This window comes from Sphaeramia orbicularis, chromosome 4 (genome assembly GCF_902148855.1).
Source record: "Sphaeramia orbicularis chromosome 4, fSphaOr1.1, whole genome shotgun sequence".
Classification (NCBI taxonomy): Eukaryota; Metazoa; Chordata; class Actinopteri; order Kurtiformes; family Apogonidae; genus Sphaeramia; species Sphaeramia orbicularis.
This window is the reverse complement of record NC_043960.1, coordinates 35,285,688-35,407,583: the sequence shown is the minus strand read 5'-3', so window position 1 is coordinate 35,407,583 and position 121,896 is coordinate 35,285,688. Positions and strand designations below refer to the sequence as shown.

The 121,896-nt window shown below is 39.7% G+C and overlaps 2 protein-coding genes and 1 long non-coding RNA gene across 3 annotated transcripts; all 3 read left to right on the top strand.

Annotated features, from left to right (window-relative positions):
• The first annotated feature begins 1,080 nt into the window (after positions 1-1,080).
• ndnf (neuron-derived neurotrophic factor) lies at positions 1,081-11,609 on the top strand. The gene is made up of 4 exons (XM_030131533.1): positions 1,081-1,555; positions 6,915-7,109; positions 7,491-7,615; positions 8,786-11,609. The coding sequence occupies exons 2-4, from the start codon at positions 6,916-6,918 to the stop codon at positions 10,180-10,182; spliced, it is 1,716 nt and encodes a 571-aa protein (XP_029987393.1). The 5' UTR covers positions 1,081-1,555; position 6,915; the 3' UTR covers positions 10,183-11,609.
• Positions 11,610-21,214: 9,605 nt separating this feature from the next.
• prdm5 (PR domain containing 5) lies at positions 21,215-63,001 on the top strand. Its single transcript, XM_030131532.1, is given in 18 exon segments — positions 21,215-21,437; positions 22,081-22,164; positions 25,193-25,315; positions 26,578-26,746; positions 29,599-29,776; positions 30,012-30,104; positions 30,242-30,363; positions 31,089-31,168; positions 35,022-35,106; positions 35,194-35,249; positions 35,252-35,353; positions 35,795-35,846; positions 35,849-35,887; positions 38,739-38,899; positions 43,287-43,380; positions 51,444-51,529; positions 59,913-60,017; positions 61,714-63,001. Coding segments are annotated over 18 exon segments (1,893 nt in total). The 5' UTR covers positions 21,215-21,338; the 3' UTR covers positions 61,879-63,001.
• A 55,294-nt stretch (positions 63,002-118,295) lies between these two features.
• On the top strand, positions 118,296-120,336 carry LOC115417701 (uncharacterized). Its single transcript, XR_003935189.1, has 2 exons — positions 118,296-118,327; positions 120,239-120,336. It is a non-coding gene; the product is annotated as an uncharacterized LOC115417701 (long non-coding RNA).
• The last annotated feature ends 1,560 nt before the right edge of the window (positions 120,337-121,896 follow it).

Here is a 121,896-nt window from a genome sequence, read left to right as displayed (position 1 = left end):
CGCTGTTGTACCGACACTCTGTCTGGGTTCAGCTCCATGCAGCCTGCTCAGTACCAGACCTGCTCTGAGGACTGGGAAGAACCAGTTTCAGGCTTAAACAATTAGAAAAAGCAACGTTAAAGTGGGTTTTTTTTTTTTTTTTTTTTTTTTTTTTTTTTATAACATGTCTATATAAATGCATTGTAAACTGTTGTGTCTTCGTGTAGATTTCCCCTGATGATGGTTTTATAAATGGGTTTGCGGTTGTCACATCTCTCCAAATCCTGTGAACTGCCTCTAAGCGGTACTGTATATCATATGTAAAGCTTGACATGTTACATTGATGGGGGCGTTCACGCGTGAAAATGTGCAGCAACGTGACATAAAAGAGCGTCCTGCCGGAGAGGAAACGGCAGCATCCTCTAAATCTGGATTGCCTTGGACCCCCATCAAGCCATAAATTTGGGGGCAATTCAGTTCCGAGACAGTATTCAGTCAGTGTCTCTTATCTTGGATAAATATTTGCTTTCTCAGTGTCTCAGGCCAGGAACAGACAACGACACTAATGTCTGAGTGGGAATTTCCACAGTTGATGCGCAGATCTACTGCTCCAAGGCCACATTTGACTCAACCAAAAGTTTCAGCACGTTTCTTATCATCATTGAAGTTGCTCTGCATAAGAGGCTTGTTATGATCAAGCTGCATACCCAGGTAGCAGGGCCCGTGATAAAACTTGCCCATGCGTAATTTTTGCCCCAGGCGTTGCGTGACTTCCACAGGGCGCCACTGCCCTAAGTAATAATTTCAAGGGCGCATCACAGTAAACAGCTAGAAATAAAACGTAGGAAGGGGAACCCCGCCGTCTAGAAACCTGAGTTAGATTTATGCCCCTGTGACATCTGGTTCAACAGCATTACGCACGGTTTACTCCTAATTTGATATGAATGAGCGTTTACATTCATTACTTACTTCACTCCTTATTGACAATAGGAGGAATTAAGGTGCTGTATGTACTGGATCCCCCCCCATAAGCAGTGGTTAGAGTTTGACCGCCAGTCAAACCTGGGAGTAACGCTTTTTTTTTTTTTTCATGTGCTGAAAGAGTGGGCTGGTTCAGTGTCTTGGAGTCTTCCTACAGAGAGCGCAGGGAAGAAGAAGAAGAAGTTCGCACCAGTTTGCCTCCAATCCAGTGGAGGTTTCAATAGCAGCAGCGCGGCAGGGGAGGGACGCACTGCCAGCACTCAGGATACCCACTCATACACACACTCGCACACACTCCTGCCCACTAGAGACCAGTTAAATCCGCAAGAAAACTGCAAACACGCACCAGAGCAGTCGCTTAATCCGATTGATAGGCAACAACAATAGAAGTGAAAACTGTGGAAACTACTGGATACTGTAGAGGAAAACTTGTATTTTGATTTTTTTTCTTTTTTTTCCTTTTCTTTTTTTTTTGGCTTTTAATCGCATTGCCTTTAGTTGTGAGGCACTTTTTTTCCCCTTGGTGATATCAAAGTGGCTCTGACATCCAGGAGCGGCATCCTTCTGAATATTTCCTCGTTTCATATTGTGGAAGGTAAGACTGTCCCGTGAAGAATATCTTATATTTTTTGCATGATACATCGGTGCGTCTGCAGATCAGAGTGGCTTCTTTGAAATTTTTTTTTTTTTTTTTTTTTAGATCTCAGGCTTGACACAAAGAGGGAAAATTGCGTTTCCTTTTTTTGTGTAACTTCTCCTAGGCGTTTTAATGCGCATAAAAGCGCCATATAAATTCAGAGTCGGACTCCCGGACTTGAGTGTCTTTGATACTTCTGCCAGAAAAAGAGAAAGAGAGAGAGAGAGAGAAGGGGGGAGACAGAAAGAGAGGGGAAGAGGTTTTGCGGTTTACAACTCCGGGAAGTTAAAAGTTTCAAACACATTTCAATCAAGCCCAAACTCGCCAGCCCTTTTAATTTTTGGTTATTTTTTTGGTTTGGGCTTCTTATCTCAGCAGACCTCACTGTTCTGATGATGGGTGCTGATGAGTTTATTCCCTGTTTAGCTGATGAACTTTAGAAAATCCTCTTGCTTTGTGCGTCTAAGGGTTCCCATGCTCCCAGGGGTGACACAGCACCCAATAAAGGCACCATTTATCAATACGCACACTTTTTTAATGGCCATTACGCGCAAGTGCCTGCATATATGGGAGCGTTTTTTTTCCTCCATTTGCGCATTTAAGCGAATTTTGCTTTTCGTGTATTGCAAAAAATGTTTCACAGAGTCTGTCATGTTGCTTTTACGCACCTGTAAGAACTAAGTCCAACTCCTCGACCATGTTTTTAATTAAAATAGGGAAGAAACGTGTATTAGACTCACCACGAGCGCATTGGATTAAAATATTATTCGAGTCAAATTAATCACAGTTTAGCTGTTGTTGGGAGTTGTTTTCCTCATGCGGTCCGTGGAAGCGCGGTGTTTTTCCTCTGAGTCTGTGTTTAATGAGAGACATACTCGGAGTTGGGATTTGAATAACTGTATTTAGTAGCAGGGGTAAAGCCACACTGCCTCCCTTCTACTTTCTCAAGAGAATGAATCATGAACAAAAAAGTCTTAAAATGGGAAGGTCTGCGTTGCATACCGTAACTAAACCGTGATTTGCATATGAAAACTCCTGGCTGAAAGAATTCCGCCAGTGGTGCTATAGCCATTTGCGTCCAGAGAAGTGACAGGCTGCGGTGTATATACAGTCTTGTCCGCGTTGCCTTTGTCCACGCTGGATGTCACACATCCAGAGTCACTGGTGGAAGATTAAGGACACAAGTTTCTATTTCCTTTTTAAATTATTCATCATATCCACTCCCTCTTCCCCGGGCACATTCATTTTGCAAAGCCCCTCATTATGCGCCCTCAGATGGACACAGGCACAGGCAGAGCTGCTCACACTAGTTGCTGAACAGGCTTTTCTGTGCTCCCCTGTCTGCCAAAGCACAACATAACGGCTCGTGATTGACTCATTTCCCACGACGACGCAGGCCTATGCCCTGGATGATGGGCAGTGGGTGGATGACTTTCCCATGGGACATTTTCTCTTGTAATCTATAATCACCCTTGCAGCCACAAAGCCAGCACATCAGTCAGAGCCACCCCCCTTCAATTCAGTTTCAATGGCTGGTTTTTAGGCCCTCCAACCTGACCCTCCTCATAGAGACTGATTCCAGGATGCAGGGCTAAATGCGAGCTCCAGAGATGTACTAGAAAGAATCAGAAAGGAAAGAAGGGGAGGGTGAGAAGGAAAGGAAACTGGGCTCTCCTTCCCCCATCATGCTATTGTGCCAGCTTTCGTGGTCTGATGATGTGGATAGTTCAGAAACTCAAACTGTGAGTGATGTTGTGGATGGCGAGGAGACAGGTCCTGAGTGATGATTTAGACTCATGCACAGAGCAGAGCGGAGGAATTTACTCGGGTTTGGACCCACATACACATGTGGACGTACACACACCAGATAAAAATCTCTAGTCTTGGATCCGAGCCCTTACCACAGTCTCTACCAATTCATTAATGAGCTGTTTAGCTGTCCAAGAGCACCAAACCTGCTTTGGTTTGGCCTGCTTATAGAACAGGTCCAGGTCCTGCGTGTTTCCATCCTTGGCTCAAAGCCCTATATACTCCACTCTCTCCAATCCCCACATTGGCCCTGAAGTGACAGCAGTGATGGAGTTCGCTACTGAAGACCCACCATAAATCTGCCTTCAGACTTCCTTAGAGAAAACACACACAGAGGCTTCACGTCCTGCAAGTTCCCTGCCAGGCGTCTTGTTGGGTGGAATCCGAAATGTCTCTTTATTTGTGTTGAAATTAAACTGTCTTTTATTCCCTCCCGTTCTGTTAATGAGCTCCATGTGGCAGCAGGCAGGAGGCTTATCCGTCTTGACAAGGAGCTGGAGGGAAAGGAGAGAGACCGGTTAAACAAAGTGAGCGGAGAAAGGAGAGGTCAGGGGCAGTTTGGGCGCTTGTGCACGTGCACACATGCACACACATGACAGGGGGCTGAAGCCTGTGCTGGACATGCGTGTGCTCTGTTTTGCGTTCAGAAACACCTCCATACATGGAAATAGTGTGTTTAAATTCAGTGTTCCTCAGTTCACACAAGCTGCTAGAAATGCACTCACATGTACACAGCTGATCAGGTGGAAGAAAAAAAAAAGTGATTGAATTGTTGGATATTTTTTTCCTTTTAATCATCAGTGGATTGTGAGCGATTTTAATTTTGCAGTTGACTGATGTCACTGAAAAGATTGTATCCATCTGGATGATGTAAGGACATAGTGTGAACATTTTGTTTTGGCTTTGCACATGGTTTCCCATTTTGCTTGTAATGACCTCAAATTAGAGCAGGGTCAAAGCTGTTATAGTAGAAATTCAAATGATGAGATGCCTTTCCACAGATCCCACAGAAATGGAAGGGGGAGGAGTTCATTCTCTTGTTCTTTCTCTTTAAGATTGATAATGTAGATTTATCAAAGCCAGCCAAGGGGAAAAAAAGATCATCACAATTTCCCCAGTTGATTAAAAACACTGTAAAACTGCTGCATTTGTCCTTTAATCCCATTACACAGTTCTCTTCATTCCACAGCCTGCAAATAAGAATACGGGACATTTTCCACCCAAAATCCTTCCTGCTAAAAGTGAAACAAAAACTTTGAAAAACAGATAAAAAGCAGCAGCAAAACAAAGTTGACATGATTGTGGGTGACCTTGCCTTAAAATTATCCTTCCTCAAATTGCGATCATACATTCTTCCTCTTTCTAATTAAACATTAGACTTTATTTGTTCCAGATGCAACTTTTTTGATGTGTTATTTTGGTAAGGGAACTCTGTGGTATGAAGCCTGCATGTAAAAAAAGCAGATCCAACGCAGCTTGTGTGTGACTATGTTGACTCTGCACTGGTCCATGCAACCGCAGTGACCCAAGACAACTGCTCTAATATGCAGATGTCATCTCTGCAAAATATAGTGAATACAACCCATGTGGAAGGAGTATAAAGCCAGTTAAGTTTGGTCGTGAGGTTTAAATCAGTAGTGTCACATGTGAGAGTGCATTGAAGGCACAGATCTAATGTGTTAATGACAGTGGTGATAAAACTCTTACTGTATGAGTGATAGCAGACATTATGTGTAATGACATCAGTGTGCAGTGTACAAGAGCAGCCGTGGGCGGGGTCACGGCTGTGTCTTGTGTGGTGTTTTGGGGATGTTGGAATGAAAGACAGCTCAGAACAGCTCTGTACATACCACCTCAGTGCTGTCTTGAGTATTAATAGACATGTCTTTGTTCCAAGTGACACGCTTCTGAAGTGGAATGAGACAAGCTGAGGCGATAAGGATCTCCCCTCTCTGTGTGAGTCAAACCTCAAAGTACCACTTAGGCGGCTTTCCTTTTGCTCTCTGAAGTCTGGCGGTACGACGGGACGGGAGGCAGAGCTCAGACGAATGCAGAGACAGAGACACTGACAGAAACTGTCAAGGGCTTTTTTCCCCAACTGTGTTTTTAAAGGACCATAATGTAAAAATGAAGTTGTGTTTGTTGTGAGGGGGTTGGCTGAGACCTCTGGTTTTACTTATCTCCCTTTAGTCTTTTTAGGGAGGTCATGATAGGGAGGGATAATGTAAAGAGGGACAGGCATGTGTACAAGTGTGAAGGAGAAAAGAGATTAGTTTCGTTTGTTGGTGGAAAAAAAACTGTGAAAGGAAAAGACAAGAGAGACTGTGCAGAGAAAGGGAGAAGCAGAGGGGTCATTAAAAGGACACCATCTCACTTGCAGTAAATGGCAGTAAAGTATCTGGCTAATCTGCCATCATTACGCTGATTAAATCACCAGGGATTTGGCGTTCCCATCAGCTGCAATCAATGGGGCAAAATCAATAGACAGGGGATACGTGAGAGGCTCTCAGCCACGGTCAGCTGCACCTCAGTCCCAAGACACAGCTCCATCTGACAACTGCAGCTCTAAACACTCTTATACTAGTGTCGATGAAACTTTAACGGCATGGATTTGGGGATTTTTATATGAAGTGTTTTATGAATTTGTGTGGTTCCCTGGAGCTCCTCAATGTCTTTTCCTTTCACACGTGTGTGTTTTAATCTAATCCCTCCTCCTCCTCCTCCTTTGCTGTGGCCTGGAGTACTCATTCACTCTCCCCTTATTCACTCCGTGATTATCTGACAGATGGTTTCTGAGCTGCCACATAGTTTTAATGTTAAATGTTAATTAAGAATACAAGAAAACAGTTTAGCCGAAATGTGAAAGCTGTCCAAATCAAATGCATTGAACAGTCTTTGTGTATTCCTGCCAGTCCAAAGATGAAAGAAAAGGTGAAACAAAGTTGAATTTTAGATGCATTTTGACTGATATGAGCCTTTAATCTGAAACTTGAAGCTTCATTATAAGATTTGTGTCTGCTTCTATGAAGTCTGGGTTACACTGAGAGCCAGTTATTGTTATGTTACCTAACTCCATTTCTGAGCTAATAACAGTCTCATTTGCCTTCGTCCATGATAACATCTTCTACAGAGATTTCTATGAGGAGGGATCGGGCTGTTTTTTCCTCAAAAACCCTTACGCTCACTCCCAAGTTCTTCAGTGTTTCTCTTCCACTCCCTTACAGTGGCAATAGGGTGCAATGCTAGGTATGATTAACTTAGTGCTGGAGTCAGCTAATGTCAACAAACAGGCTCCCAGCACAACACAGACTCCATCATGAATGTAACGTAAACACACGAGGGCGCGTTAATCTTACACAGTGATCCTTTAAAGCTGGACAGGACAGATAGGTGATACTAAGTAAAATGTACTGTGCATTTAAGATTAAACTTAATTATGTTAACAAGCTACTTCTGTTGTCATGATATTTGTGCATGTCACTGAATGAGCCCTTTTTTTATTCTTTAGAATGAGGCAGTGCAAAGGCTGGAGTGCGGCGCTGCTGGTGCTGTTGGTGCTCGGAGCTGTGGCCCAGAAACTGCCTACAAGAGACGAAGGGCTCTTCCAGATGCAGATCAGAGACAAGTCGCTGTTCCACGACTCCTCCGTCATACCAGATGGAGCAGAGATCAGTGGCTACCTGTTCAGAGACACGCCCAAAAGGTGAGAGATCACAGATGGTGAATGGATTAAAAGCAGTCCTGCAATGGATTTACATGTGGATAAAGTGATTTTTCTTGTAACTCCATTCTCTATTGTTGTCGGATCCAACCCAGTTGCAAAATCATTTACTGTAAAAAAGATAGGAAGCATCAGATGTAACACGATCCTTTATGTTGATGCAAATAACTAAATAATTGATGAGAAAGTTGCGCTCTGCCTGTCAGCTCAGAACATTAAAATCAAGGTCAGCAGAGCAATAACATCACTGCATGTGGGGCCTAACAGTCTGCTCATTCATTTACCCCGCAGATTATTTAGGGCGACATCAAGCTGTGATGAAATAATGTGAATATTAGTGTTGATAACCTATGATTTTCACAGGTACTACTTTGTGGTAGAAGAAGACAACACACCCCTGTCTGTGACTGTGACACCTTGCGATGCTCCTCTGGAGTGGAAACTCACCCTGCAGGAGCTGCCTGAAGAGGCCAGTGGAGAGGGATCAGGTATAACTGACATCAGGCAGCAGTGGAAGAGGTTAATGACATGTTATGTGGATATATCACCATCCCCCCCACACACACAATTAACCTACACAGTGATGTTAGGTTTTGTGTTTTGGTGGGTTTTAATTAAGTCACAGTCGTAGTGTCTAGTCTGACCACTTATGATGTCTGACTCGGCCATGCTCACGTCTATAATTTCAGAGAAGGGCTTTACTCTAGTCACCCTGTTGAATCAAAGCCATTGCATCCCTTTACTTAAGCAGTTTTTAGTCCTCCCAAGGTAAATCCTGCCGCTCTGTGTCTGCCTGTCTTCCTTCCTCTTTTCTTTTCTTCCCTTTTCTAAACTTCTCTTTTCCCCCTCACATCAAAAAACTTTCTCCATCTGGAGGGTGTCCTTTTAGCACAGGAGATCTTGCCAGATGACTAAAGCAGTGGTTTAGAGCAGAAATGTGTGATGTGAGCATATATTTGAATGTCAATACATAAGCACCTGGGTATGTGTCTGTGCTCATGTCAGATCAAATATTACAAAATGATTTATTGGGTCGTTCACTGCTTTGCATCAGGAGAAAATAATTCATCTCAAAGCTGTGGCGTAATGATAAATTTGGTCACAACATGTGCAGTGCAAATGATATAGGTCTGACTTCACACGACATGGTGCATCAATAGTTAAGCTAGCTAACTTCTTCCTGCCTTTGCAACCCTTTTTGCTTAATGTCTCTGCTGGGAGTAGATCTTTGAGCATTAATTTTTAGTACACCACCGAGCACACTCTCTGGTTGACAAACATAATATTATGGTTTCTTGCTCAAGCTGAAGTAAGAGCGCGGACTGTGTCTCTCACGTATGAGCTACAAGGCGCCTCTTTGTAGCATAGCCTCCTTGGAAAGGCCGAGTGAATACAAGCCTGTGATCTTTCGGGATGTTTAGAGTAAAAACATGGCTGCCATGTGAGGGGCTAATCGTCCCTGAGGCTCACAAAGCTTCATCGTGACCTTATAGCATCAACACATTAAGCAGTTTTAGTATGTTTGCAAGTGATTTTATTTATCACAGTCAAAAATCAAATAGAATGAAATGAGCGTAAGGGTCGTGATTATCAGCGTCCATTTGGGTGCAATTTCAAGCAAAAGGCTCATGTTGTGCTTGTTTGTTTTCATTTTGTAGGGGAGCCTGAACCTCTGGACCAGCAGAAACAGCAGGTGACTGTAGATGAAGGGACGGAGCTCTTCACCTACAAGGGGAACGATGTGGAGTCCTATGTGGCCACCAGTACGCCCTCTGGCCTCTACCAGCTGGAATTACTGTCCACCGAGAAGGACAGCAACTTCAAGGTGTACGCAACCACTACTCCCGAATCTGACCAGCCCTACCCAGAGTTGCCCTATGACCCACGGGTGGATGTGACCGCGCTGGGCCGGACCACCGTAACTTTGGCCTGGAAGCCGACTCCAACAGGCATTCTGATGGGCCAGCCTGTCCAGTACTGTGTTGTCATCAACAAAGAGCACAATTTCAAGAGCATGTGTGCTGCTGAAGCTAAGATCAGTGTTGACGATGCTTTCATGTTGGCTCCAAAGCCCGGCAGAGACTTCAGCCCATTTGACTTTGCACACTTTGGCTTTGTTCCTTCTGACAATGGTTTAGGCAAAGACCGAGGGCTAACAAGTAACAAGATCTCACGGGCGTATACAGCCAAGCCCAAGGTATCAGACATTCAGAAGGTGTGTATTGGCAATAAAAACATTTTCACAGTGTCCGATCTGAAACCAGACACACAGTACTACTTTGATGTCTTCGCTGTGAATTCTGCGACCAACACCAGCACAGCGTACGTGGGAACATTTGCTCGCACAAAAGAGGAAGCTCGTCAGAAGACAGTGGAGCTGAAGGATGGCAAAGTGTCGGATGTTTTCATCAAGAGAAAGGGCAGCAAGTTTCTCCGCTTTGCTCCTGTGTCTTCCCACCAGAGGGTCACGCTTTTTGTCCATGCGTGCTTGGACGCCGTGCAGGTACAGGTGAGGCGTGATGGGAAATTGCTACTTTCCCAGAATGTGGAAGGGGTGCGACAGTTCCAGCTGCGGGGAAAGCCAAAAGCAAAATACCTGATCCGTTTGCGAGGAAGCAGGAAAGGGGCCTCCACTTTGAAGGTCCTAGCCACCACAAAACCCAGCAACAAGCAGCCGTTCCCTTCACTTCCAGAGGATACTCGCATCAAGGCCTTCGACAAGCTGCGCACCTGCTCCTCCGTCACCGTGGCCTGGCTGGGCACGCAGGATCGCAACAAATACTGCATTTATCGAAAGGAAGTGGCTGACAATTATGGTGAGGAACAACGACGCAGGGAACAAAACCAGTGTGCTGGACCAGAGACCCGCAGGAAGTCAGAAAAGGTCCTGTGCAAGTATTTCCACAGCCCGAACCTGCAGAAAGCTGTGACAACAGAGACCATCACAGGTCTGGAGCCAGGCAAGACCTACCTGCTGGATGTTTATGTGGTGGGACACAGTGGTCACTCAGTGAAATATCAGAGCAAACTGGTGAAAACAAGGAAATACTGCTAAATGACTCTGCAAAGAATAAATCTATTATAAATATATATATTAAATAAGTTTATTTAACTCTAAGTGATATTCTACTAAGGAGTGTATACAGACTGACTACTCACACAGCTGATGGGCCTGTGGCAGTGACTGAACTGTTTGTAGAGAGAGATATCAACCTGTATATTTATGTTTACATTTCATTGTGGCACGTCTGGGTGGCCCATAGCGTGAGGTGCTTTGTTACCAGACTTGTCTTCTTGACATCATGTTGCCACTGGGGAGGCAGAACTTCAAAGAAGATCATCTTTCATCGTGTATGTTTCTTTGTTGCTGCATGACATTTGCTTTTGTCCGTCATATTTGTCTGTTCCTTCAGTTTCAAATCACGTTGACCGGAGGGGATACAGTAGCTACCTGCATTGTATAGATCTCTCAATGCATATTTTCTTCATGTTTTAGGAGAATTTAAATTATTTTATACTTTTTATCTTTTTTTTGATTGTCTGTTTTTATTGATGACAATAGTAACTGTTACAAGAAAATTCCAGGAAGTTTTTTGAGGAAGTTGTCGTAGTTCAGACATTCCCCTATGTATCTCAGCCAGTGTTTGCTCTAGAGCCCACCTGTAAATGTGTTCTGTGCTGGAGATCTGTGTTATTATCACTGTATCGCTGTGTGTGTCACATGTACAGAGTTGTCCTGCCAATATTCATGTACATAAACACTAAATATAGAACAAGTAATCCCTGTGTCACCCTGGGTGTCATGTTCTTTTGCCAAGCAGTTAACATCACAATCATGCTGCGAGTTGAAAGAGCGCGCTGCGTATTGTGTTTATGGATCCAGACACCTAAATTAGAGCTGCATAAGCAGAACTCGATACTCGGAGTGGTTTAAAATGACAACTTGATCCCAGTTGAGACTATGAGTATAATTTACTTGCTGGAATGATTTTTTTATGTTCATATATATACATATAATTTTACATTTCTTTTCTTAAGTTCTTTGATGTTCTCTCATCTGGTACCAAAGCTCCAAATTAAAAACCTGGCTTTATTCTTATTTCCATTGATTTTTGCAGAGGAACAGTTAGAGATATCCCAGTGCATCTTAGCATACATAATGTATGTGTTTCAAACATTTATATATCTTATGTTGTACTGTTTATATTTTCTGCTCTGAAACTTGACCTACCTTTCAGAGACAAAATGTATGTTTTAACTCTTCATAGTCTTGAGTATACAGACCATCTGTTTCACATGGTCCCCTTAAAATCCTTTTCTTTTTTGTATATAAGTGACTCTATAATGTGTTTTATGCTCTGTTGCCTAATGGATGAAATACAAATGTGGTTACAAGGGATGTTACTAATCAGGGAATTTGCATTTTGTACATGTTAGATGTATGAGCTCAGATACCATATAACGACAGGCTGGAGATTCTGATAAAAGTCAGATGTTAGATTAGATTTAACATTTCTGGGGGCCACAATACTGAAATAATGTGACTAATATCAGTTATTTTTAAAAACACACACCGATGCATAAAATGATTTGTTGGCTCAGCTTTACTCTTGAATCTTGATGGAGCAAAGTTACATCAATGTAAACTGTCGAGATAAAGGTTCATTGTGTAAGACTGACTCATGCTTGTGCTTACATGATGTTTATGTTTTGTGTTAGCTAAAGAGTTTCAATTCTGTACATTCACAACAGCCAAAAATATCTGTCTGTCCACCTCCAAGTTCTTCGGTGTCTCTGTTCTGCTCCTCTACAGTAGCAACAATGTGCAACGCTAGCTACTGTTACCTCAAAAAGTGAGTTAGCTAGCATTAACAGAGGATCAGCTCACACACACAAATTACACTGTAAATGAGGAGAAAAGATATATTGAAGAAGTTGGGAAGCAGGTTTCATGATGGCTAATTTTGATATATGAAATCAAGACGGCCATTAGCTAACATCAACAAAAGCCTGACTTTCAGACAACAAAAATTTCATATAAACACAAGAATCTTACATATTACACCTTTCATGGGACAATTGGTTTAGTTTTATGTAACTTCAACCACTCATAGCAGCAAGCTGAGTTGACAAAGCCAAATGTCAGTCTTTTACAGTGAACCTTTCTCCATTTCAGAACCTACCACAGCCCAAAAGAAAAATTCAGAACAGGCCACCATCACATGAACAAATTTTCTGCTCTTCCGACTCTTATTTTCTAAGAGCATACACTTCAAGTATCCTCTTAAAAATTCAAGTCAACCTCAGAATTTGAGAAACTTTGGGAATTTGGGTGAATTGAACCACTATTTAACCATTAGACAGAGCAAACCACAAGTAAGCAAAGAGAAAAGCCAGACACACATCACTACACGAATCCACGCATTCCAATTAAGCATAGTCTCAGGTGAATGGAAACGTTCCCTCTGTTGTGGCCAAGAAAAGCAGCTGTTGCTCGTGAATTGCCATGTTTCCATCATGACCCTGATTCTGGGTAGCTACGCTCCGATCCATCGCCACAGTTCACTGTCGATCAGGCACTGCTGGTCAGAGGAAATACAGGGAGTCTCCACCTGGGTTCCATTAACCTACCGTTGCCCTGGAATAATGTGGAAGAGAACTCTGGAAGCGTCATGGATATCCCTGTAAACTGCCACCAATAAAGATCTGCTCAAATGTTATCCTGCATGTGTGAATACGATCTGTGAAGTCCTATTTAGAGAAACCATAGCCTTCTGGTCAACTCGAGAGGTCTAGGATGGAAAGAAAGAGCACAGACACGTCCATTTTGCCAGATCTCCTCACAAAAACACCCGCAAACATACATATACAGAGAAGCCTCTATCCGAGAGCTAACCATCTCCAGGGCTGTCTATGTTTATTTTTTGCGTGGTAATGAGTGCAGAGCTTTGATGTAAGGGCTTTGTATATATGTGTGCACATGGAGCAGAGTAAGGAGTGGAGACAGACATGTATTGCTCGGGTAAGTGGTGGCGTAATCACAGCAGCACACGGAAGACCTGGCTCAGATTCCTGGTTTGGTTAGTTTGACTTGCCACTTGATTAGACTTGAGTTTGATGTGGTGTAAGTTGTCATTTGAGACCTGAGTAGATAAAGCCAAAACATGCTGTTGATAACACCTAAACAAAACCGAGACTATGGCTGGTCTGTAGAAACAGTTTTCCCCACTTTCCAACTTGTTACATCATGAAAAGGTACAGTTTAAGTCAATACCACAGCTACGAAAAAAAACATTCAGGTAGGTTTTCTGTTCTCTAGAGTGGACGTCTTCCATGCTCATCCACGTCTACTTTATTCACAGCCTAAACATCCATTGGGACATGCAACTATCAAAAGTCAACAGCACCTATATTGATTTCCTATCCACAATTCTCCAAACTTTTACTAGTTACACACTTTTTAAAAGGAAAAACTCTTGTCACAATTCACAACAATTAAATGAGAATGACAAAAAGAAGCAAATGTGTGTATTTGCATTTTTACCTCCATTTCTGAATCAGTTTTTCTTAGCAAAGCAATATAAATGAGACAAAAATAAATGCATTCAGAGAGAGTAAACAGGCTCTTTGGTGAAACAATCTGAATCTATGGAAACCTTTCATATTAGAATATAGATTCAATTTTATGTGCAATTTTCGAAAGAATACGCACATTCTTGCACAAACATGCTTCCTCCTGAATTCTCCTCAAAATGCTTGACACACTTTCACTTGAAGACTCAGATCAAGGTCTGTTGTGACCCACTTGTGGATCGCGAAACACAAGATTTTAGAAGATTAAAGGCTGTAAAATACTAATGACATCTCCAACACATAAATGGTTTGAGAAGAACAAACCCAAATCAAGATGTCACACTACAACTTAAAGATAAGATTGCACATCCATATCTGTGTCTATGTAGTGCTAAATATGATGTGCTGCAGATGTTTTGGTCAAGGCAGCAGCCATCAGTAAAACAATGAGTCTGAGAGGCTAATAAAGCTCAGGCGGTTGTATTTTTGGTGTCATTGAGCAAAAATTCCATAATGAGCTTGCAGCATAATATGTAATTCAAGTGGTTTAGAGGGAAACAAATGTTCTGCACCTCCTCTTGATGGAAGACCTTAGCAATTACAGGTCTTCTTAGACAAGGGGATATAAAACCAGGTGCTTGACAGCTATAATGATCAACATCTCTACTGGGCAGATCCTGTGCTTTATCACAGAGGTAACACGGCAGCTGCCCTACTTGTAATAAATTGGTTTCTTTTCCATTGTGGCCTCACGTAGCGTTGTATCATTTATCTTTATTTGGTGATATGTTTAGGACAGAGAGGAAAGAGCTACAGAGGGAGGAGGTGGATCTTCTAGTTCTGGTGATTTTCCCCCTGATTCCTGTCTACTGCAGCTTTCAGAATTTAGATTTTAACTATCCATAATATACCAGTGACATCTCCAAAACACAAATCACATAGTTGCTAGCTTTGGTTACACTCATTGTGTAAGCTGAACTATTTCTAATCAAGACATCAAACTAGAGGATAATAACAATATTGCATATCCATTTCCTTGTCAGACCTGTGTACACTGTGGTTTAGCTGCAGTTGTTTCTGTCACAGCAGAAGCCAGAGCCAGAACCAATGAAATGTGAAACTACAAAAATCATTGCGTCAAAATGCCATTGTCATTTATGTATGTGGAGGCCAGAAAAAAAATGATCTTGAAACTGGACTAACAGTGGATGAAAGAAATGTCACACATGTGCTTCATATACATACAGCTCTTGTAATTTGTAACAGAAGTAAGTGCTCCACACCGCCAACACACTCCCTCTAAGAAGAGCTTTAGGAGTTGGCATTTGTGAGCGGGTTTTGTGTATGTAAGCGTGAATCCACTTGCTCCTAACTCTAAATTAGAGCTGAGTGACACTTTTGGACTACGACCATGAAGAGGGAGCAGAGGCTCAAACAGAATCCAAACAGAGACAGAACGCGAACAGACAGACATGCTGTGAGGGCAGAATAAGTTGTGAAACACTGCAGTGTGAAAGAGGCTGCTCAGCACCGAATGAAGACCTCCCGACATATGGAGCTGGAGCTACAGTGGAAAGCTGCAAATTAAATGATTCAGCTTTATTTCTGCTGGTGCCACTGTCTTAAAGCACAAATGAAATAATGACATTCTTTGCTTTGAAACATCTTTTTTTTCCTCACACAGAAAGGAATCCCAGCTGGGATGTTCAGGAGCAAAGACCATCATGGAAATGAATCCACTGCAGTGGCTTCAGGGATAGATCACTGTTGAGGCTGACGTCCAAACCAACTCAACATATTTCTGATTTAGCAAATGGATAGGCAGAAATCAGAGGCTTCTTTCCAAACCCATCCCGACCAAGAGCCCATTCCCAGGAAGGGTGGAGAGGGAGCAGCGGCCCTTGGGCATTACCCGTCTCAGCTGATCTCCATTAGGATAAGTGAAGCAGGGAAAAAAACAACGAATGGCTTCTGAATATGACTTTTATTCAGCTCACTGTGTATTTAACTGCACGCTCACAGATACAAATAATACTACAGTTGAGGATGCTGGGATGAAGGGCTGTTAAGGCATTCTTATGAATGTAATTTGTGTGTGTGTGTGTGTGTGTGTGTGTGTGTGTGTGTGTGTGGTATGGTTTGCGTGTCCATGTATCAGATGTGTGCACATATAAAGCTTGTGTATTTTTGTATTTGTGTACACACTTTGCTTTTGCCTCGGCTGCATAGGGGTGGTCCCCCTGCTCTCTTGTGCTCATGAAATCACTTCTAAGTGGCTGTAATTTCTCACGCTTCATCAGTACTGTAATTTCAAAAGGCTCTCTCTGAAGACCCTCCTTTAGCGGGGACCTGGGGCTGTCAAATGAAAACATCATTTATCCAGTGACCTCGGAGCTTCAGGAAATGGTTTGCTGGCTATTCAGCGACAGCCTTGAAATAGGGAGCTGTGGTGAGGGACTGCGGGGGTTTGTGAAACATGAAACAAAAGGTGGTCTGGCCCCTCAATCTACAGTATCAGGTTTGGGAGATTTCAGAAAAATGCACATCCATTTGGAAAATCGTGTATGGAACCATTTGTATGTTTGCCAAACTGAGGTTTTCCTCCAGTGAAAATATTTACTTAGAAAAAAATGAACTCTGAAAGTATTTATTTCAATGCAATCCTTTCCATCACCATGTCCTGAATGTGGTTTTTGCAGTTTTTGGCCCTTGGAGACTCAACTGGCAGTCCAGCCACTGAATGGCTCAGTTCCATAACTTGGTACTTTCAGGTTCATAGTCTTTGTCCCGTGGGGCCAATAATCCTAATGTCTTTGTGGGGTGAAAAAATAAGATCGCCACAAAACTTACCTCAATGGCAGAAGATTTATAAGCTCTGAGTGGATATTTTTCCCTTGGTGATGGTTTATCTGTTTAAGCTGATTTGTGTGATGTTTCTTTCAGTCATTCTGTTTACAACTGACAAAAATGATAGAAGATGTAGTGAGAGAAATCCTTCATTATAGTCAGTGAGATTACGGTATGTGACAAGACAAAGTATATTTCCAAATACAGTTTTGGAACCCTGTATTAAAGATGCTGTGTATTATGATAAAAACATTTATTAAATCCTGTCTTAATGGTGAATTTCTGAATTTCATTTGTATGATTAGTACCACTTACTACCATTAATACCAAAATCACTAATACCACAATGTGTAAATACTCCGGTAGAAGTACAAAGTCTGGATTAAAATCTAAAATTTTTGTTGAAATAAGAGTATATTATCAGAAAATTAATTAAAATAAAAGTAATTATGCAGTACAATGATTGCTTTTATTATTTTACTATTATATTAGATGTTTTTTTATTCATATCATTGCTGCATTCATGTGCATGGAATATTTTACTGTAGTAGGTATTTAAAGATGCACTATATTAGAGTGCACCTTTAAACATCTATGGCAGTAACATGTATCATACACATTAATACAAGAGTAATAAAAATGCAAGGTGATAAGATATAGTAGTAAAACACTGACAGAAACATCACATATGTACATGCAAACCTGATGCTTTAAGACTAAACTCACTTTACTATATACTTATACTGATGTGTAGTTTAATTTAAACCAGTGCATCATATTGTATAAGATAACCATATGTTTGTTATATTACTGTCCTGTGAGAACTATGTAGCTCTAAAAAGTCAGCTTGTTACAAGTTCAGAGAAACAAGCCTTTTTTCAGCTTTGTGACTATGGATTTTCAAACTTTTAGAGATGCTTTTCAGCCCATAAATTAACTTAACTCATCATTTCATAAAAATGTTGAACATCAAGTTGGAGATAAATGGTGATGGAAGATGAAGTGGAAGACTGAAGCTGTCACTGCTGAATGTACAAATTTTGCTTCTGAAATGTAGTAAGGTAGAAGTATAAAGCTAAGTACCTGGAAATTTATGGTGAACTTTGTTACATTCAACTACTGGAAAGATATATGTTCACAAAAAGCTCACTTTACTGGACTGTGTTCAGATCAGATTGTCACAAATATCACACAATAAAATGTTCGTAAGACATGTGAATTTCTGTATGAATGAAGAATAGAGGAGAATCAGAATGATCTAATAACGACTAGATGTGTATAATGATTCTGTTGGAAATCTTGTGTGTTTCTGTGTGTGTTTTGTGCAGGTGTTGGAAATCAGAGCTGATCTGGATAACTCGGGATTTTTAGTGAAAGCTGAGTGAAAGTTAATGGGTTTGAGGGTCCTCAGGGGGCACGGAGGGAAAAAGGGGTCGTGACATTTAGTCGTCCTGCCCTGACATGCTAAGGTACTGACAGAAAGGTCAAGGAAGACCCACATGGACCACATAGGACATGGGTGGGGCGGACACACACAAAGACCGCCTCAGAGCAGTGATCAGACTTGTCACCCACTAAGTCTCCCTTTAGGACTCACTGATGACACCGTGTGAAATACAAAGGGTGCTGAATGACATGTTTACACCGGTTTCAAAGCTTAAGCCCTTTCAAATGTGAGTGTGGGATGAATGTAACTGAGAAAGTTATTAGATCATTTTGATGTCCCACTTAAATCTTGACAGCTTTGCATACAAGGCGACTGGAGAGCAGTCAGGAAAGTCTGGCAGAGACACTCGAGTACACCAGCTCATTGACTCTGAGGTAAACATGTACATCATGATTCAGTCTTCGCCATAATTGTCAACCGACGCTGGTCATCTGGACCAATCATGAAACAGTTCTGCAAAGAGCCACAACACAACAGGAAGCCATGGGCATAAACACCAGCTATAAACACAGTAAACAAAACCAACATAACACTGACACAATGCTGATTAAAGGGGGAAGACGTTTGCTGAAGAGGTGTTCGAAAACACAATATACACAAACAGCCAGTGATTAGAGATGATCTAATCTCTCTGTACAGGGTGAAAGTCAACAAATCAAGGTGAGCGAAGATAAAATGAATATAATGTACTGTGTATAATGTGAGGTCTGCCATTTCCACCCAAGCACATCCATGAGATGTGTTTTTCAGTGCACACACAAACACATCCATCGCTCAGCATTTAGAGTAAATAATTTGTCAGCTGGGACAAAACATCAAGCTGTGTTTTGTGTGTTTTTATTTAGAAAATGCTAAAACTGTATAGTTAATGATGGATGCAGTTTGTCAAATTGCAATCATTAAATCAGTCAATTGCAGACATGAAAAGAATATGTAAACATAACCTCTGTTTATGGTGATATTTTGGATTTAGTGACTAAGTAGAGATGCACTGTGTGAAATGTGTTTTTTTTTTTTTTTTGTTATGTTTTTGTGTTCTTTATGTTTGCATATTTGATTTAACATTCTAAATCTGTAATTTCTTGCATTTTCGTTGATAACCAAGTAAGTAGAGTCAAATCAAGATCACAAATTGCTGTTGGAATATTATCCACAATAATCCTGACATGGCTTTTTTACTCCATGGTGCAGCTATAGTTAATGACAGTAATTCCCCTGTGCCTGCTTCACCTCACACATATTACATATAAAATAATGATGTTTTGTTGATCTGCAAAATCTCAAAAATAATTTTGGATTGGCATTAACTGAGCTTGATGGTGATATAAATAAAAAAACAGAAAAATGTCACTGATGGTGTTCAGCTGAAATACTGATGCCTGACTAATCAGCAATATTTAAGTATTCTATATCTAATCAGTGGAATCAATCATAATAGGTTAATTTCCTGTTTTCTTGTCTCATTTTAAATAGGTCTTGATTTTCCGTCAGAGCCTGGAGGAGTCGGTTCAGACGGTTGCTGTGCAGACTGCTGGAGGCCAGGGGATCCATTTATCCCAGCAGATTTGATTGTTGGTAAATTGTGGTTTCTATCCTGGCTGTTTCTAGCAGAAAGGGTCAGTCAGACCTCTGGTCTACTGCTTGTTGATAGTGTGTGGTTTCTGAATCACAGAGCTGATCAATCAAAGCCAAAACACACATTCATGAGAATATTCTGAGGTTTTGAGGTTAATGTTGAATGAGGAAATCATTGCGATCCTGCAGATGTGAAATACATGTGGTACCAGTGTATTGTAGGTAATGTAACAAGAATTAGCTCCATTATGACATGCAGTTATTCGGTTTTCACAATAACAAGCACCTTGACCTTATGATTATCTAAATAATGCAACACCTGCAATTTTAAAGGGACTCTGAACTACTGCATTAGCATTTCTTCTTTTTTGTACACCAATGTTGACAGCTTTACTAAGTATTATTCAGATTACAGGTTTATTATAGTTGCTGTCAGGGGGGTTTACAGATGGGTGGTCACTAGTCTGACAGATTTCTATATTTTATCCAATTGTGTTTCAATGCAAGCATGTAAAATTAATAGATTTGAATGATGCATATAAGGAGGGGATTGTTTTCTAATTTAATTCCTTTCTTTTCTTTTCCTCCATTAAGAAAATCATCTGCAGGAAACTAACAAGATATCATCATTAAGGGGCTGCCTTAATGATGAAAGAAGAAGAAGAAGAAGAAGAAGAAGAAGAAGAAGAAGAAGAAGAAGAAGAAGAAGAAGAAGAAGAAGAAGAAGAATCTTTATTCATCAGTAATTGAACATGCAGGCACACACCACCAACTGTTGACTAGGAGCAGTAGGCTGCTGTGTCAGGGGCCTGGATGGGGGGTTAAGTGCTTTTCTTTTCTTTTCTTTTCTTTTCTTTTCTTTTCTTTTCTTTTCCTTTCTTTTCTTTTCTTTTCTTTTCTTTTCTTTTCTTTTCTTTTCTTTTCTGTATGAAAGAAAATATTTTAACTTAAGCCAGAAACTAATAACAGGAAATCACTATTAGAAAGTTTAATTTATTTGTGTATAAATGTATCACTGTGGTAACAACCAAGTCTTCTCAATATAATAGCAGAGTACTATAGATTGATGGATATATCTCATATATTTGACAGAAATTATTCCATTCAATTCATTTCAATTCAATTCAGAAAACTTTATTTGTCCCCAGGAGACAATTTAAAGGCACATACCTATAAGCAGCATGATTACACAACACTTTAATACAAGCAAAGAAATTATTATAGATAAAATAATGTTAAAATAAAATAATATAATGTATAATAAATAAGAACAACTATGTATAATAAATAACAAAGCTGTACCATAAATAACCTACAATAAAATGAACTGTCCATAGAGGATGTAAACATGTGATCTATCTATCTATCTATCTATCTATCTATCTATCTATCTATCTATCTATCTATCTATCTATCTATCTATCTATCTATCTATCTATCTATCTATCTATCTATCTATCTATGTGTCTGTCTCTGTGTGTCTGTCTGTGTATCTGTCTGTGTGTCTGTCTGTGTGTCTGCTGGTCCTCTGCAGCCTCAGTCTAACAGGCTGCAGACTGTGTATGACAGTAAAGGTAGCTTCTGGTTACAAACTTCGGACCAATCAGAGCGCCGCTTTGCTTTCCTGCTGCAGGAGCCACAGAAGTTCAACCTGGTCCACTCCACGAAGAAACAACCCGCTCCTAAATCTAAAACTAACAATGTTCTTCCACTTCCGCTGACACATGCGATAACCAACTGATTGTCACTGAAGGAAATCCTCTTTAGTAATGACAATGTTGGGTATGTATGTGCCAGACAGATTCTCCCTGAAATCGTCAAAGGTCCAGGATGGAATCGGTCTGTACACGGCGAGGCGAGTCAAAAAGGTTTGTTGTTTCTGACTGGACAATTCTGCAACATTTACGCGCGGGGAGTATTTAATGTTACTTTCACAGGAGTCTGGTACTTTACTGTGCTTCTTTTGTTCGCCTTTTTCCTTGTAGTCGCTGTCAGTTGTGAGTCTGAGCTCAGGCTCCTCTGACGTGAAGTGCCACGTAGCTACACTGTGTCCGCGCGGAGCTCTCGTGCAGCTGTGTAACAATGTATTCATGTCGGCTAAAAGGGGCTCGTGGGCTTCCTCGTGGACCAGCGTAGTGTACATGAGTACATTCAGCCTAAAGATGCCAGGGTTTTCACGTCAGATCCAAAACAGCAGACTTCAGCCTCCATATCCACTGGGGAACATACACAGGAGGATGTCATGTGTAGTTGTGTTTGTGGTCAAACATGGATGAACATAACAACTAAGAGCATATTTTGGCCACGCCCCCTGGTTTTAGCACTTCTGGAAACTCACAAGGAAAATACTGATGGATATATTCACATGTCACATTAAACAGCTTCACAATAGCACGTCCAACATCTGTCCACAGTGCAAACGAAATCCACAGCTTGGACAGATCGCTGTGTGTTTCTTTATAATTCATTTTGGCATCATGTCTGACAAGTGATCCCTTTCTCTTTTTAAAGGGGGAAAAGTTTGGGCCTTTTGCTGGTGAGAAAAAGCTGCCTAGTGAGCTGGATGAAAGCTCCGACACCAGGCTGATGTGGGAGGTGAACGCACACACAACCATCTACCTGCACTGAACCCAGTCTAAAACCAGGCTGAATCAATATTTTCATTATTTTCCTCAGGATTATGGAAGGCTTTGGCTCAGTGATGGGGTTCTGTTCATATTACAGTGTTACCCATAAAGTTGGAATAAAGTATTTTTACCTCGTCTCCTGAAATGATTGTGACAATATAATTTATTCTTATTAGATAAAGTGTAACTGGGACTCAGTATGTAATCATTTCACCAGGTCAAAGGTGATTACTGATGTGTATAAAGAGGAATACAAAGAGGAATGTGTCTGAAAACAAAATTATACCAACTTTATGGGCAGCTTGGTGTTATTATAACCATATGTAGAGGTTTTCACTACTACTTTATAGCCATTGTTATTGGTATTGTCTTTCCTTTCTATCTTGTAATATTTGTTATCTGTTTACATTTGATGTTGTGTTGCTACTGGAACCTTAATTTCCTGAGGGCTCTGCCTAAGGGATCATTACAGTTCTATCTAATCTAATCTAATCTGATCTAATCTAATCTATTCTAATCTAATCTAATCTAATCTAATCTAGACACGGTATTCCAGATTTGCAAATAATAGATAACCTAAATAGTGTCACATCAGGCTAATATTTTACAATATCACTTCAGATTGGTAGAGAAATCTCAACAGAGATCACAGATTTTCCTTTTGCTTTTCTTCAACTTTAGCAATTTAAACACAAAGGATAGCCACTTTTACACAGAGATCCCGGTGATCTCACCTTTTTGCCACCATTGACTGATTTCCACAGCCAAGCCAAAGGAGTAACAGAGGTGAGACAGGCTGGACTTTTACACAGTGGACCTGCGTTCCGTAATCAAAAGGGCGGTGACACAGCGCAGTGTATAGTGTGACGCATGACTTGCATGTTGGAAATAACCCGAGCATAGTGATGTTGGCTCTCAAAACAACAACAAATTGTTAGCATAAATAGAGTCCTCCGCCCAAATGACAACAGTTCAACATCTTTCTGGTCGCATTGATATGCTTGTTTATTGTACATGGCCCGCGCTCACTTTTAAATCCCCCTTGGATGGGGGTCGCACACGCAATACATCATCAAAACGTCACACCCTGGTTGCGGAACGAGAGGTGCTCCTTTTACGTAGTGTTCGGGAAGGATGACTCCATCTTTATCAGGGCTCTGTTACTACCTCCCGAGGTGTTACAGAGGTGGGACCAAATAATTCCACCATTTCGTTTACACAGACGCCGTTCTGGAATAAAGGTGAAATATTCCCGGAACAGAAGTGCTGTGTAAAAGGAGTTTATGTAACATTTTCCTCAAAACACAATATATACTTTTCCAATAATAATCCTTCTCCATCATCACTCCGGATCGTCCATCAGTGTGAAGTGGTATATTTCCCTGCAGAGACCCAGCACTCTGGATGTATTTAATGTTTTCCCCTTGTTTTGTTGTGTTTTAGGCCTTCACTGGGCCTGCATGTATGCCAGTGTCTTTGCATCTTTGGCCTGTAACAGCATCATGTAACCTATGCAGATCTAACGGTATAAAAACAAAGGGACTCTGGTGTTTTGGTTCAGCTGTATATAGCCTCCAAAACATTCCTATAGAGTTTCAGAAAATATGAGTGTGTTAATTTGTGATTTTCCAATACAATCACTGTAATAGAATCAGGAAATAACATTTCATTTTTCTAGTTCACGCCTTCAGACTCATGCTCATTTGACCACTGCAGCTCTCTCTCTCATTTGTGGAGTGTAGAGCAGTCGTGTTTATAAACAGAATAAACAAATTCTCCATACCTTGTCTTTAAAAACATACCACCACTAGACCTGTTGAATTATGATGTAATCACCATGTTGTAGTTATGTGAAATATTCATTAGTATGTATCATAATCATAGCAGTTGTCTTTGTTCACCAACATTTAAAAATAACATTTTGTCATTAGTTCCACATTGTTTAGCGTTGTTTGACAGAGACTCTCTCATGACATTGTCTCTTTCTGCCTTATTATTCTTCGGTTATGAGTTGAGTAGAATATAGATATATAAATACACAAATATAATGAATTTTATGTGATTTTATTTCCTTCTTAATACATTGGCGCTTGTATTATTAAACTTATACCACAGCTTTAGCATAGATAGATAGATAGATAGATAGATAGATAGATGTACTTTATTTATTCCAAAATGAGAAATTACAGTGTAGCAGCAGCATGACACACATTCAATAACAGTATAATACCACAGCAAACATGACTAAAGACAAATGTAACATAAGAGCAAACACTAGACACTGTGCACTATAAATTGGAAGTATAAAAAGTTCTGGGTAGAATCTGGATTATAACTGTAATATGCTGAAATAGAACTAAACTGTAAGGTGCAAAACAAGTTGAAATATTCCAACCAGGAATGTGCAAACAACATTCAAGTGCAAATGGATTTATGACCACAGACCTCAGACAGAGATGAGTTTATTGTACAGGGTTATGGTATGTGCAATAATAAAGTTACGACAACAGACAGTATACACGGCAGTTATTTGTGTGACAGTTATTTGTCAGGACAACATTGTGACACCTCTAAGTTTCAAGTGCACAAAGAATTATTTTAATACTAGTTTTAAGAATTGTACCCTACTTGTAGCTTGGGTTGGTGTAATGGGAAAAAAAATCTGTTACCAAAGCATGGCCTTGAAAGTAAGAGAAAACAAAAGTGTGCAGGTTTGTCCAGATGATAAAGAGTTAAATGTATTTGTTGTAGATCAATTGGCCAAACTGGCTGATATAAACTGTGTTTCATCCCATGGTGTGGGAACACTATTGATGGTACCCACAGAAATGAAGCCTATGATGTGGTTATCTGTAGCTGCCATATTGTGGGAGACAGGCCTGTCTGCATGATGAGGTGTTAATATGTAAGAACAACACACTTTGATGTAACAAGACAAAGGAGAAGAATCACTTCTACTCTTCTGAAAGCTGATACAGTTATTTTTTCCTCCTCAGGTCCGAGGCAGTAAAGGAGATGTTCTGTATATTCTGGATGCTAGTAACCCACGTTATGCCAACTGGCTGCGGTTTGTCCATCAGGCGCCGTCGCAAGAGCAGAAGAACTTGGCAGCCATTCAGGTATATTTTCTTTTCACTGGACAATGAATCCCGACAGACTAGCAGACTTACCTAAAGGAAAGACACTGATGCACTTCAGTGGTAATTCAGGACGGGCTTTTAAAAATCTGACCTAAAATATGCATGATTTTCAAACCAGTGGGTGTTTAAGAAAGTACTGGAGTAGGAGTGTTTCCTGGACTCACGTTGAGATTTTCTGAAGTTGTTTTTGGATGGGATGCATATAGACAAAGTTTTTGATTTTATTAATTAAAATGTCTTTATTTTCTCTGACATATTTAGTCATTTCAGCCCCTGATGAAGATTTAATGCCAACATTTTTCTGTTTGTTTACTGACTTCAATATGACCATGATGAGACAATGAAGGCATTGTTTTAGAACATAGTGTGTTGGAGTTTTCTTGGATTAATTAGGTGCATAGTATTTATTTAGAAGTGATACATTTTTAAAAAATCTTTTAAAATACTTCTGGACAAGTGTTAATTTCCAGTCACTAGACATTTTTCTTGTCATTTTGTTACTTCCTAAAGATCCAAAAGGGATATTTTAAAGTTATTCTATTGATAAATACTGTGTAAACAACAGTTAGCAGGCCTGTGAAGAGTGAAACATTTTTTTCAAAGCATACCAAACTACACTCAAGACAACCCCACCATAATGTGTCTGGGAAATGTCACCTTCTGCTTTTCTGTGTAAACGATAAAAAGGATTGTTCTTTCATAGTAGAAGAAAAATAGAGGTGGAATGAAAGGAAGATGAACATTTCAGGTCTTAGGGCCAAGTTCCTGCCATTAATACACAAATGTCCGAAGTGATTGGTCGTTTAAAGGTCATCCATGTGTGTTAAAGCTCTGCGTTCCATCAGCGGTGACATTTATTGTGCGGCTTTCCTCTTCTTAATCATTATTTATGTATATTTAGAATCCCACAGTTAAAGCAAAATGGCTGTTTGATTTTATTAGCATGACCTGCAAGGACAGGAAAGTTAATGATAACATTTTAAAGGGTTTGAGTGTTTGACCTGTGGCCTCACTCGGGCCTTAACAGACTGTTATTTAGGCATAATGAGTTCAACCTTTTGCCAACTTAAATAGTTACTCAGTGTATATTACCATAAATGGTTATAACTGTATTTAGCACTCAACTACAATGCTTTTCCCTTATGTTCCTCTAAAAGCCTCAGGGTGCGATACTTCCATTCTTTCACATATTATAATAGTGCGATATGATGTAAGATAATTATGTTGTTGTTGCCTTTTAGGATGGAGAGAACATCTTCTATCTGGCTGTGGATGACATAGACACAGACACAGAACTCCTGATAGGCTACCTGGACAGTGATATGGAGCAAGAGGAGGAGGAAGAAGAAGAGGAAGTCATCAAAGATGACGATGAGAACAGTAAAGATTCCAAGCATCTTGTTGAAATGGGTAAAACTAGATTATCACACCTTATCTAATTACACCATGTGTTTTCCTAAAATATTATGTACAGTATATCGTATTATAAACAACCTAAAATCTATCTTTATTTTGTCACAGAACAGAAAAATGTGTTTATTATCCATGTGGCCAAAGCTAAATGATTGAGAATATATAGTGTGTAAAATTAAGCTTAAAAATCATGAGAAACTAAGTGGTGTCTGCTGAAGGTGGAAAAAGAGACAGGCGTTTTGACACGGAAGCTAAACAATGTAGCCTGTGACTGGGGGCAGCTGCTGTTCCGTCTGTGTTACCATGGTAATGCTACACAACGCTTGCAGCAATATACACATGCTATACATCCACGTAACCAGAGGAACGTCAGCTATAGCCTCAACAAAACCAGTTGTCAGACAACAGAACACAACTCAAACAACAAGCACTTAAATGGGCAAATATCTAAAGCAGGTTAACAGTCCGAGACTAGCGTATGTCATAAATAATTTCATTTAAAAAAAGACCATTGAAACAAACTTTGACAGAACACAAACAAAACAGACCAACTTCCTGAAACACTGCTGGGGGTATATACGTGGGGGTGTGTTCTGTAACTGGTGTAAACCGAAAATGAAACTTCACACACTTTGAACGTCCGACTCCTGGCTTCTATGCCGCACCCTACTTTCCAGTAACTCGGTCGTCCAAGTTCTCGGTCAAATTTTCTCCTGAGGGAGCACTCATTATCTCCTGCTGCAGCCCAAACATTAGTGTGTGTGCTGTGGCTGCTCTTACACCTGTATGTTGTGTGTGTCAACCTAACTTGATGTGGCTCTAGCATGATTGGTTCGGTGTGGCGCTACCTAATTATGATTGGCTGTTCTTATGTCTGTCAAAACATGGACGTATGAATTCTATCGAAATTGTTTCGAGCATGTCTCATATTTCCATTGAGGAAAAGTTATTTTACGATATATATCATTATCGTTTTATCGCCCAGACCTATATCTGCACCAAATTTATACTGTGGATGCATCTTGGCATGGAGCGGAAGCCTTTTGAAAATAGGTGACCTTGACCTACTTTTTCAAGGTCAAATGGCCTTGTGCCTTGTGCAGTTATAATATCTGAGTACTTTCAAATATAATATGTTGTAATAATTTTGCACAGTCTAATCTAAATTATCGGGCAGTAGCTTTCAACAGAATCGTATGCTATATTTGGCTGAGGGGTATTAAAAATGCGCAACACATTATGTTACATGAATGAAACCCCTGCAATCGGCTAAACCAGTGGTTCCCAACCTTTTTTGGCTCATGACCCCATTCTAACATCACAAATTTTTGGCAACCCCAAACATTCTAAAACCAATTTGTTTTTGATCATTTAATAGTTTGCTATACTATGTTGCAAATAAATGTTAATTTTAGATGACATTTAGTCTATATTATGTATATTATTATGGACGGAAGCAGAAAAGCCAGGTGTAGATTACTGCACAAAATGAGAATTTTATTTTCCTTGGTCAGGATATGTACAGTCAGTCCAGCTTGTATTTACAAGGCTGCAAATTAATACTGAACAAACAATAACTCAAACTATGAATTATGCATAATTAGAATTAAGCTGCATCTTAAACCAGCCACAATGAACATTTGACAGATAAACAGTACCACAGTGCTTAAGTTTCAGCTTCAGAGTTGATCTTTTGTGTATTATGATTGTCACTCTCAACTCACCATATATTTTTTATTTGTACGTTTTTATTTTTATCAATTACTAGAAATTTCAGGCGACCCCACGTGGGGTCCCAACCCCAAGGTTGAAAAACACTGGGCTAATCCATTGTTTTGTGTTAAGTTGAAATGAGTCTTACTAGAAACAAACAGCCCAGGGCTTAAAGCACCTGAACAATATCTATTTAAGTGTACATGAAATTCTGAATATTTTCAGTGCATTAGAATTATGACGAAATACAAGCCATTATAAACTTCAAACTGAACTAGCCGCATTGTCAGTTACCCCTAAGGTAATTCATTTATTCCATTTACTTGTGTTCTCATTTTCCATTTCATGCAACTTATCAGTCTTTTTTACAGACAAGCTTGACTTAGCTGGAACTGAAAAAGGGGACCATTCTAAAAGGTGACATAGAACTGGATTTTCAGTCCTATCTCTTCCCTATCCTATAAAAATACTTGTCCTGTCCCAGTGTCATGACAGTTGAAAATAAAAACATAATGTCCCATCTCAGTCTCACAAGAATAACCCCCATCCCATTGCGTTGTGTTAATTTATAAGAAGCTTAGTTGTATTTATATAGTGCCGTGTTTTCTGTCTCCTCTAGCAAAAGGGGTAACTTTCAACTGAATTTCAGATTGGTAATTATTCATGTTAGGGCAGTGAATTCATATATAAAATCAACCTATAGTTGTAATTTCTGCTTGTGCCTGCTCCTGTTGACCTTTTTCCCGTCCTGTTCCGATCACATGATAGATAATAAAACTGGCTCCAATCCCACAGGAATCCTTTAGGTCACAGGATTCCTGAAAAATCATCAGTCTGTAAACCACTGCTGCTAATGTGTTCTAGTTTTATATAATGCCATAGATGTAGAGGAGGGGTCAAACTAATTATGGTTCCAATGCATCATCGAGTCATGTTTTTCAACCCAAAATCAGATCAATGGTTTGTCTCCACAGTTCAGACCTACATAGTCTTTTCACATGTTTTAGCAGCTATTTTCTATCATGTATAATGTGTTTAGATACAAGTCCCTGAATTTAATTTACACAGGCTTTAAGGCAATCAAAGAAATGATATTTGGCATCATAGATCTCTGGGTTTGTAACACGTTTATGCAGAGCTTGTAATAAAGAAGGAGGACCACCCGTGCTTGCTGTGTGAGAGCAGTTTTCCCAGTGAGGAGATCCTGGCCGCCCACCTTCAGAGTCTACACCAGAGGCCCAGCACAGAGGAGAAGGAGTTCAAATGCAGGAACTGCGGCAAGAAGTTCCCCATCAAACAGGCTCTGCAGCGCCAGTGGGTTTACTATTTCATCACTTTCAGTAGCTGTTTGTAATGGTCATCATTTTTCGAATAACGTGCCATCTGTCTGTCATCAAGAAGTCAGGAAAAGACTGGATTACTATTCATTCTGACTGAATTTAGTTGGTCTCCAAATAACAAACCTATCACTCACTAACCTGCTATCGCTCTGATGTGTTTCATTTCCTGTTTAATGTCTAATTTGTTTTTGCTTTGAACCCCTCCTCAGTGTTTTGCATTGTTCTGAGTCACTGGATCCGTCAACTGACTCTAAAGTTCACCAGTGTTCCCTGTGCCACAACACATTCAGCTCAGAATCCAGGTAATCTAGTCTCCGCTGGTATTTTATTTAGCACTCTGTCCACCAAGAAACACAAATGTCAATTTCAGTGAACATTTTCTTTTTTTATTGTGTGACTTGTAAAGGTTTTCCGTCCTTTGTTTTTCCTGTGTGTCCAGTTTTGAACAACATAAGGAAGCCTGTAAAGGAGATGCCAGGTTCATCTGTAAAGCAGAGAGCTGTGGCAAAAGATTCAAAAGTAAAGATGCTCTGAAGAAACATAAAGGAAATGTTCACACAGGTAGACATACTTCTCCCTTTGTGCGTCTGTGCTTCTCATGTGATGCTCTTATTACACACATTCTCCCATATGTAGTTTCTTTTTCCTTTAAACATCACATGGAGTTAATTGTCCATTAGCAGCCTCCACACTCATGGAACTGCACTAACAGTACTTGACCTTGATCATCTAAAATCTCTGCAACGTTGAGACACATTTCTAATCACTTCTGCTCCATAATTGCTGACCTGTGTGTTCTGGGGCAGCTCACTCTTTCAGATAATTGGACTTCCACAGCTATTTATGATGGGATGTAGGGCAGCGGGGATCTGGATCAAGTTTTAACCAAAGATTAAGACATTCATCTCAGAGATGAATAGATCTGGGTCTTTATGTTTTACCACTGTGGTCAGGACGGGGTGTGTGTGTGGGCGAGGAGGAAGCGGATCAGACTTGACAGATGTGGGTCATGTGATTCAGATGGGGATAAGAGGAGGGTGCCAGAGGTCCCAGAATGGTGGGATGGTGGGATCAGTGTGCAAACGATGAAAGAAGTTTTCATTGATCAGTGAAACCTTTGGTATTTCTCTGCGGCTTTTAGATGAATTGTTGCTATGTGACTCAACAGAATGTCATTATTTTATTCTGAGTATTTAATTTGTTCTCTTTAAGTGATTAAACAGAGTGCCATGAACCCTCATTGTTTAGATTTGGGCATTTTATATTCACTTCTTTTTTTTTCACAGGGAGCGCAAGACGGAAACTCACATGCACCATATGCAACCGAAAATGTTCCTCTTCGCTTAATCTGCAAGAACATCGAAAGGTGAGGCTCTGCAGTAAACGTCATCACAAGTTACTTTGCATTGGATCCCACAGGATTAAGTCAGCTTAGGTAGTTTTGCATTATCCGTTTTTACTGTGATGTCTCTTTTCTGGTGCACTCGACTGTTAATACAGCTCAATTTTCTCAGTTTACTCTCTATGTGATAGAGTCTTGTGTATGAAGGGCACTTCTGTTATGACTACTTTACCTTTACAATTCACAGCGAATCTACTATATACAAATATATTCATTCATTCATTCATTAAATTTCTGAACCATTAAATTCTCGACAGGGTCACAGGGGTAAAGTAGGGTATACTTTGACATGTTATGCAGATATTTTCTCAGCATAATTACAGAAATTGACCAAACGTCGTTAAAGTGATGGCGGTGGGGCAGTAAGATGAATGCAGTTAAAAATATCCTATTAATGTTTTTAATCACAATCCATAATTTTCATTTCAGTCTTTCTTCTTAATTTTAAACAGCCAGATTAAAATCAACTGATGGCTTTTTGTGTTTGTACGACTAAAATCTAATATTGCATTAAACATCCTGTTGTTTCATATTAAAAATGTTATTATTATTATGTGGGTTTACTAGATAATAAATTGAAGAATTAGTAAGAGTTAAAATTACAGTACAAGTTTGGAAAATGACATCCCAGTGGGCATTTGTAACATTCTGACATGTATGTCCCATCCACATTAATGAGGATAATTTGAACAATGGATATTTTTCTGTAGATATAGGCCTCTCAGCCACACATAAACTGAATTTTACATTACAAAAACTCCAGTTTGTGTGTATCCATGTTGACAGGGAAAACAGAGGGATTAGAGAATGATGGCCTCACACCTCTAATACATGTATGTCTTTACTTGCTCTGTGTAATGAACATGCACCTGAAACATCAGATATAGGTTACACAGGTGCATAAGTCAGTGCTCTACCTGCAGTAGATCGTGGTCAGGACAGAGACCTTTGGGAGAAGAACACATGTTCTAGTGCTGTGGCGACTATGTCAAAAACCCAAACTAGCACTTTTAACTTAACGTACAGGTAAGTTTGTAGATTAACTGGTTGATGCTTGAATTCTTAACAGACTTAAACCTGTGCAGCTGCTGTATCCAGTATTACCCACAGTGTCGATAGTTTAGAATCAGCCTGAAACAATGGTTTGTCTAAGGGTTTGTACTGGTATGTAGATGTTTTTGCAATGCAGTGTGGACACAGATACTGTATTTTGTCATGTGAACAGAAGAAAATGAGAAAATTGAGAAAAATATCCAAATCAACATGGACATAGTAATAATCACACTTGGCATAAAGGTGAGGAATCACAGGATTGGAGACATATTTGCGTCTTCATATGCCACATTGGAGATGTACAATCTGCATAAGAATTTATAACCCACATCCTACACTACTTTAACCCTTGTAGCCAATTGTTACATATTTGCCTCAGTATTCCACTATTTGTGTAATGAGATGCTGCTCAACACATTTTGTGAATGTACACGTTACTTGGTTATCTATGATCCCTGACATTCATGGATCAATTTTAATGACCTACTTGTTAATCGTTTTATTAATTTCGTGATATTTTTGTATCATTGTTATTTTGTTTGGATTGACTGGGATCAATCACTGCGGCATCAATAAAATAAACCTAATACTGGAAAATCTGTTTAATTCCGATTATGACAGTTATGCCTAATTTCGCGAATTTGCGTCATAGCTCTTTTATGTGTTAACGTTCAAATTATCAGTCTCCATTTAATTAAGCATCTGCTTGACAGCAACAACACAAATAGTTATTTTTTTATATAATTGTAAATAAATTTAGGCAGTAAGGAGTTCAAGCTAAATGAAAAATGATGGCTTCAGTTACTACTTTTTTCTTACTTTGGTCATACGTTGTCGTCATCTGAAATTTCTTGCACAGGATCAACTTTTGGGTTTTATAAGCAGATCCTCATCCACCAGTTGTATTGTTTACATGTACATCATGTTAGAGAGGAAAGAGACATATGAAGTCATTTGTCCAGTCAGCATAGTTGTACATTAGGCTGTGCAGCTGTCTTGGATTATTAATGTTGCACAGACCCACATTATTAAATACTCTTTGAAGCTGTCATGTGAAGTTTGGAAACTGGAATAGGACAGCATAAAATGACACAATCTCTTTGATTTAATGAAATGACAGACTGTGGTCTGTAAGACCAATCATATGAGGTTGTCAGACCACCCACCCACACTTCACTGTACTCCTGCTTTGACCATCATGCCCAGTTTTAATGTGTTATTTAGTTCATGCAAAAATCTACTTCAGGTTCAGGGCTACATTTTCAGTGACTTTAAGCAATGCATTATTAAGATGAGTTGTCCCACATGATTTATCTTATCAGTTCTTATTAATTAACATGACCCGGCTGTCAAAATTTAATTTTCTCTTGTCAATATCTATCATCGAGATTAATCAACAGGCATTAATCCATCCCTGTTGTATCATTCATCATGGAGCAATTTGCTAACTGTTCAACACCTGAAGTCACCTGAAAGTTGTGAAATAGATCAGCAGTGCATCATTTAACCTACTTCACCTGCGTCAGTGTTCACTAGCTTAAAGCTCCGGGGTGTTTTAAAATAATCATATTCCTCTGTGGCCTCCTTATTTCTCATTGTGCTATTTCTGTAGAAAAAGAATGTTTTGGCAGTGATGTTCTGATTATGAACTACTGTCTGATCCTTATCGTGAACAGATGTTAAAACGTACAGTACTGTACCAGAGGCTTAGAACACCTTTAGCGTTGTTGTTTTTGCAGCACTGAAATGATCATACATATTTATTTCTCATTCTCTTTTCTTCAGATACAGCAAGAAGATACAGGAAATATGTGCACTGCCTTAAAAGACACAAAAAACTGAACTAGATGGTTTCTAAAGATTTAAGTCACTATTTAGTGTGACCCCTAGAAACATCTGACATGTGTTGAATGAAACCTGTTATAAAATATCAGAAAATGAATGGAATAAATCTCATATTGTCTGAACAGAAGGGTTTAAGCCATGTTAAGAGCAAAGAAAGGTCACACTAATACTAACCCTTTGTTTTATAGAAGCCACTTTTTCCCTGAAACGTTTATTTTTACTGTTGTACATACTTCACATATCCAGATTGTACCTTAAAACAGAGACTGAGAAATGCATATGTGTGGTCATTAGAACTTTACTAAACCAACAAACCTCATGCTGGCCTCAGACTTTTATACAGTATTGTCTAAAAATATCTAAAGGAGAGAGTTTGATTCTTTGGATTTATATTCTAGGAAACATGCAATGAAGATGTTAAAAAACAAGAAGTCATGTTACTAATAAATATGACACATTTTGGGGGGAAAATGCTTAGCTTTATTTAAACACTGTGGAAAATGATGTATTACTCTTACAGAGGAGCAATCAAACTTTCCACAATGACAAGTTAGCTCCAAAGAAGCTTAAAGCTTAAAAGTGCCATTATCATCGTTTAGCTGAACAAGCTTTTGCAGTAGAAGCTTTGACAAGACGGGCAGCTTTGCATTAGCATATGCTATTGTAGCTGTTCGCCAGGGAACCATTGAATGTGCAATTATTAGAGCGATGCTCCGAAGCAGAAAAAGCACTGGAACTTTTCATCACTTTAATTGCTTTTCTGTCTGTAGACATCAGTCTAATGAAAATGTACAAGCTCCTCTCTCTGTTAACTATCGCGATCCTTTCACTTTTTACCAGCACTCTATACTGAGTTCTTAAAATATCAGCACAACAAAAGACTTAAATGCTCAACGTTTGCTCTTTTGTTGCCTTATAGGTACATGAAATATTTGACTGTCATGCATGTGACAAGAAGTTCATTTCTACCAATCAACTGAAACGCCACATGATCACACACTCAGGTAAGATTAATATTCATCAAACTTCACTTAGTTATTCCACATGTCTGTTCAGCTGTAAGGCATTTCTGTTTATCTTTCACTGATCAGAGAAGCGACCTTATACCTGTGAGATCTGCAATCGATCATTCAAGCGTTTGGACCAAGGTCCACGGCTCATAAGATCATCCACAGCGAGGACAAACCATACAAATGTAAACTGTGTGGGAAGGAGTTTGCTCACCGTAACGTCTACAAGAATCACAAGAAGGTGAGCAGATGTCATACTGATGTAATTGTGTTTATTTACTTTATATCTTTCGCAGTGTTTTTTGATGAGGAGATTCATTTAAAAAGTCCAGATCACTTCAAAGCTGTGTTTTTTAGTGTGGATAATCAATCATGGCCTTGTTGGTGGCTGTTGTCTGTAGGGTCTCTGGTCTGCTCCACCCCTGAGGTTCTCCATGTTTACTTTTGGGATTGAGGTGTCATTCAGACAGATAGGTGGGGGGACAGACTGGAGGGGGCAGGAAAACAGAAGCACTTTGAACCTTAAACCCCTCAAGCTGCCTGTCTTCATCAAGTAAACAAACCAAATCAGCTATGGAGCCTTAAGCTTGATCCCCTTACATCCATTTAAAAAGTCCCATCAGCATCCGCACCAAGGCAGGAGGCAGCTCCACTTACCCTTGATAAACACATCTCTCTGCAGACCCACTCGGAGGAAAGACCCTTCCAGTGTGAGGAGTGCAAAGCCTTGTTCCGGACCCCTTCTCTCTACAACGTCACTTACTCATCCACAATAGTAAGTATGAAAGTGTCCACATGGTGAATACGTGCAATACCAAGTCGGTTAGGATTATGATGTTTTAGGTAATGATAACTGTCATAATTAGAATGATTAAACCTGGGCCTTTTCTCCTCATTCTGTGAAGAACATTTTATTACCATTGAACACTGAAGCACATAAATAAAAACTGACATCTTATTTTTTTTGCCTTTTTTAGGCTTTGGATATTATAAAAAACACTACACAGATTTGACATGAAAGAAACAGAACAAATGCTTTTGTTTTTAGTTGCAGTTTGTGATTGAGTCTGTATTTTGCTGGGATGTCATATTTTGACATTAGTAATTTAAAACCTTCTAAAACTCTACAAATTTTTTAAAATAATGGCAGCTAATGTCAATAAACTGTCAGCAACCAACACAAAGAAGATTCCAAAACAGATTAGATTAGAATATATTAGATTAGATTAGATTAGACTAGACTAGACTAGACTTTATAAATTCCAATAACTGGGAAATTCACTGGTCAAGGCAGCAACAGAATAAAGTGCAAGAAAAAATGTGCAGCATAAAGATAATTCATTCATTCATTCATCATCTGAGCCTGCTATATCCTCACTAGGGTCGCGGGGGTCGCTGGAGCCTATCCCAGCTACTTATGGGCGAAGGTGGGGTACACCCTGGACGTGTCACATAAAGATAATAATAGTAATAAATAATAGTAATAATAACAGTAGTTGTAAGTAATAAAACTCTATAGGCTATATATATTTGCATAAGAGTAGAGTACTTCATGCAAGTAGTGTATTATTTCCATTCTGAATCTTTAAATGTACAAGCAAATTACTGAAAGTGACAGAAGTTTAGCATTTAGAGCTGAAAATAGCATAATATGAGTACCAGATATATCACAAATTGTCGAAAAAGATGTGGAAAAAGTGATGTAAATGTGACATTTCAGTTAGATGTAGACACTGTTGTAGTCATACTTTAGATAAAATAACGGGAGATAAATATATAATGTAGATTATGTAATTTTTGTGACAAGACCTAATACCAGGTTGTTTTAAAGGGTTCAAAATGTCAAAAAAAATTATCACTTTTCTTTCTTTTTGCTCATAATTATGTGTTGAATTCAAGTTATTCAGGGTTTAGATGTGAGTGGTCTGAAAGCCTCATCTTTCACACCAAGAGTGACAATTTTATAACTTTTCTAAACCGATAATCACGCCCACATTATGCAGCAAAGTGCCAAGTCTGGGTAGGCGACAAATAATGCAGCATCTTCCCTCAATCTTTCTTTTTAACAGAAATACAAAAGCGTCAGTGTAACTGCATTTCTGATGAGCTGTATAGACTTTTTTCCTTCAGATGTACTTTAAACAAACTACTTTGTGACAACGACATACCATCATTAATAAGAAAAGGACGACAAGGGATGGGATGTTTGGTAGGCGAGAGACTGTTATTTTTATTGGCCTGTAGTCGTCAATATTTCCATTAACAGCAGACATCCCACCCCCATTAACAGTCCCTTTGAGCAGATATGGGAATGCGTACAGGCTGCCTAGACTTCCCTGGGTGCGGTGATCTGGCAGAGGCGTTGAACAGTTGAGCTGCAGTCCAGCCATGGAAGGATGCACTGCTGGTCCTCGAATGAAGACAGATAACAAAGAGGTTGTAAAGCTCAAGGCATTTCCTGCCGCCGTCTCAGGAGGCAAGCTATATAATACCAGGATTTGTGTTATGTATCAAGTTTTAGACAGTATGTGGGGCGGGAGGATCGGGTGTTTGATTTCACTGAAGGTGAGAGAATAGACTATTGAATAAATGTGTCTCTGGTGAATAGAGAACCCAGCAATTTCAGGTGAAATTAAGTTGATTTTCAAATTCAAGGGAAAATGTAGGGTACAATATTGTAGAGTCAGATGTCTGTGGTGGAGTTTTCCCGTTTGTAACCCCTAAAGAATCATCCCCTGGGTCTGTGTGTTTTAGAAATTAGGGTGTATATGTGTCTGTGTAGGCACACGTTCCAAGTAGAAAGGAGATCATCCTGTGCGAGGGCATCATTGACATTAATTATCATCAAGTGAATGTTCCAATTTGATTTAGAAACAGTAGACCTCAGCTTTCACTGGTGTTCATTTTATTCAGCTGACCATCACTGGCCTTGGTAATAGGAGAATGAGCACAAGCTTGTACCCACTTGCTCCGCCAAACAGACAGGCACTCTCTCCAAACTACTCTGTGGAAATTGAATGATCGCCATATAATGGAAACAACCACTCGTCAACAATAGAGGCTGTTGTATGGAGGCAGAGAGCAGAGGCGTGAAGGAAAACATCAGGCTTCACTCTGCGAGCAGCTCTTGTATGCAACAGCTGAGACTGTGCCCCAGTCTGAGCGCTGTCTGTCTGGCATTTTAGTGCTTTTCAGTGGAATGATTAATAAAATAGGCCATGTTTTTTTTGCTGATTTTTGACACTCAGACGAAACATATGGCAGAGCAGCTTGTTTTACTGTGTCCCTGGGGATGGGTTCGGCTATACACACTCACACACACACACACACACACACACACACACACACACACACACAATAAAACACGACTTTTGTTTAAACGTGAAAAAAATCTGAACCAGACTATTCTAAAGACTGTTGTTGGGGTTGTCTGCTGCAATGAAACACCCCAAACAATAGTTCGCACACAATCATCAACGCGATTGTGCGTAGTTTTCTGCACACAATTGCCCCGCTGAAATTGGGTCCCCTCTTGCTGTGCATGATGACTGTGTTTTTACAGACACGACAATAGGTAACTGGAAATGGCTCTCACAAATGTTCCTGCATGTCCGTTCTTGCTACAGGTGAAAGGACATTCAAGTGTGACCAGTGCGATTCCACCTTCAAGAGGAAGGACACACTCAACGTCCACATCCAGGTGGTGCACGACGGCCATAAGAAGTATAAGTGCGACCTGTGTGAGAAGGCCTTTGTCACTCCTTCAGTTTTGAAGAGTCACAAGAAGGTGAATGAAAAGACGTCGAGCCAGACAAAACTCAATCATACACAGTGATTACATGTCTGCGAGGACGGGCGCTTTGTCCTGAGATTGAGTTCAAGGTCAATTGTCGTTGGATTTATTTTTGAAGTGCACAGTTTGACAGTTATGAAGTAACTTATAAAACCTTCAAAATACTTATGACTGTCTGAACAAAGCTACAATACTGCATTAACAGGCAGTCCTTAAAAGTCTAACATCATTAGGCCTTAAAGTATCAAATGTAGCATCAAATGTCTTAAATAAAATCATGGACAAGCTTGTAAGGTTTATTAGATTTATATGTGTGGATGTCTCTCACTTTTGTTAATGCCTTGGCCTTAATTCTTGTTTTTTTTCAGTACCAGTTTTAACTGTAAATGAATTACATTACACATTACTGTACAAAAACACTCAAAGCACATCTTTTTTTAACATCAAAAAATATAACAGTGCGGTTTAATTTAAATTGTCTTATGTTTCAGCTGCTTTGTATTCTACCACTCAAACCAGTTTTACAACATAAACTAGAAAGCAATGCGAACCTCCGCCAAGGCATTTAAATTCAGCTTACCACTCCCAGCAATCACATCAGCTTAACGGAGACAACAGTTTCCTTGAATGAATTTAATTACTGTGACTTTGAACTCTTGAAACCTGGGCTTTTTGCAGCACTAGCTCATGACACCCTATAATGTATGTGGTAAATTAGAATTAAATCAGGTTAGTTTTAGCTGAAATAATACTTTTGTCCAAAGTTAACAAAGTTTCCCGATCGTTTCCTTTGACCTTGAAGAGCCAACACGCTGATTTTTACTCACTGTCATAACTGTCAGTATAGCAAGAAATCCAAAATTGCAGATGCTGAGTACTCCTAGGGCGGAGGTGATAAAGACAAATGTTTTTACTTGATGTTGTTTAACATAATGTCATTACCTGACACTGAAACTGAAATTTGCTACTCAGGAAACAGAAATTTAATACCAAAGAATGAGATATTTTTTTTTAGATTCTACGATATACAAGTGATTCATCCAGTGCCAATGAAGTACTGAAGTTTTGTTCCAAAGCTGTGAGAATTTAACGCTTGGTTGAACATTTTAATAATGGCTACAAGTCAGTTCAGTTATAAGAAAACAGAAAAACACGAAGTCGCATGTAAACTCCTCCCATCATGCAGTATTTTTATTCACATCAGAAGCATCACCAGCCCCAAAAAGTTTTTAAAAAGTCTTAAATGTAACTTTTTGAAACTTAAATTTCCATTATCTGCATAATTGTGCTTGAGACACAAACTTAGATATAAGGAAAGCTAGAAATTCTATACAATCGTTCCCTTTTTTTAATATTGCATCATACTGTGACTGACTGCAACTCCTCATCTCACTAACAGTGTTGAAGCTAAATGTACTGATATCAGACCTGGCAGAGACATCCATCTTGACCGTTGCTGCCCATGAAGGCTTGGAATCGATTCCTATGTTGATTAGAAATGGCAGTTAGTCCATTAGCTCCGCAGGGTTTCAAAGCCCCAAACAGATCTCGCTGCAGATTATGAGGCCTAAATCTGACAACGTCCGGTGTGGTTATGGATCAAGATTGAAACCAAACAGCTTCTTGGCACACAGAAAAAGAAAATGTCTTGGAGGTTGTCTCAGAACAGTAGGGCTGAAGACAGGCATTTGAACTGTCTCACTGCTTACGGGGGTCTGGAGGCTGCTGAGAGATCTGGCCTTGATCAAAGTCAGGTTGCCGAGGAGACGACAACTTGCTGGCTGTGTTTACATGTGCAGAATAACCCGGCGTTTGGTCATAGGATGGCTGGAGTGTTATTTTATGTATACTTACTTTGATATTCTGCAACTGAAACAACTACTCTGTCCTGTTTTGTCTGGCACAAGTCTTAGTTGCAGCTCTCCTTTGTTAGTCTAGAAACATTTGTTCATTTAAAAACTAGCCAAGTTTGCACTTTTAATGAAAGTGTGAAGTGAAAAAACTAAATAAGAGTTGTTGTTGTTGTTGTTTTTTAATCACTTGGATGCCCTAAACTGCAGAACAGGCTTGAGTTGTTCCTAGAATGATCTTGCGTTGGAGTAAATACTTTCTCCCCTGTAAGGCTGGATTAGTGTTACATGAGAGGGTGTGTATGTGTAAGCATGTATGTGCATGCAATGTATGTTTTGCACAGTGTACAAAATAGTTTCATCTCTGTCAGTGCCGGTGTAGAAGAATGCACATATGAATGAAAATGACAGGGATGGCGTCGAATAATTACAGTCATTTATAAATATTAAACCTGTTGATAATTACCTAAAACTACCAGTCATCTCTACACTCCCATTTGTAACGTGATGTTCCCATGTGAAATTTGTTTTCCTGTAGCTGTTTATAAAGGTAAAAATCCCACAGGCATTTTTTTTTTCTCTCTTGGACAAACAACTAACTAAACAAAGCAAACCGTCCTCCATCTGGGACACATGTGTTCATGTATGTTTGTTTGTGCATCAATGTGAGTGTGTGCATTTGTGGACACTCATGTGGATGTACGTGTTAATGTGTGTGTGTGTGTGTGTGTGTGTGTGAGTGAGTGTGAGTGAGTGAGTGAGTGAGTGAGTGAGAGAGAGAGAGAGAGAGAGAGAGAGAGAGAGAGAGAGAGAGAGAGAGGAGATGAGGAGAGAGAGAGAGATGAGAGAGAGAGGAGAGAGAGAGAGGAAGAGAGAGAGAGAGAGAGAGAGAGAGTGCGGATGGAGCCTTTTGTAACGAAACACCCGAGGTGTCAGAGGGACACAGTGGGGTGATGGAGGGAAGGATGGGGGCCCAGAGAGGAGGTGTTCCTGTATTGTTGTACTGCTGTTGAAACTGTCGCTCTGAGTTTGAGCTTTTCATACTCACGATTATTCTTGGGAATTTACAACAGGCAAGGAGAGGAATTCAGAGAGTACTTTTCAACAAGGAGAGGAGTGGGGAGGGGGGAGGAGTGGAGGAAAAGGTAGTGGTGGAGGTAGCACACTCATTCCACATGCACTGCTGCCTTGTTTGCATGTGCAGCCCTTATGAACACAGAGCTTGACTCTGTGGACTGTCGGGAGGTGAAGGGAGAGGAAGAGGAGGGAGAAGGATGAGGAGATGAATGCATACGTGCACCCTGGCCTTTAGCCCTCAGGGATTTGGACTCTGGTATATCTGCTTGTCTGCGTTCTTTGATCCTGTGTTTAGTTCACCTCAGTGGATCAGCTGTCATGTGAACATGTGCATCTCCATCGACACACTATAGCAATAAATCTGGTGCACTGATAGAGAAATTAAATGTTGGGGTTTATTTTTACAAAAATTAAGCAAAAACTTAAGGAAATGTAAGCAAATCTAAATTCTGTACTTTTTAAATGTTATATTTGCATGAAAATTTATATAACATTAAAATGTGGCTAAGCTCAGAGTTGGAGAATAGTAGAATAGATGTAGAAGCATCATTTACAATTTTATAAAATGACTAAAGTTATGATGTAAAGGTGCAATAAATAATATTCTTGTTAGTGTTGGAGTTTTGTGCTGGGAGCGGTAGAGAAGCACTGGACAACTCAAGAGATTTTTTGTATCAAATTTGACCCAATTCCTAGAAATCAGTGTACACACAATCATCATGGATGTAGGTAAGTGAGACAGTTGGAGAAGCTACTCATTTTAGAAACATGTCCAACCCATTCATGTATTGGAAATAACGCTATTAATCCATCTATGTTCCTACATCTATGTTGCATATTGCACTCTTTAAATTGGAATACAGTTACATTTTTAAAATCAATAGTTTAAATAAACTTTGACTTGCTATTTTTTTTTTAAATATAAAATGTAACATTAATTTCCCATAAATCTCTGATTTAAAACAAAGAGCAAGGCCATATCTACCCCACAGGCTACTCCTACATGTTTAAACACAATATGAGAGGATGGATTTACTATTAAGTTGTACATTTGATCAATTTACATACTTCTTATATATTTTTTTAACCCTTCTTATGCTGAGGGAAAAAGAGAGACAACATCCATTTTTAATAGGAAGTGGATCAGTTGTAAAGCAACATGTACATTTATTACTAGTTTTCAGTTATCTTGATAATCCTTTTGTGTTGCCGATACTCATTGCTTACATGTCTTCAGTAAGTATTAATGCACAGGCAACCTTCCCAACACTGTTGAATTTCTATTTTTGATCATGCACCAATGATAAATATCTGAAAATCATGTGTTCTGACATTGAGTCTTTGCTATCACAGTCAGTCACATTTTACTTTGTAATGTAGGAAGGATTTGAGGATGAATGTTACAAATGTTATTCATAACAACAACCATATGTGTTTTATCATCTCGCTTCCAGACCCACACGGGGGAGAAGGAGAAGATATGCCCATACTGCGGACAAAAGTTTGCGAGCAACGGCACACTAAGGGTCCACATCCGCAGCCATACAGGTCAGTACTGTACTTTGTTCGACTGTCCATCAGCTGTCATTAACATCAGCTGGAAGAGTCAGAGTAGTATCAGTGGCTGCAGAAGACAGCAGGATGAATGATACCTTGTATCTCATTTCTTAATAAACCTCTCCTTACACGCTTCCACCATGCACACTGCACAGTCCTTACTTCCCCCAATGAATGGATAAAGCACATTATAAAGTTAAGAAAATTCCAACATGTCGTTTCACTGTGTGCTCCAGTCTGTGCACCAACAAAAAATAGAGCCCTGGATGTTCATTAAACTGCCTTAAACTGGAAAGCTACACATTCCTGTGCGTTTCCTGACCAACAGACTGGTGCAGAGGCCTGGCATGGCCACACACACACTTCTTGGCTTCCAAACCCTTTCATTCAGTCTCGTACTGGCTGCTTGCTCCCGGCTGCCTCCCTCCGTTTCCTTACTCCTGCTTCATCTGTCTTTTTCTCTCACATGTTTTCCTTTCTTCACCTACTGTCTGTTTGTCTGATTGGGCTGTACACTCTCTCATATACTCAGGAGCTGTAATTTCAGTCCATATTTCTGTTGTGTAGTTGGTGTTTTAATTCTTAAAAGGTAGATTTACATTAGATAGTGTTTCCTTCCATCAGCTTCAGTATTTCTACCTGATTTGCTTTTGGATTGGGAATCAATTGATATGGGTTTTTCAAGACCAGCGCAAATTATGGCTAATTATGGAAAACAATAACCAATATTTGGAACTGAAATATGTAGTTAAAATTGAAATCTCCAACAGAAAAATTTCATTGTTCTGTAATGTTTCTGCGATATTAACTGTCAGTTCTTACACTGAAGCAGATTCTAAAGTGGTGAAAGTTCCTTTTTTGTTTTACGGATACTGATACAGCTATAGATAAGCTTTATCGATCTAATGGGGAAATTCACATTTTCATCAGTGCAAGAAAACAAAGTCAACCAAAGAATAACAATTAATAAAGAACCAATCATCACTTATCAGACTATGGTGTTGTGTTAGTTGGTGATGATTGGGAATTTTTTGTGACCAATTAGATAGTGCTGTTGGTCGGTTGTTGCAAGACCACAGAGTCATTTCAAAAGACAGAGGGAGAGAAAACTTCCACAGAACCGTGTTTTTAACATCGATATCTGATTAAGGAAAAAATGTCGATCTCACATTTGGTCTCTTCCTAGACTGGATTCAACTACATGTATCAAATCGGTCCATTTCTGTGTAATCATAAAACTATTGGCCCAGGTGTTGACAGTGTGTCAAAATGTGTGTCTATATTTGAATGGTGGCATGACGATGGCCTTTTGACAAGCCCACCACACTTTGTCAACAGCTCCCATTGTACATCTGTGTTCGTGTGAGCCTTGTGTGTACGTGTTTTCGTACATGTGTATGTGTGAAGGACAAACCAACAAAAAGAGAGAATGTATACCAGTGTGGGCTGCAGCCCAGTCTGATTGTATTTATATAGAATAAACAAAAGAGAGGAATGCTGGGGGAGGGGTGGGAGCCGAGGCGACACCTCAAAGAAAGAAAGGAGTAAAAAGAGAAAAGACCACTCCAAGAAAGCATCCAGCCGGATGACCCTTGACCCTGACTGGCTGTAAATCTGTCCCCTCATTCTATAGACTGGGATTTTTTTGTTTGTTGTGTTTTTGTGTGTGAGGAAAAAATAAGCTTTGGTTAAAAGTGTTGGTCGTTCCCTGAGCAACAATCCTGACAAGACTCATCTTGTTCTCAAACAGTGGAGAGTAATTTCACTGACACACTCAACTAGTGTAACTTATCTGTAGAAGTGTACATTGTGCATTGAACGTGGAAGCATAAAATCACCCCGTTGATGTAAGTAAAACTTTTAAGACGCCTATTTTTTCAGTCAGAAATATCTTTAAGAGGGCCACCAGCTGAGGTAAAAGGGCTTTAAATCAGCAGCTTCTCTGGATGGCAGACAGGAAAGCATGATCTTATTTGTCTTCCTGCTTCACAGGAACAAGTCAGCATTGATTATTTACCTGCTAAACACAGAGGACTTTGTAAAAATTCCTTGGAGATTTCCTTCCCCTATCATTTTACCGTTGTACACTGAAGAGCATTTTGAGAGCAGCGGTTAAAGTGAGAAATAGATGTGAAAACACGGACTTGAAAGTATTAAGTAGTTGGTAAGACATGAACTGTATATTTGGCTTGGATTTCATTGTAATTAAATTTGGTTAGTAGTACATCATGTTGAGCTCAGACAAATTAGCTGTAGTGCCACAGAGAGCAGCCTCCATGAGATCACCATCAACCATCCTGCCATATAATGTGAGCTGTCAAGAACTTGGACGGGGACGTTGTGGAACTCGGTAGGCATGATTGATGTTTCTATCATTTTCTAAATTATTCTTTTTGGCCTTGTTACTTTAAAAATGTGTTCTTCTCCACATCACAGCGCAGTGAGAGTAGATTTTCCCACCACGTCTGCCATGGTGTGGTAAATAACCGTAGTGGGGTCATGAAAATTATTTGCGCCAGGGGAAACGTTGACAGAATGCAGCGCCTCGGTGTCATACTGACATCATCGGACATGTCATGTTTGGGCACTATGATCAGTGTCGGCCCATGAGGTATACTATAGCAAATCACTGCTTTATGCATTTTAACCCTTAATTATGAGACTGAACTAGGTTTGTACAGTCATGAAAAGCCTATAATAATCATGGAATTTCACAAATAATAATTTTCAGGTCTGGAAAAGTTTGGGAAAAATAAATAAGCCCAGAAACTTTTGGATAAGTCATGGAAAAGGGCTTCACAAGTATCTGTGTAATAAAGTACACGTGGTTCAGTTAGGATCGAATGATAAAAATGTATATAGATCAAACAATGTTTTAAAGGAGCAGTGTTAGGGTGCAGGCCATTTTCATAGACGTCAGGATGTGACTCATTAATTAGCCAATAAATAGAATTATCTAATGTCAGCAAACTCACTCCCAGCGCAGCACACACTCCAAACACTATCACAGCCACATGCAAATCCTATATATTGAACCATTAATAGTAAGTCAAAAATGCTTGTCGTCTCTTGTTCAGCTACTGTACCTGGGTCTTTATTTACCTCAGTAGTCGAGGAACCAAGTCTGCATTTCAAGGACACTTGTTAGACTCAAGCCTTTATGTCTAATATCCTCTGTTTAGTAGAAATAGGCCTATTTAGCACAAAACCTCATTTGGATGCCTTCCAATTTGCAATGTTTACAGTACTGCATTGTTCTTTTCTGCACTTCATTAACCATTTCAGAATATGAGCCCTTCAGCTTTTCATTGCATATAAACTATTCATTGCCTAACAGAGCTTTTATTGTCTAGGTGTTGTCTTCCTGTTCCGCTTGTAAGTTTTGCTGAAAAGGTATGACACACTGCAGTGAGTAAGACAATAACACTTCAGATGAGTGATTTAGAACAACAAAGTGCTGAAAGTAGCTGGATTAGGTAGTTGATGTATTAAAGTAAACTTCTAGAAGTGTACAGTGTGATTAACTGGCAACACATTACATGACATGCACCAGAAGTTTATCCATATATTGTTTTTAAATACAGCCTGTATTTGGGGACCTGACTTTTAATTGTTTTTATCACCTGTGACACCATCTATTATTAGAGACCCATCTTGTTATTGACTCTTGGTTTTTATTTGTGCAAATGTGGTTGAGAAAAAAACAGTTCGGGATGTGCATAATATGGACTGGCTAGTTTGACATTTTCAACATAGGAGCAGCAGCACCATTACTTAAACATCCACAACAGCAGCTTTTGCACTGGTTTCTCTGTAGAGGGCATTTTTTCTACAAAACTCAAGCTACCATTTGATTTAGAAATGAAGACCGTCAACATCAGTAAATACCAGGCTTCCAGCACAATACAAGCCTCAAACAAGCACATGCATAAATTTAAATAATGTTTTTTTTTAATCAACACATACATATGTAACTGAAGTTAAAATATACTGTGTTAAATTCTGACATGGATTGTTATTATTTCCATCTAAATATGGGAAAGTTGTGTGAATATATTGATGAAAATGTGTAAGACGCCTGCACTAGTCATGCTATTATGTTTTAACAGACAAATGGAACACATATAATAGCTTTAATTTAGTTGTTCACAATCATAAACAGCACACTTTTCCTGGAAATTGAACAAGCAGAAACATGAGACAGAATAAAACTAAAAGCAGCTACCAGTGGTGTGCATTAACTCCACACAGCTGTTAGTGATGGGCTGTATTAAAGACACTACTTGTTCAATTTCTCAAGGAACACAGACAGGAGTGAGCAACATACAAACAGTGAAATTTCCCCTGTGACTGCCTAATTATTGAATTAATTTAAGATACTGTTGGATAATACAGGACAGCCGAAGGGAGAAAACTGTGGGTTTGCACACATACTGACAAATCAACAAGTCTGTCTGACCCTGGTCACAGGGTAATCAGTACTGGCAAAGCCTGTATTCTGTTATTATCAGGTTATATAAATAATTTACCAATAAGCCAAAACCCAGTGTCTGGTTTTCCTCAGTGATATAGAAAAGGGAGGGGGGTTAAACTTTTGGACTTCACATGACAAGTACACAAGATCTGTTTTACTCGGGTACATGCTTATGAATGAGTTTAGTGCATTATGGTGCATTTAACAGAAAGCTGCTGACATGTACATTTTGAAACATTAGTATAATTGTGTAAAAGCATCACATTTGGTAAAATTACCTTCCATGTGAATTTTCACTTGTCTATTTCACATTGGGACTGGTGTAATTTTACTTTGTGGGATAAGAAAACATGATCCTTAGAGGTTTTTCTGTTAGGCAAATAACTGAAATTTAAGTTACAGTAACATAAGTACAGTGCAGCCAGTAAAACAAAATGAGAACAGAGCTCACTTCATGTACCGTGTTCTTGGAAAATGTTGTCTTAATTTTTTAGACACGCAGACTGGCACAACACACAGGATACTAATTGCCTTGATGGTTGTTTCATTTGTTATGGTGATTATACACAGTCATATTTTGATGTTTTAAAAAGCTACACATTGCTGTTTCAAGTGATCTCACGAGAGAACAACTGCCCTCACATGGACATCTGGTGGAACTCTGGAATTACTGAACCTATTTGCATACAGATGATATTGTTTGTCTTCACTGTGGTCATGGTTACAATCTTGTCTAGTAAAATCACCATGTGCTGAATTAACGTCTGCCCTTATGATGAATAGTGTCTCACTGTGGCAGCTTTAGCTCCTCTTATATCCTAAAATAATGCCCAGATGCTTCGGATTGAGCAGTATGGATGTGCTGGCTGCATGTGTGGTAGTTTGTGGCAACGCTTGGGCATGGAGGTGTCTAATACAGGTACCATCACATGGTCGAGTTTAGGAGAATTGTTTTAGGAAGTGGAGAAATCTACTGAGACCCTTGCTATAATGGAAAGGTCAAGTGTAAAAGTTGTTGAGCGTTCCTATGGCTCATCAAAGGCAACGTCTTATCATATCTAACACGCTGATATCACATTACCTCGGCGGCCCCTGTCGGCATGCAGCACAGGGCAAAGAGAAGGACAGTAGAGGGCCACTATCTGGCTGAACTGGAGGAAGCCGGGAATTAATTTCTGACGGACAGCGCTAATGTCTTTCAGACCAGAGCCTGAAGCTACAAAGCGCTCTCCATAACACAAACGCAGGCGAACGACAAAGCCGACCATCTGCTAACCAGACACACCAGCCGTACGCGCACATATACAACGCACGAGGGGTGCCAAACGGATCGATTAGCAGACAAGGAGTGTGAGGGCCACAGCAGGGGGGCGGGGGAGACACCCAGGGTCAAAGAGATGGTGTACTGTTTCAACACATGCTAAATCAGTTACCATCTCCACACACATAAAGCCCCGGCTCAGTGCTGCAGCCACCCCTCATAATCCCCAAACAATCTGGCTCAATCTGGAGAGTAAGTGGAGGGTTTCTAGTTACAGTAACACTCAGCAGAACAGACACTAAACCTCTTGCACGAATAGCACAGGCCAATGTTGCAAGAATGTTACTACTTAGGTTTCCAAGTAGCATTTGTTTATTTCCTGTTTCACCAAGGGATTGAGTTGCGCTTGTTTTATTCTGAGCAGGTTAAACCAGTGGAAAAAGCATGACTGTTGAGCAAAAGACTATTTTTTTATTAAGACTAAGTGGGATATATGATCTTTAGGTAACAATGTTTATGAAGGACGTCTTTTACAGTATCGAACGCCATCATTTTCTCTGTTAGCATTTTCCACATGAGGCGCACATGTCCAGAACCAGAGAGAGTAGAGGTTAAGTAGGTGAATTGGTGTGCACTTATTCCAAGCCTCTGTATTGAAAGGGTGTGGTTGTCTGTGCTGTGTATGAACTGACAATAGCCAGCTCCTGGGAGGGATGTGATCCAAGCCACAGAGTATACTGGCACACTGTACTCCGGTGCTATTAGCACACTAATGCCTTCCCCAGGACTCCCCAAGGCTAGTGCAGGGCCTAAACCCGATACCACACATGCTACATAAGACATAGGATTTGCTCTCGTCTGTCTCAAAACACATCTGGGATTCAGATTTTCCTGTTTGTCAACAAAAGGCCTCCTAGAGGCTGAAATTGCACAGAAGGGGATTTTGGGACAGAGCTGCCCTCTGCACATGTTTAAGTATGTGTAATCGGTCCACATATGTCACATTAACCCTCTCCACACCAATGTGAGGTCACTCGTTTATTACTTTGTGTCACTGCGCTCGTCATTGTGCCCCTCTGAAGCCCTCTCATGGGAGGTTTATGGTGGGTTTAGACCCGGACATGTATGTCTACAACATAACAGCTGTTGTCGCATTTTTGTAGGAAAGAGAGGAGAAATATTCCTCCACCACAGTTGTGTTTATGGCAGAGGGATAATATTACTCTACTCATATATTCCCCAGATGGATTTTCTGATTTAATAAGCATCTTTGCATTTGAATCCCAAGGAAACACAGCTAATTAACCTTCATATTTAAAGGGGCAAAACATCTCCCCCATCAATAAAGTTAGTTGCTTCCCTGTTCATCTGTCAGTCACTGAAGAGAGATTACGTTCTTATGAAGCCCATAAGAAATTAGACTGTTATACTGCAAGAAGGAGCACACGTGCAGATGTAGGTATCTATTTTTAGCTATGATTCATTTAATTGTGCGCTTCAGGAATATATGTAATTCAGAGGAGACAGATTCTAATATCATATGATTGATTCCCTGATGTATTATTTTTTCTGGACCTACTTTGCACTAGTTTCCTGAATGATGGTTACAGATATAAAGTAAATTAAGCAATTATTGCACTGAAATGTTTTCTTGTCAGTTATGAACTTTATTTCCAGTCTAAACCTTTAATTTTGGTGTGGTTCTATAGGTTACATCATATCCCGTCTATAGATTAGTAATCAGCTCTGGTGCTCCTATCTGGTCTGTGGATCAGCACTCAGTAAACAGATCCATGTGTCAGTGGACTGTTTGACTGACAGCCTGTCACTTTCTCTTTGTCATCATTGCTGTGTGCTCAGATAGGATCTGTAGGAGCTTGGACTGCTTTTGATCCATGTGGGATAAGGCTCGGACGTGCTCCTAAACCGTTGGCCAGTCCCAGCCAGATAGAAAGTCAGAATTTGGCAAACACAGGCCTTTTCTCTGCAGTGGAAAGTCAGCGTGGATAGAAAGTTATGATATGTGCTTTACCAGTAGCAAGGTCAAATATGCATTACATCATAAAACAAAGGCATCAGCACACACGGTAAAATGCCTGGGGGGTACTCTGTTTGCATACCTGAGATGGAAGTTTCCATTTTTACCTGACAGTTTCACATGTGTCTAGAATATCTTTGAATTTTTCAATGTGTATGTGATGAATATGGGCAAGTGTTCAAGGTGCAAAAGTTCATTTCTCATTTCTCAAGTATGTTCTGCTGTTCTACGCTGTTTTAAACTAGTACGTAACAGTAACAGTACTGATCTGTGTTCCCCAGGTGAACGTCCATACCAGTGCCCGTACTGTGACAAAGCATTTAGCAAGAACGATGGCCTGAAGATGCACATCCGCACACATACTCGAGTAAGTTTCATCATTTCTATGCACTTGTAGGTAAATAATTACCCCACTCAGTTTTGGTGGTTATTATTTGCCTGCATGCACACTGTCTTGTATTATTACACTTGTATTATGTCATTGCTAATGTACCTTTAACTCCTCTACTCGACTAACAGAGATCATGATCTCACATGAATGAAATAGCAGTGATTAAAAACCTACTCTGGGAACCAGACACATTTGTCTGATCAGTCTGGCACTGCTCCCATTCACACTGATCTCTACTGAGCCTGGATTTGGTAAAGCCAAACACAACTGTTATCTGTTATGGGGGTCAGATGTGGTTTGATATGGGCTACAACCTGTGACTGCTGCCTTGGCTGTCTATCCAAATCTATCCAGAGACATTTTGGTGCAGGATGGATATAAAAATAAATGGCAAATGGACGTACATAGTGCATTTTATACACTTTCATGGTGCCCAAAGTGCTTTACAAGTTCTCACATTCACCCATTCACATACACACTCAAAAATGAAGTGAGAGGGCCCAGACTAATACTCATGTAAGAATTAGTCTGGCAATACCAGGCTGTCAAGTATCTGATTTAATAGATCAAATCAAGAGGTCTTTAATCTTCTCTGCTCAGTCACAGCTATTGTTTGCTTTTAATTCCAGTTTCTTAAATTGCAGTTGTGGCAACAGTGAAGAGTAGTTTCACCTTTACATGTAATGTTTTTTCTTGAATACAGCAATAACATCCTCAGTGTTTCCCATTAATCATACAGACTGTGGTTGCCCCAGATGGGTAATATTTTTGGGACAAATTTGGGACCTCCTGTTTCTTGTTCAGCAATTGACACTTGTGTTTTACTGTGCATCACTCTGACACTTAAACAACCTGAACAACACTGACTGTGATGCTTGTGCATGCATGCCAGTGTGTATGTTGTTATGTGTTAACAATAAAATAATAAAATATGTGATTATTGTTTTGATTTTCATCACTGTTCACTGTAACACCCTGAACATGAAGCCTTTGAAACCCTGAAACCACAGCTACAATAGAGAAATGAACCCAACTCTGTGAGATAAGACTTGTATTGATATTAAAATTAGAATGTTAACAGCAACATGTTATTTGCTGTTTACTTGTCTACTATCAAGTCAGCAGCTGATGTTTGCTTTAAAGTGAACAGCCACAGCTAATTCAGTGACATTAATTCTGCTTGTCTTTTGAAAATCATAAGCTATATTCTATTTCTCAAGACACATTCACATCAGGTAGTAAGTAGGTTATTAAGCCAACATTAGCTCTGTGTGAGTCTGTGTTTTTGAAGAAATAAATAATGATGTCTCATCTGATCTCATCTTTTCAGTTTAATTAAAAAAAAGGTTCCATGTTTAGTATTGCTTTGTTATTGATTAACAGCTGTGTCCACAGATGTTTACTGTGTGGCTCATTTAGAAAACACTGTTAATATTGTCATATAACAGCCTCTACAAGAAAATGTAAAATGTTTTGGAGCCAGGGGTGGGGAAAGGAAAACGTACTTGATGTCATGAGGTCATTTCCTGGATACAGACACTCCTTTCCCGTCTTCCCTTCTTCACTCCTTGACTTATTGAGCTTTCCATGAGCTCTTTTTAAATGACATGGGTGTCGCTTTTGATGAATGAGGCTTAATGTGTATTTCATTGCAGATTTCCATCATCAGTTCATACAGGTCTGACTGTGATAGTAGAACCCTGTCAGCGCTGTTAATTTCAAAGATTTGTTCTCTTTTAATGCTGTCCAGAACACTGTGTTCTGCTGTTAAATTGTGTTGATAATGGAAGTATCCTGCCCAGGTCGACGTGTCTCAGTAGAAACAGACAGGTATAATTTTCTAGTGAGCTGCTGATTAAACTGACGGATGTTTTGTTCCTAATGTTCCCAGATCTGCCTTAGCTCACGTAGCTCTGAAATATGGGCTGAACAGTTACAAACAGCAGAGCCAGATGAAGTCACTGTTCACAAAAACAAATGTCATTTGGCTGAAGGAGCTGCAGCTCATTGTTAATGTACACATGATTTAAGATGGATGTGGATGCTGACATTATGGATCAGGACATACAGTATTTTTGATATTGTTCTGATGTGTATGATTACAGATACAGTTCTTGGATATGAAGACAGACTGTTAATATTTCAACAACTAAATAACAGGAGGATGTCAACAGTAGGCCTGGTACTTAACAAACACATCAAAAACTAACAGGTCATTTATTAACACAAGCCATGACTTCATTCATGGGGTTTAGACTGCCTTTGTTGACAGATTTACAGGTTACTCACATTAGTCGTCATGGTAATGTTACTGTAATACAGTTTTACCTTAACCACAAGCTTTATTCCAGATTGAAAGTCAGGACTGAAAAATTCTTCACAGTTTTTGATGTCATGATTATCTTTGTAACAGCTTGAAATTATTATTGATTTGTCCAAAATAGAGTGGAGCTTCAACATTAGTAACATTTGAAGGGTTGCACCTAACCCTAACCCTAACACATCATTTCAACAACTTTTATGTCCCATCTATATTAAGGCAGATATTTTGCAAAACTGATATTTTTCTCTTCATTTGGATCTCTAGTCCACATTCAAACTATGTTTTAGTTGCAAAAACAGAGATTTTTTTAAACTGCAGTTAGTGTGTATCCATGTGTTCAGGGAAAATGGAGAGATTGGAAAATGATGGCGTCACACCCTATTTTGCACGTCTGTTTTTGGTTTGTGTGATGAACCTGCACCTGAAACATCAAATCCAGGTGTATAAACCAGTGTATGACCTGCGGTAGATCGAGGTCAGCAGAGATACCTTTGGAAGACAGATTGAACTGGTGTTACGGCCAAATCCACATCATGTAAAGGAATTCGCTTTGACAACCCAAACCAACACTTAAGTAACTGAAGTTTTTAACTGAACTTGTCTTTGCTGCTCACCTTCATGACAGACCAAATCTCTGCCTCTGCTACATCCACTATTATCCACAGTGTCGACAGTTTTAAGTCCGCCAGAAACGCTTTGTTGTGGCCAATCCATGTGTGAAAATGATTTCTCATGCTCCCTGAACCCTGACCTCTCTTTCACAATCTGAGCCTGATGAGCCGTGGTATTACCATCTTATGACATGAATATTCTAGTGTCATCGGGAAGAAAAAAATCCACAGAAAAAAATCCTCAGACCTGGTCATTCAGTATATTCAGGTCAAACCTCGTCTTTTGGACACATAATGTTACTGATCCTAGACCTGACCAACTGGACCAACCCCAGATCATAGCACTGCCTCCACAGGCTTGTACTGTAGGTACTGGGCATGATGGGTGGTCAATTAATCTGCATGTCTTCTCACCCTGATGTGCCCATCACTCTGGAACAGGGTCAGTCTGGACTCTTCAGACCATATGACCTTATTCCATTGAAGTCCAATCTTTTGTGCTCTCTATCAAATTGATGGTTGTTTAGGATATGAGAAGCTACTCACTGCATCAGTTAGAGTAAAAGAACTGACTTCCAGATGAAATATATTTAATACTTAAGTATTTAACCAGTGGAAGGTTCTCACCTCTTTACTTTGTGAAATCACAAGCTATTTTAACCAGGCTGTGTATTTTAAGAGCAGATTGATGATTTCTACAGGTGTAACTTATTTTCTTGGTCTTGAGTCAAATCCCGTTAACAGTAAACTAATTTAACTTCACACTGTATTATGGGACTAGCAAACACAGCAACTTGATATTAGTGTTGGTAAGTAAATACATAGGCTTATTCTGTTTTATTACAGCTACTAATTTATAAGTGTTTTCTGATGCAGGATATCATTTTGTTTGTCACATCATTACAGGTTCATCCATCCCATAAATAGAGAGTGCAGTTATATTGCCCTATGCTGTCATTAACGTTAGCTAAATGTAGCTGTTAGCCTCATCGCTACGCAATAGTGAAACACTGCATTAAGAATAGTGCCTTTCACTGATTGGCTGCCATTTTTAAGTCCTGTCACTTCTAATTACACATCCACACCAGAATAGTGAAGAATCTTTACCACCATGGTGTTAAAAACATCAACACAGCTTTAACCCCTAAAGACCCAAACATCTGTCACCAACCAAAAGCATCTATTGATGTAACTGTTTAGTACTTGTTGATCCATTAATCCAGTGGTTCCCAACCTTTTTGTCTTGTGACCCCCTTTTAACATCACAAATTTCTGGCAACCCTATACTTTATTTTTGCTAAAATTACTTTGTTTTTGATCCTGTGATAGTTTGCTCTACTATGTTGCAAACAAACGTTAATTTTAGATGACATTTAGTCTATATAATGTATATTATTATGGACGGAGGCAGAAAAGCCAGGTTTAGATTACTGCACAAAGTGAGTTTTATTTTCCTTGGTCAGGATATGTACAGTCAGTCCAACTTGGATTTACAAGGCTGACAATTAATGCTGAACAAACAATAACTCAAACTATGAATTATGAAAGAGCTACAGCATCTTAAACCAACCACAATGAACATTTGACAGATAAACAGTACCACAGTGCTTCATTGTCATCTTCATAGTTTGTCTTGTCTTTTATGTATGTGATTGTCTCTTTCAACTCACCATATGTTTTTTATTAGTCAGTTTTTATTTTTTCATCAATTACTAGAAATTTCAGGTGACCCCATTTGAATTCCAGGCAACCCCACATGGGGTCCCGACCCCAAAGTTGAAAAACACTGCATTAATCCTATCAATCCATGTAAATATTTGGTGTAAAATGCAGTTTGTCATCTTTTCATTGTCATCAGATATGGCCCATTTGGACATTCAGAAGCTCCGTAGTTACTATGGAGACACTGCCATCTTCTACAGCATTGATTGACCAGTAAAACCCATGGAGTTGGATTAATACCAGTGGATGGACACACTGGGCTTATGTTCAGTTAATGAGAGACTGGACTGAAACAGTCAACTTTTGGCAGTTTTCTCAGTTTTTGATAAAATAACCCTCAACTTTAATCTGAGCTTTTATGAACAGCTACATGATCAGTGAATTAAATATATGAAAATGTCTGATTTATACTGATAAAATGCAAAATACAGAGGATAATATTATAATATATGATGCTAAGTCCCTTAAGAAAGGTTAGATATAGAGAAAATTTCATTTGGGAACTGACACAAAAGTAGCACTAGGTCTTTATGGGTTAATACTATTCTAACTAGATTTTACATACTATTTTGTGTGGATTTGAGGGAGAATGTATGTTAGGTGCTGGTCATGTACTATTTACTGTGCTGTGGCTAAACATTACATCTTCTGGATTTAAGGTGATTATCATGAATTAAATGGTTATTTTTCCCAGGGTCTAAACATAGGTTGACTTTTCCAATAAACGTACAGTCCTATTCAGTAGATCTGGCCTTCGCTTTACATCTGACCTACTGTGAGTTGTTTGTTTATACCTAACACCCTGAAGCCTATTAGAGCACACTAGACTTCAGTTGGTGTGCTGCTTTACAAATTCCCACATGTTAAACGTCATATGAGATGAGAGGCTCTTTAGGAGAAAATAAACAAACCTCCATCTTTGCATTTATAGATGTGCTCTTTGTAGAGAATGGCCAGATTCAGATGAAGGGTCGGGTTAAAGGTCAAGGGGTGAACAGCTGCTGAAGACTGAAGGTCACCAGGTACAGATGTTCGATGTTACTGAGGTCATAATGATGCATTCTGGGTACACCACATCAACTAAGTCCATCCATGTGCTTCATGGCCTTTGACTTTTAACCCCTCATTTTTCAGTTTTTTTCATTGTCGTACAAGAGCCATTCTTTATGGAGAGGAATTCGTTACTGGGAGAAGTGAGCCCCGTTCAAGCAGGAGATTTAAGGATTTAAGCAGAAATTTGCATTACACAGATCATCGCTTGTCTGTTTCATCCAGGCGGGGGTCTCACACACACCACATTTACCATTGTTTCCTTTACCATGCACACAAACAGTTGCATACTTAAAGCCACTCACACATATGCGCCCGCTCACATGTGCACATGCACTGAACCTGATCTTTACCGCCTTTTGTATCCTGTGTCACTGGGCACTCCTTGCCCCGCCCACATGATAGCTCCTTTCCCAGGACCCTTACTTCCTGCATTCACCCTGTTCCCATGACAACTAAGCTTTAAATGGGTAGAGCCTTTGCTATCAGCCAGACTTGTCAAAAACAGCTTCCCAAAGAGTGACACTGGGAACCAGCTCCCACTATCTATGTGCTTCTTATTCCTCCCCGACTCTTTAAGGTGTCACCACTTTTTCCCCTCAGACGTGAGGACACACCCTCTTTCCGAGGCCGTCCACTACACACGCATACATACACATCGCTGAAGTTTTTGTGAAAACACACCCACAGTGAGATAGCTGCTTTGACTGACATGGAGACAGGCCTCCAAAAGGCACAGAGGAAATGTTCTTTGGTAAACTGATGAGGTGTGGAGACAGAGGAGTGATATTCTACAGCCCCAGAGTGCCAGTGCTCTGATACACGTTCAAAGGGATTTTCTTTGGCGTGTTTTCCTTACTCTTTTGAGGAATCCATGTGTTTTTGATGGCCCCTATGCCGGTCATTTCCTCCCTACTGCAGGGGCTGTACAATCTTTCATTTCATATCTTTATAAACTCACAGGGAGAACACCGGGGTGTGAAGTGAGAGGGTATCACTGTGTGGAACAGGAGTATTTCCACATCTTCTTGTGTTTTCCATTGTGCTGTGCATGGGTTTGCTTTTCTCGTTGCGTATGTGTGTGTGCACATATGTGGGTCATTACAGTTGTATGTGCCTTAGTGCACTATGGACACTGATTCTCCTCCAGGTTTTGACCATATGTGAACTAACTGAGGAAGTATTGTAGGATGAAATGTTTTGTTGTACAAATTATGCACCAAGACTGAGCTGCACCAACAAGGATTAATTCAATCTAAAATAGGTTTCAATCATAGTTATGTAAAACTGGGTTTGAATGAGTAAATCCCACTTTTAGCTCTGTTTCAGATTTAAAGGCTAATCTCTGTTTAGTAAATGTGAGTTTATTGATATCAGTTATGATTAAAAAGTCTTTAATCAATAAGGAATTGTTTACTTACTGAAGGTAAAATGAATAAATAGGTTCAAAAGGCATGCTGTTGGAACCTGAGGGGTATTAAAGTGAGGAAAAATCACAAAAACAGTGTTACAGTGGTCTGTATATAATTAGTGACTGGACAAACCAACTGGTTTCTAACAGTCATTTTGAAGCCTGTAGTGCGTGATTTGAGTGTAGTCATATCGGAGCCAGAAGTGACTATATCTGGACAAAAGGGGCAGAACTACAGGAGCCTGAGGGTCAGAGGTAAGCTAAGGCTAAGTCATATCTTTCTGATGCAGTAAAATAGTAAACTTCACCAAGCATTGCATAACAAAGTCATTTTATGGTCTTGTTAAGGTAACCTATTCCCCACAACTACAGTGGAACTGTCTAAGAAAAAATGTTTTATCAAATTAACCAAAACCCTGAGAGTGTGGCTCTGTAGACGTTAAAACTATTTATTTGACCAAAAATCTTCTCAATGCAGGAAAAATTTAAAGAGGGACCACCAGATTAATTATTAGAGGTTCCAAATTGAGATTGGAATGAGTACTGGAAAAGTTATTGATTCAGCAGTGTTACAGCTTTCAGATACTTGTGCATTGGCTTCATTTTGGAGCTGAGGTCGTTGGGCCTTGACTGTATCAAACTATCTTCAATCTGAAGTATCTAAAGCTTGCTTGAAAAGGTGCCAGATTACATATAAGCTAATTGGTTCAGGGCATCATTGCTTAAATAGATGGTACAGACACAAATTAACAGTGAAATATTTGTTAGTCTTTGAGGAGAACAGCTGAAATCTGTCCAAGAATTAGATTTGCACTTGGCTCTTTAAAGTAAAACAGACACCAAAGGGGTTAAAGGTCTAAACTAAAGAGAAAATCATCAAGTTGGCAGCTTTGCTAGCAAGATAAAAAGTCAGCTAATCAACCTACTCATCCTCTCCTTTGAGACCTGTTTTGCAAATGAATGGATCTATATTGGGCAAATACTAGATTAAAAACCCTGATGCTGTCAGAACAGTCTGCGCCTTAACTTTCTTTCAGGAGTTTGATCACTTTCCTCAGTGCATCTCAACACAAGGCAGCCATTTTCAAATCTAAACCTCCTGCAGCGCAAGTTTAAGGTTAACACTGGATCAAGTTAGGTGCAACGTAATTAAAAGTTCCACCGTAAATCTTATTGGTGCAACCTAACTAAAGGAAATAGGCTCCCTGTCTTGATGCAGTGTGTATCTGTGTGTCTTTGCAGGAGAAGCCGTATAAGTGCAGCGAGTGTAACAAGGCCTTCAGCCAGAAAAGAGGACTGGATGAGCACATGAGGACCCACACTGGAGAAAAGCCCTTTCAGTGTGATGTGAGTGTCCACCTTCCTTTACTCTGAACCTCCACCCGACCACTGTCTCCACTCACTTTACTCCTGCTTGTATTTATCTGTGTGTACACTGTGTGATGGAGCTCTGGCAGCTGCTGGCGGGAGTCCAGATGTAGGGACGAGTTAGGGGGGGCAGCTCAGCGAGAGGCAGATAGTAATCTTGCTTCTCTGGAGAGGCCGAGTAGGCTGATCTCACGTAAACACATTGAGAGGATCAGAGGCAGAAATTACCCTCTGCTTATAATACTGTAGGAGTAATAATCATTCTCAGAGACCGGGGAGGGAACACGCGACCCAAGATGTTGTCCATGGTTGGAACTTTTTGAACTCTGTGTCTTATCAGCTCCTCTGGAAATTGGAAACTTATTTTTTAGTCAGAAGCCACAACTGGATCTACTGAAAGTTCAGAAATTGTAACTAAATTTAGTATATCTGAATCTGCTACAAAGCTTCATCTTTTTTGTGAGCATTATACTGGTTTGCATCACTCCCGGACAGCGCTCTTAGATCTTGACTCCAAGATCCAAATTTCTGATGAACACAAAAAAAAAATACAATCTTGGGTCTAATCCATCACCCGAGTTTGTGGATTATGAGAAAATTCGTTCGAGCCTTAACGCTCAAATAAACCTCGATCTGTGGCATCGCTTTAAGTTTCTAACCAGAAAATGTGCCCAATTCCCCGCATCGTGTCTCGCTGTTGTTAAGACCACAAAATCAGTATCTCATTCATTGTCAGTGAAGCATCACCAGAAAGTGTCTCGCAGCGACATCCAACATTCATCTGGATTCTTTTTCTTTGCTTTGGAAGAGACATTTTCATGTAAATAATTCTACGCTACACTATTAAAGATAATAGAAATAACATGTGGATTTTATTTTTGGGGCGGATTTTGAGTCAAGACAAAAGGATTGCGCAGTTCCAGGAACGCTTTCCAGACAAGCTAGAGGGCCCTATAAGCAGCGTCTGTCATAACAGCATTAAACATTTTGTAGAAGCATCCAGTAACATCTGGGTTAAGATGAGACACGGAGGCCCCAGTCTCATCGGCTCCTGTCACTGTTTCACCTTTGAAATTTCTAAATATTTTGCTGACATGGATCAGATTTGTAGCTTGTTTGAACCGATGTTAATCTAAATAAAGAGTAGGGTCCAGATGACCTCAAAAGTAGAAATATGTTCACAAAAATGGCCATCCTGCGTGTAGGTTTTCTATTTTTTTGCCATTTACCCACAGATGTAAATTATCTGTGAGATTTTCTGAATGTAATTCATTTCACTGAAGTCCTCCACAGATGGAGCGAGGAGGACACATGCTGTGATTCTTGAAGCAGCGTGTTGAATTGCAGCTGAACACCAGCCAGTGGTGGATTACCATGATTGATAGAGGACGATGGAGTCATTTGTACAGTGTAAAATGGCTCATTTATGATGGATGTTAAGTTGCATGCATTCCCTCTCGCTACTGGTGGAAAAAAAGGGGGATTTCTGTCGCCAAGATCCTTCGAGTGTGACTTACAAATCATGCTCTGTGTCTCCGGCTGTGTCTGTGATAAGGCTTTGCAGCGGCGAGTTCTGTAGCTAATAGAAGAAGAACGTAAACAAAATCAGAGGGCAGCAAATATTTTACAGACTGTGTTTAATTGTGGTCATTGAAACCTGTGTTGTGCTTTGTAGGTGTGTGACCTGTCATTCAGCTTGAAGAAGATGCTCAGCAGGCATAAGCTCACTCACAACCCCAACCGGCCCATGGCCGAGTGCCAGCTGTGCCATAAGAAGTTCACCAGGAACGACTACCTCAAAGTACATATGGAGAATGTCCACGGGGAAACAGAGAGCTAGAGCCAATTATGGAAGCACTGGCTGAAAATGATATCTGATGCCACAGATAAAGTTCAGCCTCATGCTTCATGCAACCAGTATGGCCTATATATACTGTATAGAGATGGATAGATAGCAGAAATTCTGCTATTAAAATACATGGAAAACATTAGGGTGAGCATAAACACAGACTGTGTATTTGTCATTTTTCTTGTACTGTTTAGAGATTGTTTTGGATATTTTAATGAACACAATCCAAAATAATTACATAAATATGTGCCACCAGAGCTGCCGTGTCTGGTCATTGTTAAAATGAAGCGCCTGCCGTTTCTTTTTAATATCTAACCAGTGTTACTGTTCGACCTGATACAGCCTGACCTCTTTCACTGTGCTATTTACAGACCAACTGTCTGAACATCTTACTGTAAATCAGACCAAAGATCATTTTTTACATTTACACGTTTCTGTTACAGTTTTTGTCTAAGCGTACTGAACTCCAGAACTGTGGTCCTCCTGTTCTAGTTTGACAATATCACCTGTTAGAAGTATTAAACCAGGATGGTCCGCCAGGCTGTTTTCGTCTATCTATCACTACAGTCTCATTTTTAGACATAATTTTTTTTATTTTAGTTATGAAGGAACCAAACAAATGTCCCATAGACTCCCATTGGAGGTTCAGTCTTAAATCTGAATATTTTTTTGTGATCCGCTTCATGACTGTTACAGCATTAAGTCCAATAGTGCCTTCTGTTTCTCTTCATTTCCATGGCCTGTTGTACAAACATCAGTTTTGCTAAATGTGTGTTACTGTCATGTTCCAAGTTTTGCTCGGGACAAAAAGGTACTGTTTATTGACTTTAGCATTGAATTGTAAAGTTTGTTTTTATGTGAGTGGCCCTGGGCTGCTGTGCCTTACTCTCTGTATTTATGCTGTTCTTTAATTTTTGTTCTGTGTGAGATTTCATGTATTTCAGTAGAAGTGCAATTTGTTCCTGTTTTATTTCCAGAAGCGTTTGCTTGGTCCTGGACTGTTCCTCTGATTAATGCCCATTTTCCAGCTGTTTATTCTATATCTGTAGACTGTGAATTGTCACTTCACACGTTTATATTTTGAAATGTATAAAACCTCATCACTTAACAAACACCCATTTCCTGTTATGCTTCTAATTATGTGTTTGTGAATGTTGATGTTGGGGTAAAGGAAACACTTTGAGAGTTGATTAAAAGTACTCGCTTCTCGTTGTTAATCTAACCCTTTTCTTGGGTTGGCACTGCAGTCGGCTGGGAGTGAAGACTAATTAAGGCTTTTTTCTCAGCATACAGTCACCACTCCCCTGATCTGCAAAGCCACACACTCCAGAGTGCCTCTGATGGTTTGTGTCTGTGGATGTGGGGACTACATTCTCACGTCCACCCCCTGCAGAGGCTCTCTGGTGTCTCAGAGTTGAACTCTGGGAGAATCTCATGTGCGGTGGAGTGAAGTGTAATAAGTTGTTCTCATCAGACCTGTGTGAAGTTTGTCAAATGGGCTGCTGTTCAAACTCAGTAAATCTTGCCACGTGTGGTTTTGGCTTCCTAAAAGAAACACGTAACTATTACAGTATGTCTTTCCTCGCATCTTTTAGTGTGTTCTGTTTGTATAACAATTAACTAATTACCGGTATTCATATTACATTTCAGCTCCGTTTCTCACAGAATACAGAAATCAGACACATGACGTCTCCTCAGTGGTTATCAGCCTCTGTCAGGAACATGGTTACCCATGACTCAGGTCTTCAGCAAATTTAATCTGGATCAGAATGATCCGGATTTTGGAAATGTTTTGCTACCCAGGTTCAGCTAATCCATCTGACTGTTTTGCAGGTTTTTCAGAGTAATGTTGGATTGGACCCTGATCCAGACACCGGTGCTTTCAGTGGGGTCATACAACATAATGTAGTAGAATGACAACCATTACTCAATATATCAGTGTTATCAATAATGAATTAACTATTTTAAGTGATTAATCTTTGTTTTTTCTTATTTTTTGAGTCATAATACCCATATTCCAGCTCCCTATATATTTTCTGGTTTCTTGCTTCTGTGACTAATAAATGGTTTGTTGATCAAACAACACATTTAAGGACATCCCGTTGGGCTTTGGGAAAAAATAACTGAGCAACATATTTAACCATTTCCGTACTATTTAATCAACCCTTTGATTGATTAAGGAAATCATCCACTGAATTACAGTCTATGTGGTCCAGTAAAACAATATGTTGAAAATGCAGCACAGACTCACTTTGAATGTCTTTATTTTAAGAGACAGAAAACAACACAAAACAATACAAACATGGCCCATCATCTGAACCACAATAAATAAATATAGAAATTACTTTCGATGGGGTTTCAGTGATAACTGTCAGCTGTTTTGTTTCTTGTTTGTTTTTTTTTTAGCTTTTGTAAATATAATATGTTCTTTATTATTGTAATGGAGTGGAAAATACATTTAAAAAAAACAAAAACAAGTAGTGTCCTTGGATCAATTCTGATTTTTTGAAAATATGTTTCGGAAATCCAGGCTGAACGCAGCCTTCTGCTGCTGTCAGAATAATAATCCTGATCTTTTAGGTTCAGAAACCTTGTTTTTTCTTTTGAACAACCCATGACTACAATTTGATCCAGTGTGATAGCTGAAATCTGATGCCTCTGAACAACTGGGCCCTGTTTGTCAGATCTCAGATGTATCCAGGACAAACTGCACTCCCTCTGGAGATTGGTTCACCACATGGCATTGTGGGGCGTTTCTGTAGCCGCTCGGCCTACGCTGCCTGCTGTGCTGGTGCTGGCCAGTGCCTACTCTTTAGTGGTGAGCCTTCGAGGACATATTGACGCATTCAAAAATACAGTGGCATTTATACTGCAGCTTGTAAACAGTAGTAGTAGGGATTTCCAACAGTGGAATATTATTGTCAGCCGCATATCTGATCTGACTGACAGGTCACAGACATTAGATTGAGGGTTGTGATATCTCTGGTTTTGATTATTTTTGTTCCCTATGTAATTGTTTGTAACACTGTGTCTTGCCTGTCACTGCCTGTCCTTCAGTACGTTTCTGGTTTTCCATTTTTACTTCTCAACATTTGATGTTCTCATGGGACTTTCCCAGTGACCCAATACCCCAGTGATCTTGTCCTCCACTTCAATCAGCTTTTTTTCCCTCCGTGCATCCCTGACTGCATGCGTCTCTCCCTTCCTGCTGGGTGTATCACGCCAAAGCTCCCAGTCAATGTGTTTCTAATTACATGTTTTTACTGGAAGCCCCAGTTTCCTGTGTTACCTCCCCATTTGTGAGTGTGGCCAGACTGGGCCCTGACCAGCATCCACAGAGCCAAACGCCAGCCCCGCCCACCGCTCAGGAGTATCATTACCACGCTGGCTCGGGTTTATGGCAAACCACTGTCACGTTAGGAATGACACGGACACGCTTGTCTGACCTCTGTGTTTGGCTGGCGTTGTCGTAGCAACAGGTAGCCTTCCCTTCACCAGAGTAATGTGGAATGTGTGTGCCCAGTGAAGAGTGCCATCCAAAAGAATTTTAATACGACTGGGCAGGGTGTGTTTGGTTATTCTGGGTCACCCTTTCAGCAGTGATGGACATTCTCTCAAAGCCACATTTCCATGGGAACAGACTGCGGCACTTGGGTACCTAAAGAGGCTTGATGCTGAAAACCAAGAAAAAGGTCAAATGCTTGACACAAGGCCATAGGGCTCAAGTTGAAAACCTGTCTGAAGAGCAAACACACACACACACACACACTGACACACCATTCTCAGGATATTTTTGACTTGCATGCTGAGTTACAAGATGGTTCTAATTTAATCGTCAGACACCACTCCAGGCAAGAGAGTGGTGTATCAGGTCAGGTAGACAGGGATTATTTCATTAAGAGGAAATTGGGAGAGGAACAATCATTAAACTCCCCATCCCCCTTAAACAACCCCCCACCCTCAATCTACACACAGAGCAAGACTGCAACACAAAGTGCAAAAAGGAAAGGTTATTTATTTATTTTTTTATTTTGGGTAGACTTATTATGCAAAAGTAATTTAAGCACCAGGGCGCTCTAAAATAATTATGTAATTCTAGTGAAAAATTACAGAATCTTGACTATGAATCCTGATTTTTGTTTGACTGTTCACATTATTTTTTTCATGTATGACCAATATTAGATTCCAATATGGACTGGTCACAGTCCCGAACTGATCAACATGCACTAAAGCAGGGAAGTTAGAAGTGTTCAGATCATGTCCTTAAGTAACATTACTAACAAACACAGCGAAAATACTCGACTGAGTGTAAAAGTTGTACATTACCTTACGTTTAAGCTACGAAATTTAAGTATAATGAATATTCATTTAACAGTAAAAGGGTCCCTATGTATTTATTTTCAGTGTTTAATTATTATAGATATTATCTGCTGCATTCATATAAGTCACTCCTCCAGTGCAAAGCTGATGAATATCCACGTAATGTGATGTAAGTCACATGAATTCTGATCTAATGTTTCAGACTGAGGTTACACTGAAAAAGATCAGATCTGAGTCTGATTCAGGACCACATGTGGAAGTGGCCCAGATCAGAACTGAAAAGATCAGACACTATCATTTGTGCTGTTCACTCCTTTCATGACAAAAAAAAACATTACAGTTAAAAGATTCTCTTTTGGTCACTTTTGCCTACATTGTAGACGTAGTCTTGGGTGATGCTTACCTAATTGCATGTCTCATTTAATGCATGAATTAATGCAAAAATGTTAGAGGGTCCTCTTTTTCCTCATAGACTAATCATCATGTCACTGGATTAATGTAATTAATTCATACATTATATGATATGCCACCTAATTTACTGAATTCCACAAATATTCATTTCAGATGCGTTTGATCAGCCAGGCTCTATGCTATAAATAACTTATTCTACAGAAACAAACGCACAACTATTCTAATTTTTATGTGATTATACCCCAGTGAAAAAAGAATTATGAACTTTATATTCCATTAGATCTTCCTAAATCCCCTTAAACCTCACAAACTGGACCTTTAAGTTCATGACCTGCACCCTTATTATAATGTATTACTAAATTTGGTTTTCCCATGTGGAAAAACCCTACAGAATCAGAACAGATGTACATTGATGAGGAAACAACATGCCCTCATTGTTTATGTTTAGTAGTGCCTGCAGGAAATAGAAGCACATTTGAAGAACAAGGAGTACAATGGTGCCTTGGACGCTGAGCCGTGAGAAAGACGAGAACCTGACAGTGCACAGAGGGAAAGAACAGGCCAGGAAATGGTCCAGAAGAATGATGGAGAATTGTCTTTTTTTCCTCCAGCTCTGTCCTCTTTGGGAGGTTCCACCTTTCAGTATTAGTTCAGGCTACGCCAAGTTACAGCTGCTAATTCCAATAAACATGGATGTTGATTTTTGCTAACTGTGAAGAAATACAGGAGATGAAAGGCCCCACAGAGACAGGACATAGAGGCTCTTTCTGAGAAGCTGGATGGTTACAGACATCAGTCAGTGTGCTGGTCCACCTGCGGCGTTTTACTGTTGGTCAGTTCTGTCATCACATTTTTGCGGTCTGTTATCACTCCTCAGTCTCATTACGAGCTACAGCGCCGTCCTCTTTCCAAACACACCGGGTGGATGTCTCGTATCTTTTACATGGCAGTGAATCAACAGATATATGGAAGCCTGACATGGTTGAGAGCTTACAATGCGCGATACTGCAAAGTGGCATCCTGCGGGGGTAAAATGCTCAAGTTCAACTGTCAAAGAAGAAATTCAGCCTGGCAGAAAACGTTGAATAAAACAGAAGATTCAATCTGATGTAACCTTTACAAAAAGGTTCAGTGTGACCATCAAAGAGGAAAATGCCTATGATGAGCTGCCAGGAAGCAAATTCAACCCATTCTTTTTTATTAAACTGTGAATATTTGAAAGTGCTGTGTAAAAGGCCGCCTCTGCTGGAACCAGACTCATCTTTCAGGTTCTTTTCCTTCCCTCTGAGTGTCAGTCAGCGCTGCCTTGGGATTTATTGTTAGGTGATTGGTGATGACAGAGAAGACTCGACTTGTCTAGCCAAAACAAATGTGCAAATGTGATGAAGGATAGGCCATAATTCCTCTTCTTCACTCTGTTCAGACGGTTGCTCATCCTCCCTCCTCCCCTTCCTTGTCTGTTATTGTCTCTCGGCCCTCATAATCTCCTGGTTTTCAGAGACCTGTGTTACACACGGCCCAGCACTAATAACACCAAACTCCTGCTGGGCTGCAGAGCCAGTTAGGACAAGAGAGGCCAGAGGTAATGACTACAAATGTTTCACTGCCAGAACACACACAGAGAGGAGGATTCACAGCACGGACTGAAGCACGCAAAAATCAAATCAAATATAAAACACAGAACATCAGTGTGTTCAATTAAAGACAAACCCCCCTCAATACATGAAAAATAGAATTTTTTTATTCATGCAAGATTGGTATATTTGGAACAGCAATGGGCAATCTGTGGCATTAACTTTAACTAGTGACATAACATTGGCCTTATTGTCCCCACTCATGCTGCATCTCTGTTTTGAATTGTGCACCATGTTTGAAATGGAGTCCTGTGTGAGTCTGAAGAAACTGAATACCACAGTGAGGGTCTGTTTCCTGTCAGAGCAGCAGGAGAAGCAACACTGAGATACACACCTTTCATGTGCTGATTTAGGTTTCGCTCCAATGAGCAGTTGAAAACACACACACACACACACACACACACACACACAGTCAAACATGCACAAGGACGCCAAACTTGTCGGAGAAAGGCCCCCAGTGTCGATGGCCCCGCAGAAAAGTGTGAGCTGCGACGGACGGGGTTTCTGTCTGGGCCCTCTGAATTAGCCACGCTGAACCTGTTAACCCAGACCACACACACACACAGACACACACAGACACACATATATATGTACGTGCACTGAATGATAATTCCCCACCATACAGGGGCATGATGTGAGGGAAGTGACTGTTGTCAGAGCAGAACAGCTGCCCCAACCAAAACACATCTATCTTCCACAGGAAGTTATTGGTCAAACAAATGTAATGAGTCTGTTGTTCTTCTCTTGTTGACCATGACCATATCTGTCTCCCGCTCACAAACACGATATACATGTGTGTTTGCGTGTTCACTTTCTCATCACTTTGGCAGAGACAGCAGCGCAGAAAGAGGATCAAGGCCGTGGACCTGTTACATAAAGGAATACTGTCTACCTCCTCTTTGGTTTCAGCACTCTATCAACAAGAGCTATCAGCAAAAATAGCTTGTATAAACACATAGGTACATGTCTACAGACTACACTGTGATCTGCAGAGGTAGAAGAAGTACTCAGATACTTCAAAGTACCTGTACCATACTGTGAAAGTAAAACTTCTGCAGTCAAAATGTAAAAGCAGTCATTGTGTAGTAAAAATGGTCCCTGTGACAGTTTTACGATTATGTATGATTTTTTTACTCATTCATTTACTTTATATGAATCATATTCTATAGGACCATCATATGTTTGTGTCATTGTACAGAAATCCGCCATCTGCTAAGGAGGATATGTGATCAGTCCCATTTGTCTGTCCATCCATCTTTCATCTGTCAGCAGGATTACATACTATTATGAGGCAAATCCATAACAAGAGGCACAGGCTGACTGTGCTTTTCATTTTCTTTAACACTAGAGAGTTCCAGGTTAGAGCTGCAGGATGTAAAAATATACAAGGAATGTGAAGCCAAAATATCACATCAGTTATGGGAGCTGCCGTGTTGCTTTTGTAAACTGCAATTCATATATTTAACCCAATATTTCTCTTAAAAATACCTATGATCAGGCAACATCTTGTGTGTGAGAGAAAATTTTCAATAGACCAAAAAACTTGAAGAGTACCAGAAGTTATGTTTCCTTTCAGTAATTATGGATTTTTAAAACTATGGAACAATGAGGCTTTAACTTAGAAGGTCTTTAAATACAAGAATTGTGATGAATAAATGCCATTTAACAGAGTCATTAATTTGATGACTTTAGACTCGACTTGACAAAATGTAAATAGACTTGCAACTCAACTTGGACTTGAACACCAATGACTTGTGAATTCACTTGGACTTCAGCCTTACAACTTGAAAAGACTTGATACATTACTCAAAACCTTTAGATTTAAAAGTAGATCATTAAAAAGTGTACTAATCTGGTCATTTCATACCTCCCATACTGAGCAAACAGAATCCACCTCTGTCTCTCTTGGTGGGCTTGTATGACCTGTCAGCAGTAGGGGTGGGAATCAAAAACCGGTTCTGACTTAGAACCAGTTCCAATTGATCAGTTCCATCAAAATTGTACACCTCTAGCGTTATCAATTCTTCATCAGTTCTCATTTCCCAGCATGACGTTTTTTGGTTTTCCCTACAACGCGTTACGGTACGCACGGACTGGTTCGAATGTGTGGACTGCGATGCCACGTAGGGAAAACCAGAAAACAGGACCTCCAGAGTAACATGACCATGTGTCACAGTTGTGATTTGTCTGTCACTCACCAGGAGTGAACCACTGACCAGTCTGGATCACACCACCCCAACATGTTTTCAAATCCTCATTCTTTCAGAATATTTACATTTGTTTATTAAACAGTTCAGGAAAATATGATTGTGTTCCACCTTCTGTTTGTGTGTGTACAATAGTGTATGTGTGTGACATTAATGATTTGATATGGAAAATGGTCAAACAAACTCCACTATGACCTGTCCAACTACTTCTTTTTCCCATTCAAAAAAACACTCAGGAATCGATCGGAGAATTGATGAGAAATTGGATTGGTAAGCAGAATCGACAGTGGCATTGGTATTGATAAAATCCTATCAATTCCAACCCCTAATCAGCAGTTTGTTTTTGAACATTTTGTACATGTTGTCAATTCACATACTTTATGAAACATGTTTGATAAATAAATGCCAATTTAAAAAGTGTATATGATCTGTCATCTAAATGTAATACATTATTATGCTAAAAAAGACTCAAAGGACTTGAAATTCAAAGTTTAGGACTTGGGACTCGACTTGGGACTTGACAGTCTTGACTCGGGACTTGAGGACAAAGACTTGAGACTTACTTGGGACTTGCAGAACACTGACTTGGTCCCACCTCTGCCATTTAAAATGCAAAACATTTGCTTTCGAATATTTTGCAACAAAAATATTCACATCAGCGGTAATGCAACTTTCCAACAGTTGTGACTCTTGTTCAATAATGAGCTGTATATATTCATACCAGGCTGTTTGACAGAAATAGTAATGACTTCAGCTTCACCTGCAGCCTCTGTGTCTCCATCCACCATCCTCTGGTCCTCTGGGTCCATGTCCAGTGTCCAGGTGAAAAGACACACAAAAGGAAAACTATATTTGACTCTCATGACGTTCATGTCACAGAAACTCCTCATTATCCTGTTAGTCTGGTAGTTTGTTGACGCTGCTCAATGACCCGTCCTACACTTCATTATCCTCCTCATTTGTGTGTTTCATACTAAACACTGTGGCTAAAAAGGAACATGTAGGGCCATAATTGTTGTCACATGATGTTCATTTAACACAAATGATTGGTTGATGCCTTTATTCATGCTGTGAACATTGAGAAGGAAAAAACACACATTTTTTCATGTGAAAGTACAGTATTCATGACATCAAAAACTGCTCAGAAAAACAAACAAACAAACAAACAACAAAAAACCAGGATGATGCATGAATTAAAAATACTCCTGGTGCGTAAAGACCTTCAGAACAGTATTAATTAATAAAGTCTGAGAAAAAAAGACCAAATAAATGAGTGAAAACTAACTGAAGAACAGAATTAAGACCTTTATTTCCATAGTAATACTCCAACTAATGATTCAGTTGAACCGAAGATATAGATATCAGATTCCTGTCTTTAGGTGTAAACACAGGTTTATCTGTCGGGAATTCTTTACTTTAGAATATTCATCTTTTAGTCAAAATACTTTTTTCTTCATTTTTATCTTGGACTGTAGAATGACAACAGTCAGTTATATAAAAAAAAAAAAAGAGATAAAAAAAAAATCTAACCACCAACTGAAGAGTAGAAATAAAACCTTTGTTACCATGGTAACAGTCAGTTAAACTAACAAGTGCCACCAATAAAAAGGATGAGAAGGTCATGATTAGTGGTTTGTTTGTTTTAAACCACAAACAACACTACTGAAGAAGAAGAATGGACAGCTGAGCTTATTGGAAGTCTGCATTTGGTTTAACTTAAGAAATAGGAGAATTTTATAAACCCATGAAGAAGCATTACATCCTGCATGTTCAACACATGTTGATATATATGTGTAGTTTGGAAAGAAATGTAATAAATTAACCAAAGCTCCGACAAATGTAGTGTAGTAAAAAGTACAGTACTTTCTTCTGAGTTATAGTGGAGTAGAAATGTAAAGTTACATATAATGGAAAAGCACAGGTACCTTAAATCAGCTCTTAAATACAACAACTGAGTAAAAGTTCTTATTATATTGTACCACTGATGAGCTGTAACTAAAAAAAAAAAAAAAAAAAAAAAAAAAGCATCAGTTTGTTTTTCCTCTGTGTAGTTTGTGATGATCGCTGATGATGCTATTGAGGAACATACTGAACATAAAACAGCCCATAATCCTTAATGTAGCATAACTACAGTGTGGTCAGTTAGATGTCATATACTGCAGGTGTATGAAATACACACACACACACACACACACACACACACACACACACATAAAGAAAGAGATGAAGAAGCAGAGAGAAAGAGAGAGAGACTGCACACATGTACAACATCAGACGATGCTCTGCCTCGCTGCCTCTGGGCTGTCATCAGAAGCAAATGATTTATAGGGGCCTGTGTTCATGCTCACTTGTTGGAGAGCTGATAAAATAAGGAAGTGCGGATACCTGTTCCCCCGAGCGATGTTCTGTAAGACATCAGCCTTGATCTCATAACTCCTGGAGCCCAGCCCTGTCATGCTGAAGAATGAGTGAGTCTGACCTGGGTTATGGAGTAGTCAGGGCCTTCACATTCTCATAAATAACGCCCTTGTTATAAATAAAAGCCTGTCCACGGAGTGAAACGGAGAACAAGTGGTAAAATCCTGCCTCTGTTCGCTACAATGAAAATGATGGCAGTACATGAGGAGAATGATGGTTTTGTCTGCAGATAGAGCAGTACTGACCACACAAAAGGAGAAGGAGCAGTTTTATTTAAAATGAAAATAACCAGTGGATCTAAAAGGACCTCATTTACATTCTCAAGTTTCAGTTTGGTCTGACACAGTTTACCTCCATGTCCTTGAATCAGTCTTTGATGCACTCGCCCTCAGTCTTTGTGCCTCAGTAGCAGACAATGATGTTTGTGTAGGACTTTCCGCTTGTTTCTCCTGGCAAATGTGGGCAGCCCGTATATTTAACCTCTGCACCAAACCTTTACAGTCACTGCCCTCACATCCCCCTTTATTTTCCAACACGCAGTTTAAGCTGATACCATCACAAGGTTACTCATGCACGCCAGAACTGGAGGCTGCTCACACTGCGAAGCACTATCTGAGCGTTACTGTGCTCTGAGCCATTTCAAACCTTCTGAGCTTTTACGGCGAAATGAGCAAAGCCACTCTCAAGCTCCATTAAGCAAAGAGGGGGAGTTATTTACTGTATTTGTTTTCTTTCCTTCGGCTCTGGACACGACCGGCCACAGGTGCAGGCTGAGCCCTGAGACCTCCGGGCGCTGGACCACCAAACACAGCTGTCTCTGTGGAGGAAGTAATGGACCTTCCTACTGGCCCGACTGGAGGAAAGGACTTAAGAGCATCGTTGACCTGACATGGACCATTTGAAAGAGATTTGTGCTGTAAATGCACTCTTATAAGAATAAGCTTCACTTACAATCGCTTTAATTTCATAATAGCAGCGTTTACATTAACTTAGAGAAATTGAGCACCTTTTAGTTGAGCATCTTATGCATTACATGACTGAAAAGTAATTTTAAAGAACAATATTGATGCAATTGCCTAAGTGAGAGTGTCATGCAAAAGTCCAGAATGAAAATAAATTTGTGTTCTTGTGTTAGTGTTAAAGCTGTCTGTAATACTAGGGTTGACTCCAGAAGGTCCTTCATCTGTAGGTTTAAACTCAACCTCTTCTAACAAACACTAAGTCAGCGATTTTTTCCCCTGGACTCGTTCCGGTGGCATCCATTTTATTCAAAACCTATAATAAGTGATCTGCTCATCCATCTTAGATTATTTCCTTCATTTATTAGTTCTTAGGGCAAATAGAGGTGGTAAGGTCTGCTGTGTGTGGCTGTGACTGATGGATCTGTTCAACAGCTAACTAACCTTCTGAGTCAGACTTTCACAATTTCAATTTATTTAATAAAACACAGTTTGTTTGTTTTTCTGACAACTTCACTGTTGTTGTGGTTAACAGGTTCCTCTAACAAGACTGTAAATTACTTTGTTACACAGTGCTTTATGGAGTTTTCTGTTTTACCAAGCTAGTAAGATTAATGCTTAACATTAGCTCACCCCATTTTGTCAAAACATGATCTCCTTTGGTTCCAAAAAGCCAACATGGCTTCAGCCAAATTACATACTACTTGTTTCAAAATGACAGTTTATACACCAGTGGGTAACAGTGTATCCATCTAATTAAAACCAGTGTTGGATCTGTACTGAGAGCAGACCGCTGGTGGATGTTAGCTAACTTAGTTTCTTAGCTAACTGTAGCTAAACTGTTGTTCATGAAGAGGGACAGAAAAGTGGTACTGAAGCACTCACAAGGATTTTCACAGTAAATCTGACCTATATAGAAATCAGTGTACAGAGTGGTATCATGGATGTAGACAACTGTGACAGATGTTAGCTTAGAAATGAAGTTAACCTCAACAAACATCAAATACTCTAATGCACATCACTTTATCAACACAAACTTCATGTAACCACCTGAGCTCCAGCAAAACTTACAAACTGAACCCTGAAATGAGCATCTACGCTAACTTTTCTTGATTTCCTACATTCAGAACGGAAGACTGATTTCTAGGGATGAATTACCAGACAGGCCTTCACTTCACTCCAGTTCTTCATTACTAACATTCTGCTTCACTATAAAGGCAACAGTCAGTATGTTTATCACACACTATTAATCTGAATATGAAAGTGTCCAGTGTTTTGTTTTTTTAATATTCTGAATGATCTTTTTTCCAAACAGATAAGTTGACTTTCCAGTTTGAAGTGGATTCTTTAAATTCTTTCTACTTTGTAATACAGCATATTAGGAATATGCATCTTATTTGCAGGTTTTACCACAGGTTGTGACATTACAAAGAGCCAGAGCACGTAAACAGGAAGATATGTAAACAGCTAAATAAGAATATTATCTTTTATGAAATAAGGCAAAAACCACAACATTTTGTGGATATAAAAGTGGTCACCGTGCAACACTAGGAACTTTTAGCCTAGAAATGGAGTTAATGTCAACAAATGACCGGTTTCCAACACGACACAGATTCCAACACAAACTTTGTGCAAGCACACAAATGTGTATAAATGTTGAACCTTTAATTCCATGACACAAATATATTACTCCTCAGGACTTCATAAATGCTTCAATGTTATTTTTTCTATTAGCATATGTGGTTAAACAATGTATTTTTTCCGATGTTTCATGTGCAAGCGTCATAAGAAAACATATGTTTGAAATTGTGATTCCTTCTTCTTATTTTTAAATCCTCTTCAAAGCTTTCCAAAGTTTCAGTAGCCTCAGCTTTTGGCCCTGACATCTCTGGAAGTCATAAGAAAGCTAAATTATAGTTTATACATATGTCATAGAGTTTTCAAAACAAATTGTAATTCTAGCTAGCAAATGTATAAAGTGGGGCTACGTTTGTCAGGGCTTTGTGTTGTTATGGGAACTGGATGCTTCGGAGGGGCCTTGTTTGGAGTTGGCCTTTTGTGCAGCACTGGTGTTTGGAGCTGTGAGCACGCTTTAGCCCAGGTCACCTCTGCAACAGCTTTTGATTCTCCGTCTTTGTTCTCCAATCAGAAACGTGTTTCAGTTTGAGTTTCATTAAAAGCATGTCCTGAAATTGGATCCATCTCTTTGTACACCCGCTGAACAGGAACAGTGTGCAACCTAACTGGAAGCAGATCATCCTACCCTTCATCAATGCACCGGTCTAAACGTGTGCATGTGATTGTATGTGTGTGCAGTGTATGTTACAGTATGTAACATATCTGTGCATGTGAAACACCATAGCCCAAGTGTCACTTTCTCTGTGAGCGCGTTGCTTGACCTGACAGCAACATTTATTCACTGTGTATGACATCATTTGCCCCTTAGACATATTAATGATTATTTCATTCTCTCCTCCTGCCAGGGAAACACCCTTGCCTGAAACACGGTACAGCAGCACACTTAGCATAGATTTTCCACAGGAAATAGAGGCTTGAAGTGGCTTTGTTGCAGCCAACAAGTGTCAAATGTCCGACAACTATTGCTGAGATTTCATGCTTTGTTTACAGCAGATAGCATGTGATCACACTCCTCGTCAGCTTAAAATAGCTTTAACTTCTCTGACCTTCCTCAAAGCGCCGCTCAGAACAAACAAGGTGTTAAAGACTCGGTGCAGAATCTAGGACTGGCTGCAAATAGCTACCATTTTGATCTCCCTTTATTCTGCACCTATTGAAGAAACCGATCCCATAATGTTGGGGGAGGAATGTGTCCAGAATGCATTCATTAGCCCAGAGCTGTTGTGTAGGAATCTCAGTCTCCTTTTTCACATCATTACATGAGCTTCACAATCAGGCCTCCTGGGAAAGGGAAAGTGAGCGCTGAAGTGTCTATGCAGCACATGTAGGGAAGAGCTTCCAGATGTGACATGTCAGCATCAACGACACTCAATGATGAGGTGGGGATTAGGAGGTGGGAAAGGGGGGTTGACTGACTGACAGCCTCTCAACGCGAATGAGAATATCACTCAAGTGGAGTAAGAGAAAAATAATCATCTTTTCAATGGCAACCTGTGTTTGTGTCTCTGGATGCTTTGGGGGAAGGTTATGTTTGTGTGTGAAGGACTGGGTGCAGGTCTGTGTGCATGTTTCAGCAACAACATGCGCTTTGTAGGCAACATGAGACACACACTAAATATACTCATGCTCATGTTTGTGGATTCATTAAATACAAAATGCATTTTCAAGACTTTGCAGTTATTACAGGTAACTTAGTACAAATATTTTTCTGCAAAATGTACATTACTTCAGATAGCGACACTGTATTTGGATTTGTGATGTGACAATTACTTAAACATGATTTTGCCATTCTAATGAAAGACATGCTTAAGGGTATAATATCATTAGTCTCATAGCATACAGTCGTGGAAAAAATTATTAGTCCATCAAAAGTCATCAAAAACAACAGTTATGCAATCAAGTACTAACTCCTATGTGTATCATGTGACTAAAACAGACAGATAATAATAATAATAATAATAATAATAATAATAATAATAATAATAATAATAATAATAATAATAATGGATTAGATTTTATATAGCGCTTTTCTTGGCACCCAAAGCCCTTTACATTATTGATCCATTATTCATTCGCTCTCACATTCTCCCTCTGGTGGTGGTAAACTACATATGTAGCCACAGTTGCCCTGGGGCAGACTGACAGAGGTGTGGCCGCCAATTCGTGCCTACAGCCCCTCCAACCACCACCAAACATTCATACGCATTCATATACCAGTGTGAGTGGCACTGGAGGCAAGGAGGGTGAAGTGTCTTGCCCAAGGACACAATGGACTGACTAGGATAGAGCAGCAGGATTCGAACCTCCAACCCTTCGGTCATTGGACGACCTGCTCTGCCACCTGAGCCATGGCCGCCCCAACATTGGGATGGCCTGAGCCATGGCTGCCCCAAGAAAACATGAAATGCCTAAAAGCACTGTTTTTGGCAGTACAATGCCGTAGATATTGATGTAAGAACTGAAGTGATTTTGGTTATTATCAAGAAAACATGGAAAATGGCTAGAGATCAGCTCTGGAATTATACTCTTATGAGCTATTTTTGTTATCATTATATTTGTCCGAAAAAATGTACCTTTAGTTGTACCAGGCATTAAAATGAACAAGAAACTGAAGAAAACAAGGGGTGGTCTAACAATTTTTGCCTAAGTTATATTTTTGGCGAAATTGTGATATCTGGATATTTTTACTCTCCTAACACTGCTCCTTTATTTTTCATCATTATGACCTAAAAAAAAGTATGACTTGGGTAATTATGCTTTGAGGCTAACGATATGTAGCATTTAAATATCTAACAGTGATTTTGCCTGTGTTATGTATTTTTAATTTATGTGTTAATATTACATCAGATATATCAAAAAAAATTTTAAATTCACAGAAAAACATATGCAAAGACCTGATTCATTTGGTGATCTGTCATTGTCACTGTCATATCAAGTACAAGCTTTTTTTTGTTTTTTTATTATATAAGTGCCTATTTTGGAAACATCATGATGCAACAGTTTTTTCAGATGCAGTTTTTAATATTTTTATGGAGTGTCCTTTGTGGTGGACAGTTTTCTTTTCCTTTTTTTTGTATAAAGTTGTGAAACTCTTGTCCACAATTGTGGACAGAAAACCCATAGCTGGGTCTTTGGAGGTTATATCACCACAATAAACAATGGATGGAAACAGTAATACATTATTACTTGTGTGCCATTGCATCAAAAGTAAAATGTTTTTGAAGGAATAATTAATAGAAGGGGTCATTTAAAGATACTTACTAGGACACATATTACACTGGCTGAGACCAGACAGTGTTCATTCCCAGTCCACGTCCTCCCCTCTCTGTCCCACCTTTACTGTCACCCTCACTGTCCCCCATAACAGCAAAAGTATATTAAAAACATAAAATACATTAAACATGGTAATCCTCTTGGTAGCAGCGACAGCAAAATTCTTGCTGTCTGCAGTATCTGCATATGGAAAGGGCATGAATAAAGTTAAGGAATATTTGTAGGAAATGACAGTTTTCTGCATACTTTCCAAAAATGCTTTATGTTAAGATCCCGGAGTTAAAAAGGCACATTAAGTCGATATATATAAATGTTAATAATTACATCATAAACATGTTATTGTTAGATTAGAAGACATTTATTTGAGCAAAGGGGTGAATTTTTGCTTCACTGCTAAAACATTTTATTTTTTATGTAGTTTCTTATCCCTTTTTGCCAGCCTTGGAAAGTATTAGTGCTCATTCCAGACTGGGGATCTGCAAATAGTGGATAATATTGTTCATGGTTTCATCAGCAGTTCAGCTTATTTATCATTACAAACACTGATCCACCAGTGTAGCACTGAATATGGGTATTCCATTTAATAAAGGATTGATTAACAATAATATGTCATTGTTTTCACTTTACACCTAATATCAGCAAAAAGAAAAAAAGGGTTAACTTTTAACCAGTGCATAGTTAGCAGATGTAGATTAATCGTGAGCAACAAAACTCAATTTTTTTTTGTTTGTAATTCTATTCTAAACATTAAGCAGAACTTTAGGCTTTTATTATAACCACAAACTGTAGACAGATTCTCATAAGTACATACATAATCTATTCCGCTTATGAGCACATTTTTATTAACACAGTTCTATTAATGAGGATTATGGGGACTTTATCACCTGTTACCAAATGAATGTTATAAAGGCCTTAATATAACACCTCTCCCAGATTCTTGAATGAAAGTTGTCTACAAGCTTGTCATCTTATCTATTTAAAAAAAGGCTAATTCAGAATATCCAAAAACAAAACACTGGATACTTTCATATTTAGTTATATTTAGTTATTTTTTAAGTTTTTTATCCAGATTCTTAATTAATGTACTAACAGCTGTTCTACAGGTCTTCACATACATTTTTTTCATGTGAATAATTCATACATGATTCTGTTTATTTGTTTTGGTTTTTTTTTAGTAGTAGTTGATGTCATGAGTACTTACGTAACATTTGCAGCTTAAGTAAAGGCACCCACCAATCATTTATGCTAAATAGACATCACATGACATCAGTTATGGTTGTGTGGTATGTGTTTCTTTTTATTCACAGTGTTTAGTATGAAACACACAAATGATGTAGATAATGAAGTAAAAGATGGTCTGTTCAGCAACATCAACAAACTACTACAACCAGGATAGTGGGGAGTTTCTGTGAAATGAACATCATGAGAGTCAAATACAGTTTTTCATAGAACCTCACACTTTAAACTGTGTCCTTTACTGTTACAAAATGTTAATCTGTGTCCAGTATGAATGTAATCCACAGGATAGTGTGCTGTAGGTGTCTGGTGGTGCCAGTGTGTGTTTCTTTGTGTGTTCATTATGACACAGACATACCAAAGTGAAAGTACGTGTGTTTATACATACCATCACTGGATCTGTGGTCCATATGGAATGTACCATTCAACCAGAAAGTGGAAGCCCAGCTGGAGACGCTGTAGCTGGTGAATTCCTTCAGTGCATGAAGAACATGTCCAACCAGTCACACACCTTCACCGCAGTCTGAAAACACACTCACTGGTGTTCCTCAGCTTAAGTACCTCATCCAGTCCAGTTACCAAGTCGCATTCATTACCTCACAAGCACAATTTAGACCATACCATTCTGGCTCAATGGGCGATAGAGAGCCGATTAGGCCTTCAGTTTCCTGCTGGGCACAAAGTCACTCTTATAACCATTGAGCCATATGTCAGCCAGATGCAGCTGGCCTCACTCCCCTTCAAAGAAACAATTAGGCACAATTATCGCAACATATAAATGAATTTCATCCATGATTAAAATGTTTGGGGTATAGGGGGCGAGCAGGACGCACAGCCAGGTGGTTGTAATCTCGATGGCGGTCGCAGTGGGGATTCGCTCAAAGAGAGCAAAAGAAAGAAAAACCTGCCGAGCTGTTTATTCAGGCACTTGTACGTCTGGTCAAGTGCTCCCTCTGCCCTCCGCACGTTCAACCCCACCAGCAAAGGCATCTGTCCCCTAATACCGCTTTAATGAAGGTCATTCATTTTAATGGAGGCTCATTTTAAACTCCAGTAATTAAAGCTTGCGGTACACTTGTTTGGGGCAGTTGTTGAGACAGTGTGAGTACCAGTTCTCCAAATAAACAGTCCCCTGCAAGCCAATGGGCATCTGAATACGATAATCTGACAGGCCGGTTCCCAGTTGTGGAAAGAGGGGAAGGGCGCTGAAGCTCTGTGGCGAAATCTAAACCATGTCAGAGAGATGAAAACCACATTTAGTTAAGTGGCAGGAGGGATGACAGGTGGCTCAAGCATGTTTAAAGGGGATAACAGAACAATCATGTATAATCAGGTCTGAAAGGTTGAAAACAGAGGAGGAACTGAGGACTGATAGAATGAGACTCGGATGTCAAGTGTTTGTCAGACTGCAACTGAAATCTGCTCTGTTCAGAAAGGATCAAACTGCATCACACTCACTGTAACGTCTGTATATCTAAGCCACCCTGTGTGTGTGTGTGTGTGTGTGTGTGTGTGTGTGTGTGTGTGTGTGTGCACATGTGTTTGTGGCATCATGAGTAGAGGAGGAAATGAATATAGTGTTTAGAACAGATAAGTCACTGCGTAGTACTTTTACTCACATACTGCATGAATTTGATTTTTCCCCCCATTTTATCCATCTCTGTAGGTCTACTCCACCACATCATAGAGACGTATATTGTATTTTTTACTCCACTATATTCATCTAACAATACTTTAACACGTACAGTTTTAAAGCATCCTAGGTCTTAAGATAAAAAAATTGGAATAGTTGGAAAAACAGGACTGTTTTTATAGAATAAAATAGATTACATTGCTAAAGTAGATTGAATGACCCAGTATATAAAGTATATATTATCACATATCAGTAGTAAGTATAACCACTACTGTAAGTCTAACTCCATCTATTATAGGATTCTGAGCTGTACCACAAAGTGATAAAGAGGCTCAGTGTTGTGATCAGTGGGTGAGTGGGCAGGTGTGTGTGTGACAGGAGAACTTCAGGGACATCCGTATGATAGAAAATCACAACACACTCATGTAGAACCATATGAATCTGTGTATCACCTGAGAAATTCTTGCCCAGAAATCAATATACATTGAAGTGTGCTCTATATTTAGAATATTTTTCTCTGTTTTTTCTCACTGTCATTCAGTGTTTTCCTGAGGGGAACTGCAGCCCTGACACCTCTCAAACCCGTCAGAGTTCTAAGACGTAAAGAGCATTTCTGCAGCCAGTGTTGTTGTGTCACTGTGCTGTTTTAATACACTGAACAGAAAACAAATTAATCACTCTTGGCTGCAGTTTTTGGAGGCAAAATCATTATCCCATGTGAGTCTGGAGATTCAGAAGAGGGCAATAAAATGCCCTCAGTTGGACCCATGAGAAAGTGAATGAATCTGACTAAAGGACAGATGAACTGAACTGAACACCTCTAATTAGATAATATAATCTTAAAGTTATTTATATATATATATATATATATATATATATATATATATATATATATATATATATATATATATATATATACACACACATATACATATATACATACAAACATACGCACATACACACAAATTTCATGACGTAGATCCATATCATCAGTAAAGTACAACTCATCATCATGGTGGGAAGTTTCAAGAAGATATCCAATAAGGAATTTTTCTTTCTTTCTTTCTTTCTTTCTTTCTTTCTTTCTTTCTTTCTTTCTTTCTTTCTTTCTTTCTTTCTTTCTTTTTTTGTTTGTTTGTTTGTTTTTTTAATTTATACATGTTTGTGCATTTTTATGTGCAGTGTTACTGAAATTGATGCGTTTCATCACAACTGGGCCATATGATTCTGTTTACAGCTCAAAAAACATGTTTTTGTATTTAGTATGGCTTAACACATCTATCACTTAACACATCTGAGGCAAAAACATATGACATGCAGCAGTAACTTGAAACAAAAAACAAACATCACACATAATAGTGTCATAGTGCTTTTCTATGCTTATGATCTGTCAGGTTTGGTGGTGGAGGGTGTTTTGGTGAAAAATGACAGACATGTGATGCTCAGGTGCATGCTAGGTATGGCAGGACAAGGAGCAGGGAAAAAAAACAGTCATTCAGTTTGTAGTGGGAACTCCTGTCTGTTCTCTGAAGTGTTTTTTTTTTTTTTTTTGCATTATCATCTTCTACTTCTCATCATATTGAAGTGACCCTCAGACCAGGAGGCTGGTAGTGGAGACTATAGTTCACAGCAGGAGCTGAGGAGGGGACTCTGGATGCTTGAGACGCCCTCGGCATGAAGAACTGTATCAGATAAGGTAGGCTCAGTCTCTCATTTCCTAACCTGACAGTCCACTGATGATAGGGCCTCTGGGCACGGATATGCATGGCCCATCATTCTGGACGCCTTAGGCAACAGGCATATCTAAGGTGATGAATGTGTATAAAATCATATTTCCCAGACTGCAGTGTTGAGCGTGACAACAGTGAAACACTGGCAGCCTAATGATTACTTTTACTTTCACAATAAGTACATTAATGGAATAAAACTTGCATTGTTTTACTTAAAAGTAAGGTGTTGAATGTACTAAACTAAAGAATCAGAATAGTTCTTCCAGCCTTGGACATATTAAGAACAGTGCTGCCTTGTAGTGAAAGATGACCTTTTTTGATGTTTCTCATTGTAAATCACTGTACGGTACAGATGTTGTCTGACTCCCACATGAAAAGTGTGACTAGAGAAGATATTATAAATGTACTTCTCAGTCTTTCTACTCTCAGGAGAATGTGAGGTAGTGACATCTCACTGTCACATTCACTCACACACACACTGTTATAATTTTACCAAGGCTAAAAGACTCTCTGACATACAGTATATTGTTTTAATTTTCTGCATGCATGCTGGTGTCACATGAAATAAATTGAAAATAAAACAGTATGCAAACTATCTGTTTCAGCCGACAGATAAAACCCCCGCTGCATACGTCTCAGCTAAATTGAAACCAACTTCCCATGCACATGGTTAAGTATATCCCTGGATAATTTATGTGTTTACTCCTCAGATTAGAGAGATCCATCTTCTAGGTGTGTCATCCACCCAGCATGCTTTGCTGCTTCCTGGCGTCAGATGGTATAATGTTGATGTATGATCTGTGAAGAGGAGCCTTGTTTTATCTCCTGAGCGGTGACATGGGACGGTTGTTTTATCTCCTGCATGGAGGCATGGGATGCTCGTCCCGCTCCCTCTGCCTATCTGCCTGCCGACGGCCTGATGAAAGCACAGAGCCACCTTGTCCAGGCAGTGCACATCCATCAGAGGAGAAACATGTCAAACGGCGAGGGCAGAGCAGAGTCATCCTTGGGGCTAGAGAAGGTTACCCGGTTTCAACCTCATAAACATCCCAGCGGTGTCCGGGTTGGCAGAGATGCAGCTAGAGGTGGGAAATCATGAAGTGCAAAGACTACAAGTACTGCATTATATAGGTATCTGTACTTTACTATTGTTTTTCTTTCACTATGTGCATTTCACAGGAGTGATATTTCCCTTTTTTAAAAGGAATTATGCATTTTAAAACATTTCCTTGTGGTCTATGTAAACTGTAAATGCTATGCTTGGGTCTGAATTCTTCATTAATTCAACTCCACAGGTCCATCTTCAACCCTATTTCTGAGTAATGACACCAGAAGGGTCATTTTGAGCGCTGACCCTTTAATTGCAAATGAGCCACCTCACGCCCCACCCCCTCCAGGTTGTTGGGTGTGCCACTTGAATTTGTTAATACAACCAACAACTGAACATTTTAGGTAATCGGCTCGAAGCTTGGACATATTTTCAGTATGGAGTACAACCGCTGCTGCTGACAAACAATTATGTCGTACTCAGAGAAATGTTCGTTGGAAGTCTTGACCTTACATGTGCAAATGTTGTGACGTAACTAGTTGTAGACATAACAAACTAAGCAGGAATTAAAACAGGTTGTAGAAATCCACTTGATTTTTGCCAGAATGAATATAAAGATAGCTTTGCAGCACCTGGAGGGTTCAAATTCAAACTTTATGGACTATCAGGGTCCAAATACACAAATAAATGTACCAAAGACTAATAAAAGTGGGTTTAGCAAAATATGAGCCCTTTAAGACATCAGGAGTGATTCCAACCTGAGTAACGCATAAAAAAGATGCCGCCTTGGTGTATCTACTGATCCACAAAACGCACAACAAATGGGACATGACACAAATGAAGTAAAAGATGCAACATGACAACGCGTGAAATGAAGAAAACATGTAATAATCTTTCAAGATGTGTTTCTTTCATTGAAAACTGATGTTCACAGAATTTAATGTAATATCCATGACTGTGACAATCCAAGAATGAGCACCTTGCCTGAAGTTTTTTCTTTTTTTTCTTTTTTTATGTCTCTGTCAACAACCTGTAGAGTGATATCCTTCTCCACCTTCTCACCTTCTCACCTCCCAAGGTCTTCTTCAGTGCATCTATTCTGCAACTTTATAGCAACATTAATGGAATATTACAAAAGCCACCATTTCCTTAGAAATGGAGTTTACTGAATTGGCACGAGGTGAATCTTATATATTGTGAGCTTCAGCTATTTTCCACAGAAACACTAATTAGAAAGGTCTGCACACTTACTTACTTTCATACCACATTATGGATCCTGTACTTTATACTTGAATAAATAAGTTGAAATAGTACATATGCATTAGTACTTCCACTGGCAGCAGCAGTAACAGCTTTAAAATCTATAACACTATGCAAATATAACCGTGATTACAATCCATCAAGTATTTAGAGTTTGGCTCCTTTCTTGTGCAGATCTCTGCCAAACCACTATTTATGTCCAGAGATTCTCCATGCAGCTAAAAATTCATGATGGCGAGATCATAAAGACAATAAAAGCATTATTGCATAAGCAGTAACACCATTAAAATGTATAAAGGCACCCAGCACAGACAATTCCAGGCACATGGCAGTGAGACAATACTTATAGGCCAGTTAAATGAAAACAAACGCACACAAAGACATGAAAACCATCACTACATTTTCTTGTATTACTCCATTCAGCAACAGACACACCAGCACACTTTGAAGTGGCTTTTGAGGGCTAATGATCAGCATGCTGCCCATTCTCACAAACCAAATGTTTCTATTTTTACAAAGTGACCTCGTCCTTAGCAAATAAAAACAAATGCAACATCCATTTGGAGGCAATTGCCCAAGCAGTCAGATCTTTTCAATAGGGTCTTTATAACTTTCTGCAGTTTATCCTCAAGGCTTAGTAACATTTGAATCTGTGAACATAATTCCTCTCCCTCTCTCTCTCTCTCTCTGTTTCATGATTACTTCCACACAGTCAAAGCAAGTCCAGCTGGAGACTGTAAAAATAAACTTCATGTTTAAAAATGGGTAGATTAGCCCTTTTAAATTGGTTTCTTTTCATGTTTCTGCGTCCCTCTGTGTCCGACCTGGCAGCAGCCGGCAGGTTGAGAACAGGCTGAAAGTGTGTGTCGGTGTGTGCTCCATGGAACGCCGTGCAGTGCACATAGAACACTAATTGGCAAGAAAATGGAGAATAAGACCTGTCGCCTGCCAGATGTTTCTGTAAAAGCCGTTAGCATGGCGCAGGTCCACAGTGAGGTGTCGGAGGCCTATGCATGCATCAGAGGGAGCCGTCAGGATCCTGGGCCGCTGCTGCTGGACACCTGGCTTCCTGCCTGCACAGCTGTGCGTGCTACATCATGCTAAGGCTGGTCCAGGTCTTGTTCTTCATGTTGCATGCTGTCAGATTTTGTTTACTGCTAAACAATCATACCTTGCAGGATTGCTTTGGTGGTTGAGCCAAACAAGGACAGATATAAATCAGATTGGAACCTGTATTTCATTTCCAATTTTCATTACGTAATGAGTTAGTTGCTGCTGGTGTTTTATGAGTAGAGTCTATTTACACAACGACCTGTATGTCTGAGCTTTTAAGGAATAAACAATATTCCTTCCTGTTCTTTTTTATCATGTAAGATAGCATGCAACTGCTGGAATGTACTTTTACATGCAGCACAGTATCTTACATGTTGTACCGAAGGGGTGAGTTCAGGACAGGGATGATTGTGCATCAAGATGCAAACTGAAGACGGTGTTACGATTTCTATAAACTGGAAAAGGCGTGTTTGCATGAATTTGATGAGCACACGCTCTCACGGCTGCCTCTCGTTTTTCAGCAAACTGTCATTTTTCTATGGCACGTAATAAAACCTATTACTCCTCACTCATCACTTTAAGGAAGACAGAGAAAGAGAGGCTTAAAATGAACCTCAAGCAAAATCCATCTGGGAGGCTTAATTACAAGTAAGCTCTGTTTAATAAGCAGCAGATCATATATCCAAGCTCAGCGTGTAAAGCAGGAGAGAGGAACCTCCAGAGGCTCAGGAATGTCAGGGTTTGTGTTCGACTGTACATGGTCACATGCCAGCAGCGCTGCACTGAAAAGCTGTTTCAGGTTGGCACTATAAATGACTCTGGCTGAGAAAATTTGGCTGCGGAAAATGAATGAGTAACTCTCTCCTCTTTCTCAATGACTGCTGATGAGGGGGTTCTGAAGAAAGGTATTAATCTTCACCTGGCCAGCACACATCAGCACATGTGAATTTGTGGGACTCGTGTGAAGTGTTGCTAGAAATGAAAACACGTGGGCTTTTTCCTGGATTTAAAATAAAATACATTTCAAACATTCTGATAATAACATTATGTCACAGTATTAAACCAAGCAGATTGAAATAGACAAAACACAAACAAATAAATCAATTTGTCAACACATCAGCGGCTAAAATTTACAACATAACCAAATAGCTACAGAATAGTAGATATGTAAACCTGGCATGAAATAAGACATTTCCAGTGACTCATATAATTCCAGATGTACACAATAAGTACACTGGAAAAAATCTAAATCTTACCCAGTCTATTTTCTCATTTCTAGTCAAAATATCTCATCACACTTAAAATAAGACATAATCACCTAAAGAGTAACTTTTCAGTGAGATATAAGAACTTATTTTCAGACAATAGATCTTGAGAATCTTATTTTAAAAAAGTCTTACCAAGATAATTTTCACTTGTTTGATTTGCAGATTGTTTTGTTTTGTTTTGTTTTCTTGCTTAATTCAAGCAAAAATATCTTGTATTAAATTTTTTTCACTTGTTTTTAGAGGGACATTTTTTGGCAGCATAGTTTAAATACTAAATGTAGTTTAAATGCTGGACAAGTTACAGATCCATAAAAATATATATTTTAAAATTATAAAAAAACAAACAAACAGCACATCCAGTGTGTACCCCAGCTTCACCCACTGGTAGCTGGGATAAACTCCTGCACCCCTGCAAGAAAGAGTGAATGAATGAATGAATGAATGATTACACAGTCCTCCAGACTAACAGTGCAATAACAATTCATGAGGACTTACAGCACAATAAGAATACAATGTAAGTTACAGAGTTCATTCCTAGGCACATGAAAAGAGAAATGTTTTCAACCTGATTTTAAAAATGTCTACATTTGTGGCAAATCTAATGCTTGCTATCAGTTTGTTTCAGTTGTTTGCTGCTTGGCAGATAATTACTGCTTCATCATACTTTGTCGACTAGATGACCTGAGTCGTTGGACGTAAGAGTCCTACTGGGTTTATAGTCCTTACATATATTATACAAAACAAATATTTTCTAGGCCTAAACCATCCAGTTATTTGTAGACTAGTTGCAGTAATAAATTCTATTTCAAAACTAACCACAAGTCAGTGTAAAAGTTTCAGAACTGTTATTCCTAGTGTTCTGAAAGAAGCTAAACAAAATATTCAGGTTCAAATAGAGTTTAACCTCCATATATGATTCTGGAAACAAGTTACATAGTGGTTTTTAATGACAAGGTTGGAGGATTTATTACGATGACCAATAGTTTGTTCGGTCTGTACAAGTAAAGGGCTCATTTGTGTATTGGATTACAGTACAGGCTAGAAAAATATGAAGTAACAAATGAACTTCAAACCACACAGGTGTCACTTGTATATTAAATACATGCACAGGTACCAGCTGCGTTCTGTTACCATCCCACATCCTGTTTAACTATTTAATCACCGTCACACAATGCTCCAGTGTTTCTGTCTCAGATTAAGCCACTAAGAAAGATGTTAAATCTGATTTTGCTTTTCCTCCAGCAAATCATCAAGTTACACAATAAAAACCCTCCACAGAGAGCAGCAGAGAGGCTGCAGTTACAAGTGTCACTGAATTGTGATCTCTAAGTACATTAAATGGGTGGTTTCACCCTGTGTAGAAAGGCGCCCAAGGACCAGCTGAAAACAGATCTGTCAAACAGAACTTAAGGACAATAGAAATCACATGTGCACTTTTAGCCCCTGATACGTCAATGCATTTCATGTGTTTTATTGTTATTGTATTTATTCTAGTGTGTGTTTGTGTGGTATCTCTCATTGGCTTGAGGCTACAATTTTATGTTCCTAAGCCCTTTTTGTGTTCAGTAGAATCAAAATAATGCAGGGAAATCAGATTTTATCATCCTTGTGATTTCATTTAATTTGATAGATGTTTTTAACATGTACTGTAATGTGGGCAGTGTCGGTTCCTGAGGTTGGAGTTGCTGTAATGACATCATCCCCACATTGGTTTACCAGGCTGAGCATGAATGTTTTGTATCCTTCATCCTAACAAACACTCCCGACTGCCAGTTGTGGTGACTGCATCACTGACTGTGACACAACCGAGACAAAGCCACTGTACAACCACCAGCATGAATTCACAGCACAGCGTTCAGATCATCCAATCTAGCAGTCAGTCAGATTGAAGTACATCACTGAAACTAAAATAAGGGCTGAAATGCAGCGTAACAATAACCAAAGGGAATTACCCAGAAAAATAAACCCATGCAGGTTTTATAAACTCTGGAGGATGTCATGTGTGTCGCATCCTCTGTCAGATGACTTCACACCTCTTTCACTCCATATCTTTTTCTCACTCATGTTCAGTAGAAAGAAGGCAAAGCAGTAACAACCTCCCCACTGAAGCAGTTCTAGGGCCAGTTTGGAGCCGGTGCCTAATACTGAACCAGGTCTCAGTGTTTCCACAGCCACAGACTGATTCCAGAACAGGTCAGATTAGATTCAGTTTATTGTCAATACTCATGTACAAGTACAGGGTATCAGAATGCAGTTTAGCATCTAGCCAGAAGTGCAATAAGCAGCAAATGCAGGAACTACAGAATATACAGTATTAGCAATATCTACACTATGTATGATGGGCATAATAAAAGCAGTTATGCTATATCTTCACAAAATGACCTCAGACGTGAAGTTTAAACAACTACATTTGCAAAATTAAAGGGGCTATATGTAGTATTTCTTCTTCCAAATATCAAAAAATGACCTAAGAGTGTCATTATTGTGTTTAGAATGAAGAGTTCAGAGGTTATGCCAAAGAAGCCAATGTACCGAATTGTAGAAAAATGAACTGAATATATTTACACCAACAGGCTGTGTTGCGTGACCACCAAAGTGTCAGATGAAGTGATGAAATGAGAACCACAAAGACACAACTTGTAGAGCAAAAGAAAATGACAGTGACAGACTAAAAGTTAGAAGCACTGTTGTTGTTTTCATTACTGGACACATGGAATTTGATACTGAAATCACTGTTTCTTTTACATGGGTGAGTTTGATTATGAAACTTGTGAAGATATTATTTATGATGTTATCTTCTTTGCCAGATTCACTATTTGTTGATCCATGGACTAAACTGTGACAGTTCTGACCTTGTTTGGATGATTCCAAACAGATCTTTAGTGCAACCATAGTCAACATAAATTGTACAGAAAACAGAGTTTGATTTGGTTTGTCTGTGGCTGTTTTTCAAAGCTAAGCTAACCGAGCTATAATGTAAACTATCAGCAGATGCAACATGGGAAGATTTTAAGGCACAATGTTGTTTTGACAGCTGTTATAATAACCAACCATGAGTATTTGTCTAAAGAAAACTTGATGATACTATAATACACATGTGTGTAAACAAAGACCTTTATACTTATTTCAGTGAGTGATACAGTCTGTGGATACATAACATTGATTTGTTGGTGGTTTTGGTTAGGGCCGGGAATCATGGCCAATTTCCTTAACCAATTTGATTTTGATTCAGGTTCTGAATTGATTAATCATGATTCGATTCGATTCAGTATTAATTGATTGATTCAGATTTATTTAGTGATACCAAAGTACAATTTTGAGCTGTAACCTGATTGTTTGACAACCATGCAACACATCAATACTGCTATCAATACTGACATTAGAAAGGAAATAAATCTGTCATTTCATCAGTAAATAGCTGAATCTGCTCTTAAATAACAAATGGCACAGAAACATTGCCATGTTTCCACAGTGGCTCAGAACAGACTTCCTCATCATCTGTATTCTGTTTTATGACTGGTGGCAGAGGGGTTTTCCCCACCCCTTCCTCCATGCCCCTCCCACACTAGAACTGTCGTAAGCAAGATCGAGACGCCCCATCTCCCCCAGGGGTCCACAATATGGAGCCAGCCGCACCTCAGCATTGGCAATAAAATGGGTCAGGTACTTGCGGTCCTGCTCTGAAAAATTGATCTCATCCACTATTAACTGATAATGCAAAATTGAAATAAAATCAATCAAATCGATTTTTTTAGCCAGCCTTCGTTTTGGTGCATGTGTACTTCCTCCTGCTGTTGAGAGTTTGGAATATCAATACTATTTATAATCCCTTTAAAACTACATTCCCTAGCTCAGACCTATACACTGACAGACTGATGCACCAAACCTGGATGGGTAGAACCAACACCAGACCAGAACCAGAACTAGCACCAAGCTGGAGTTAGTGGGATACATGTAGGTCCTCTTTTGTTGTCACAAATATATTCATGCTCATACAGTCTCTCTTCTCTGACTGTGGGGTTCTTAAAACAGGACAATCCTGGTACTTGTAAACAAACACCTGGTCTGAGGCAGCGTGGGTCTCAGTGGGTCTCAGGAGAATTGCTGAAGACAGTCAGACTTCATGGAGTACACACAGACCAGATACTTAAAACATTTATTGCACTGAGTTGATTTAATCCCAAACGAGGGGATTTTGATGCATCTTTTCATATAATTAGTATGAAATCTGTTACACACGTTCAGGTCCTTGTTAGATATAATCGTATTGTTTTTAGGAGCCGATAATTCATGTGAAGACACTGGTGAAAAAAACAAACAACCTTGATTGGCTCTGACTGAGGAGATTACTTGGCCTTGACTTGCTCGCTGCTGCCTTGTGTAAAACTTTTATCTCAAAGTTATTTTGGCTTTACACCAGTGTCGCTGATAATCTGTCATAATTTAAAGTTATCACCCTTTAGTCTGCAGGTCATTTCAGTCTGCCAGCACTTCAATTAGTGCACTGTTCTGAAGTTCTGCTGAAGGAGAGTTGAAGGATTTCTGACTTGACTAATAGCCTGAGCTCTAATCTAGGGTGTTGATTGACACTGTCTTCAATGGGTGTGTTTATACAAGGTCCTGCCGTTAGCATCTGTCATCCAGTCACCTCTTATACATGTCATGAGGTCCCCACTGTCTGGCCCTGAGTCAGAGTAAGATACACAACCTCAGTTCTGTCGTCGCTAACTTTACTTCCACATACTTTTAAAGTCAAAGGGAATAAGAATATGTAGTATGTCAAGCACTTACCCCAGTTTAACCTGTTTTAATGTTGTTTACTTTAACACTTTTAAGGCAATCTAAAAAAGTGGCTGAAAAGAAACCAGATCTGCCTGCTCTAATTTTATGCTTCTCTGTGTCTTCTCAGTGTTCTTTGTTACTGTCATTAGTCTGTGCTAATTGTCCAGTTCTTCTATTGTGTTGTTAATTTAAAAAAAATTTGTATTTGTTATTTGTAATTTTTGCCATTATAATGTAGTTTTTTCTGGCCTGTCAGGGACTGTGGATGGAAAATAGTCTTTAGCTAATTCTGGCATATTTACATTTACATGTACATTAATATGCACTGTCCCTTTAAATAAATAAAAAATAATAATAATGCAACCCATCCACCAGAATAAAGAGCAATCGTATAATTTCAATATTCATGTCTTGTATTGACTCCTCTAAATACGTTCATCACTGTTAGTGTCTGGCTTTCAGTGTTTTTAGGGAACTATAATCACTTTCACAGTCTTATGGTCAGGCTGGAAGTACTTAGTTAAGGTTAGAGAAAAGTAAAAAAAAAAAAAAAAAAAAGTCTTGGATTAACCCTTAAAGACCCAAAGAGAAAATGCATCCACTGATCTAAAATGTTTAATAATTTTTGAAACACTTCCTATGATTACAGTGAAATAATTCAGGTAAAATGCTATTTCTTAGCTTTTCAGCAGCATCAGACACGACCCATTTGGACATTCAGAGGCTTCATAATGAATATGGAAACACCATCATCTTCTACAACCTTTATTCCTTAGTGTTTGTCAGTGGTTATAGATGGCTTTTATGTTCAGTCCATGTGTATTTTGCTGAAAAAGCCAGTTTTTGCAATGTTACAACCTTTGTATTTACTCTGAGCTTTTATTAATTCTAATTACTTGAAGGAAAATGCTAAATATAGGGTATAATATTTTAATAAATGCTGATAAATCACTTTAAGCTTAAATGCAGAGTAGGTTTTGGAAGTGATGACAAAAATAGTTCTAGATCTTTAAGGGTTAACAAAGAAAAACTCTGCAAAGATGTGATTAAAACAAAAAAATCATAATCTAATTATTAATAGTCAAATGAAATCATAATGAAACTTTACTTTCTGGTGGTAAAGTCATGGATTTTGTATATCATTCACCCGTGCTATGACCTCCTGCTCACTGCAGAAAGGCAAACAATTATGTTGAGTTTGTAATTATCACTGGACCTTATCAGAGAACACTTTCACATTAGTTTTTAGCAGGATGGGTTTGTGCAAATATACTAGATTCAGCAAACTCTTATAACTTTATACAACTGTTTAAATGACCTGCATAAATATGATGAATGCCACTCATGCCTCTAGCTGTGTCACAGAACGGTAATAACTTGCAGTGCACAGACTTTCCACGCTCAAGATTGTGAGAATAATAAAATACAATCCTTTAGTGAAAAAATTACAGTAAATCACGATTCCTACAGCAGGTCTGAACCACACATAAAGGAATGTGTTTATACCTGAATGAAATTGCTAAAATAAAAAACCTGGTGAAAATGGTGAATCAAAGCCACTTTTCCAAGCTTCCATATTGAAGTACAGAGCAGTAGAATCACATCCAGGACTCATCTGACACAATAGGATCAGACATTGGTAGTTCCAGCTGTCTAAAAACATCTGGGATTAGACAAAATCTGCATAACAGGTTTTCGACAGCACAAAAACAAAGGCAAATACATTGGGGAACATGCATGGACAGGCCAGTTAAGTAGTTTTGTATTGTGTTTATTTAATATTATTAGAGTTGAGGCTTCATGCACCTTCTGTGGATTGTTACCACAGTTAATAAATGTCAGGAATCTAATTACTTTACATGTGGTTCGTATTACAAACAGACTGAGAAAAAAGTACATAAATGTTTAAATGGCAATAGTTTTGCTTTTTAGTAGAACATGTGCGGCAGACTCATGAATATAACATGTACTGTCAGATCCATTCTCCTCTACAGTAGAGCAGCTATTTTACAAATACTTCCTCTCTTTGTCATTCACAATATCTGTCTGACTTTCTCATCTCTGTGGTGACTCTGGTGCAGTGTGTGGGGTCTGAGGCCTATAACGAACCATGTATTTCAGGCCTTAATTACAAACTAAGGCAGTTCTCCATGCGTTCTGCAACCCTCAGGATACTGCACCAGGACTCTGACGAAATGGGAATTTCCCATTTCTGTGCCGTGCCTGCATTTTCAGGTGTTCAGCCAAGCTTTAATAAGGAATATCTCCTAGAAGCCCTTGCCACAATTTTGTTTATGTATTGTTCAAGTAAGGTTATGGTTTTGCTGGAGGTCTTTGATGATTAATCTGAGCCCCCGAGAGAATTTTTCTGGTGCTCCTTGCTTCACTCATCAAAGAGTTTGTGCTCCAGAACGAGGAGGGTTAAAATATTATGGGTCTTTATGTTCCATACAGGAGGGTAAAGGGGAAAAAAACTAAAAGTCTTTCAAAGGGAAGGACTTTAATCTGAGATGGCAGGATCAAACGTGACCAAACCTGAGTGACGATAGGGGAATAGATTGAGTTTCGTGCAGGAATAATTTAACACTTCTGGAACATTTCACGTCAAACACATGGCCTGGGTACCACTCCACCAGGGGAGAGTTTTATTTCACTGCCCTGTACCTGTGTCGTGAGCTCTGCCATCACTGTTTCTCCACTTCCACCCATGACACCACGCACACCACCCGCTCAGGTCACCTTTGAGCACTGTAAATGCTTTGTTGGGCTGCATTCGGTCATAGCATATTTAACTCAGCACTGGCAGGGTTTACAGTAAGTCACATATTTTTCCAAGCTGGGGACCACAGCCATGTTCAACCTCACAGACATGACATCATGCGACAGATTCATGTAACAACCAACCTTTCGTGGCAACATTTCAACTCTGTAAGTGTTTTTTATGTTACCTGAGTTTTAGGATCGCCACAACTCCATTTGTTGAAATATTGCTCTCAGCACCAGGAGGATTTTCTTCAAAGCATCTGAGAAATGTTTAAATGGAGTGAGGTGATGAGAAGTGCTCTGCCACTGCACAGACGACACATGGTGAGATCTGACATGAGGTTCACTTGAGTTATTGCAGAGGAAATGTTGCTTTAACTTATGTAATAAGTACTTCCCCTTTTAGCACAGCTTGATCATCATGATAAAAAGCATAAATAATCTTACAGTATTTGTTTTAAACTGCTTGGATGGTACTTGTTACTTTTGTTACTTTCATGGTTCATGTTTAACATTTAAAGCTATAGTGCGTAATCGTTTTTGGCATCACTTGTAAACTGATGTGGGAAACAAGACTTCTGTACCTCCTTTGGAATGAACTGTATTTACAGGCAGTGAAAATCGTACAGGTTTTTTCAGAGTTTAATTAATTATGTTCCGTTTCAGTCAGTTGTAAGTCTACTGCTCTACTCTGTGGCTCCACAAAGAAGCTTGGAAAAATGGCTTCACTATTGCAACACCAGGCATCTTTATATACAGGGTGTCCCAAAAAAACTGAGATCATTTGAGATGTCCATGACTACATGGTCAGGAGAAATGATACTTAATAGGATTTATTTTGGACATAAAATGTTTTATCCCACAAATTTCAAACCAAAAATTCTGGGCGATGGTAATCTCATAATGTTCCAAAGTTATTACAAATGTTCAGTGTGTGCACCGCCTGTGACGTGGCACACATCAAGTTAGTAGTGGAGTCCTTTTTTCCGACACAAACAGCCTTCCTCTTGAAACTTATTATACCATGTCCAAATCTGCTGTCCTGTTGGTGCTTGTTTATGAAATTTTTTAACAAATTCACATTGCACATTCACATTTGACTGAGTTTGGGCGTACTTTAATACACAGAACACCTTTTCTGTTGCAGTAAACAGCATGTCTATTCCTGAAAGCAGAACAATAAAAATGAGTACAATTTTTTGAGCAAAAAGAGCAAACAATTTTAAACAAATTATTAGGTGATGAAATTATGTCAATTTTTTGGGACACCCTGTATGTATAAAGGAAAGAGCTGCAGAGAGAAGGTGTGTATCTTCAAATTCATCGCACATCTTTATCAGGAGGGAGTGGTACTGTTGCTTTGTTGATACTCATTATGTTTAAAATGTGATATGAATATGGCAAAATTTGGTACAAAAATTTACATGGATACAGGGTCAAAGGTCAAGGCCCCTGTAAAATTATGTCTTTCCATTCTTTCTCGAAAGTACCTGGAGGGACTTGTGTCCAATGTGCCACAAACTATCACTTGGACTCAAGGATGATTTGATTAGATTCATTATGACCAACCACAACATCTTTTTGCTCATAACTGTGAGTAACTGATAGACTATGAACAGTGTATAATGCCAGAAATCTGGACTCATCTGAATTGAATTAAAAAGAAAAAAATATCCCGCTTACTTTGGGCTCCTGCAAGTTTAAAGTTTTATTGAAATACCCAGGATGTCATTTATGCTGTTGGGATTCTCTCTTCCAGCATTAGCTATGGCAAAATATAGACTAGGAGATGGCATTATGAAGTCGCACAAGACTGTGGGAGCCTTTTCACTGCTATTGTTAGAGATGTTTCATTTAAATAACATATAATCACATTATTTTGTGTAATTCTTGAAATAGCCACAAGATCTGATGCCATTGACAGGTGACCAAATGATTGTTACATTGAATAAAATAAAATCTACCTACCATCTACCATCATTCCTTCAGTGTTAAAGATTGCACCTTATGATTTTTATATTTTCACTTCATATTTTTATTCCATCTTTTCCCAGCTCACGCCTTCATATTCATTTCTTCCACCAAATTTCTTTTCAAGACTCATCCTCTCAGCCGTGAGAATCATTCCTGTGTTTCAATACACCCCTTCGACTTAGGCTTTTAGCACCATGTGAGCAGTGAAGCGTTTATCAGCTATAGCTGCCTGGAATGGTCTAAGAGTTCACTTCTTCTTAATACATTAAGACATTAATAGTAAAATCAGAGCCAAATTTTTCTTTGAGAGCAAAATCATAAAACTGTGGTTAAACACAAGACTGTTTATGACAAAATTCTGGAGAGCACATTAGATCTCCACGAGTCCCTGAGGACAGTGGATGAAGGACGTGCTATAGTGCAGAGGCCAATCCGTCACGTAATGGGTCATGATCCAAAATTCCTCTTCTGAGCTCTGATCTCCTGTATAAAGCTCCAGAAAGGCTCCAGACAAGAACTAAGTGACTAAGAGTTCCTGTTTGTGTAAGTGAGTGCGTGTTTCTGTCTCTGTGAGTCAGTGAGAGTCTCTTGGCTGTACAGTAGATAAGAAAGGGCAGCAAGAGGCAAGGGGGTATCCATTACTCACTGGATGCCTATGGAGAGCAGAAGAGGCAGCACCTGAATCCGGTTTAATGGTGGAAATGGATGCACAGTCTCCCCGCAGAGTAATCCCCTTTATGGCCGACGCTCACCTGTGATATATGGAAAGAAGACAGATGCCAGCGAAGGAGGCAGTGGGACACAGAGGTGATTGGACAGATTCTTCTGGGTGATGCGGAGGCTGAGTGTAGCTTTGAACTCATGCCACAGTCCAGGGTCATGCTGGGGTGATTGAGTGCCGCTGTGCTCCCAGAGGAGAGGAAAAGGATGAGAACTTATTTTCAGCGAGCTAACTGGTAGAAGATGATCTTAATGGCCATACCTCAAACCAAGGTTGTTACAGTGCACTCGGACATAAGCTAAAAAATGCAACAGCCATGAATCACAGGAAAGAAGCCAAGTGAACTTCTATAAAGTTTTATTGCAGTATCTAAAGCACTCGTGAAAGAAAAGCAGAAATAAAAGTTTAACACAGGTAATTTACACAAAACTGAACCAAGCGGCTTTACTGTTAAAGCAGACTCTGACAGTTCTCATGAGTGTCATTTCCACACAGGGAAAACGCTTATATTAAGCAAAGTTAGCAATTAGCCAATAACCAAAGGTAAGAATTTCACAGCTAAAAAGTCAAAAGAGACCTAAAGAGAAACAATATTTGGCTTTGGAACACAATTGTTAACAGTTGGCCTGCAAATCCAATTAGCTAATGAGGAGGTGTTATTTTCATCGCCATTTCCACACAAATCATTTTTATACACAGGTAGCTAATGTATTAAAGATTTATCCACATCACATTTAGTCACTTAGCCATGACTAATGCTAAATGCTAACATTAATGATAGTTAAAGGTACACAACTGCGTCAGCATTCAATCTAAAGAAGGGGCTGTTTTGTGAATGTAAATATGAAAATCAACAAATTATAGCTTAGCCTCAGTAGTTTTTGGATATTGTAATACAGATTAGCTGTGGAGTGAAGTCTCATGCACTCGTGGGACAAAACTTCTGAAAAAATATTAAATGCTGTCAATGTTAATGCAGTCAGTTGTGCCATCATTTACACATATCATATCAATGTGGAATGTAATTTTAAAAGTTAGAATTTGTGATAAAGACAGTAAAAAACAAACAAACATGTACTTTACCGATAAACAGCTGAATGTACTGCATCTCTGGTCACACAATATGTGTCACCAACACCAAAACAGCCACTATCTTGACACGTTTTACCTCATTCTTTGACAGTGAGGTAAAAAAAGTACTACAAAATGTAAAAATCTCCTCAAGTCCATTCATGACAATTTGAAAGCATCTGTGATTCACGACTGCAACTTTCAAGTGTGTAGTCACTTCTCTTTATATATTTTCAGGCCAATACTCAAACACTTTTACAAAAAACAACATATTCCTGGACTTGTAAAATTATCTATTAAAGTGACAAACATCATATGGATAAAAAACTTACTTGTCTATTGCCATCAACTCTAATACATTTTCCCATGGGGTACAGCCAGAAATGGTGGGACTTAATGCAGAAGTGCCACATAATAGCTATCATTTAACATCTAAAGAACCAAATGCCAAAACAGAGCAAAAACAAGAAATTAATATAGGATATACAATACTATTCATTCATCCATCCATCCATTTTCTGAACCGTGGGCAAAGGCGGGGTACATCCTGGACATGTCTCCAGTTCATATACAGACATATAGAGATGAACAACATTTACTCTCACATTTACACCTACGGGTGATTTAGACCGACAGTTAACCTATTAAGTGCATGACTTTGGACGGTGGGAGGAAGCTTTAGTGCGTGGAGAGAACCCACACAGACACCAGGAGAACATGCAAACTCCACACAGAAATACAATACTATTGTTAGGTAGAAAAAAGGTTCATTCCTCTTCCCCCAAGTGGTCTTAAATTAACTAATTTTGTTATAATAAAAAAACAAACAAACAAACTATAAATTAATAAAAAAACAGAGCTGCCAGCATTTTTCCCCCCAGTTCTGTTTGTTGTTGTCATTGGTTAAGCAGTTCTGGTCATATTACCCCATGAAGAATTCATAATAAAACAATATGCTTTATTATGAGGGCAAGAGAATGTAAAGACATTTGCCTTCACATTTTTTAAATATTGACAAACCGGTGCAATAAACAGAACGGCAGTAATATCTGAAGCAAACAGCAAGGCTCCTGCAGGCCATTTGAAATTCTGTGTGAAATGAAAGCAGATCGTAAGCCATTCATGTCTGTTTGTGCTCATGATTTTATATGCATGTGTGTTAGTGAATCATAATCAGGAAATATCATATACATGAGCGTAACTGTTTAATAATGGATTTGTTTACTTCATACCTGCTTTGCATTTGCATTGTGAAATGACTAAAAACTCAATATTGAAGCATGGCTCTGGGGTTGTGATAATGGTGAGAACTCAGCACATTCACAAGTGATTCCAACACAACTCCACACACACACACAAAGACACACACAGGCCTAGTTGTTGTTAGCGGTTATGATCTGTCAGAGGGCCTCTCCTTCACACTGGAGCGTAGGGGGAGTCAGAGCACAGAGGACTCAACTACCGAGGCCTTTTATTGCTTTATTGCTTCCTCCCAAAGAAAAGGAGCACAAAGGACTGTAGAGCCCCCCTCCCCGACCTCCGCTCAGTCCCCCACAGACCCCCTCCTGCTGGGAAGAACAGGCCTGTGGTGGGGAGGAGGCCTCCCTTTTTTGAAGGGCGGCCTCTGAATAGCTGGCTGCGGTCATCGTTATCCTCCCAATTAACACTCGTTTGTCTCCAGTGAATTCAATTAGAGCCATATTCATGAGTGACCAGCAGGGGTGGTGTGTATGTAGGAGGGTGGGTCACTTCCCAACACCACATCAGAGCACTGTAGGTCAGCTCTTGTTCAGCCAAGACCTCCACACATATGCGAAGTAACAGCTTGTCTCTGTTGAAAACAAAGAAAAAAGAAAAGAATGAAAGGAGGAAAGATGGAAGGATCATGTGGAGAGTTTATGATGAATACGGAGTGAGGAATGTAAATGAACAACATGAAAACAACCCAAAAACGATGAGTAAAGGCCTACTCACTGGGGGCATGATGAATAACAACAGAAAAATGTCAGTATCTTACATCAAAACTATCCCTAGCACAGTGATTTGCACATTTGGAACAGTTGTGACACTTGTTCAGTCAAAGGTGTGAATAGCTCGTTCTTCACCAAAAGTGATTCAAATGTGTATAAAGCATGACGTTAAAGTTACATAACCTACTAACTACACTGACCTAGAAGCTACAACTAACCATGTTTGGCGATGTTACTCCATGTGAGTTCCCAGTCCATTGTCTTTATAGGTCTTGTGTCCCTTTTCCCACAAAGCAGGTTGACTAGAAACACAAACAATCCAACGTCTGCCGCTGCTGTTGTGATTTGCCATCAGTTCCACACAATGTCAAGAAATTCATTGTTCAAGGCGCAAAGGCTCAGAAATTCAACTACGTTTCATAGAAAATCTGTTTATTCACAATGTAATACTTGCATTCTGTGTGAAAGCACAAATGGCCAAAAAGCTATATTTAAATGTGAATTTATTGCACAAAAACACTGTTGGAGTGTGAAGGCCTTACGTAACTGACAGTATGATTTTTTTATCACGAGAAATGTTATATGCCCGTATAAACTGAAGTACTGTTTGAAGTTTAATAATGGCCATTGACAAGTGTCAAAAGTGTGCTTACAAAAAGGTGTTTTCCTCATGTGTGATGGTAGCATACTGCGGTGTAAGACAACAATCTTGAGGAAAATGTGGAGTTCAAGTTTCAGCCCAGCTCTGCCCTCAGTACTGTGGTGTAATACTGTCCTCGCATGCAACGCAGACAGGATGTGTCAACAGATAAAGCCAAAATGAAACACATCTGTCCAGTAGTCTGGACCGGCTTCTCTGCGGTCAGCGCCATGTCAGCACGGGGACACACTGATCACACCAGCAGCTCCAACCCGAGACCCCCCCCCACATATACACTCCACAGGGAGAAGAAGACATCTCTGAGTGGTGGAGCAGAGTGAGTGAAGTTCTTATGTCTGACACTGGGGGTGAGGGGGAAATCAGATAAGACGTCACTGAAGTTGAGCGACTCTGACGTTTTAATCGAGGAGCCTGGGCCGCTGCTGTTGCTCGACGTGAGCCACGAGATGGGAAGGAGTTATGAGTTTCTGTCCTGGCTTAAGCTTCACTAAAGTAACATGAATCAAAATGTGCAGTTTCATCCCAGGGTTGTGTTTTCTACTTGTGTGTCCATATTCTGATCCATGGAACAAGGGTGTGGTTCTACTATGTGCTGCTGACTGCACTCACTTTAACAGTAACCAATGCAAGGCTTTAGCACCTAACAGCACAGTGTGTTAAGGAGAAAGGCCACAGGAATGTGTGATAGTGTGGTGTTAATGTACCCTCTCTCTTTTCTACCCTTCAGTCTAGCAGTAGCTGTATTTATTGTCAATGTTACTTAGATTTTTTTTCATATTTTTCTACAGACAGGCCACTTTTTTGCTAGTTTGTGACTGTTTTTTGTCAAGCATGCATGTCCATTTTAGTAGAGAAGTAAAATATGATAATAAACACCTTATGCTTTATATATAAAATCAAGGACAAGTTGAAAGATCATTGCACCCTGTTTTACTGAAGAAGACCAAATATTATACAAAAAGACACAACAAGTTCTAAATATGAGATAAATTTAGTCAAACTCTAAACTAAGACAGAAAAAAATGACATATAGAGAAGTATTATGACATTGAGGTAATATGAAACGTTTTTGCAGATGATATTGACATTGACAATTAAATATAATAAGTAATAAAATGATTAATGATGATTTATTTGTATCATGCACACAAATGTTTAGAAGACACCAAAATAGTATAGTTACCATGTAATTTTATGATTACATGTTTTACGGTTCAGTCTCAAAATATCTGTCTATCTATCTATCTATCTATCTATCTATCTATCTATCTATCTATCTATCTATCTATCTATCTATCTATCTATCTATCTATCTATCTATCTATCTATCTATCTATCTATCTATCTATCTGTCTATCTATCTATCTATCTATCTATCTATCTATAGACAGACAGACAGACAGACAGATAGATAGATACATACATAGATTCTGAAGTACAAAAAAATACACCCCTTACATCATCATAAAGGTTAAAAAATATCCTCATTTTGAATGTTACTTTTATTGTTTACTTTTTACTCTCATAACAAATTCTTCTCTGGAAAGGCAGTTTTCCTCTCATGTAAACTATTGACTAAAAATTATATTCTAACCTCTGAAATGGGAATGTGCATTAAATTAGTCTCATGTTAATCAATATGCGTCACTCAAAATCAGCACTGCCATGAAAATGGGTGCTTGACTCTAAAAATATTATGCAACAAATGAAAAAACAAAACAAATAAAAAAAAACAGGATCCCACTCTGAAGTTTCCAGACTTCTCTGTGCCAATTAAAACATTTGGAAACTTGAAGTGCTTTCCTGGATTTATTGTTTGTTATCACTGGGTAAAATATCAACACATTAACACATAAAGCATTTAAAGATTAAGCTTCTGTGGTGTTTATGGCAGCATTTTTTCCACAGGGGTTGCAGGGAGGAGACTGGATGGTGCGACATGGGCCACCGCAGACAAAGGTTCACACCCTGAGTCCTCCATGTGGTTTGGTTTGGGTGACAAAGTCCCTCTGGTAAATGCTGTGGAACAATCATGGTGTTGGATAAATGTTCATGAAGTAAACACACTGTGTCTTGTGCTTCGAGGCGGTGTTGATGTATTCATTTTTTCCTCCAACATTACCCATATGCTTTGAGTGAATGAATATAACCTTAATAATGTGCAACTTTGGACACAGTTTGTAAAATGCTTTCTAATAAAGTGATGGAATAGATCTCGGAGCTGTGTGAGTGTTAAAATGCACGATTAAGCATTGACTTGTGTGTTTGGGCTGCTGCCGAAATGCCCTCATTCAGTCTGAAGGATGAGCAAGTTCACTTAATGTGACACTGAACTAAATCATCATGCTTCACAAATTCTGATGAGATGATGTATTAGTCGTCTCAGAGATGGGTGGGAGATGAGTGTGATCAAGTCGTGGTGTGTGTTCTTACCCGTTTGTACATGTATCCATGCTTTAATGTTAAGCAGGGCTGGTGCACATTCATGTCATTAGCCCTCAGAGTTGTAGTGTGTTTGTGTGTGTGTGTGTGTGTGTGTGTGTGTGTGTGTGCGTGCGTGTGTGTGAGTGTGTGTGTGTGTGAGGTCTGGTTGCATGGAGACCCCGTCGGCCTGCAGCCAGGGCACACGGGCCCTTGTGTCTCCTGAAATCACCTTCAAGTGGGTTGACTTTTTGCTCCACCAGCGTCAGGGCAATCCCACTCTTCATTTAATGGCTCATAATTACTTCACAAGAGTTTAACGAATGTACTAAATTCAAGTTGAAGTCTTCAGGCCTCTCATCTCCAGGATACAGGACTGGAGTGGGAGAGTTTCCCCACTGCACCCATTGCAGTGGCCTGATAATCAGACCCTCCACTCGTGGAAATGATCAGTTTAACAGAATAATCACAAAATGAATTTAATCTCAATGCATGTTTGTTTGAGCAAAGTCCAAAATGAAGAACAAAAGTTTTCCCATTTTCCAAAAATGGGATCAGTTCAGATTCATTTCACTTGTGGCATGAAGAATCAAGTCTTGCATCCAAAAAATGAAATAATTTTGCCCAGTGGAATATAACTGCCCACAGTCTAGAAGAGACGAGACAGTTTTAAGAGGCTGGAAAGTTTTATATTACCGCTGTTTTTATGAAAACAAATATATTTCTTTCTGAGAGACAGGCCTCCTGTGAAGTGCTTGTCTATCCTATAACCCCTTGTATTCTAGTATTTCTTGGATGGATAAGTATTCATATATTATTTAACCCCCCTCTTGACAGTGTCTCACACACACACACAGATGAGACTGTGCTGCAAATAAAGTTCAAACAACAGACACCTCAAGCATTATGTTTTGAACAATTAAATCATACTACACTAAATACGTTTCACTGATGAGTTCATTTCTGTTAAAGTATGAGCTCACGCTGCAGTCAGCACACATGTAACCCAGTCAAAACAGAAGGAAACGGGACAAAAAACAAAAACAAGCTTGTACTCTGACTTTTGGGGGTGTTCACGGGATCACACAGCTCCGTTGCTTTCTAAAGGTCACAAGGTTTTGGAAAAAAAGTCCATCTGGAGGAACCTATGACACAGGGGTGCAGAATATCAGGTAACACTTGGGCTGTATTTTTTTCCGCAAGTGTCAACATTGGAAATGTTAAGCTCTTGTACTTGCGTATGTGTCTGACAGGGTTTTATTTCTAAACTTCCCAACAGGCATGTCTTGGAGTCTAACACTTCACTTTGTGGCTCCACCAGCATCACAATGCAGAAATGTATTTGAAAGGCGGTTTCTGTGGCTACGAGAGTATTATCTGTTACTACACCGCAGTTCTTGAAATGTTATATGTCTTTCGTTCTTTTTGAATAAGACTTAACGTTGTAAAACAACATGAGAAATATCTTTGCTGGTCATAAATATTTCTTTTATCTCAGTTGTGACAAATAGCTTTGGTAGCTGTGACAGCGAGCAGCTGAACAGGACACTTTGATTGTATGGAATTAAACACAAGCAGCTGCAGGACTAATCGAGGGATATACCATTTGGCTTTAATTACAGAAATGTCATGAAAGAACCACACTAGCACAGTCGGGTTGAAAGAAAAGGGAAAATAAAAGCGCACATAAGAAAACCTTGCGGAGGTTGTCTCATGGAGATTTGTAGAAGTAGGAAAACATCAGGAATATATGAGTGGAAATGGAGACACCAGAGCTCTGATCTTCTTCTTGTCTTTTTTTATGACCCCAAACTGAGTTGTTTTAAAAGGTTAATGCATTCATTGTTCCCAGATTTGTTGTATACCTTGCATTGCTTCACTTAGCCAAAGAGAGGGACGATTTTTCATGAATCATCTCAGTAAGGGACACTCCTCCAGTTCACAGGAGAGACACACATCACTTTTTAAAAGCACAGTGGGAATGGCTTTGTGGTCCAGCAATAACAGTTCAGCTAAAGACACTGCACACAACTGAACTCTAATCAAGGTGAAACGTCTTAAGTCAAGGCAATACATGCTTAATTTTGACAGTATATTACTTTTTACCAGGCAGTTTTTTATGTTAGATCATTTCAGTTACATTTTTATTTTCTTGGTAATTGCCTATAAGTGATAGTTTCATATACATAAATGTGCATATGACCAGTGTCTGAACACTAGAATTACCAGAATTGTGACACTATTTGTTTAACCCAGACACATACAAAACTGCTTTGAAGTTTGTTTATATAGTTCAAGCATCTTATCCTTATCATCTGAAGGACTGTGCCATTGTGCATTCTTACACTGTAGACAAAATACAGTACAGAACAAAGATGTTTTTTTTTCATATTTCCTCATACATTCAGTAAATATTTCTTAATCTTTTCTTTGCATTTGACAAATGTACTTGTTCTCAGTCTGGATGCACTTTTATGATATCTGTGGGTTCAATGAGACTGTTTTTTTTTAACTTTATATTATTTTTACAAGTGACATTTTTCTATTCTCTTGCTGACTTTAAGTTATATTTCCCACATTTTATTGCTTTTTTTTCTTGTTTTCGAGAGCTGAGTTTGTGCAGTGTATTTCTTTTTTATAGAAGTCGAGCAAGTTTAATGTAATACAGGTGTGTTCATATTATTCGAACAGAAGGTTCTTGTGTTTCTGCTGCATTGTCTCCACATCAGACACTGATCAAAAACCTTAATTTCCTCTTTGCTGCCAAAACAGAGGACCTGTATGATGGAAAGGTCATATGGTAAAGACATAGACAAAAACAACAAAAAAAAGTGTGGCGTGTGAAGTTAAACAAGTTGGGTTGTGGAATTACCCTTAAACAGATGCAGTGGATTAGGGGTGGAGCGGGCCACACCCGGCCAGGCACAGACTCATTACACTTGATTGATTAGTGTGTAATTAGGTCGGTCACTGATCACGGGTTGACAAAAATACACATCATATCCTGCGCACTGTGGACCAAAGGGCCCGCAGACTTTTAGGACACAACAACAAACAGCCTCCCTCCGCACAGTAGCCTCCTGAAGAGTAAAAGTCATGTTTCTAAACTTTCCCTTTTGGATGTGACATTTACCAAAGCACGGGGGAATTCCATGTGGTTTTGTGCTGACAGCTGTAAGTGGGCATGGATCGCATAAAGCCAAACAATGCTGCTCACTGTTTTGCGATGGTAACAGGCTGCCAAGGTAAAAGGAGTGTCAGATAATAGATATGGACTGAGAGCATGCAGACCGCAGATAAACAGAGGGTATCGGGGCTTCGGTGTCCAGGTCAGGACACCGTGTTGAATGCAATTATTCATTCAGTGATGCTGGAGTGTCAAGCGTAGGCAGCTGCGTCACAGCTGGTCACGGTTTCCTCTATAAGAGCTGCGGCTTTGGCAGCAGCTTCTCCAGAATCATTATTGTGAGGGGAAGTATGAGAAAAGGCTGACCACCCTTCCCAAGCTAAGACACAGAGGTCTTTTCTTACAAATTCTGCTTCTTCTTTTTTTCTTTTTGGGTTCTGTACCTACACGCCCAAGTCATCCCATCCTCCATCTTGCGTCAAAACCAAGCTGTCGTCACCAGTCAGACCGTCTTTTCCTTTTTGTCCACCCTGCACTGCCGGAGGTTACCCAATCTGGTCTGAGGGTTCCTGCTGGTCAAGACTGCAGGTGAACACTGAAACGCTGGAATCCATCATCATAAATAACAAACTGTCTCAATGTGTTGGACTAACAAGACCATGTGACCCACCGGAGTTTTCCACATTCCTCGAAAATAAACTCAGTCCACATTTGCCACTAACAGGTCCAACTTTTATTGCTAAACATAAACTACAGTAATGGCAAAGCATTTTACTGTACAGTATATCATCCATATAAACATCCTCAGAATATTCCAGAGTGTATGTTTTCCACTGGATTTGTGGGGTTAAAGTTACAAAAATGTTTCCATAAGTAGATTAAACTGTCACCATCTCCTCTCAGACTCTGGAGTCATGTTGCCTCGTGCTTAAAAATGAGACTCTTGCTTCTTATACTTTTGGCACCAAATGGAGAAAATGGTGACTAAATATTAAAGATTTCTTCTCTTCTTTTATAAATCAATTATAATCGCTGAGCTCATAAATTTAATGCATATCGCAGAACCCCCAGGAAAAAAGAAACTACTTTATAGGTTATCAGCAGCAAATGTTGAAGCTCTTGAATCACCATTACTGTGAGTTTATGTGAAAAGTTGCCGATTATTGCTTTAGCAGAAGTAACGCACAGAGGAAAGGTGAAGCAGAGTTTTCGGTGGAGGATCGGGTCTTTGTGGCTTATATGTAAGAAGATGAAACGGAGCACAAACCATCGCAGTTCATCACATGACTCTTGGATAATTATTTCCTCCTTTACAGGCCTCTTGTCCCATCAACTCTGCCCTGTTTTGAATGAAACAACAATAGCATCCCTCAGTCGCACAAAAAAACAGCAAGTCAAGCAAACCAATGTTCCTTTTCTCCAGCGTTAAGTTTGTAAATCTCTCAGAGGAGTATTTCAAGTCGGCATGTTGTTTTATGGCGGCTACATTTTCTTGCAGCTCACCTCATCCTCACTTCCTCTCTGCTCCTTCAGGACATTCCCCCAATAACCCAAGGGGGTCGTACACACACACACACACACACACACACACACACACACACACACACACACACACACATATCAGAACCGTAGTACCACACACTTCAACACTGCACATCGCACAAGGATACAAAACACACTTAATTACTTAGCAAAGGTCCTTCATTTTCAGCATTAACTCATAGCGTCAACAGCTTATGCCCCTCACTGTAGATGAGAAAAGGGCTGAATAAATTTACTGTCTGCACTTCACCCTGCACATGTCCCGCGAGAAATACGATACTTGCAAATCTTCGAGGGAAACAATGTGACACACGACTTTAATATCCACTCAGTGACAGCACACACGCACCCCTTTGCACACTTCGTAGTTGAAAACCTTTAGCGGCTATTCTTGTACGCGGAACCATGTAATTAAGTTCCTGTCGTTCTCCGCTCTCAAACATTGCTTAACATAAATGGAGGCCTGGCTCGTTAATTAGTTCCAGTGTGCGATCACGAGCTGCTTGTTTTAGACGCTGAAATGACACTACTGCCTTTCTACGCAAGCACGGTGGCGAGGAGGAGGACTGCCATAAATGAAAGTGGAACATCAATCCTGGGAGAGAGACCATGTCACAGTAATGGAGAGAGCAAGGCAAGCCAGTTGTAACATTTGGTTTGTGGAAGCTCCAACTCCTCATTTATTTATTTATTTTTTTTTTTGTCTTCTTTTCTTCACAGTTTTTACAGTAAATTTATTCATTTCCAACACAGTCAGCTGTGGTTTTGACCTGACATTATAAAGTCAGTATAAACATAGCATCGTCTTGTTTTAAAAGTATTTATAGTTGTATTGTTTGAGCAAATCCTGATAAAAACCAGTCTGTAAATAAGGAAAATGCACAATGTGTTATCCTGTTTTTATGAGTACTGGATGGAGGACAGGCTATGATATTTCCATATCTGACATGAATCATATGTGACAAATCATATGCTGCGATGTATGGTACAGGTGAAAAGATGAAGTCCCTTGGCTTTCATCTTCCAATGCAATTACTGTGCTATGGAGGGCCAGTGCTGATTAATGCAGCCCAGTGATATATGGCAACACAAAACGGAAGGGCATATTTATGAAGTCCTTTAATCTCCCTTGACAACAGCCTCATATGAGCCAACAGGCTCATCTCCCATGGCCACATTAGGCCAACTGTTCTCCTCTCTGCCATGAATTACTGCTGTCACCTGTCTGAGATTTCACAGGACAGCGCCTCATTTGAGGTCAATTTCTGTCTTTCCCAGCAGATCAGCGGGTCCAGCAGAGAGGCAAGCCGATAAAGTTTGGGATTTTGAGGACTATGGATTATAGGATCAAAAGGCAATGGCGCTAATCCCTCCCCGTTATTAAAGATGATAGCGCTATAAATGACAACACATGCAAAACTTCTCCCAACTCCAAACTCTTGGTAGCGTATGTAAGTACTTAACAGAACCGGGCTCAAGGGATGGGCCCGCCTCCAAGATGGATTAACCAGGAGAGATGGGATGTTGATCCTATAGTTACTCTCTCAGTTCCCTAAGTTTCTATCTTTCATTTTCTCTTTTTTTCTGTGAGGAAGTGCATGACGGTCTGTGGAATGAAGACGGGAATGCAGAAGCAGAAACAGCAGCAGCGAGGTTGTGAGAGCTCCTGTCTCTGCACTGTACACTGCAATTATCTCCAGAAGCTCAGGAAGCTAATTGGAAGAGATGTGGGATAAATCCCAGCCTGGGGGAATTGTGCTAATTTTCCACTTTCAGCTGACCTAATAAGAGGGCCATCCACTGCCACTGGATGATGATGATGGTGGTACAGTGGAGAGAGAGGGAAGAAGGAAAAGTAATGCCATTCTCATTCTCTGTTAACATGCATAGTAAATGACCCTCACATAGGGATCAAACTACAAAACACAGATTATATTACATCTTCTGGGTTTGGTGCCTTTTCTCACTTATACAAGCATTCTGGTAATTCTCATGCGCACAAGTGTGTTATTTCTGGGAATGGAGCCCAGCACCTCTCCAGCTGACACTGCCCTCATATTACTCTGAACATCCCAAACAGCACGGACACTCACTTCACGGATTCCTCCTGAGCAGTGAAGTGTGCACAACCACAGTGAGGGCTCCTCTGTGCATATGACAAATCTAATCCTGCTCCCTCAGAGTTCTAACAGGGAAGTCTCTATTCAGACACAACCTTAATCACATTAACCCTTTTTTTTCCACTGTGTTCCAGACCTGCAGTTTGAACTTTGTTCCAGGGTTCCTGCTCTTTTCCATTGCACTGGACTAAACCCAAGCAGAGGTCGTCCAAGAATTCAACTATCACTGCACTGCCAAGATCACAAGCCACAATGTATCACAGAAAATAAAAAAAAAAATCCACTTTGATGGACACATATATAATAATAATGAGGGAAAGACTTCCAATGTAAACTGACAGTCATTCAGAAAATACATAGGAAGAAGGTTTTTCAGATTTGCGGTGATGAGCGCACAGTCCACATCCATATGTATAATCAATAACCTCTTATTGAACGTGCACCAGTTGTTTGTGGTTATCTGACTGACTATTGTTGTCCTAAATAAAGGAACTGGGGAGGAGCACAGACACACAAATGTTCAGTATCCCATCACCCAAATTAATCTTTTCCATTATTTGCTTCCTGCCAGTTGCACCAGCTGCTTTTTATTAAAACTGAGCCTGGTTTTAACATATGAATGAAAGTTGAGTGCTATGAATTATTAAATCATACAGTGAGTGCCACGCCTACAGTAAAACACATTTCTTGATGAAAACAACATATGTTGTCATCAACATTTACCGTAAGCTTTATTAGGCAACATCAGTTCTGGAGTAAACATTCGTTGATGGAATTAGAAAGAGGACATGGGACAGAAGTAGATATGGTTGTATATTGTTTAATCTATTAGAATCACACCAGTTCCTTTTATTGTGCATTACAACACTATTCACCAAACTCTAGAGTCTACACTGCTGGAAAACTACAAGAAGCAGGCATGGTGCTGGAAGAATGTCTACTTTTATACAACAAAGAAAAGTGATAAGGATGTAAAAGTGGAATTTATTGTGAATGGCCATGGTACTAACCAAACTGATCCATTCATATCCACTCCCATCCCCAGACATATGTCATAGTCCTTGAATTTAAGAAGGACTGATGTGTTAATAAACAGAAAAAGTGGTAGATGCTTATCGGAATACATATTTTGTATAAACAAGCTGTTGGACTTATGTACTGCTAAACACTTCTGCTCCACCCTTCCTGTGTGAACACATTTTTGGAGACTTTTTCTCTTGTGGCTTCAGTCTCCTGCCTTTTTCAACCACAACTATGACCGTTTCATTATTCAAATGGCTCAATTTATGTGCAAACTGAAAGAAATGTTGGTTTTAATAATGCAGTTTTTGTTTGGATGCAACAACAGCTGTTTCCTAGAAACAAATGAATTCATGGTTGAGGTTGAAGACATTTCTTGCAAAAGCAAATCAGAAAAACTAGCATCAGTAATGAAGACACGGTGAAAACTTTGCATGTGAAAATATACTGTATATGTGGCCTCACCTGCTGCAGTTAAGCCACCTTAAACCTCCACACCACTTGAACCTTAATCCTGCTAGTGTACCTTTGAAAACATGTGATTTTTGTATGGGGGTCGGACATGGCTTTGGATGGTTCAGATCATGGGATGTAAGCAGTGAAAAGCTTTGAAGTCCTTCTGAGAAATTAAAGATTTGTCAGCTCTGATCATTCTCCTCCATGTCACTGATGGTTCACTGAGGGCAGACAGTCTGACATGACTGTTGTCTCTTGTCACAGCAGCTCCTCTTCACTGTGCATCCCTGCCTCAGTGTTTCCCAGTGAATTCTATAACACTTTGGAGCAGAATTACTGTATTTTGAAATAATCAAAAGAAACAAGAGACCCCAGAAACACCCTCCAACAGATGCTAGCAATGACACGCAAAAGCCTTTCCAGAGGCCAGCTCATAATGCCTTTTAATGGTCTTGTTTAACAAGCAAGGGAAGTGGTTTCCCCCCATTACCCACAAACCCCGAAATTTTGCCCAGCCAAGGCCAGGGATATCCCAGAGTTCAATGGGAGCAGCATCAATCTTCTTGTCCCCAAAGACATGTGCTTATTCAATAGAGAAGGATCAACTGAGATCTGGACCATGTCAGAACTCACTAAACACGCATCACACAGCCTTTGCTTTGCTGGTTCAGCCAAACCACTCACACTAAACTGAAATGCCACCAAAACAATCTACTGTAATTGCTGTTTTCTCGAAAGCAGTCTCAACACCGCTGAATAAATTCAACCAATCATCTGCACACTGTCGGGATTACCACAAAGAGACTTCAAACACTTGGATGGCATTATTCCCAAAATATCATCTGAATTTGTTCCACAATGTGACAGAGAACTATCAAACTAGAATAAGCTTGAAGCAACAAGAATGAAATGTGATGATATGTTTATGAAATTATTTTGAAAAGCAGTATATTTCTACTGCCCTCCTAGCAGCTCAACTTTAACTATAAATGAACCTTGATCCAGGATGGGTACATATGAAGAATGCTTGTTAACTTTAAAGCAAGTATAAAAAAAAAAATCATGATCCTACTACAGAAAAAAATGAGTTGATTCTCTAAGTCAGCATTAATTATGTAAAGTCAAAAACACTAACTGTAAATTAAGTGCATGTAGCTACTATGATACCATGATACCATTATATATTTGTATCATACCAGCAGTTATAGTCTCAAGTTTGGCATTTTGCTTGGATCATCTATTTATTATTATTATTATTAGTAGTAGTAGTAGTTGTAGTGGTAGTAGTAGTTGTAGTAGTAGTAGAAATAATAGTTTTTTTTGAGCCAAAAGGTGCCATATTTGGATAAAAGTGTGGGGCTTAGAAGGGAAATACACAGACAACAGATCACACCACTAATAGTGCAATATGCAAAATTCCAAGCACTTGATAAATGTTAACACATGCAGTTGTGCTTTATGTCAGTTGACTTTGCTCAGTGTTTAAAACATTAATTGAGCGACAGATTCATAGAATACTGTATTGTAAATGTGAGCTAATGTAGCGAAGTGATTCTAAAGGGCCTCGTATTGTAATAAAGTACTAATGAACATGAAATATTACTGTTATTGTGTTGATGGTCTTATCACTGTAGCTTCAAAGTGGTCACATCCTTAATTATGTAGAACTTTAAGACTCAATATCCTTTAAAGGTACATAAAAATTTATTTCATGAACAGCTGTCAAGAATGTGAGGAATAACTATGAAGACTAGACCCATTTTCAGGCTGTAAACATGTTTATTCTGTTGTAAAATTGTCAATTTTTTGTATGGTTGGTCGATCAGGATTGACTCGTTTTGGGAGCCAGCAGTCATTACAGAAACTGTAAATGGATTGGCTTCATTTTTCGACCTCAGATGTTGCTATTTGGTCACACATACGGTGGCTGACACGGGCCAAGCACATTGGAACGGCCCAATGCGTCTCAGTTAGAGAAAACAGCTGCAAGTATAGAAACGATGCAAACTCACAAACTCAAACACAAGTCTAAACAAGGTACAAAAAGAGGAAGGTGGTGCAAATGAAAAAATGCGCCTCAAGACACAAAAACAAATGCATGATCATCAAATGCTCTGTAAACAGAGAAACGATGCAAAGCACAAAGCAATTCAAACCAAGAAAACATCTGCAAATGAAAAACGCTGCATAAACAGTCACTGCAACGGAAGTGCTCCAAACCTGTAGGGGGCGCTGTCAGCAGAACAGCTCAATGCAGAGACAAACAGGATGGAGAGAGAGGTGAAGAACATCTGACTGATAGTGTTTCAAACTACAGTGGGAACAAATTGAAGTTATGGCGTAGCGCGGTCATGTGACATTTATTTGATTCTATTTGGCACGAGTCTGTTGTCTATAAACACTGGCTGATGCAGGTTAGGAACACTTCCGTTGTAGTGACTGGTTATGCAAACATTATATACAAACAGCATCTGAATCAGTCATCATCTGCAGATGGGCTGAGCCACAGTGTGCTCACTGCTGCCACCAGTGGTCAGAATGCATACTGCAGTAATACTAGTGACAGCCTATAGTGGGATTTCCTTATATATTTCAAGCTAATTTCTCTGTGAAGATAAATGTGAGCTGCCATCTTGGGAGTTTATATTCAACATTCTTCTTGTAAGAATTTTTTATGAGTGGATCAGTGGAGGAATGTAGGGCTTTACCTGAATTGGAATTTTCCATGTTGACTCCATGTTTTTAGATTTTATCAAATATTTGATCTCCTTTGAGCAGCGGTCAAATGCAGTGTAGCAGACTGTCAGACCAAGGTCACTTATTAACCAGCAGTTTTTGTTTCTCCTCTTTATACACACAAACATATTGGCACACTAATGTTTTTGATCTTGGGTAAAGTCAGATCATCTAAGTGTTCTTAAAGACTGAGGCAAGTAGATTTCTTACTTTCAAGACAGTTATAATTTCATGTACAACTGGAATGATAATGTTATAGTCTTATTTCATTGAATTCTGTGCATTTCATTTTTAACCCTGAGACAAGAGCTCAGTGATGAACTCATGTCATAATATTTGAGTATGCATGTCCTTATTTTTGATATTTAAGCAAGACCCGAGTACGTAGTGCAGTCAAATGAAGCTGCATTGGGTGATACCATACAGACGACTCACAGGCAGGTGGGGCTGGAACTACACTGTAGCAACACTTTGATGCTGACTGCAATTTATGAGCAGAGTTCAGACTACACTCATATTCATCTACCTTCACTGAACACCAAAAGGAAAGTAAATGCCCTACAAAGCAACTGAAATACAACACAACACTTTGGTTCATGGCAATAAATACATTTACACATACACACTTACAAATCTGTAGGTAAATAAAATGTATAAAAACAATCAGAAGTTAACGTAGTTTCTCCAGTGGTGCAGGAGTTGGAATCAGAAGCTATTCAGATGTCTTTTTTTTTTTTTTTTTTTTTTTAAGCCATGAAGTTAAATCCAATGTTCGATGCCTTTGTCCCAAACTGGAAACATCCTGCAGGGCTCCCACTGCTCATAATCAGTGTGAGATTTTATAAACTCACTATATGCTTCCAATATGTAATATCCGCTCTGCTCCAAGGAAACAGAGGAGGATGGAAACATTAAAGCAGCCCCCTGAGGTTTCCTATAAGGCACACAGACACTAAGTGAACTTTATTGCATTGTGTTTTTTACACAACATTTGAATAGCCACAGGAAGAAGCCACCCTGAGCCTTTTTTGTTTTCCAGTCTGAGGTGAAATTCTGACGACAATTTTATGATTGAATTTTACGGAATTATATAAACTGTTACCACACCCGTGTACCATGCCTTACCACTGAAAAGCTTCATATTAATTTCTTGCATGCAGGCTTTTTCCATCCCTACAGAACTGGAGAGCTGAATAAACCCTCACACGCAATACTTTTTACATTGTATAGAGTATACTTTGACATGGAAAATGGATACATAGGATAAAATTCTGCTTAGTACTGAAATGTTTTCAAAAAAACACTACACTTCCATTACACCTGTGCGTTTCGCATTTCACACAAGTAACAGCTCTCCTCTGTCTCGCTCCTCTCGTTTCTTCCTCTCATCCCTCCTCTTCCCTCTATCTGTCATGTTAACGATCCTCCCATTTGGGGTTCCTGATATCCCAGCTCCTCTCAGAGGATCCTGCTTGGCAGAAATAGAGTTTAGAGCAGCAGAGCTGTTTCCTTATTGATTTTGGATCTGACCTTCCTGTAACCTCGGGTAAAACAATCGCCTGTGTGCCCAGAGTCCCCCCGCAGCAGGAGGAGACCAACCGGCTGACTGCAGAGACAGTCAAACATAGAAACAGGCAAAGAAAAGGGAACTTTATCACACTTCCCTCCTGACAGCCCTGAAAACAAAAGGGAGACAATAGGGTCACACAACCTGAGAATAGGGATGGCTGCTCCGTCCCAGAGGTACTCAGTCCATGTGAGGTAGTTCAGTGTTTGAGTCAAAATAGCAAAGAGGCATTAGTATGAGGTAGTAAAGCACATACAAACATAAACGAAGTTGAGTTTTTCCTCTCTTGATGGTGAAAAAGATGTACTCTGTTCTCACAGTAAATAGATGAATTAAACAGAGGGCAAAGAGGTGAGCCAGAAATACCCAGCTGTGTACTGGCCTGAAAAGCGTGACAGTGCCAAATTAAAGATGACAGACAACCTGAAGGCCATTACTTTGTGATTAAATACTGTATGTGCTAAAAGTCAAACCTGAAGGGGACGAGGGCAGAGTGAAAATAACTGTGGCTCAGCTGCAGCGCTCAGTGTGACCAGTGATTGCCCTCCACCTCCTTGAACCCTAAAAAGTCCTTTACTTCATAAAAGCCTTCATAATAAATAAAGGTGTTTGCTCACCTTTTCCATTTGCAGTGCACTTATGGTGTGCACTCGCTCACCTTTGCGCACATCTGTTTCTGTGCTGTCTCGTTATCATGATTCTTGACCATGGCAGGGAGCTTGCTCCATAATAGAGATCACAGTGATGGATGAGCTGGATTTAGGAGAGACCTCTGGGAAGAACTTTGCATTCTGCTTATGAAGAAAGTCCAGGAGAGAGGCAGAGGAAAGAAAACTGCTTCAGCCTGTGTAATCAAAAAGCTAACTAGTCATTTTCTCACCTAAATGCTACCCATGACATAGACTGTATATATAACTGAAATTACAACAAACTCCACCACAAAAAAATCTTAGAGTGACATTTTTGGCATGTGACGAACATACACAGAAATTCCCAGCAGTAGGAAGTGCTTAAATTCAACATAATGGCAAGGGTTCTTTTTAGGACACAGCCTCTGTTTTAGAGCAGTCCTAAACTGAACTTTACTATCCTGTTGCTGAGGTGAGACATTTTTCCGGCTAAGACTTCTCTTCTCCTCTCTGTGTACACTCATAGGTGACGCTGTGTGTGACATTCCTTCAAGCTCATTATCGTTGCAGTTTGTGGGTTTATTAACTGCAGCGAGACAATGCGTAAAGCAGCTGGTCAGTAGTGAAATGGAGGGGGGTCATTAATGGTGAAAGTCATGGTCTTACCCACAGTGTCCTATTGCAACATTTACAATACTCAATCTTCCTCTGAACATTAAGGGTAATAGTTACAGAACATTTCCTAGAGTATTTTCTACCTTTAACCCTTTAACCCCTGGGACATTATTTCAGGTAAACATCCATCCATCCATTATCTTCCGCTTATCTGGGGCCAGGTCGCGAGGGTAACAGTCTAAGCAGGGATGCCCAGACTTCCCTCTCCCCAGACACTTCTTCCAGCTCTTCCGGGGGGACCCCGAGGCGTTCCCAGGCCAGCCAAAAGACATAGTCTCTCCAACGTGTCCTGGGTCTTCCCCGAGGTCTCCTCCCGGTGGGACATGCCCGGAACACCTCCCCAGGGAGGCGTCCAGGAGGCATCCGAAACAGATGCCCGAGCCACCTCAGCTGGCCCCTCTCAACGCGGAGGAGCAGCGGCTCTACTCCGAGCTCCTCCCTGGTGACTGAGCTCCTCACCCTATCCCTAAGGGTGCGCCCAGCCACCCGACGGAGGAAACTCATTTCGACCGCTTGTATCCGGGATCTTGTCCTTTCGGTCATGACCCAAAGCTCATGACCATAGGTGAGGGTAGGAACGTAGACTGACCGGTAAATCGAGAGCTTCGCCTCTCGGCTCAGCTCCTTCTTTACCACAACCGACCGGTACAGCGACCGCATCACTGCAGACGCTGCACCGATCCGTCTGTCAATCTCACGGTCCATCCTTCCCTCACTCGTGAACAAGACCCCGAGATACTTAAACTCCTCCGCTTGGGGCAAAGACTCCCCACCGACCCGGAGAGGGCCGACCACCTCTTTCCGGTCGAGAACCATGGCCTCGGATTTGGAGGTTCTGATCCTCATCCCGCTCGCTTCACACTTGGCTGCAAACCGCCCCAGTGCACGCTGAAGGTCCAGGTTCGATGAGGCCAACAGGACAACATCATCTGCAAAAAGCAGAGATGAAATCCTGTGGTCCCCAAACCGGACCCCCTCCGGCCCTTGGCTGCGCCTAGAAATTCTGTCCATAAAAATTATGAACAGAACTGGTGACAAAGGGCAGCCCTGCCGGAGTCCAACATGCACCTGGAACAGGTCTGACTTACTGCCGGCAATGCGAACCAGGCTCCTGCTTTGGTCATACAAGGACCGGACTGCCCTTAGCAAAAGGCCCCGGACCCCATACTCCCGAAGCACCCCCCACAGGATACCACGAGGGACACAGTCGAAAGCCTTCTCCAGATCCACAAAACACATGTGGACTGGTTGGGCAAATTCCCATGAACCCTCGAGCACCCGATGGAGAGTATAGAGCTGGTCCAGCGTTCCACGACCAGGACGAAAACCGCATTGTTCCTCCTGGATCCGAGGTTCGACTATCGGTCGGATCCTCCTCTCCAGTTTCCTGGAATAGACTTTCCCCCCGGGAGGCTGAGGAGTGTGATCCCCCTATAGTTGGAGCACATCCTCCGGTCCCCTTTCTTAAAAAGGGGAACCACCACCCCGGTCTGCCAATCCAGAGGTACTGTCCCCGACCGCCACGCGATGTTACAGAGACGTGTCAACCAAGACAGTCCCTGCACATCCAGAGACTTAAGGTACTCAGGGCGAATCTCATCCACCCCCGGTGCCCTGCCACCGAGGAGCTTGCTAAACCACCTCGGTGACTTCAGCTTGGGTGATGGACGAGTCCACCTCTGAGACCTCAGCCTCTGCTTCTTCTATGGAAGACGTGGCAGTGGGATTGAGGAGATCCTCGAAGTATTCCTTCCACCGCCCGACAACATCCCCAGTCGAGGTCAGCAGCTCCCCACTTCCACTGTAAACAGTGTTGGTGGCGCACTGCTTTCCCCTCCTGAGGCACCGGATGGTTTGCCAGAATTTCCTTGAGGCCGACCGATAGTCCTCCTCCATGGTCTCCCCAAACTCCACCCAGACCCGAGTTTTTGCCTCCACAATCGCCTGAGCTGCAGCATGCTTGGCCTTCCGGTACCCATCCGCTGCCTCGGGAGTCCCACGGGCCAACAAGGCCTGATAAGACTTCAGGTAAACATTCTGCTGTGAATTTGCATCTGTAAAAGTGTCATGAAAGCTGCTGTAAGTATGTGCTTGTGTTCCTTTTCTTCAGTGGTTTTGCTTTACAGTGGGTTTTTGGGTCAAAACAGGATGGAATAACAGAAAAAGACAAAGAGAGAAATTGAAGATTTACAGGTTTTTACTAAATAAGGCACTCAGATTGTGCATCAGTTTTGGCTCAGTAGTTTTTGTTTTGGGGTTCTTTTTTTCTAAATCAGTCCAGCTGCTTTTTGGCACCTGGTTGAACTCCAAAAAGCAGTTACACGGTCAAAACTTTGTAAAAACAAAAGAAAAAAATAAAATAAAGGAAAATCCCGACTACACTACAAACAAAAGTAAAAACAAAAAAACGACAAGAAAAACGATGCCCAAACTGTATTTTAATAGCGAGTTGGTCATACTCACTGCTGTTTGTTTTTCCCCTATTACACAGGCAACGGGGGTGCACTGAGCATGCTCAGATGTCTATGGAAAGAACAAGGTCTATTTTGTCAGCATGTTTTGAAATTTCTCCTGTTGAACAAATGATTGAATTTTTATGAATATTCAAAATAAATCATACATTCAGAATGTTCACCACTGACACATCAGGGGTTAAAAGGTTAAAGGTTCAGTGTGTAAGATGTGTGCATGCATGTGTGGTTACATATGTAGCTCACTCTATGGCTATTGCTGTATTCTGCACTGTCTCTGTAGGTGAGCAGAAGAACTCAGAAATGACAGTAAGCAGATAAAACATCCCTCTTCCTACAAATAGTTGCACAGGCTGTTATCATAGATGTAGACAAACGAGACAGTTGTTAGCTTAGAAATGCAGTTTGCTAACATCAACAAAAGACCAGAAAAAAAAAATACAGACCCAAGCACATGCAAGATTTACTGACAGTAGACAACTTTCAGTAAATGCCGATAGGAATGTATAAGATTATCCTGTGGTATAATGTCATTAATACTATACAACAAAATCACAAAGCACGCCCTATGAATGAAGCTTAACCTAGATAAAACATTGTGTAGTGTAGTATTGCGTGGGTATTGTGTTGCATTGCATTATGTTACACAGGTGTTCATTTTATTGTGTTCTGCAGATGCTCGTCTCGTATAGCTGAAAGTCCACACAGAAGTTAATTTACGTTGTAGTAGGTCCATTGATGGATCTAAAACCACTGCACGACGTAGCTGAGGTTTACATTTATTGCTTCTCCTCGTGCACCCTAGTGTAATTTCTTCTTTTCTATGGTGTCTCGCTAAGGCTGTCAAAGGTCTGTAATGAGAAGTATTAGCCTCCTCATGGCTTGTTAATTGCTTTTCTTTGTCAAAAACGAAGAGACGGAAAATCGCTCAGTCTGCACATTCTAGATAGCATCTCCTCCGTTTGCCTCTTTCTCTAATTTGTGTGGTTTTGCTGCACATGCACCAAGTTGTCACTATTCTCAGGAACATTCTTCTAAAATTCCAGCTGACATAAATGTACTGATTCCTGCCTCTAGGCCTCTGACAATAAAGAGACAGTGAGCAACCATCAACAAGCATTAATCATGTGGTAAACCACTAACAACTACACATAATAAGAAGTTGGAAAGCTGAGAGGTGAGGGCTGGGGGTGGATGTAGACATTCCACTGTTTT

Bases quoted from the DNA above. Each gene is read 5' to 3' on its own strand.
- ndnf (XM_030131533.1), top strand. From the start codon at position 6,916: ATGAGGCAGTGCAAAGGCTGGAGTGCGGCGCTGCTGGTGCTGTTGGTG. The intron at 7,110-7,490 runs GTGAGAGATCAC...TGATTTTCACAG, and splicing joins TTCAGAGACACGCCCAAAAG to GTACTACTTTGTGGTAGAAG. The intron at 7,616-8,785 runs GTATAACTGACA...TTCATTTTGTAG, and splicing joins GGCCAGTGGAGAGGGATCAG to GGGAGCCTGAACCTCTGGAC.